This window comes from Lepisosteus oculatus, chromosome 14 (genome assembly GCF_040954835.1).
Source record: "Lepisosteus oculatus isolate fLepOcu1 chromosome 14, fLepOcu1.hap2, whole genome shotgun sequence".
NCBI lineage: Eukaryota > Metazoa > Chordata > Actinopteri > Semionotiformes > Lepisosteidae > Lepisosteus > Lepisosteus oculatus.
In genome coordinates this window covers 35,566,907-35,684,348 of record NC_090709.1, presented here as the reverse complement: position 1 = coordinate 35,684,348, position 117,442 = coordinate 35,566,907, and the positions used below count along the sequence as shown (strand labels likewise).

The 117,442-nt window shown below is 47.8% G+C and overlaps 2 protein-coding genes, 1 long non-coding RNA gene and 1 other non-coding gene across 4 annotated transcripts; 1 reads left to right on the top strand and 3 right to left on the bottom strand.

The window, feature by feature from the left end:
- Nucleotides 1-201: 201 nt before the first annotated feature.
- Nucleotides 202-273, bottom strand: trnae-cuc (transfer RNA glutamic acid (anticodon CUC)). The gene has a single exon. It is a non-coding gene; the product is annotated as a tRNA-Glu (tRNA).
- Nucleotides 274-17,706: 17,433 nt separating this feature from the next.
- LOC138242578 (epithelial discoidin domain-containing receptor 1-like) lies at nucleotides 17,707-58,193 on the top strand. Its single transcript, XM_069198116.1, has 4 exons — nucleotides 17,707-17,980; nucleotides 50,971-51,120; nucleotides 56,421-56,486; nucleotides 58,047-58,193. Exons 1-4 carry the CDS (start codon nucleotides 17,723-17,725, stop codon nucleotides 58,191-58,193), a joined length of 621 nt encoding a protein of 206 aa, XP_069054217.1. The 5' UTR covers nucleotides 17,707-17,722.
- A 16,606-nt stretch (nucleotides 58,194-74,799) lies between these two features.
- LOC138242577 (trichohyalin-like) lies at nucleotides 74,800-93,678 on the bottom strand. The gene is made up of 3 exons (XM_069198115.1): nucleotides 93,606-93,678; nucleotides 78,333-80,018; nucleotides 74,800-76,452 (listed from the first exon to the last, which is right to left on the bottom strand). The coding sequence occupies exons 1-3, from the start codon at nucleotides 93,637-93,639 to the stop codon at nucleotides 75,218-75,220; spliced, it is 2,955 nt and encodes a 984-aa protein (XP_069054216.1). The 5' UTR covers nucleotides 93,640-93,678; the 3' UTR covers nucleotides 74,800-75,217.
- Nucleotides 89,352-91,320, bottom strand: LOC138243472 (uncharacterized). The gene is made up of 3 exons (XR_011192136.1): nucleotides 91,275-91,320; nucleotides 90,928-90,992; nucleotides 89,352-89,523 (listed from the first exon to the last, which is right to left on the bottom strand). It is a non-coding gene; the product is annotated as an uncharacterized lncRNA (long non-coding RNA).
- Nucleotides 93,679-117,442: the final 23,764 nt, after the last annotated feature.

Here is a 117,442-nt window from a genome sequence, read left to right as displayed (position 1 = left end):
TAACCCACAGTGGACACTCCATCTGGCTCCAGTCTGGTGCAGTGTCGTGCCCCTGGAGCAGTTGGAGTTAAGGGCCTTGCTCAGGGGCCCAACGGAGTAGGATTCCTCTGCTGGCTGCGGGATTTGAACCGGCAACCTTCCAGCCACAGGAACAGATCCTCAGCCACAGAGCCACCGCTCCGGCCCAGAAGAGTATTGACATTCCCTGACCGGGAATCGAACCCGGGCCGCGGCGGTGAGAGCACCGAATCCTGACCACTAGACCACCAGGGACGCTACAGCGACACTTGACCGCACAGCTGAAAGATCACTCCCTGTAGTGCGACAAGCTTGCAAAGCCCCATTAACACCTCTTCTATTTCTTGTCTCCCCGCAGGAATCACGTTATGGGACGCCGAGACACTGCAGAAAGACATCGACGTGCGTCCTCAGCCGAACACAGATTTCCAGATCATTGCGTCCGACTCCACGGAGGACAAGGCGTCCGCTCTGAATGTGGAGGCCTCCCTGGAGGCGAGCTTCCTCTGTGGGCTGGTCTCGGTGAAGGGCTCGGCGAGTTACCTGAACGACAAGAAGACCTCGAAGAAGCAGTCGCGGGTCACCCTGCAGTACCGCACCACCACGCGCTTCGAGCAGCTCACCATGGACCGCTGAGGAGCCGGAAACGTGCAGCACAGCAACGTCTTCCAGGAGGGGTCAGCCACGCACGTCATCACGGCGGTGCTGTACAGCGCGCAGGCCTTCTTCGTCTTCGACCGGGAGGTTTTGGCAGAGGAGAAGCAGCAGGACGTCCAGAGCAGTCTGCACGCGGCAATAAAGATGATCCCGTGTGTGTCGATCGAAGGCGAAGCCTCCCTCAGAATGACAGACGAGGAACGCCAGCAGGCAGACAAGTTCAACTGCAAATTCTACGGGGATTTTGCTCTGGAAAAGAATCCGGTGACGTTCCAAGACGCCATCAAGGTCTATTCATCTCTCCCACACCTGCTTGGAAAAGACGGAGAGCACACCGTGCCCATGAAACTCTGGCTTTACCCACTGACAAAACTGGACTCCCAGGCTGCCACAATCTTTTTTTAGACGAAATGGATGATTATATCATGCGGTGCCAATACCTGATGAAAGACGCGATTGCGATCCGGTTTCCAGAGATGAACCAGAACCAGAACCTCCTGCAGTTTAAAGACCTGTAAGTGGAGGCGGCGAGGAAGAGGGCCGACTCGTCGACCTCCTGACCTCCTGAGCGGGAGAGAGCGCTCCCCCTTCAGAAACGCCCTGCTCGCGCAGTTCCTGGAAGACAATCTTACCTGCAGATCATAAGCGACGTCACCGTGGCCCCCTCCAGCAGTGACCTGGACCAAGTCGTGCTCGATTCGGCGAACGAGTACGTGGTGTGCTTTGTGTTTACATCGCTGAAGCAAAGGGAGCAATACCTAACCATCTTGGAAATCTATCTGACCTCCTCCGAACGAGAGACGGGGGAAGAGGTAGCTCCTGATCTCGAGCCAGAGGGAAGACGGGGAAAATGGTTCAGGTCAGGGGAAGTCACAGCCCTTACGTGGGAGAACATCAGACTATTCCTAGACTTCGAGAGAAAGAACAAAGGCAGACCGAACAAGTTCTGTGTGGTGTCTGAAGTACGGCGCGGGCGAGATCGTGAGGTATCGGGTTCTGTACCAGAAGCCGGGCGACTCAGCTTGGGGGGAAGTGGACACCGATGACAACAAGCCAGAGTTCACCGTGTCGGGGCTGGACCTGAACGCTTCATATCGATTCGGCTGTCAGGCGGTTTGCAAACCCGGAGTCGGCTGTACCAGCGACGCAACTCCTTCCTGCAAGACGCTTCCTTCAGCCCCCCCCGGAGCTCCTCAGCAGAAATCAACAGGACCAAACTCCATGACGGTCACCTGGGACATGCCCACCTCTGTGGGACAGGGAGTCAGCGTTACTTCCTACGAAGCTGAATACAGAGAGGTCTTCAAGGGGGCAACGGACGAGCAAGACAGCAAAACATGGACGAAGCTCAAAGCCAGAGGGAGGGTGTGCACTCTGGAGAACCTAAGGGGAAGGAAATTCCTACATCATCTGGGTTTATTCCGACTGTGGCAAAGAAGGCAAGAGTCCACCGAGCCCCGAGACTCCAATAACAATCCCGAAGGACAGCAGAGTCAAGTCAGGGGACGTCAGTCGTGTTAAAGTACAGAGCGACCACTTCCTAAACTTCTCCACTTTGATAGAGCGCGGGCAGCCTTCCTTATACAGGCTGTCGCTGGAACAGGAGCCCACCGACGAGCAGCATTTCCAGCGCTTCACGTTCGGCAGGAAAGTAGAAGAAGGGAACAATAAGGTCATCATCCTTCTGGGGGCCACGGGGGCAGGGAAGACCACCCTCATCAACGCGATGATCAATTACATCCTGGGCGTGCAGTGGGAGGATCGGTTTCGATTCAAGCTGATCCACGAGGAGACCAACCGCTCGCAGGCAGAGAGTCAGACCTCCATCGTGACGTCCTACGAGCTCCACAACCAGAAGGGATTCCTCGTCCCCTACTCCCTCACGGTCATCGACACCCCGGGGTTCGGAGACACGCGGGGACTCTCTCGGGACAAGCTGATCACAGAGCAGGTGAAGCGCTTCTTTACCAGCCCCAGCAGCGTGGACCACATCGACACCGTGTGCTTCCTGGTCCAGGCGTCTCTGGCTTGGCTGACCTCCATCCAGCAGTACGTCTTCGACTCCATCCTCTCCATCTTCGGGAAGGACATCGCCGAGAACATCCTCGTCCTCATCACGTTTGTGGACGGGAAGGACATCCCCGTCCTGGGCGCCATCGAAGCCGCGGGCCTGCCCTGCCGCAAGAACCGGAAGGGCAAAGCGACGCACTTCGAATTTAACAACTCTGCCCTTTACACACAAAACGAGAGGCCCAACAACGATTCCAACAGGGACAATGATGAAGAGGTCGAGAACAAGCTGGAGAAAATCGTCTGGACGAACCACATGAAGCAGCTGAAGAGGTTTTTCCAAACCCTGGAGAAGACGGAGGGGAAGGACTTGGCGCTGACGAAGAAAGTCCTGGAGGAGCGCGAGAAGCTGGAGACGGCGATGGCGAGGCTGAAGATGAAGAAGATCAGGGCATGTCTGGAAAACGAGCAGGCCAACATGGAACAAAACAAGAACTTCGAGACGGAGATCGAGGAGCTGGTCCCGAAACGGAAGAACACCAAGCATCTCTCAACAAACTGCAACAACTGTCTGGTTTTGTGCCATTCAGGATGTTTCCTTCCCAATCTCTGCGCCGTCATGGATGACGCTGGACTTCGAGGACCGAATCACCGAGCAGCGCAAGATGAAACATCACGCCGAGATCCTCGCCAAGATCGCCAACAACGAGAAACTGCTCCCGGAGGAGCGCAGTATCGTGAGGGAGAGAAACCAGAGGCTGAGAAAAATCGCTCAAGATGTCAAACTGGCGAGCTCCGTAGTGAGAGCCTGGACTGCAGGACACTGAACACGTTGCACACCGCCCGAGAACTCCTGCAGGACACTGAACACGTTCCACACCGCCCGACAACTCCTGCAGGACACTGAACACGTTCCACACCACCCGACAACTCCTGCAGGACACTGAACACGTTCCACACCACCCGACAACTCCTGCAGGACACTGAACACGTTCCACACCGCCCGACAACCCCTGCAGGACACTGAACACGTTCCACACCGCCCGACAACTCCTGCAGGACACTGAACACGTTCCACACCGCCCGACAGCTCCTGCAGGACACTGAACACGTTCCACACCGCCCGACAACCCCTGCAGGACACTGAACACGTTCCACACCGCCCGAGAACTCCATCTTGTGTTAAATCTCGAGTAAACCAAAACACAGAATAATGTTCGGGTTTTGTAAAATAACTGTTCCTAATAGTTCAACTGAAATAAAATAATAACTTAGTTCTACTTAATCACTTGGTTTTAAAATCTACAAAAATCATTTTAAATTCTCTAAATTCAAAGCTTTCCTTTCACCAGACCTCCAGCCAGACTGATGTTGGCCTCTCTCTCATGCTGTCGGGATAAAGCTGCCTTTCAAATCAATCGGCATCCTGCTGCGACAGATGATTTAATGTCCACAGGGCAAAGTGTGGTTATAGATTATAAAGACCGCAGGACACCTCAGGGTTTGCAGACACAACAGTCAGACAAGAGAAGGAGTCGCTGCCTTTCCTGACCACATCTCCTTAGCAGAAGACCTGAACACAGATCAAACGCTTCTAAGGAACAGTTCTCAACACGTCAGTGTGAATTTCAAATCGCATTTCAATGTTTTTTGTCTGGCGTCTGTACTTGGTAGATCCATACGCCAGTGAAAAATTAAAAATACCTTTCCTCTGAGTGACCTGTCGTGCTCTATTTCTGGGTGACCTTGGACATCATCCACCTCTAACGAACGGTGTTGACTTCTGACGATTCTTGTGCACTCTCTCTCACCTGTATATAAAAGCACACTTCAGTCACCTGCAGTTCAGTGAGCTCAATAAACTTTTACACCAACAGACCCACAATTTCACCACAAACACATGGAGCTTGTGTCTGTGAAGGTGAAGTGTGAGACGATTCTGTCATCAGGAGGGAGGGCCACAGCAGTACAGCAGAGAGAGCCATCACTGTTACCCACATACTCTCACACCGGTCCCATGTAGAACTGCTGTATTAAACTGTCTGGTGAAGAGATGCGTCTGAGACCTCTCATGATCAGGACAGGTCACAGTAAACATGCAGAAAGTGATGGTGAATTCTCGTTTCGCCTGTGTCTTATTTACTCGTTGTCAAACATACCAGTCTGTGTTATTGTGCGTTTTGAAAAGTGGTTGTCGATTTCTTTAAATGTTTCATACAAAAATGCTATTTGGAGAGTAACTAATTAGATATTCCCCTTGACTGAGGATGTGTACAGTCATCCATCAGGACTGGTACATTTAAAAATGACTGGACAGAGCGCCACCTACAGGCGAAAGGCCACATCACAGCAGCAACGTGTGAACAATAAGACTTTTACACCCAAAAACCACAATATCTCCACAACCCCATAAGCACAATGATAAAGAGACTTTTACACAATTTCACCACAAACCCCCACGAGCTCAATGATAGACACTTTTACACAATTTCACCACAAACCCCCCGAGCTCAATGACAGACACTTTTACACAATTTCACCACAAACAGCCCGAGCTCAATGATAAAAAGACTTACACAACTTTATCACAAACCACCCGAGCACAATGATAAACAGACACTTTTACACAATTTCACCACAAAACACCCCGAGCACAATGATAAAAAGACACTTTTACACAATTTCACCTCAAACCCCCCAACCTCAATGATAAAAAGACTTACACAACTTTATCACAAACCACCCGAGCACAATGATAAAAAGACACTTTTACACAATTTTACCACAACCCCCCCAAGCACAATAATAAAAATACAGTTGTATACAATTTCACCACAAACCCCCCAAGCTCGATGATAGACACTTTCACACAATTTCTCCAAAAACCCCCCCGAGCTCAATGATAAAAAGTATTTTACACAATTTTACCTCAAACACCCCGAGCACAATAATAAAGACACTTTTACACAATTTTACATCAAAGATAAAGACACTTTTACACAATTTCACCACAAACCCCCAGAGCACAGTGATAAAACGACACTTTTACACAGTTATACCTTATTGATAGACACGTTTACACAATTTCACCACAAACCCCTCGAGCACAATGATAAAAATACACTTTTATAAAATTTCACCACAAACCCCCTGAGCTCAATGATAAAGAAACTTTTACACAATTTTACCTCAAACACCGGGAGCTCAATGATAAAAAGATACTTTTACACAAATTCACCACAAACCCCTGGAGCACAATAATAAAAAGACACTTTTACACAACTTTATCACAAACCACCCGAGCACAATGATAGACACTTTTACACAATTTTACACAATTTCACCTCAAACCCCCCGAGCTCAACGATAAAAAGTATTTTACACAATTTTACCTCAAACACCCCGAGCACAATAATAAAGACACTTTTACACAATTTTACCTCAATGATAAACACCTTTACACAATTTTACCTCAATGATAAACAGACACTTATACACAATTTTACCTCAAACACCCCGAGCACAATTATAATAAAGACACTTTTACATCAATGATAAAAAGACACTTTTACACAATTTCACCACAAACCCCATGAGCTCAATGATAGACAATTTTACACAATTTCACCGCAAACCCCACGAGCTCAATGATAGACACTTTCACACAATTTTATCTCAAACACCACAAGCTCAATGATAAAGACACTTTCACACAATTTCACCACAACCCCCTTGAGCACGGTGATAAAAATACTATTTTACCTCAATGATAGACACTTTTACACAATTTCACCTTAAACCCCACGAGCTCAATGATAAAAAAACACTTTTACACAATTTCACCACAACCCCCCTGAGCACAATGAAAAAATACACTTTTTCCACAATTTCACCACAACCCCCCGAGCTCATTAATGGACACTTTTACACGATTTCACCTCAAACAGCCTGAGCTCAATAAAAGACACTTTTACACAATTTCACCACAAACCCCTCGAGCACAATGATAGACACTTTTACACAATTTCACCACAAACCCCCCGAGCACAATGATAAAGACACTTTTACACAATTTCACCTCAAACACCCTGAGCTCAAAGATAAAAAGTCACTTTTACACAATTTCACCTCAAACCCCCTGAGCTCAATGATAAAACGATTTTTGCACAATTTTATCTTCAACACGCACATCACATTCTCTCCACTGCACATATCATTTCCATACCTCCTCCCTCCTCATCCAACTTCTCTGGTTCCCTTCTCTCCAGCTTCTCTCTTCTTGACTCAGCATCCCTCAACAAACTAGTTACACGCATGAAACCCACCACATCTATTTTAGATCCCATTCCCACCACTTTATTCCAGTCCTGTTTCTCTTCTCTCTGTCCCATTGTCCTCAATATTATACATGAATCCATGAGCACTGGCATTGTACCAACGGTCCTCAAAACTGCTGCTATTACCCCAGTGCCAAAGAAGCCTAACATGGCTCTCGACAATCTTAATTTTCACCCCATCTCCAACTGACCCTTTCTTCCTAAAAGTCTAGAACGTGCTGTCACACTCCAGTTACATCACCAACGATCATCTAATAGCTTCTGATTCTGGGTTCCCTCTCTATACTCATCCTTCTTGATCTCAGTGCTGCTTTCTGACACTGTTGACCATGACATGGCTCTGTACTTGGTAGATGGCTCTGTACTTGAGCTTCAATCAAAATTGAAAAAACTTGGAGTGATATTCGATTCTGGCTTAACATTCGACCCACATGTGCAGCATATCATCAAAACATCTTTTTTTCACCTTAGAAATATCGCTAGACTACCCCCTATGCTATCACTAACTGTGGCTGAAAAGCTGATCAACACATTTGTATTCTCTCAAATTGACTACTGTAATGCTCTACTTGCATGTGGTATCTAAATCTACTCTGAAAAAACCTCAGCAGCCAGAATCCTGACCAGGTCTGGTGCAAGTGACCACATCACTCCTATCCTGGAGTCCCTGCACTGGCATCCAGTCAAATTCCGTGTGGACTTTAAAATCCTCATGCTCACCTGTAAGGCTCAGCGTGGCTTGGCACCTCAGTACCTGTCTGAACTATTATCGCCCTACTCCCCACCTCACAACCTCCGCTCTTCAAATTCTGCCCTCCTTACTGTCCCCCAAGCCCGTCTACATTGTATGGGCGACAGGGCCTTCTCCTGCTATGCCCCCAAGGTTAGATTAGAGAGTTAGAGTCACCTTCTCTAAACTTCTTCAAATCCAGACTCCAAACCCTCTTCTTCAGAAAAGCCTTTACTGAACTGGTTCCATTCTTCACCCCTCTGCTCTTAGTACCACCATCCAAAGTCTCCTCTGTGTATTGTCATTGTGTTGTATCTTGTATATTTATTGTTATTGTCATCCTGTAAAGCACTTTGAGAAGCCACCTTTAAAGGCACTATATAAAATAAAGTTTAACACCCCGAGCTCAATGATAAAACGACACTTATACACAATTTTACCTCAAACCCACCGAGCTCAAAGATAAACAGACGCTTTTACACAATTTGACCTCAAACCCCCTGACCTCAATGATAAAGACACTTTTACACAATTTTACCTCAAACCCGTCGAGCTCAATGATAAACCGACACTTTTGACCCAATTTTACCTCAAACCCGTCGAGCTCAATGATAAAGACACTTTTACACAATTTTACCTCAAACCCGTCGAGCTCAATGATAAACCGACACTTTTGACAATTTTACCTCAAACCCGTCGAGCTCAATGATAAAAACACTTTTGACCCAATTTTACCTCAAACCCGTCGAGCTCGAAGATAAACCGACACTTTTGACAGAATTTTACCTCAAACCCGTCGAGCTCAATGATAAAACGACACTTATACACAATTTTACCTCAAACCCACCGAGCTCAAAGATAAACAGACGCTTTTACACAATTTGACCTCAAACCCCCTGACCTCAATGATAAAGACACTTTTACACAATTTTACCTCAAACCCGTCGAGCTCAATGATAAACCGACACTTTTGACCCAATTTTACCTCAAACCCGTCGAGCTCAATGATAAAGACACTTTTACACAATTTTACCTCAAACCCGTCGAGCTCAATGATAAACCGACACTTTTGACAATTTTACCTCAAACCCGTCGAGCTCAATGATAAAAACACTTTTGACCCAATTTTACCTCTAACCCGTCGAGCTCAATGATAAAGACACTTTTACACAATTTTACCTCAAACCCGTCGAGCTCAATGATAAACCGACACTTTTGACCCAATTTTACCTCAAACCCGTCGAGCTCAATGATAAAGACATTTTTACACAATTTGACCTCAAACCCGTCGAGCTCAATGATAAAGACATTTTTACACAATTTTTCCTCAAACCCGTCGAGCTCACTGATAAACCGACACTTTTGACACAATTGTACCTCAAACCCTCCCAGCACAATGATAAACAGACACTTTTTACACAATTTCACCTCAAACCCCCTGAGCTCAATGATCAAGACACGTTTACACAATTTTACAATGATAAACCGACACTTTTGACACAATTTTACCTGAAACTAGGCTGGGCAAACGATTTTTAAATTTTTTAAAAAATAAATAAATAATGAGATATAATGATGTGTTCCTGCTTAACTTAGACATTGCACGACTTTAAAACATATAAAAACAGGTTTCGAGAGTTAAAAACCACTTTTTATGCGCGAAAAATGGGTGATTTTTCTTCCTCGTGATCAGCTCAGAATCTTTGTGTACGCTGTAAGGTTTTTACTTCTTAATTAAACGTTTAAAATACACGAATTTCATAAAGACAACACACGTTTCGAAGAGAAAAAATCCCATTCTTTTCTCTTCCTGTTGTGTGAAACTCATCAGCAGGTCTTTTTTTCCCAATCAGAGGCTCTGAAAATAGCGTACCGCCCACTGCGCTCCGTCAGAGAGGGGCGCGGCACCGAGAGAGGGAGGAGGCGCGGAGCGCAGCAGTCAGAACGAACGTTTCATCCATACAAACACCACAAAACTATTCTCGATTGTATTTCTGAATGGTATGTTACACTTAGTTCACTGTTTTAAATACATCTAATTAAGAAAGTTAGGTGTTAGCATAAACTATTAGCAATCAATAATATTAAATTTAGCACTGTAATAATCTGTTGCACTTTCCCCCACATCTTGTAAAAATATATTTTCATTGTTCAAATATACATTAAATCTGACTATCATATAAATATTTTGCTAACAATGTTAACTGTTTAAAAATAATAAATTGTATTAACTAAAGAGTAGGATGGCACAGTTGTTAGTATGCTTTTTGTTTTGTTTCTTTTTCATAAATACAACAGTAGTACCTGATGTCTCAGTGGCTTTCAAAATTAAATTATGTATGCAAACCTGTGAACTAGAAAGATAACTAAGATATCCATCCATTTATAATGGTGGCAAAGTGGTTAGCATTGCTATCTTGGAGCACTGGGGTCCCAGGTCCCATCCTGTGTGTGTGGGGTTTGCATGTTCTCTCTGGGTTACATGGTTTTTCTCCATATGTGTGATATGACTCCCTCTCACACTCCAAAACATACTGGTAAGTTAATTGGTTTATGGGAAAACTGGCCCTGGTGTGTGTGTGTTTGTGTCTGTCTGTCTGTCCTGTGATGGACTGGCGCTATGTCCAGGGTGTATTCTGCCTTGTGTCCGTTGCTTACTGGGATAGGCTCCAAATCCTCTGTACTGGATAAAGAGATTAGAAATGGATGGAAGTAAAGGCACTGTGTGGATGGAACTATACACAGTGTTAGAAACCCACTATGAAATGGCAGCATCTCACTGAGAATAAAATATTTTATAGTGCTGGCTTAAGTAAACAGCCTTTCCACCTCTCTTGCACATCAGTATCCATACCTAGTTATTTAAACAAATTGCCTCTAATTATAAACATCTTAATATGCTGGCTCTGTGGATCCGCATCAGCTATGTTTGCCCATTCCTTCAATTCATGTGCATCCAACACACAGTTCAATGCTAGCAACTACACAAAATCTAAAATACAATCCTAATTTCAGTATCTATGTAAACATACAGTCTGTTAACTTCATCATCTTCATCAAAAGTATGCCTAACCCCATTAGGAAGTGTTCTTGTTATCAGTGTATTCCTCAGCTATCCCAAAATTATCTTCTTACCAACATCTCTAGTTTTTTATCCTGCAATAACTCAGCCAACACTTAAATCTCCAAAAGCTGCTTGTGTTAATTTCTTTAAATCACAAATATCATGTGTAAATACTGTCCATGTAATACTCTGCATTGTGGAATAATAGTTTATTTTAAAGGGAACTAGAGAAACTAAGAACAAGAGAAATCAAGAAAGGCTTTTTTTTCTAGAATTAATAAATGCACATCCTGTTCACTGGGGAAATTAAATCCACACTGAGCAATCTTCAATATGTTCAGAATATGACAGCGAGAATCCTATCAGGGATGCATTACACCTGTTTTCAAGTCCTTGCATTGGTTACCTATCAGGTTTCGAGTCAACTTCAAAATCCTCATCCTCATTCAGTACCTACAGTATATGGCTTATTATCTGTCTACTCCCCACCTTTGTCCGTCTGACTGGTCTTCTAGCTGTCCTCAAGAACATCTACATTCTGTGGGTGACAGGGTCTTCTCTAGCTGCACCCCAGAGCTCTCAATTTGTATTCCCAGTGATATCAGTCACGTACCCTGAGTGCATTTAAATCTAACCTCAGAACCTTTCTTTTCAGAAGACTTAGTGTCTGTATCTGCTTCATTTTCTAATTTTGGTAGCACCTCTAACTGCTTGTCTTTCTTATATGTATTTACTTTGTAATCTGTGGTCCTTTTATCTGTTTTTATATCTACTGTGTGCATTTAAATCTAACCTCAGAACCTTTCTTTTCAGAAGACTTAGTGTCTGTATCTGCTTCATTTTCTAATTTTGGTAGCACCTCTAACTGCTTGTCTTTCTTATATGTATTTACTTTGTAATCTGTGGTCCTTTTATCTGTTTTTATATCTACTGTATTGCTTTGAGATGCCAATTTTAAAGGTGATATATAAAATAAAGTTTTTTATTATTGTTATAGAGAAACATGATCAGTTTTCCCTGGTCCAGATAAAAAGATCTAAAGCATACTAGTTTGTCACTCTTCTCATTCCCTTTGCTAAATAACTTTTCATACTAATCTGATCAATCTAACTGCCTGTTTTCTGTGCTTTCTCTATCCTGCTAGATTTGCAATTATTCTGAACATTTTCTTCTTGAAATAACTCATTTCTAAATACCTTTTTTCACTGTTAACATCTTGCAGCAACGCTGCGACAAAATATACACTTAGCACAGTTCATCCTGCTACCAACATTGAATAACAAAATCTTAAGATTTCTATATTTATGTCTTTATTTAGTGGTTTCATTAGTGACAAAGGCTAAACTTTCTTGGAAAAATGTCTTTTATGTGTTGCAGAAAAAACTGACTTGCTTTAACAAAGTATGTTTACAAATCCTTTCACCTGGCAATCTACCTGAATGCCCAACTATCTGAGAAGCCCTCCATGAAACCATGGTTGCTATTAATTCATTTAGGGCTCATTGACAGAATTGCTGTTTTTTATGCATGCTAATTTTCTGATTCCTCACTCTGTTTCATGTTTATAGATAAGACTTTATTGATCGTGAAGGGAAATTGATGTACATGTTTGCATGTTCTTTTGTAACATACACCTTTTTGTGATTTTTTTTGTATATCTAAGCAAGTGTTCCTGCATCCCTCTTCTGCACTATAGTCATGGCTTTTTTTCTGTTTGCTTATTTCAAAGCAACACCTGCTCCATTTCTAAAACTTTTTACTCATGTGCATTTTTGTATTTTTTACACCTCTAGCACTTTAACATCCTGAATTTTCATTTGCCTTAATTTGTAGAATGAACTTGAGTTTTAGCCTAAAGAAGTTTTCATAAACTTTTGTTTCTTGTCCTACAACTGTTATTATTGATCACCGAATTATTGTTCTTGACATGACTTCATTCAGCCTTTCCTGAACGTCTATGACAGGCAGAGAGAGTGCTGTTTCTGGTGCGATCTTTTGCAGCTGACATTTCACTGTTTTAAACGAACAAGAAATTAGATTGCTCATAGATCACTTATCCTATATAAACACAGCGTAATTGCCCTCCGAAAATCCTCTTTTTCTTGTTCGTTTTAGAGACCTTGATCGAAACTGATTTTAGATGTCAGAAAGGATTTATTTTCTCTGTATTTCCTACATTGCTTTGTCGAGACTTTAACTTTATATCTAACTTTATATCTAGGCTCAAATTTCAACTATAAATCGTACAGTAATTAATAGCAGTAAATACTGATGTTTTGCGCCCTCTTACCACAAAAATATATACGTTTTGTAGCTGGGATGAACTTTATTTCGTACACGTAGCTACTGCGATTTGGACACGGACGGTTAAACATAGCGGCAAATCAGACACCCAGAGAGGGGGGGGGCGTCTTCTCGCCTCCATAACTAAAATGCCAAATAGGAGTGGCTTAAGCGACATACACAGTCGTGTAACTGACAGTTTGAGGTAGCCTATCGTGTAAATTTCGCTTTGTTGCTGATAGGTTAAGCTTTCGAAACTCTGCCCCAAAGTCATGTGACTGATTTTTCGCCCTGTTTCGTTGGTTAAACGCAATGATCACAAGCACCACCATGGTAACTGGGATGTGTAGTTTTTAATTCCGTTTGAATTATAACTGTACGTACTGTCTTCATATTTGGCCAGGGCTTTAAAGAGAAGGCGCGCCCAAAAATTTCGGTGCCGTCGTCTCCGCTTTAAAGGTACCCCCGATCCCACTACCACCACCAGGAAATCAATCAATAATCAAACAGAGCGATAAGGCGCCACGGGCGTCTCCGCCCACGAGTCCCGGACTCCCCTCTCCGGGCGGCAGCGGTCCGGGTCCGAGCTCGGGTTCGGGTCCGGCTGGCCGGTACGGGTATCGGTATCGGGCCGGACTCGAGGGCCTCTCCCATCACGGTCGGACTCCACCCAGAAGGGGGGCGGGGGGGCTTACAGGTCACAGGTCAGAGCTGCTGCTGAGGTACTGAGAGACGCCGACCAGGAGCAGCACCTCCCCGGTCTTCATCGCCTCGGCCGCCGCCCCCTCTTCCTCCCCCGCCAGGAGGGGCGATGGCAGTGTGGGTGGGGGGGCAACAGCAGCCCCTGCCTTTCCTCCTGCCCCCCTGCCCCTGCCCCTCGGGGGGGCAGCTGGCGGCAGGCAGCGCCGGTTCACACCCGGGCTCCTCGGAGGCGAAGATCTGGGTAAAACCTCCGGACCTCCAGACACACGTCTCTCTGGCGCCCCCTGCTGTCCAGGAGGTCTGGCGTGTCGATGACAGAGAGCTGCCTCCCAGCAGCCTCACCCCTGCGTCTCTCGCAGGTCTGGGTGACCGCGGACAGGCTGGGCCGGGAGGGGAACTGTGTGCTGCCCAGGAGGGTGTTTCCTGCTGAGCTCTTCCCAGCACCAGTCCTGCCCAGCAGCACCAGTCTCAGCTCAGAGGGACAGGGCTGGAGTCTGGGTTCGACTTCACTCACTGCAACAGGGCGAGAGACAGGAGCATCAGGGAGGTGAGACATGAGAGGAGACCAACCTCTCCACAGGTAAGAGGAGTACAATTTGCTCAAAAGTCATTTCTTGACAAACGTAACTTAAAAGTCATTATAATAATAATAATAATAATTGCTTACACTTCTATAGTGCTTTTCTGGACACTCTACTCAAAGCGCTTTACAGGTCATGGGGATCCCACTACCGCCACCAGTGTGCAGCCCCACCTGGATGACGCCCCAGTCCTCTCCCCACACACCAGCTCTCAGTGGGGAGGAGAGCAGAGGGATAAAGCCAATTCATAGATGGGGGTTATTAGGAGGCCATGATGGGTAAAGACCTGGGGGGTAATTTGGCCAGGACACTTGGGTAGCACCCCTACTCTTCTCGAGAGACACCCTGGGATTGTTAATGACCACAGAGACTCAGGACCTCGGTTTGACGTCTCATCCGCAGAACGGCGCCTGTTTACAGCCCAGTGTCCCGGTCACTATACTGGGGCATCAGGACCCACACAGACCGCAGGGTGAGAGTGCCCCCTGCCGGTCTCACTCACACCTCTCCCAGCAGCAGCCTCAGTGTTTTCCCAGGAGTCTCCCCTCCAGGTACTGGCCAGGCTCACACCTGCTGGGGTCCAGTGGGGCTGTTTAAAAAAGAACATTGAAAAGCAGGCAGGAGACACACCTGCACCCACACACAGCACCACACAGTCGAGACGCACCGCGTCGGAGTACAGCACGCGCAGGGACGGCCGGCACCCTCAGCGGTTGTGCGAATTTCCGCCGATTCACTGCTGCCGCGTGACGGTCGAGGGTTCAGAGAACTGTGTTTGTTTCTAGGAAAAAACAGGCCGCTGCTCCCCGGGAGGAACTACTGATAATAATACTACTACTGATAAGAATAGTACTAACACTAATACTACTGCTGATAACAATAGTACTACTACTAATACTAATAATACTACTACTGATAAGAATAGTACTAACACTAATACTACTGCTGATAACAATAGTACTACTACTAACACTAATACAACTACTGCTAACAATAGAACTACTACTAACACTACTAGTACTACTGATAATACTAATACTACTAATAATAACACTAGCAATACTTATACTCTACTAATACTACTGATAATGATAATACTAGTAATAATACTGATACTACTACTAATAGTAATAACACTACTAATAATACTACTCATACTAGTAACAATCTCCTTCACACAAGAACTGCACACACGGTGTACAAATCAGCTGACTGGAGAGTAATTTCCGACGGTGATAAACACAAGGAATAGAACTGACCTTGTTGGTTTCTCTAAAAACACTACAAGTCCTGTCAAAGACAGGATATGCTCCACTAGAATTGTTGTCTCTGACCGGTGAGAAATTTTGTTTGTTGTGCGAAGGACTCAGCAAGAAGAGATGTGTCAATTCAGGTGCAGTTGTTTATCGTGAGGGAAAGCACAGATAATATGGGCTTTAATGAATTAACAGTGAAAGTGTAGCAGGGGGCCTCGTATGGACTGTGGTTGTGTCTAGTTTTTGTTATTTGCATTTAAAGATTTTGCAAACAAAATCTAAGCTAAAACTTTTACATGAAACATAATGCAGGAGTAGCTGCAGCCTAGGTAGACGTGCCGAAAACCACGTTACGTTGTTATTATTTACTTTATTATTTCTCACTGAACACTAGCTTCCCACTGTGATGACACAGTGAACACAGTACTGTGCCACTGTGATGACACAGTGAACACAGTACTGTGCCACTGTGATGACACAGTGAACACTGTACTGATCCCACTGTGATCACTCACTGAGCACAGTACTGTGCCACTGTGATCACACACTGAGCACAGTACTGTGCCACTGTGATCACTCACTGAACACTGTACTGTGCCACTGTGATCACTCACTGAACACACTACTGTACCACTCTGAGCACAGTACTGTCCCCCACTGATGACACACTGAACAAACTACTGTCCCCCTGTGATCACACACCGAACACTGTACTGTCCCATTTTAGTTGACACACCGAACACAGTACTGTGCCGCACCGATCACACACTGAACACAGTACTGTGCCGCACCGATCACACACTGAACACTAGCGTCCCACTCTGATCACAGTTCCGTCCTACTGTGACAACACGCTGATCACACACTGAACACAGTACTGCCCCATTTGATGACACACTGAACACAGTACCGTCCCACTGTGATCACACACTGAACACAGTACCGTCCCACTGTGATCACACACTGAACACAGTACCGTCCCACTGTGATCACACACTGAACACAGTACCGTCCCACTGTGATCACACACTGAACACAGTACCGTCCCACTGTGATCACACACTGAACACAGTACTGTCCCACTGTGATCACACACTGAACACAGTACTGTCCCCCTCTGATCACACACTGAACACTGTACTGTGCCCCTCTGATGACACACTGAACACTGTACTGTCCCACTGTGATAACTCAGCGAACACTAGCGTCCCACTCTGAACACAGTACTGTCCCACTGTGATTACTCACTCAACACACTACTGTGGCACTCTGAGCACATACTGAGTACAGTACTGTGCCACTCTGATCACACACTGAGTACAGTACTGTCACCCTCGGATGACACACTAAACAGTACTGTCCCACTGTGACAACACACTGAATACAGTACTTTGCCACTCTGATCACACACTGAACACAGTTCTGTCCCACTGTGTCTGTATGAACCCCTCTCTCTCAGTGCAGTGTTCATGTATTGGAATGTCCAGTCAGTGTGTCTGTATGAACCCCTCTCTCTCAGTGCAGTGTTCATGTACTGGAGTGTCCAGTGTGTGTGTCTGTATGAACCCCTCTCTCTCTCAGTGCAGTGTTCATGTACTGGAGTGTCCAGTCAGTGTGTCTGTATGAACCCCTCTCTCTCTCAGTGCAGTGTTCATGTACTGGAGTGTCCAGTCAGTGTGTCTGTATGAACCCCTCTCTCTCTCAGTGCAGTGTTCATGTACTGGAGTGTCCAGTCAGTGTGTGTGTATGAACCCCTCTCTCAGTGCAGTGTTAATGTACTGGAGTGTCCAGTCAGTGTGTCTGTATGAACCCCTCTCTCTCTCAGTGCAGTGTTCATGTACTGGAGTGTCCAGTCAGTGTGTCTGTATGAACCCCTCTCTCTCTCAGTGCAGTGTTCATGTACTGGAGTGTCCAGTCAGTGTGTCTGTATGAACCCCTCTCTCTCTCAGTGCAGTGTTCATGTACTGGAGTGTCCAGTCAGTGTGTCTGTATGAACCCCTCTCTCTCTCAGTGCAGTGTTCATGTACTGGAGTGTCCAGTCAGTGTGTCTGTATGAACCCCACTCTCTCTCTCTCAGTGTTAATATGAGATGTGTCTCTCTCTCCAGCTACACCTCTCTGATCTCCATGGCCTGCCAGATCTCCTCCGGGATGAAGTTCCTGGCCTCCCTGAACTTTGTGCACCGGGACCTGGCGACCCGGAACTGCCTGGTGGGGGAGGGCGGCGCCATCAAGATCGCCGACTTCGGCATGAGCCGCAACCTGTACGCCGGCGACTACTACCGCATCCAGGGCCGCGCGGTGCTGCCCATCCACTGGATGGCCTGGGAGTGCATCCTCATGGTACGTCTCCCGTCGGGGTTCCCCCACGCCCCCGGACTGGGGTCACTGCTGCTGGGGTGACCTCCTGCTACAGCATCGCCTGAGCACTGGGGGTACCATCTGTGTCTCTGTGTGGGGCTGTTGGGGGTGACCCTGTGTGTCTGTGGGGGTGTTGGGGGTGACCCCGTGTGTCTGTGGGGGTGTGTGGGCGCTCGGGGTGACCCTCTGGGAGATGCTGAGGCTGTGTAAGGAGCAGCCCTACGCCTCCATGACAGATGAGCTGGTGATCGAGAACGCTGGAGAGTTCTTCAGAGACCAGGGCAAGCAGGTAACAGCCACACCTGGCCAGGAGTACCTGTACCTGTCTCTCTCTCATGTCCTGCAGGCTGACCCCTCTCCCCCTCCCCCTCCCCCATTCAAGGGGCTTTATTAGCATGACCGATGGATACAATCAGTGTTGCCAAAGCAAATAAAAATAATAAAATTAACATGGAACAAGACAAAAAATAGAAGTAAAATAAAATCTACAGACATGTTACAGACATTTACAACAAAGACATATTATATAATATTGACATATACTGTAGGCGGCTGGAGCATTATTGGGAGACGGACTCACTGTTCCTCAGGCTGTGACAGGAGATCACATACTGGGCTGCCAGATCAACTGAGTTCCCTCCTCCCTCTCCCAGTAGGATTGGGACCCGTTGTGACTCTGGCAGGTGTGGGAACTCTGGGATTAGATTTCAGGAAGAATGTTTCTCTAATCCCAGAGTATCTGTCACAGTGCAGTAGGAAGTGCAACTCTGTCTCTATTTCTCCCCGCTGGCACTGGGAGTACAGCCTGTCCTCTCTGGGCAGCCAGGTCTGCCTGCGTCGCCCAGTTTCTATGGCCAGGTTGTGGTCACTGAGCCTGTACTTCGTCAGGGTCTGTTTCTGTTTGTTATTTTTTATTTTGGTCAAATATTCAGCTAGTGTGTATTGTCTGTTTAAGGTTCTGTAGCATTCCAGTTTATGTTGTGTTTGTGTGTGTGTGTCCCAGTGTGTGAGATATTGCTGTTTGATCTGTGCTGTGATGTGGTTGAGTCTGGGTTGTGGTGCTCTAGCAGTGCTGTCCTGAGGCTGGTTAGTGTTGGTGTGGCTCAGGTCGGTGAGCCTCTCCTGTCCTGCTGAGCCTCTTGTGCGCCCCCTGGTGGCATTCAATTCACTGTGACTGGCCCTGGTCAGGATCTCCATGCGATCAATCACTGTGACTGGCCCTGGTCAGGATCTCCATGCGATCGATCACTCCTGATCCATTCGCTGTGACTGGCACTGGTCAGTATCTCCATGTGATCGATCACTCCTGATCCATTCACTGTGACTGGCCCTGGTCAGTATCTCCATGTGATCGATCACTCCTGATCCATTCACTGTGACTGGCCCTGGTCAGTATCTCCATGTGATCGATCGTTCCTGATCCATTCACTGTGACTGGCCCAGGTCAGTATCTCCATGTGATCGATCACTCCTGATCCATTCACTGTGACTGGCCCAGGTCAGTATCTCCATGTGATCGATCACTCCTGATCCATTCACTGTGACTGGCCCAGGTCAGTATCTCCATGTGATCGATCACTCCTGATCCATTCACTGTGACTGGCCCAGGTCAGTATCTCCATGTGATCGATCACTCCTGATCCATTCACTGTGACTGGCCCAGGTCAGTACACTGTCCAGTCCTGTTAGACCAGGAGGACAGCTGTTCTGGTGGTTCAGGTCCAGTCTAGCTGGTCCAGTGCTTCAGGTCCGGTCCTGTTAGACCAGGAGGACAGTTTTGGGGTACCGGCTCCTCGTCTCTGCGCCCCGGTGTGCAGGAGAGACGCGAGGGCCGTGTGATCGGGCCTCAGCGGCTCGTGGACAAGCAGACCTGCGTCACTAACGGCGGGGAGGAGAAATGACTCTGCTGCTCGCTCGGCGTGTGTGCGCGGAGGTTCTCACGTCTGTCTGTTTTAATGAGCTCTCATGTCGTGCGTGTGCGTCACTGTTCACACTACAGAACAAACAGGTCGCCCCGGAACGGCGATCGATGTGAAACTGGCTGTGATCGTGGCGCCCGCAGTCGTGACGCGGCCCGGCTCCCCAAGAGCGCCGGTTCTGCGGTCGTCCGTCCAACCCGGTCCGGAAGGTGGCTGCTGGAGGCAGGGGAATGATCTGGGAGCTGGCGGGGTGTCAGAGGGGACAGGGGAGCACAGAAGGTGCTAGAAACTTTTGCTCCACCAGTTTGAGAGGGGGCAGACTGACCCCTCCAGGACCAGGACTGGACACACTGACTGACCCCTCCAGGACCAGGACTGGACAGCCCTGCTGCAGACACACCAGGGTTTACTGGCATCTCCATCAACAACCTCTTTTGTTAGATGATTGTTGTTAGCTTTTTTTTGTTTTACTATGTCTCTAGTGTAATAATGGAATTTTTTGACAGCACCTTGACAGTTTAACAGAGAGGACTGCAGACTACTGACGAACAGGGCGACATTTAAGTTTTAATTCCACATCAGTGCAAAGTCCAAAAGGACACCGGCCATCATACAGGGAGCGAATCCCTGAGCTCTTGGCTCTGGGGACCACAAGGGCCACCGTCTGCAGAAGAGGCCTGGAGAAAAGCAGGAAACCGCTGCTGTTCGACGTGCGACACCAAGAGCACAGTAGGTTTCGGCTCTATTTTTTCACAGCTCCATGGTCACCCAGGTCAGGCGCCCCGCGTGGTAGCTGCCAGAGAGGGAAGGGCTTAGAATAAGACGACGAAGAGGAACAAAAGGGTCAAGCAGCTACAACGTACCGGTAATGCATTAGTCCAGCTACAGGGGGCGCTGCTGTGCAGAGCAGGACAGGAGCAGGTGGAGTCAGTCCAGGGTGTTCTGGGGGACGGGGGGCTCGGCCGGCCAGCGTTGAGGTTTAGGGGTGAGGGCGGCGGGGCAGGGGGGTGAATACTACCCCAGGGGCGTGGGCGCTGTAGGTACTGCTGTCGTGACACACTGGATGTCTTTGTGTTTTTTTCCTTCTTCTTCGCCGACTACTCATGTTGTACATAGCGTACGGGACAGATTGTTACACCAATATATGGAGACGTTGGTGCGTTCCCCGTCTGCGGTCCTCGCGCTGCCTCTGGGCGGCGCTGGCGTGTCGAAGGCTCTCGGGTTCGTCTGGTTCTTGTCGTGAATCTTTTTGTAGAAGTTTTAATAAAGTAACATTTTCAGATAACTGGGTGTCCTGTTCAGCTTTCTGCATCCCGAGTGATCGACTGCCCCTGCTGCTGACTGGAAGTCATCAGTTAAAGGGTATCGGCTCCAACAACAGGGCTGTGCAGCTTGTTCCCCACCTCCGCCCCTCTCTGTGTACAGTAGAGCCTCCTGTCCTGACCGGGGGAGCTCATACAGCTGTGTCTGGAGAGAACCCATAGTATCGACTTCAACAACAGGGCTGTGCGGCTTGTTCCCCCCTCCCTCCCCTCTCTGTGTACAGCAGTGCCTCCGGTATCAGCTTCAACACTGGCTGGGTACAGAGAAGGGAGAGCTGGCGAGGAGTGTGGCTCCGATCCTATCCTTGATCCGATCCTGGCTCTAATTCCTATGGGAATTTATGAGAGACTTGTTTTCCATCTTCTGTGAGAGAGCACAATCACAAAGCGTCTAAAACTGTACAACTCCAAGGTTTAGAAAACGTTTTTACAGAAGCTATCCAGACAGTTTGGGTTCATGCGTTCGTTTGATCCAGCTGGGGATTCTGTATGACCCTGACAGAGACACACTGATTCCAGGTGAGAGATTCACACTGAGGTGACCTGTCTTTCAGCTCTATGACAGATTCCAGGTGAGAACTATACTGAGCTGAGCTGTATGAGCCCTCTTTAGATTCTGATAAGTTTTACACATCAAAGACGCAACTCCTTCAATGTCTCCCTCTCCACACTCTGCAGAACGCTACTGAATCCTATTGGTTGCCATGCTGCCTGGAAGTCTGGCTCCTTCCTAGGACTTTGTCCCTCCCTGGAGGCCTGGCACAACTGAGCTCCTCTTGCATCGTCAGGCACTGTACCCCTACGTTCACAGTCCTTGGTGTTCCCAGAGACAGAGTGTCAATGATGAGGTCACTTCCTCCCCAGCTTCCAGTCATACCCATCTGGCTCCAGTCTGGTGCAGTGTCGTCCCCTAGCGTTAACCCACAGAGGACACTCCATCTGGCTCCAGTCTGGTGCAGTGTCGTCCCCTAGCGTTAACCCACAGTGGACGCTCCATCTGGCTCCAGTCTGGTGCAGTGTCGTCCCCTAGCGTTAACCCACAGTGGAAACTCCATCTGGCTCCAGTCTGGTGCAGTGTCGTCCCCTAGCGTTAACCCACAGTGGAAACTCCATCTGGCTCCAGTCTGGTGCAGTGTCGTCTTGCATTAACTTGGTCTCCATGAGACAGACACACAGACAGGGAGAGAAGCTGCGCCCCTGGAGCAGTTGGGGTGAAGGGCCTTGCTCAGGGGCCCAACGGAGTCAGATTCCTCTGCTGGCTGCGGGATTTGAACCGGCAACCTTCCGGCCACAGGAACAGATCCTCAGCCACAGAGCCACCGCTCCGCCCCAGAAGAGTATTGAATCGAACCCGGGCCGCGGCGGTGAGAGCGCCGAATCCTGACCACTAGACCACCAGGGACGCTACAGCGACACTTGACCGCACAGCTGAAAGATCACTCCCTGTAGTGCGACAAGCTTGCAAAGCCCCATGAACACCTCTTCTATTTCTTGTCTCCCCGCAGGAATCACGTTATTATGAGCGACGTCACCGTTTACATCGCTGAAGCAAAGAGAGCAATACCTAACCATCTTGGAAAGCTATCTGACCTCCTCCGAACGAGGGACGGGTGAAGAGGTAGCTCCTGATCTCGGGCCAGAGGGAAGACGGGGAAATGGTTCAGGTCAGGGGAAGTCACAGCCCTGACGCGGGAGAACATCAGACTATTCCTAGACTTCGAGAGAGAGAACAAAGGCAGACCGAACAAGATCTGTGTGGCGTCAATCTACGACGAGGTCCACATCGGATCTTCCGTTTACCTCTTCGGAAGGGGGGCTCTGGCCAGCAAGCACTTCGAGCTGCCTTCCCAGCCGGGGGTACCGGCCATGCTGACAACTCTGCACGACTCCGTCCAGCTGGCATTCCGCCCGCCGAAGTACGGCGCCGGCGAGATCGTGAGGTATCGGGTTCTGTACCAGAAGCCGGGCGACTCAGCTTGGGGGGAAGTGGACACCGATGACAACAAGCCAGAGTTCACCGTGTCGGGGCTGGACCTGAACGCTTCGTATCGATTCGGCTGCCGGGCGGTTTGCAAACCCGGAGTCGGCTGTGCCAGCGACGCAACTCCTTCCTGCAAGACTCTTCCTTCAGCCCCCCCCGGAGCTCCTCAGCAGAAATCAACAGGACCAAACTCCATGACGGTCACCTGGGACATGCCCACCTCTGTGGGACAGGGAGTCAGCGTTACTTCCTACGAAGTTGAATACAGAGAGGTCCTCAAGGGGGCAACGGACGAGCAAGACAGCAAAACATGGACGAAGCTCAAAGTCAGAGGGAGGGTGTGCACTCTGGAGAACCTAAGGGGAAGGAAATTCCTACATCGTCTGGGTTTATTCCGACTGTGGCAAAGAGTCCACCGAGCCCCGAGACTCCAATAACAATCCCGAAGGACAGCAGAGTCAAGTCAGGGGAGCCTTCCTTATACAGCCTGTCGCTGGAACAGGAGCCCACCAACGAGCAGCATTTCCAGTGCTTCACGTTCGGCAGGAAAGTAGAAGAAGGGAACAATAAGGTCATCATGCTTCTGGGGGCCACGGGGGCAGGGAAGACCACCCTCATCAACGCGATAATCAATTACATCCTGGGCGTGCAGTGGGAGGATCGGTTTCGATTCAAGCTGATCCACGAGGAGACCAACCGCTCGCAGGCGGAGAGTCAGACCTCCATTGTGACGTCCTACGAGCTCCACAACCAGAAGGGATTCCTCCGCCCTTTACACGCAAAACGAGAGGCCCAACACAGATTCCAACAGGGAGGTCTCCGGGAGTGATGACGAGGAAGAGGACAAGAACAAGCTGGAGAAAATCGTCTGGACGAACCATGTGAAGCAGCTGAAGAGGTTTTTCCAAACCCTGGAGAAGACGGAGGGGAAGGACTTGGCGCTGACGAAGAAAGTCCTGGAGGAGCGCTCGGCGATGGCGAGGCTGCTGCTGCCTCAGATCTCGGCCGGGCAGATCTCGGTGAAGCTGAGCGAAATCATTAAGGCTTCCGGCAAGTTCATGTCGCCGAAGGAGATGCTCGAGAAAATCGAACTTGACTTCGAGTCGATCGAGGACCGGATCATGCAGCTGATCAGGCTGTCCTCCAATTGCGTGGCGCGGCTGGAGATCGCCCTGAAGCCCAACGCTCTGTCCACGGCCGCCTACATCAAGCTGCTCATCCGCAACGAGGAAGAGGAGGCCCGCCCGGGCTTCGAGGACCGCATCGCCGAGCTGCGCAAGATGAAACAGCACGCCGAGATCCTCGCCAAGATTGCCAACAATGAGAAACTGCTGCCGGAGGAGCGCAGGATCGTGAGGGAGAGAAACTAGAGGCTGAGGAAAATCACTCAAGATGTCAAACTGGCGAGCTCCACAGTGAAAGCCCGGACTGCAGGACACGGAACACGTTCCACACCGCCCGACAACTCCTGCAGGACACGGAACACGTTCCACACCGCCCGACAACTCCTGCAGGACACGGAACACGTTCCACACCGCCCGACAACTCCTGCAGGACACGGAACACGTTCCACACCGCCCGACAACTCCTGCAGGACACGGAACACGTTCCACACCGCCCGACAACTCCTGCAGGACACGGAACACGTTCCACACCGCCCGACAACTCCTGCAGGACACGGAACACGTTCCACACCGCCCGACAACTCCTGCAGGACACGGAACACGTTCCACACCGCCCGACAACTCCTGCAGGAAACTCCATCTTGCGTTAAATCTCGAGTAAACCAAAACACAGAATAATGTTCGGGTTTCGTAAAATAACTGTTCCTAAAAGTTCAACTGAAATAAAATAACTTAGCTCTACTCAATCCCTTAGTTTTAAAATCTACAAAAATCATTTTAAATTCTCTAAATTCAAAGCTTTCCTTTCACCAGACCTCCAGCCAGACTGATGTTGGCCTCTCTCTCATGCTGTCGAGATAAAGCTGCCTTTCAAATCAATCGGCATCCTGCTGCGACAGATGATTTAATGTCCACAGGGGAAAGTGTGATTATAGATCATAAAGACAGCAGGACACCTCAGGGTTTGCAGACAACGGTCTCTCAGACGAGAGAAGGCGTCTCTGCCTTTCCTGACCACATCTCCTTAGCAGAAGATCTGAACACAGATCAAACGCTTCTAAGGAACAGTTCTCAACACGCCAGTGTGAATTTCAAATCGCATTTCAATGTTTTTTGTCTGGCGTCTGTACTTGGTAGATCCATACGCCGGTGAAAAATTAAAAATACCTTTCCTCTGAGTGACCTGTCGTGCTCTATTTCTGGGTGACCTTGGACATCATCCATCTCTAACGATGGGTGTTGACTTCTGACGATTCTTGTGCACTCTCTCTCACCTGTATATAAAAGCACACTTCAGTCACCTGCAGGCGCGAGGCCCTGCTGACGAGAGACGCTCTGGTCCTCAGGTACGGGGCTGTGAAAGAGCGAGAGGAGACCCAGGAACGCCTGAGGGGCGACGGAGAGGAATCACACACAGCAGTGACACAGGCACACGCAGTCACATGGGGACACCACAAGGGAACTCACAGCAGATCGCTCGAGCCCCGAGAATTTCACAAGGCACTCAAAGCCAATCAATCACTCTCTTTTCTTGAGATCACATGTTAATGGAGGTTCCAGGAGAGAACATCAGAGCAGGAACAGGATACCCCCGTCCCCACAGTGTGACTGTTCCCGCCAGAGCCCACAGACCACACTCACTCCCCAGCACAAGTCCTGAACTGGAAGACAAGAACCGGGGCAAACCAGTAACTTACTGCTGATCACTACTTAATAAACTTCAAGGTTTAACAGACAACCTGCAGATCTCCTGTTTTCAGTTTTTATATAGTTTTTGTGAGTCACACATCCAGAACACCCTTTCATAACGCATCTGTACGCCCTGTTCTTGCATTTCTTTGGTTTAGTTTCTGCTCACTTCCCCTGGAGTGAAACACGCCTCCGAAATAAGTGTTTATAAAACTTTCATTTCTCTTTACCTGAACTCAAATAAACCTGCAAGAACGTCATCATACAGAGCTTCAGCACAGCGTATTTCCTGTCACTTTTTTTACACCATATTACTGTATTTGAGGTGTCATCTGAACCAAAGCAAACCTCGAAAACACATTTTTACGACATTGTTTTCTGTCGATTTTAGCAGCGGTGATGCAAACCTCCAATATAGACCAATATATATATAGAGCGACTTCGACACACCTCAAATACAGTAATACGGTATAAAAAAAGTGACAGGAAATATCCTACAATCCGGTATCCTACAATTTCATTAAAAAAACACTTGATATTTACTTCAGGAGAAGGAAATACAAATATCAACTAAACAAGCCGGCTAGTCAAAGAAACAGCACATTTAAACCTACAAAACTACAATTTCACTCAAAATCTCAGACGTCAACTGAAATTAAAGTGGCCTTCGAGATCAGTTCAGTGAGCTCAATAATAAACTTTTACACCGAAAGACCCACAATTTCACCACAAACACATGGAGCTTGTGTCTGTGAAGGTGAAGTGTGAGACGATTCTGTCATCAGGAGGGAGGGCCACAGCAGTACAGCAGAGAGAGCCATCACTGTTACCCACATACTCTCACACCGGTCCCATGTAGAACTGCTGTATTAAACTGTCTGGTGAAGAGACGCGTCTGAGACTTCTCATGATCAGGACAGGTCACGGTAAACATGCAGAAAGTGATGGTGAATTCTCGTTTCGCCTGTGTCTTATTTACTCGTTGTCAAACATACCAGTCTGTGTTATTGTGCGTTTTGAAAAGTGGTTGTCGATTTCTTTAAATGTTTCATACAAAAATGCTATTTGGAGAGTAACTAATTAGATATTCCCCTTGACTGAGGATGTGTACAGTCATCCATCAGGACTGGTACATTTAAAAATGACTGGACAGAGCGCCACCTACAGGCGAATGGCCACATCACAGCAGCAACGTGTGAACAATAAGACTTTTACACCCAAAAACCACAATATCTCCACAACCCCATAAGCACAATGATAAAGAGACTTTTACACAATTTCACCACAAACCCCACGAGCTCAATGATAGACACTTCTACACAATTTCACCACAAACCCCCAAGTTCTATGAAAGACAATTTTACGCAATTTCACCTCAAAACCCCGAGCTCAATGATAGACACTTTTACACAATTTCACCACAAACCCCCAAGTTCTATGAAAGACAATTTTACGCAATTTCACCTCAAACACCCCGAGCTCAACGATAAAAAGACACTTTTACACAATTTCACCACAAAGCCCCCGAGATCTATGATAGACAATTATATGCAATTTCACCTCAAACCCCCCGAGCTCAATGATAAAAAGACACTTTTACACAACTTTACCACAAACCCCCCGAGCACAATGATAAAAAGACACTTTTACACAATTTCACCACAAAGCCCGCAAGTTCTATGATAGACACTTTTACACAATTTCACCTCAAACCCCCCGAGCTCATTGATAGACACTTTTACACAATTTCACCTCAAACAGCCCGAGCTCAATAAAAGACACTTTTACACAAATTCACCACAAACCCCTGGAGCACAATAATAAAGACACTTTTACACAATTTTACCTCAAACACCCAGAGCTCAATGATAAAAAGACACTTTAATATCACAACTTACCTTGGTGGTGGTGGAGGGGAGTCCTCATATTCTGTAAAGCACGTTGAGTGGAGTGTCCAGAAAAGCGATGTATAAGTGTAAGCAATTATTAATATTACACAATTTTACCTCAAACCCCACGAGCTCAATGATAAAAAGACACTTTTAAACAATTTCACAACAAACCCCCCCAAGAACAATGACAGACACTTTTACACAATTTCACCACAAAGCCCCCAAGCTCAATGCTAGACACTTTTTCACAATTTCACCTTAACCCCCCCCGAGCACAATGAAAAAAGACACTTTTACACAATTTCAAAACAAACCCCCCAAAGCTCATTGATAAAAAGACACTTTTACACAATTTTACCAGAAATCCCCCCGAGCACAGTGATAAAACGACACTTTTACACAATTTTACCTCAATTTTACACGATTTCACCTCAAACAGCCCGAGCTCAATAAACGACTTTTACACAATTTCACCTCAAACCCCCCAAATTCAATGATAGACACTTTTACATAATTTCACCACAAACCCCCTGAGCTTAATGATAAAGACTTTTACACAACTTTACCTTAACCCCCAGAGCACAATGATAAAAAGACACTATTACAATAGGACACTTTTACCTCAAACCCCCTGAGCTCAATGATAAACAGACACTTTTACACAATTTCACCACAAACCCGCCGAGCTCAATGATAAAAAGACACTTTTAAACAATTTCATCAAAAACCCCTCGAGCTCAATGATAGACACTTTTCCACAATTTTACCTCAAACTCGTCGAGATCGATACAGACGCTTTTCCACAATTTTACAATGATAGACACTTTTTACACAATTTGACCTCAAACCCACCGAGCACAATGATAAAGACACTTTTACACAATTTTACCTCATTGATAGACACTTTTACACGATTTCACCTCAAACAGCCCGAGCTCAATAAGACTTTTACACAAATTCACCACAAACCCCTGGAGCACAATAATAAAAAGACACTTTTAAACAATTTCACAACAAATCCCCCGAACACAATGATAAAAAGACACTTTTACACAATTTTACCTCAAACACCCCAAGCCCAATGATAAAAAGACACTTTTACACAATTTTACCTCAAACACCCCAAGCCCAATAATAAAGACACTTTTACACAATTTCACCTCAAACACCCCAAGCCCAATAATAAAGACACTTTCACACAATTTCACCTCAAAACCCCCGAGCACAATGATAAAAAGACATTTTTCCACAATTTTACCTCAAACCCCCCGAGAACAATGATCAAAATACACTTTTACACAATTTCACCACAAACACCCTGAGCTCAATGATAAAGAATTTTACACAATTTCACCACAAACCCCCAGAGCACAGTGAAAGACACTTTTATACAATTTCACCACAAACACCCCAAGCACAATGATAAAAAGACACTTTAACACAATTTTGCCTCCTTTATAGACACTTTTACCTCAAACACCCCGAGCACAATGATAGACAGTTTTACACGATTTCACCTCAAACACCACAAGCTGAAAGATAAAGACTTTTACACAATTTCACCACAAACACCCTGAGCTCAATGATCAAGACACTTTTACACAATTTCACCTCAAACCCCCAACCTCAATGATAAAAACACACTTGTACACAATGATAAAGACTTTTACACAACTTTATCACAAACCACCTGAGCACAATGATAAAAAGACACTTTTACACAATTTCACCTCAAACCCCCCGAGCTCAAGGATAAAACGATTTTTGCACAATTTTATCTTCAACACGCACATCACATTCTCTCCACTGCACATATCATTTCCATACCTCCTCCCTCCTCATCCAACTTCTCTGGTTCCCTTCTCTCCAGCTTCTCTCTTCTTGACTCAGCATCCTTCAACAAACTAGTTACACGCATGGAACCCACCACATCTATTTTAGATCCCATTCCCACCACTTTATTCCAGTTCTGTTTCTCTTCTCTCTGTCCCACTGTCCTCAATATTATACATGAATCCATGAGCACTGGAGTTGTACCAACGGTCCTCAAAACTGCTGCCATGACCCCTGTGCCAAAAAAGCCTAACATGGCTCTCGGCAATCTTAATTTTCACCCCATCTCCAACTGACCCTTTCTTCCTAAAAGTCTAGAACGTGCTGTCACACTCCAGTTACATCACCACCGATCATCTAAGAGCTTCCGATTCTGGTTCCCTCTCTATACTCATCCTTCTTGATCTCAGTGCTGCTTCTGACACTGTTGACCATGACATCTTACTTTCTCGTCCTGAGACTGTGTTTGGGGTTTCTGACACTGCCCTCAAATGGTTCAAATCTTACCTCACCGATCGCTGTCACTTTGTCTCTCTCAGTGGGTACAGGTCTGAAATTGGTCTTGTCAAGTCTGGTGTTCTTCAGGGCTCAATACGGGGCCCCTTGCTCTTCAGCATTTCCATGTTCCTACTTGGTCAGCTTTCATTTTTATGCTGATGATACTCAACTATACATCCATACCAAACCTGACACTGATGTGGCTGTCTCTATTCTATCCAATTGCATCTCTGACGTAATAAGTTGGATGACTCAAAGCGTCCTTCATCTTAACTGCGACAAGACTGGTCATGCTTATTGGCACCCCCCATCAACTTCGTAAAGCCAGTCCTGTAACCCTGTCTGTAGATGACTCTGTACTTGAGCTTCAATCAAAATTGGAAAACCTTGGAATTATATTCGATTCTGGCTTAACATTCGACCCACATGTGCAGCATATCGTCAAAACATGTTTTTTTCACCTTAGAAATATCGCTAGACTACCCCCTATGCTATCACTAACTGTGGCTGAAAAGCTGATCAACACATTTGTATTCTCTCAAATTGACTACTGTAATGCTCTACTTGCATGGGGTATCAAAATATACTCTGAACAAACTGCAGTCTGTCCAAACCTCAGCAGCCAGAATCCTGACCAGGTCTGGTGCAAGTGACCACATCACTCCTATCCTGGAGTCCCTGCACTGGCATCCAGTCAAATTCTGTGTGGACTTTAAAATCCTCACTTGTAAGGCTCACTTGTAAGGCTCTGCATGGCTTGGCACCTCAGTACCTGTCTGAACTATTATCACCCTTCTCTCCACCTCGCAACCTTTGCTCTGCTAATTCTGCTCTCCTTACTCTCCCCCAAGCCCCTCTACACTCTTGGGGTGACAGGGCCTTCTCCTGTTCTGCACCCAAGCTCTGGAACTCTCTGTCCAAGGATAGAGAGTCACCTTCTCTAAACTCCTTCAGATCCAGACTCCAAACCCTCTTCTTCAGAAAAGCCTTTACTGAACTGGTTCCATTCTTCACCCCTCTGCTCTTCTTAGTACCACCATCCAAAGTCTCCTCTGTGTATTGTAATTGTGTTTTATCTTGTGTATTCTTCTTATTAATTGTTATTGTCATCCTGTAAAGCACTTTGAGAAGCCACCTTTAAAGGGGCTATATAAAATAAAGTTTAACACCCCGAGCTCAATGACAAAAAGACACTTTTACACAATTTCACCTCAAACCCGTCACACAAAAAAAAAAGACACTTACCCCAGTGTTGGTGGAGGGGAGTCCTCATATCCTGTAAAGCACGTTGAGTGGGGTGTCCAGAAAGGCACCATATACAGATTCAGCCACGCAAATCATTACGTCATACCGCGGTACGTGATTGGCCGGCCAAAATGACCGACAGGGGCGCTCGTGGTGCCTTGGTCGGTCGTGGAAAGATTTAATCATTTGATCTCTTTACTGTGCACATTTTAATCTGCTTAGTATTGAATATTTATATGGAATTTTACCACTAAAGGGAAATTTTAGTAGCTGAGCATAAAAGGAAGAGTAGCATAACGCATCTGAAGGTCATAAACGATATTAATTTAGGAACAAACATTATGTCATGGTATTTTAAAGAAAAAATACACACCAGTCATCCATTTCTCCCTGAACATTTTAAGCACCAAAGTCTTACATGTGGTTATTTCAGAAACGTTTTCACGTGCTCCTTGCCCCCTCTGACCATGATACCGGACGTTTATACAGTAGACAGCGCTCTGTGAGAGAAGTGACAGTTTCAAGCTTGTCTGCGAAGACGCTCGATGCCGGGGTAAACAAGCACACTTTTAGAACTGGAGTATAGAATCGGGAGTATAAGATGGAAGCGCGTATCTACAGGAATGAAGGCCGGTCTAACTATATTCACGCACTTTGTCTGTTTCAGTGCTGGTCACTCCACTGCCTCTGTGGCGTGATCGCTGAACTGAGATCGAGCGTTCAAACCCAGCTGGCGCCATCAGTTTCCTTTGAACAAATATTATTGGCATTATCTTGACGTTTTTTATATTTCTGAACATCACCACATGTTCATGCTGTGTGCTGTCCTGTAGGGCGCAGATTCAGGTGCTAAGGTTGTTATCGCATCTCTCTCTCCGGTTTCACAGGTATTTTCAGAGTAGACTAAGGGCCAGTCCCCCTCCCCCAGTCACATGTCCTCTTAGAAAAACAGATTCACAACGCGCAGCTGTGTCAGTCTTCTGTGTGTAAGAACAATCGGTCTGAACACCATGGCTGCTGGTTTTAATGAGCTGCCGAGTCAAGAACACTTGAATCTTCCTGCTGTCAGCAGTGTTGTGAGTATAGCTGAGCCTCACCTGTATGAAAACAGGACATAATGCACAATCAGCAATCAGGTGATGGAGACTGTGCTGCTCTGCTCTTCCTCTGGTGATCTACAGGCTGTATTTCTCTCTCTGTGACCCTGTGGGTCCAGTCAGTGCGTCATTACGCAGCGATGAGAAACCGCAGGTTTAAAAAGAGAAAAAGAGCTCACTGATTAATACCACTGGACATTAATACAGTGACAGAGAGAAGCTCAGATCACACAGCAGGATCTCACACCCGGGGACTGATCTGGGATCTGGGACGGTCGAGTGTGAATTGTGGGGCTCTAGCTGTGCTGAACAGCTCTTGAGCACACTGGAGTCTCTCAGTGACAAGACCACGGGCCTCTTTCCTCTCCTACATCCTCACACTAAACAGAATTGATGACTAAATTGAATATTATTGACGACTAAGAGTTCATGCCAACACCTAACTTTCTTAACGCGAGAAATACCGCTCAACACGGCTCCGTGTGAAAAACCCGTCGATCACCAGAGGGAGCAGGACAGCGCAGCCTCCAGTCACCCAGAGGAATAGATGTGAAATGAAAGGACACAGGAAGGGCTTCAGAAACAGACGAGGCTTTATTCTCTCGCCCACGTCGGGAGCCATCAGAAGCTGGTTACAGTAACGGTCAGCAAGTCCAAGCGACTCGTTACAATTACACGGCCGTTTGGCCGCGGTGAACGTGGATTCTGTCTGGCACGGCCAGATTGTGAAAAATAACTAATTCATGAAACACGCGTTTCATTTTAATCAAGTCTTCTCTGTGACCCTCCCTTAGAAAATAAACTAAAAATCAGACCATCTCCAGACACTCACAACAGACATATCAGAAAACACTGACATACTGTGAGTGTCTGGAGACTGTTTCTGAGTTTTAGTTTTTGGCCGGACCACAGCCCCACCCACACAAACACCCCCCACTCCCCCATCCTCACACACACCCCCACTCCCCCATCCTCACACACACCCCCACTGCGACACACCACACAACCGCCGGCAGACCTCGCCGTGCCCGGCCCCCCCGCCGCATCAAACAGACACTATTACCTCAAACACCCTCTATCAAACAATGATAAAAAACTATTTTACACAATTTAACAATGATAAAGACAATTTTACAATAAGACACTTTTACATAATTTTACTCGAACCCCCTGAGCTCAATGATAAAGACAATTTTTACACAATTTGACCTCAAACCCATTGAGCTCAATAATAAAAAGACACGTTTACAATATTTTACAATGATAAACCGATATTTTACGCAGTTTCACCACAAACCCGTCAAGCTCAATGATAGACACTTTTACACAATTTTACAATAAGACACTTTTACACAATTTTACCTCAAACCCGTCGACCTCGAAGATAAAATTTTTTTACCTCAAACCCCCCGTGCTCAAATGATAAAAAGACACTTTTTACACAATTTCACCACAAACCCATCGAGCTCAATGATAAAAAGACACTTTTACACAATTTTACAATAAGCAGAAAATTTTACGTCAAACCCGTCGAGCTCGAAGATAAACAGACACTTTCACACAATTTCATCACAAACCCCCCGAGCTCAATGATAAACACTTTTACGCAATTTTACCTCAAACCCCGTCGAGCTCAATGATAAACCGACTTTTGACACAATTTTACCTCAAACCCGTCGAGCTCAATGATAAACCGACACTTTTGACAATTTTACCTCAAACCCGTCGAGCTCAATGATAAACCGACACTTTTACACAATTTTACCTCAAACCCGTCGAGCTCAATGATAAAAACACACTTTTGACCCAATTTTACCTCAAACCCGTCGAGCTCAATGATAAACCGACACTTTTGACAATTTTACCTCAAACCCGTCGAGCTCAATGATAAACCGACACTTTTGACAATTTTACCTCAAACCCGTCGAGCTCAATGATAAACCGACACTTTTACACAATTTTACCTCAAACCCGTCGAGCTCAATGATAAAAACACACTTTTGACCCAATTTTACCTCAAACCCGTCGAGCTCAATGATAAACAGACACTTTTACACAATTTTACCTCAAACCCATCGAGCTCAATGATAAAAACACACTTTTGACCCAATTTTTCCTCAAACCCCCTGACCTCACTGATAAAGACACATTTACACAATTTTACCTCAAACCCCTCGAGCTCAATGATAAACAGACACTTTTGACAATTTTACCTCAAACCCGTCGAGCTCAATGATAAAAATACACTTTTGACACAATTTTACCTCAAACCCCCTGAGCTCAATGATAAAGAATTTTTACACAATTGGACCTCAAACCCATCGAGCTCAATGATAAAAAGACACGTTTACAATATTTTACAATGATAAATCAACATTTTACACAGTTTCACCACAAACCCGTCAAGCTCAATGATAAAAAGACACTTTTACACAATTTTAACCTCAATGATAAATGACCTCGGTGTTGGTGGAGGGGAGACCTCATTCTGTAAAGCTCATAGCGTAGAGTGGAGTGTCCAGAAAAGCACTATATGAGTGTAAGCAATTATTAATATTACACAGTTTTACCTCAAACCCCCTGAGCTCAACGATAAAGACACGTTTACACAATTTTACAATGATAAACCGACACTTTTGACACAATTTTACCTCAAACCCGTCGAGCACAATGATAACCCGACACTTTTGACCCAATTTTTCCTCAAACCCGTCGAGCTCAATAATAATCCGACACTTTTGACCCAATTTTACCTCAAACCCGTCGAGCTCAATGATAAAAACACACTTTTGACCCAATTTTACCTCAAACCCGTCGAGCTCAATGATAAAAACACACTTTTGACCCAATTTTACCTCAAACCCATCGAACTCAATGATAAAAACACACTTTTGACCCAATTTTACCTCAAACCCGTCGAGCTCAATGATAAAAACACACTTTTGACCCAATTTTACACAATTTTACAATGATAAACCGACACTTTTGACACAATTTTACCTCAAACCCGTCGAGCTCAATGATAAACAGACACTTTTGACCCAATTTGACCTCAAACCCGTCGAGCTCAATGATAACCCGACACTTTTGACACAATTTTACCTCAAACCCGTTGAGCTCAATGATAAAGACACACTTTTACACAATTTCACCACAGACATTTTCTCACTCCTATGACTGTTTTCTCATCAGCCTGAGGACTGAACGATTTCAATGAAGAAACGGAGGGACAAGTCGCCACTCACCGCCACAGCCCGGGAAACATCTTCCGTCTCCAACACGAACAGCAAACGTCCTCTCGGTGCGCAGAAACGTCCAGAAACGCGTTGACTTTGGACTCAGTCAAGTTTAACAGGTGTATAAACGTGCTGAAGAGCCCCAGACTGGCGAAAACTCTGTCAGACCGATTATACTGACGCAGTATTATATTATAATAGCGTTACAACACTGATAGCATTTGATATTGATGACACTGACACAAACGCACACTTCTCCACTCCTTTGACGCCGATATCTACGTCCGTGAAGAACAAACTGCTGCTCTAGACGACATTATATTTAAAAAAACACACGAATTGAGTGATAGAAACGTGTTCAAACCGCGGTTGACCTGTGGCTTCAGCTCGGCGACGCAGAGACACGGCGTCCATGAGGGCGGGAAAGAAGAAAGCTTGTATATTCTAATAAAAAGCTGACTAAAACCAATTATTAATGATAAAATAAGGTCAAACTCGGGAAACCGCGGCGGAGCAGGAGCCCTCACGGCGGGAAAGGCGGGAAGCGCGACCGTTAGGAATTCAAACTTCAAACGAGACGCGCACCTGCCCCGAGTTCTGGCAGGGACCGCCCCCCTGTCCCCTCTCAGCCAATGGGCTTCCACCACAGTGGAAAGACGTCCCGCCTCAGCCCTCTCCTCCAATGGGCTTAAGGGACACTCGAGTGACGCTCTCGGGAGCCCTCCTCCCCGGGCAGGGTTGTTATAAGCCCTCTGAGTGACTGACCCAGGGTTCACAAGCTGCCCAGGAGGCTCTACTGCACACAGAGAGGGGTGGGAGGGGGGAACAAGCTGCCCAGCTCTGTTGTTGAAGCCCATACCCTGGCTCCTCTCAGGAAACTGCTGATGAAGCCGGGATCAATTAACGTCCGACTAATTAACGAGCGAGTTGAACCCTGTGGGTGTCATTCCCAGTGTGGCCCAGCAGAGGGCGCTGAAGGGCTGCAGGTGGTGGCACCCCCCCACACACACAGACACCAGCGATCCACAGTAGGAACACAGACTCCACACACACAGACACCAGCACCAGCGACCCCCAGTAGGAACACGCAGACTCCACACACACAGACACCAGTGACCCCCCCCAGCAGGAACACACAGACTCCACACACACAGACACCAGCGACCCCCAGCAGGAACACACAGACTCCACACACACAGACACCAGCACCAGCGACCCCCAGCAGGAACACACAGACTCCACACACACAGACACCAGCGACCCCCAGCAGGAACACACAGACACCAGCGACCCCCAGCAGGAACACACAGACACCACACACACAGACACCAGCACCAGCAACCCCCAGCAGGAACACGCAGAATCCACACACACAGACACCAGAGACCCCCAGCAGGAACACGCAGACTCCACACACAGACACCAGCACCAGCGACCCCCAGCAGGAACACACGGACTCCACACACACAGACACCAGAGACCCCCAGCAGGAACACACAGACTCCACACACACAGACACCAGCACCAGCAACCCCCAGCAGGAAAACGCAGACTCCACACACACAGACACCAGAGACCCCCAGCAGGAACACGCAGACTCCACACACAGACACCAGCACCAGCGACCCCCAGCAGGAACACACAGACTCCACACACACAGACACCAGCACCAGCGACCCCCCCCAGCAGGAACACGCAGACTCCACACACACAGACACCAGCGACCCCCAGCAGGAACACGCAGACTCCACACACACAGACACCAGAGACCCCCAGCAGGAACACGCAGACTCCACACACAGACACCAGCACCAGCGACCCCCAGCAGGAACACACGGACTCCACACACACAGACACCAGAGACCCCCAGCAGGAACACACAGACTCCACACACACAGACACCAGCACCAGCGACCCCCCCCAGCAGGAACACGCAGACTCCACACACACAGACACCAGCGACCCCCAGCAGGAACACGCAGACTCCACACACACAGACACCAGCGCCAGAGACCCCCCAGCAGGAACACGCAGACTCCACACACACAGACACCAGCACCAGCGACCCACAGCAGGAACACACAGACTCCACACACACAGACACCAGCGCCAGAGACCCCCCAGCAGGAACACACAGACACCAGCACCAGCGACCCCCCAGCAGGAACACGCAGACTCCACACACACAGACACCAGTGACCCCCAGCAGGAACACACAGACTCCACACTCGCTCCTCCGATGCAGTTTCACTCGTTCGTCCTCGCCGCTCAGCTCAGGGGACGAGTGATGACAGATTCAGGGAAAGAGCAGCACCGACAGTGAGTCACTGGGGAAAAGAGAGACTCTTTCTCTGAGGAGCAGGGTGGTATTGGCTTCGACAGGCTCGCTGGAGGTGCTGTGGTTCCAGTTTGCGATGTGATGAGAACAGAGATTCGTCCAGCAGTTTCAGGACTCAACCTAAAAAGTGACTTTTTAGCTGATGTGACAGAGGACCAGCCTAGAGGACCAGGTATTGAAGAGAAACAGGAACGTGTGTTTTTATCTCCTTCCAGCTGAAGTACAGCAGTAGAAACCTATTGTTCGCGTCTTTAGAATGATACAGAAACGCTGTTGGAAAACAAAGGTGATTATGAGAGCAGTAGTTGAATAAAAATCGGAATCAAGCCCTGCAGGACTAAAGAGATCCTGCCTGTTGTAACAGAGCTGACTGACAGGAGCTGGTATTTCATACCAGACTGAGAGGATTATACTGGGGAGAATAACAGACAGTCGGGAGATCAAATATTGTAGGGTTACGTTACAGGACTCCCGTCTCCTGTGGAGACACCTGTGGGGTCGTGTCAGGGCAGAAGTCCCACATTGTAAACCAGTGTAAACTGGGACTGGGACCAACCCGGATCAAGACCAGACCTGAGAGCTTCAGGACTCTCTCCCACTGGTGTCCTTTTCTCTCTCTCTGTCCTGTGTCCTAACAAACCCCACTAATTCCCCGTGTGGGAAAGAGGACCCGCTCGTCCCTCCTGTCCTGTCCCTGTGTCGCCATCACTGGGACTGGAGCAGCCGGAGAGGAGACGCACTTCCAGAACTTTCCTTCCCGCTCGGCTCTTCCCCTCCTGAGGAAAGAGCATCTTCCCACACAAACAGCCCGTTTCTCTCGGAGACGCCCGCAGCACAGGGGGCCTTTTCCCAGGACACCAGGACTCCCCTCGTCTGCGGAAACACCCGGGAAGAGCCTCCCAGCCCACAGGAGGGGAGTCCCAGTCCTTCCCGGGATTTCCAGGACAGGAGCGGCTCCTCAGCTGGGAATAAAACCGCCCCGAGAGGAGCTCGAGCGCTCGGGCTCGGAGCGTCGCTTAGCAACCGGCGCCGCAGCGGCATCCGGAGGACGAGCCGGAAGCGGGTTTTGGCGCCAGTTCTGCTCTTTGATGATCGGCTCAGGAGAATAAAGTCGATATAAAAACATAAAAGTCCATTTCTCTCCCTCCTCTGTGGAAGCCGTGTCCGCCAGGGAGTGGAAAAAAAAAAAACGGTTTCTCGCTGTTTCGGCTTTAGATCTCGAAATTATGACTTTTCTGACTCGAAATTGCGAGATATAAAGTCCCAATGACCAGAAATAAAGTCGCGATTCTGAGATTGTAAGTCGCCGTTGCGAGATATAAAGTCCCAATGACCAGAAATAAAATCGTGATTCCGAGATTGTAAGTCGCCGTTGCGAGATATAAAGTCCCAATGACCAGAAATAAAGTCGTTTTTCTGAGATTGTAAGTCGCCGTTGCGAGATATAAAGTCCCACTGACCAGAAATAAAGTCGCGATTCTGAGATTGTAAGTCGCCATTGCGGGATATAAAGTCCCAATGACCAGAAATAAAGTCGCGATTCTGAGATTGTAAGTCGCCGTTGCGAGATATAAAGTCCCAATGACCAGAAATAAAGTCGTGATTCTGAGATTGTAAGTCGCCGTTGCGAGATATAAAGTCCCAGGTGCCGGACGAGCCGGCAGCGGGTCTGGGCGCCGTAATGAACCGACGTCTTTCATCATCACGTCGGTTTTCCAGCGGCGCTTCAACGTCCTTCTGCACAAGCGAGCGGTGTGTTTCTGCAGCTGCACTCCGGCTGAAGGAGGTGAAAACGCGCTTCTCTTCCAGAAAGGTCCGTGTGTCCGAGCGAGCGGCCGGCCTGATGCGCGCAGTGTGGCTGACCGTCGCGCTGAAGCGCCTCTGTCTCTTCCTCAAGACCCCTCATGAGCAGCCCCTCGGACACCCACACCAGACACGCTGTGAGGAGGAGGCACACGCCCCCGCTGGGATCGCAGACACAGCCCGGCCGCCTCACGCCTGTCCTGGCCCACCCTGCCTGGCGCCCGCCGGAAACAGCTGCTCGCCATCTCGGCCACAACCGGCCACTTTCCCACCGCGGAGTCCCGGTCAGCGACACTGTGCTCTTATACCGGGTGGGACACCGCCAGACCCACAGCTGGATAGAAACTCACTGTTCCACTGTTACAATTATACACATGTAGTGTGCTCTCTGAAGGCACCAGTTCTGTAGGGTTTGGGCATTTACTGGGACAATTATTAATTGTAGCAGTAAATCACAAAATGATTCTTTTGATGGCCTTAGAATCCAACCATGCGATATAACTCAAACAACGCACACACACACAGGTACTATATACACGAGGATACATTTATTAATACATAGAATATGCATATAAACCTAACAGATCTTATCGAGAGGGTTATCAGAATACAAAAGATATATATTCAATCAGTTACAAAGTGTTACACATATCAAGAGGACATACGTTCAGTATATCATTCATTTAGACCGTTTCGTAAATGAACTTGGTTATAACTTCTACATTAGATACTCAAAACAAGTACATAACTCTTAGGAATTAAATTGATATCAACTGGTTGGGATACCAATTGAATTCTCGAGCTGTAATGCATTGAAGTTGAATACTCATCCAATCTCTGGGGATTCAGATCTCCTGCAGGCTCTCTGGCTCGGTGCCAGGCTGTGCTGTGCGGCTTGCGACGGTGCGCTGCTGATGCTCACTGACCGGCTAGTTAGTGTTGGTTTAACTAGCACAGTTTGTGCACAGGAGAAAAGATGACTGTGGATCCCAGCAAGTCAGGAAGAAGACCGGTTCGTTCCTGATGAAGCGCTAGTTCTGAATAGTGATTCAGCTGTCCACAGTTCCGACCTGTTCACGAGGCCTGCTGCTGGTTACTCTCTGGCAACCTCCACTCTAGACTCTTAGAACAAAGGAAAGTTCTGGCACTCGGACACACTGGCCGTTCCGTGGATGTTCGGGCTGAGTCTCAGGATGGTCAGGAGGCGCGCTGCGAGAATGTCCTGCCCTTGGGAGCCTTCTGCTCCTGGGCCGTCCTGCCCTGGAATTCTCCTTTGAGATTCTCCCTTTAGAATTGTCCACAGAATCTCTCAGGCTCTCTGTGTTGCCTGTTTTTACCTGGAGGAACTTCAGCTCGTTCATTGGCTGAAAGTTCCATTGGCATCAGAGTCCCACGTGGGTTACTCGGCCCTACCAGTCCCTGATTGGTTGATCAAGGTGAGATATGAGTCACTTACTCCTGACACCTAGGAATGCGGTCCAGATGTCCATCTGGCACTCCCTAGACAGATAGGCGCCAATGGATGACCACTGATCATGATAGCCAGGCTTAGCTAAGTGCATCCCCCTTTGGGAGCTGTCCCTTATCAAAAGAAAACATCTTTAAATCAGCCTGCATGAATAGCTCCTCTGTGGCTGCACCACAGAGATGAACAGAGAGATGAGGCCTCATTTGGGAAAGCTCAGAACACTTAATTCTGTCTTATTAACAAGCATTGCCGCTACATACATATATTCTGTTACACACACATATACAATGTCAGAATTATATCCAAAAGTATTCATGACATTTATATATATATACACAAAGAATACCAAAATACAAACATGATCAAAATAGAACATTATTTAAAATTAGTTTTCTTCACATGGGGCACTAAGGGCTGGTTTTCAGTGAGTCGGATCTCTTACGAGGAAGAGATCAGTGTTTCAGTGGAGAGTCCTCACTCTGTGTCCAGGAAGTATCCGGTCTTCCTCTCCCGCTGGGAAAGACTGTGTGGATCAGTGACTGACCTGCGGCAGTGTCTCTGTGTCTCTCTGTCACTCCGATAACACAGCCTGAGCTCCTCCTCTCTCTCTCCTGCTCCTGTCTCAGTGTCTTCAGCTCTCTCTCAGCTCCTCGATCTCCTGTCTGTTTCTCTCTCCTGTCTGTGGGCTGTGTGTGTCTGCTCATTGTGTCTGTGGGCTGTGTGTGTCTGAAGGTTGTGTCTGTGGGCTGTGTGTGTCTGAGGGTTGTGTATTCTTGAGCGCCTTCAGGTTGTATGTGAGACTACGTTGTTCCTACTGTGTGTGCTCTTGTGTGTCTGCGGGCTGTGTGTGTCTGCTCATTGTGTCTACAGGCTGTGTGTCTGATGGTTGTGTACAGATGCAGCCATTCAAAGTGAGCGGTACAGACACGTTTAATTTTGGAACATAAACATACAGTATATAGCTGGTCTCAGTACTTTAAAGAAAAAAATACACACCAGTATTCCATTTCTCCCTAAACATTTTAAGCATCGAAGTCTTTAACTAACGGGATACCGGAGTCAACAAGCATACTTTTAGAATTTGATTAAAAGGGAATATAATATGGAATCGCTTATCTCAAGAAATTAATAACGATATAATTATATTCATGTTGCAAAAGAACTGCAACGGACATAAAAACTCCCTTGCTTTTAACAGAGCGTTCCATAATTTCTAACTACGAAAATGCCAGGTGAAAGGATTTGTAAACATATTTTGTTAAAGCAAGTCAGTTTTTTCCGCAACACTTAAAAGACATTTTTCCAAGAAAGTTTAGCCTTTGTCACTAATGAAACCACTAAATAAAGACATAAATATAGAAATCTTAAGATTTGTTTTATTTAATGTTGGTAGCAGGATGAACTGTCAGAGTGTATATTTTGTCGCAGAGTTGCTGCAAGATGTTAACAGTGAAAAAGGTATTTAGAAATGAGTTATTTCAAGATGAAAATTTTCAGAATAATTGCAAATCTAGCAGGATAGAGAAAGCACAGAAAACTGGCAGTTAGATTGATCAGATTAGTATGAAAAGTCATTTAGCAAAGGGAATGAGAAGAGTGACAAACTAGTATACTTTAGATCTTTTTTTCTGAACCAGGGAAAATCTGATCATGTTTCCCTATAACAATAATAAAAAACTTTATTTGATATATCACCATTAAAGGTGGCATCTCAAAGCAATACAGTAGATGTAAAAACAGATAAAAGGACCACAGATTACAAAGTAAATGCATATAAGAAAGACAAGCAGTTAGAGGTGCTACCAAAATTAGAAAATGAAGCAGATACAGACACTAAGTCTTCTGAAAAGAAAGGTTCTGAGGTTAGATTTAAACTGGCCCTGGTGTGTGTGTGTTTGTGTCTGTCTGTCCTGTGATGGACTGGCGCTATGTCCAGGGTGTATTCTGCCTTGTGTCCGTTGCTTACTGGGATAGGCTCCAAATCCTCTGTACTGGATAAAGAGATTAGAAATGGATGGAAGTAAAGGCACTGTGTGGATGGAACTATACACAGTGTTAGAAACCCACTATGAAATGGCAGCATCTCACTGAGAATAAAACATTTTATAGTGCTGGCTTAAGGAAACAGCCTTTCCACCTCTCTTGCACATCAGTATCCATACCTAGTTATTTAAACAAATTGCCTCTAATTATAAACATCTTAATATGCTGGCTCTGTGGATCCGCATCAGCTATGTTTGCCCATTCCTTCAATTCATGTGCATCCAACACACAGTTCAACGCTAGCAACTACACAAAATCTAAAATATGAGCTCTACTTGCCACTTACAATACCAACAGTACCAGCTAACTTTAGTAGTGACATTTTCATGGATCTTTTTAACAATAAAATTTACAACATCAGACTTCAGACACAATTAAACAGGCCTCAAAAAAGTCTGGTATAAACATTTTCAGCATGGAATAAACCGTTACTTTAATGGTATAAACCTTAAATGGATTCATATTCTCAATAAGATTTGGTGCTCAGTAACATGACTTAGAAAATGACAGAAGACATACGTATCATGCTTATCCTTCTATTTTTCATAATCGTAAACTCCTTAAGGCAGTTACATTTTCTCTGTTCTGACCTGGAGTTACAGAGAAATTTAAATTCTAATAAGAGATTTGTAATGAGGAAAGTCATACCAATCACTCATACAGTACCAGGATTTGCAATTACAATACAAATACTTTCTTTCTGTATGTGTTTATTTTGCAGTTTGAGTCTATGGCATTCCTTTGGGGGTCTATACTCCAAGGCATGACTTTTTTATGGGAACATGACATTTTTTTAAACATATATTTTTGTGGTAGGAGGGCGCAAAACATCAGTATTTACTGCTATTAATTACTGTACGATTTATAGTTGAAATCTGAGCCTAGATATAAAGTTAAAATCTCGACAAAGCAATGTAGGAAATACAGAGAAAATAAATCCTTTCTGACATCTAAAATCAGTTTCGATCAAGGTCTCTAAAACGAACAAGAAAAAGAGGATTTTCGGAGGGCAATTACGCTGTGTTTATATAGAATAAGTGATTTACTGTATGAGCAATCTAATTTCTTGCTCGTTTAAAACAGTGAAATGTCAGCTGCAAAAGATCGCACCAGAAACAGCACTCTCTCTGCCTGTCATAGACAAATGAAGTCATGTCAAGTACAATAATTCGGTGATCAATAATAACAGTTGTAGGACAGTATATAAGGAGGATAAGGATTTTGAAGTTGACTCGAAATCTGATAGGCAACCAGTGCAAGGACTTGAAAACAGGTGTAATGCATCCCTGATAGGATTCTTGCTGTCATATTCTGAACATATTGAAGATTGCTCAGTGTGGATTTAATTTCCCCAGTGAACAGGATGTGCATTTATTAATTCTAGAAAAAAAGCCTTTCTTGATTTCTCTAGTTCTTAGTTTCTCTAGTTCCCTTTAAAATAAACTATTATTCCACAATGCAGAGTATTACATGGCTTTTGGAGATTTAAGTGTTGGCTGAGTTATTGCAGGATAAAAGACTAGAGATGTTGGCAAGAGGAAGATAATTTGGGGAAAGCTGAGGAATACACTTATAACAAGAACACTTCCTAATGGGGTTAGGCATACTTTTGATGAAGATGATGAAGTTAACAGACTATATGTTTACATAGATACTGAAATAAGGATTGTATTTTAGATTATGTGTAGTTGCTGGCATTGAACTGTGTGTTGGATGCACATGAATTGAAGGAATGGGCAAACATAGCTGATGCGGATCCACAGAGCCAGCATATTAAGATGTTTATAATTAGAGGCAATTTGTTTAAATAACTAGGTATGGATACTGATGTGCAAGAGAGGTGGAAAGGCTGTTTCCTTAAGCCAGCACTATAAAATATTTTATTCTCAGTGAGATGCTGCCATTTCATAGTGGGTTTCTAACACTGTGTATAGTTCCATCCACACAGTGCCTTTACTTCCATTTCTAATCTCTTTATCCAGTACAGAGGATTTGGAGCCTATCCCAGTAAGCAACGGACACAAGGCAGAATACACCCTGGACATAGCGCCAGTCCATCACAGGACAGACAGACACAAACACACACACACCAGGGCCAGTTTTCCCATAAACCAATTAACTTACCAGTATGTTTTGGAGTGCGAGAGGGAGTCATATCACACATATGGAGAAAAACCATGTAACCCAGAGAGAACATGTAAACCCCACACACACAGGATGGCAGGAATTGAACCCAGTGCTGCAAGATAGCAATGCTAACCACTTTGCCACCATTATAAATGGATGGATATCTTAGTTATCTTTCTAGTTCACAGGTTTGCATGCATAATTTAATTTTGAAAGCCACTGAGACATCAGGTACTACTGTTGTATTTATGAAAAAGAAACAAAACAAAAAACATACTAACAACTGTGCCATCCTACTCCTTAGTTAATACATTTTATTATTCATAAACAGTTAACATTGTTAGCAAAATATTTTGAATTATATTTAACCCTATTTTTTCTTTAGTTTTGTATTTAACTTCTTATATGATAGTCAGACTTAATGTATATTTGAACAATGAAAATATATTTTTACAAGATTTTACATTAAGCACTTAAAATTAATATGGTTAATAATAGTAAACTGTAACATGCTGTAACAAGATCGGTTAAACTGCGAAGAAAATGCTTTCAGAGAAAATGTTTCAGGTGTGAAGAACATAGATCTCCAATGCAATTTCAACCAAACCTGTTCCCACACACCCTGCCCCCACTACCATTAGAATATACACAAAGCACTGAAATCTTTCGAGCTAATGATCAGGTGACCCGAGAGAGAGCGAGAGAAACACCAAGGGGTGCGGAACCAGGGAACTATTTACATGGAAAACGGGCGATCTCCCCAGACTGTCTGCCCGTTTCACTGTTACCTGGATACCTCTTTATTTAGAACTCACTAACACTGGTTTTTAGTTTAGAAGGATTCAAGTAGGGTTTTAGATGAAAGGCAGCGACCTTAATCAAGCCCAAATCATAATTGAACCCATTCAGAGCCTACATTACATTTTAGCGTTTCATTCTGAGCAGAAGACCCTCACACCTGAAGAAGGGGGAGGTGTTTTTCGCTGGAAATCTCGCCTGCTTCTACTTTACAACCGGAGTGCTGGCTGTGACGAATTAAACCGGTTTTATAGGTTTCAATCACAGACCATGTGACATGGGAGTCAGGAAACTAACACACAGCGCCACCGGATTTGATAACGCTATAAAAACGCTATAAAATAATGTGACTTGGCACAGAACAAGTTTACAGCACAGTACAATAATAAATGCTGACCATGACTTTAGAAGCATAAATTGCCTTACACTCAATTTAAACACAAGCTGTCTTTAGCCCTCTAAGCTGGTTCATACAGAAATGTAGAGATCCAAGCTCAGAACACACAGCTTCATTAGCGAATACATATGCAGGACAACTAGAGAAGACGTTTTACAGAGGATGGATTTTTAGAAACATCCCATCAGTGACATCACTGAAGTCAACTCCTAGGTACTGTAACTGTCGTGTGGATAGTTTCACAAGAATCAGACAAAGGTTTAAGCATCGCTTGTTCTAGATAAAACTGCAAAAAAAAAAACAACAACCAATAATGTACTTCTTTGCGGCTCTGTTTGCCCAAATCATATATTCACAACGTGAAATCTAGAAAATAATATTACGTAACCAAAATCCGCAAAATGGAAACAGAACCTGTGTAATTGTTGATAGATGATGTACTCGTAACATTTTTTCAAGACGAACTACAACATTTAAAAAATGACTTGTATGTACTTGATATCTCTAATCAATCCAGGGGTCCCAGCACAAAACGAAACTAAAACGCATACCGTTTCGCGCTTCTTATTAGTTGCTCAAAAGTAATTTGACCGTATGAAATGCATAATATAAACCTAGAAACATATACGTGAGCAGTACTTAAGCACTGTAGTATCGGTGTTAAGACATACCTCTCAAATACTGTAAATCAAGTTAAAAATATCTCAAGACCAATTCTGGTCATAATGAAACCATGTTTCGTGTATGTTTTCTTTAAAGTACCGAGACCAGCCATATACTGTATGTTTATGTTCCAAAATTAATATCGTTTATGGCCTTCACACGCGTTGCAGTATGCTCCTATTCTTTTTATGCTCAGCTACTAAGATTTCCCTTCAGTGGTAAAATTAGATATGAATATTCAATACTTAAACGGGCACAGTTAAGACATTAAATATACATATAAATACTGTATACAGTACAGTTTGCATACGGTAATATGTTTATGTTACGCGATTAAAAAATAAATAAATAAAAATGAAAAGGCCAGCACCAGCTGGATTCAAACACACAACCTGCCAGTTGGTAGTCACGCACCTAGACCAGTAGGCTACAAGACAGCTCGCATGAACAGGCAGGCGAATCAGCCCTACACAGCCCTGTCGCAGCACACGAATTCTTTAGATACGCGATTCCATATTATATTAGCAGAAAAGCTTAAAACTACCACTTTTTCACTCACTATTTCACATGCTAGTTAAATACTTCGATGCTTAAAATCGTTAGGGAGAAATGGAATACCGGTGTGTATTTTTCCTTTAAAGTGCCGATTCCTGGAATCTGCCTGCCTTACACCCCTCTGAAGTGGTTCCATAAAATCTGGTATACGGAAAAGAAAGCGTTGATAAATACAAGTGTCTTTTAATACACTCTTTGCTGTGCTCTTGAGGATCCTTGTGATATTTTAAGCTCTAGTTGAATGATAGGTGTCACATTTTAAATCATTTTCGTAGTTAGAAATTATGAAACGCCCTGTTAAAAGCAAGGAAGTTTTTATGCCCGTTGAAGTAAAACAAAATGCCTGACAAAGTATGGCTTGGACAGATTCCAAGTGCTTGTACAAATGTGCTAAAGAAATTATACTTTGAGTATACAGCTTGTCCAAAGTCATCCATTATTAATACTATTAGTAATATCTTCAGTAAAGGCTTTGATGCATAAATATTTCTGATAAAGGTAGGTTGTGTACTTTTGTCCAACTGAGCAATCTTGCTTTCATAAAATATACCAACATTTGAATGACTGATGATTAACATGCTGTAATACACAGTTCAAAATTAAAGGCTCAAATGCTGTACATGAGAGGTTAAGCTCCCCCTGGCGGTTTTAAAAGGCGACGCCGGAGAGTTAGCCACGTGACACACGTGAACTGCGTGATACCGCGACACGCCCACCGGGGTATGCCGCGAAATACCTCACCCATTTTGAATGGCTGCATCTGTACGTGTGCATGAGTATCTGAGTGTGACCGAGTCTGTGTGTGCCCGAGTGTCTGAGTGTGAATGCGAGTCTGTGCCCGAGTGTACGTGTGCGAGTGTCTGAGTGTGACTGCGAGTGTATGTGTGCGAGAGTGTCTGAGTGTGACTGCGAGTGTACGTGTGCGAGTGTCTGAGTGTGACTGCGAGTGTACATGTGCGAGAGTGTCTGAGAGTGACTGCGAGTCTGCGTGCGAGTGTACGTGTGCGAAAGTGTCTGGGTGTGACTGCGAGTCTGCGGGCGAGTGTACGTGTGCGAGAGTGTCTGAGTGTGACTGCGAGTCTGCGGGCGAGTGTACGTGTCCGAGTGTCTGAGTGTGACTGTGAGTGTACGTGTGCGAGAGTGTCTGAGTGTGACTGCGAGTCTGCGGGCGAGTGTACGTGTGCAAGTGTCTGAGTGTGACTGCGAGTCTGCGGGCGAGTGTACGTGTGCGAGAGTGTCTGAGTGTGACTGCGAGTGTACGTGTGCGAGAGTGTCTGAGTGTGACTGCGAGTCTGCGTGCGAGTGTACGTGTGCGAGTGTCTGAGTGTGACTGCGAGTCTGCGGGCGAGTGTACGTGTGCGAGAGAGTCTGAGTGTGACTGCGAGTCTGCGTGCGAGTGTACGTGTGCGAGAGTGTCTGAGTGTGACTGCGAGTCTGTGCCCGAGTGTGCGTGTGCGAGTGTCTGAGTGTCTGCGAGTGTACGTGTGCGAGAGTGTCTGAGTGTGACTGCGAGTGTGCGTGTGCGAGAGTGTCTGAGTGTTACTGCGAGTGTGCGTGTGCGAGAGTGTCTGAGTGTGACTGCGAGTGTACGTGTGCGAGTGTCTGAGTGTGACTGCGAGTCTGTGCCCGAGTCTACGTGACTGCGAGTCTGTGTGCAAGTCTACTTGTGCGAGTGTACGTGTGCGCCTGAGTCTGTCTCTGAGTGTCTGCGAGTCTACATGTGTGCGAGTGTCTGAGTGTCTGCGAGTCTACATGTGTGCGAGTGTCCGAGTGTGATTGCGAGTCTGAGTGCGAGTGTCCATGTGTGCGAGTGTCCGAGTGTGACTGCGATTCTGAGTGCGAGTCTACATGTGTGCGAGTGTCCGAGTGTGACTGCGAGTCTGAGTGCGAGTGTCCATGTGTGCGAGTGTCCGAGTGTGACTGCGAGTCTGAGTGCGAGTGTCCGAGTGTCTGCGAGTGTCCATGTGTGCGAGTGTCCGAGTGTGACTGCGATTCTGAGTGCGAGTCTACATGTGTGCGAGTGTCCGAGTGTGACTGCGAGTCTGAGTGCGAGTGTCCGAGTGTCTGCGAGTCTACATGTGCGCGAGTGTCCGAGTGTGACTGCGAGTCTGAGTGCGAGTCTACATGTGTGCGAGTGTCCGAGTGTGACTGCGAGTCTGAGTGCGAGTCTACATGTGTGCGAGTGTCCGAGTCTGAGTGCGAGTGTCCGAGTGTCTGCGAGTCTACATGTGTGCGAGTGTCCGAGTGTGACTGCGAGTCTGTGTGCGCGCGCGAGTCTACGTGCCCGGGAGTGAGTCTGAGTGTGACTACGAGTCTGTGCGAGTCTACGTGTGCGAGAGTGTGCGTGTCTACGTGTGCGAGAGTGTGCGTGTGACTGAGTCTGTGTGTGAGTCTACATATGTGCGAGAGTGCGAGTCTACATGTGTGCGAGATCAGATCGCCACCGCCAGCCATGGGGAGTCCACCGTCAGGTCTGTCCAGTCAGTGTGTCTGTATGAACCCCTCTCTCTCTCAGTGCAGTGTTCATGTACTGGAGTGTCCAGTCAGTGTGTCTGTATGAACCCCTCTCTCTCTCAGTGCAGTGTTCATGTACTGGAGTGTCCAGTCAGTGTGTCTGTATGAACCCCTCTCTCTCTCAGTGCAGTGTTCATGTACTGGAGTGTCCAGTCAGTGTGTCTGTATGAACCCCTCTCTCTCTCAGTGTTAATATGAGATGTGTCTCTCTCTCCAGCTACACCTCTCTGATCTCCATGGCCTGCCAGATCTCCTCCGGGATGAAGTTCCTGGCCTCCCTGAACTTTGTGCACCGGGACCTGGCGACCCGGAACTGCCTGGTGGGGGAGGGCGGCGCCATCAAGATCGCCGACTTCGGCATGAGCCGCAACCTGTACGCCGGCGACTGTGTGGGGGTGTTGGGGGTGACCCCATGTGTCTGTGTCCCCAGGGGAAGTTCACCACGGCCAGCGATGTGTGGGCATTTGGGGTGACCCTCTGGGAGATGCTGAGGCTGTGTAAGGAGCAGCCCTACGCCTCCATGACAGATGAGCTGGTGATCGAGAACGCTGGAGGGTTCTTCAGAGACCAGGGCAAGCAGGTAACAGCCACACCTGGCCAGGAGTACCTGTACCTGTCTCTCTCCTGTTCAAGAGGCTTTATTAGCATGACCGATGGGTACAATCAGTGTTGCCAAAGCAAATAAAAATAATAAAATTACCATGGAACAAAACAAAAACTAGAAGTAAAATAAAACCTACAGACATGTCACAGACATTTACAACAAAGAGATATGATAAAATATTGACATATACTGTAGCGACTGGAGCATTATTGGGAGACAGACTCACTGTTCCTCAGGCTGTGACAGGAGATCACATACTGGGCTGCCAGATCAACTGAGTTCCCTCCTCCCTCTCCCAGTAGGATGGGGACCCGTTGTGACTCTGGCAAGTGTGGGAACTGTGGGATTAGATTTCTGAATTTCGGGAAATGTTTCTCTAATCCCAGAGTATCTGTCACAGTGCAGTAGGAAGTGCACCTCTGTCTCTCTTTCTCCCCGCTGGCAGTGGGAGCACAGCCTGTCCTCTCTGGGCAGCCAGGTCTGCCTGTGTCGCCCAGTTTCTATGGCCAGGTTGTGGTCACTGAGCCTGTACTTCGTCAGGGTCTGTTTCTGTTTGTTATTTTTTATTTTGGTCAAATATTCAGCTAGTGTGTATTGTCTGTTTAGGGTTCTGTAGCATTCCAGTTTATATTGTGTTTGTGTGTGTGTGTCCCAGTGTGTGAGATATTGCTGTTTGATCTGTGCTGTGATGTGGTTGAGTCTGGGTTGTGGTGCTCTAGCAGTGCTGTCCTCAGGCTGGTTAGGATTGGTGTGGCTCAGGTCGGTGAGCCTCAGGCCCAGCTGGCTCAGGGGGCTCTGTTTTGGGCTCAGCTCTTGGCTCAGCAGGGCTTTGTGGTGGTAGGAATTTTGGTCGCTGTTTTTTAGGTGTAGCCAATACTTTAATATTCTTTTCTGTATGTTTATCAATAGTGGGTACTGGCCTTATTCGGCCCTGCACCCGTTGTTAGGAGTTTTTCTCTGCACACGGAGGATGATTCTACAGATCTCCATGTGCAGAGTTTCTGTGGGGTGTTTGTCCCATTGGGTGTAATCCTGGTCTGTGAGGGGACCCCACACTTCACTGCCATATAGGGCAATGGGTTGGATTACACTTTCAAATATTTGGAGCCAGATTCTTGTTGGTGGGCTGATGTTGAAGAGCCTCCTTCTTATTGCGTAGAAAGCCCTGAGTGCCTTCTCCCTCAGTGCCTTCACTGCCAAGTCAAAACTCCCGGAAGAGCTGATGGTGAGACCGAGATATGTGTAGCTGGATGTGTGCTCCAATGTGTTGTTGTTGTTCAGTGTGAATTTGTACCTGTTTCCCTGAGGTCTGGCTTTCTTCTGGAAAACCATAACTCTGGTCTTGTCTCTCTCTCAAGGGCAGGACTTTGTCCTCTCAGTGGCCCTGGGTTCAGTTAATGATTAACTCACCAGGGCAGAATGAAGTCTTGGACGCCGCCTGATATGAACGTTTCTGGTATATCTCATCACTTAGGAATTTAAAAAAACTTAAAAAATTATTTTTCATAAGCAAACTCTCTTGTTTGGGGTTCTGGAAAGTTGATCTAAAAGGATCTCCAAAGCACTTTACAGTCAGGGACCCCACTTCATCCCACCTGCAATCAACTGAGAAGAGGGAATTTGGGGAGTACAGACCGAACCCCGACTAAGCAGCACCCCTGACCAGCAGTCGGGTCACTGGGGTCACTGGGGTCACACCCCTGCTCTCACACACTGTAAGGACATTGTTGTTGTCATTCTGTAAATCGCTTTGAGAAGACACCTTTAAAGGTGCTATATAAAATAGTTTTTTTTTTAATTATTACTTCAAATGAGATCTGCTGAAAATCAAGAGTCGATTTTATTGTTGGACATGTGCAGCTATATAGAATCTGTTGATGTATTAATCACTCTTGCCATTAGTAATCAATTAATTTAAAACAATGAAATATGGCTATAATCTGTTAGGTTTTGCACCAATTGAATGATTTTTGTAAAGTTCTTTTAGAACAGCATGACGTGACCTCGATAGTACTGACCTGTGACAAGACTGTGAAAGTGAAAACGTTTTTGAAGTTGATTAGATTATTCTTTATTGCCAATAGTTGGTGGAATTTGCTAATAGTACAGCAAACAACACAGATGAGTCACACATACAACATATACAGTACAAATTTACATAGAACAGAAGACAAACATTGTCACATACAGCACATATGTAAACAACTTTCCATGTTAAACAATAAATTATACAAGGAAGTCAGAGTTCAAGGTGAATTCAGAGGTCGCATGGCAGAGGGGAGGAGTCTGAGGTTGAATCAGACCGTCCTTGATTGGGAGGATCTGAAACATCTTCCAGAAGCATGAAGCTGAAAGAGATTATGAGCTGGGGGAGAGGGGTCGGAGATGATTTTCTGGGCACAACTGGAGGTGCAGCTTGAGTACAGAGATGAGATACTCTGGCTTCCTTGAAGAAACAGCCAGATTTGATCTTCTGATCATTTTAACTACTAAATACTCTATTCTGTGTCCTATCTTCTGTTGTTATTGTGTGGAAAACAGCTCCGTGTTGTTATAGACAGAACAGTGAAAACTGCCTCTGAGAAACACACAGGTAAAAACCATGTCTGATCAAGTCTGCTGCTGTCATTAACACGCATGAAAATACTATTGGTGAAAAATAACCTAATACCTCGTCAGTGATTTTTTACATAAACATTTTTATATAAAAACAGTAAAACCAGGAACATGTTTATTAAATGTTTATTAAATTCCAAACAGTTTGATAGATCTCTGATCGCTGACAAGAGAAAGTGAAAGTAAATCAGCTCCGGTCTCTGAGCTGCTGTGTGATGGACTAAATCTAATCTCCCTGAGAGAAAACAGTTCAAGTACAGCACAGAGGATTTAAACAGACACAGGTCCGTGTGCCTCTGTGTTAGTAACGCAGTACAGAGCGGAGCACAGTATGATTTTAATTCCTAACAGGACACAAGATGGTTGAATCTCTCAGTCTGATGACCAGTAAGATCAGTGAATCAGTAATACAGCATCAATCACACTCACAATAATAATAATAATAATTGCTTACACTTCTATAGCTCTTTCCTGGACACTCCACTCAGAGCTCTTTACAGGTCATGGGGATCCCACTACCCCCACCAGTGTGCAGCTCTTTACAGGTCCTGGGGATCCCACTACCGCCACCAGTGTGCAGCCCCACCTGGATGACGCCCCAGTCCTCTCCCCACACACCAGCTCTCAGTGGGGAGGAGAGCAGAGTGATGAAGCCAATTCATAGATGGGGATTATTAGGAGGCCATGACTGGTAAGGGCCAATGGGAAATTTGACCAGGACGCTGGTGTAAAACCCCTACTCTTCTCGAGAGACACCCTGGGATTGTTAATGACCACAGAGAGTCAGGACCTCGGTTTGACGTCTCATCTGCAGGACGACGCCTGTTTACAGTCCAGTGTCCCCGTCACTATACTGGGGCATCAGGACCCACACAGAGCGCAGGGTGAGAGCGCCCCCTGCTGGCCCCACTCACACCTCTCCCAGCAGCAGCCTCAGTGTTTTCCCAGCAGTCTTCCCTCCAGGTACTGGCCAGGCTCACACTGCTGGGCTCCAGTGGGGCTGCCAGCTGGGAGTTGCAGGGTGATAGGGCTGCTGGCCATTATGAATGCAACTTACAGAATGAACATCTGGGAATTATTCTTGGGCATCATGCACTGATAACAATAGTACTACTACTACTAACACTAATACTACTACTGCTAACAATAGTACTACTACTAACACTAATATTACAACTGACAACAATAGTACTACTACTAACACTACTAATCCTACTGATAACAATGATAATACCAGTAATAATACTGATACTACTACTAATAGTAATAACACTACTAATAATACTACTCATACTAGTAACAATCTCCTTCACACAAGAACTGCACACACGGTGTACAAATCAGCTGACTGGAGAGTAATTTCCGACGGTGATAAACACAAGGAATAGAACTGACCTTGTTGGTTTCTCTAAAAACACTACAAGTCCTGTCAAAGACAGGATATGCTCCACTAGAATTGTTGTCTCTGACCGGTGAGAAATTTCGTTTGTTGTGCGAAGGACTCAGCAAGAAGAGATGTGTCAATTCAGGTGCAGTTGTTTATCGTGAGGGAAAGCACAGATAATATGGGCTTTAATGAATTAACAGTGAAAGTGTAGCAGGGGGCCTCATATGGACTGCGGTTGTGTCTAGTTTTTGTTATTTGCATTTAAAGATTTTGCTCGTCTTTTGCAAACAAAATCTAAGCTAAGACTTCTACATGAAACATAATGCAGGAGCAGCTGCAGCCTAGGTAGACATGCAGAAAACCACGTTACGTTGTTATTATTTACTTTATTATTTATTATTTCTCACTGAACACTAGCGCCCCTCTATGATCACACACTCAACACACTACTGTCCCACTGTGATCACACAGTGAACACACTACTGTCCCACTGTGATCACACAGTGAACACAGTACTGTGCCACTCTGATCGAACACTGAGCACAGTACTGTGCCACTCTGAGCACACACTGAGCACAGTACTGTGACACTGTAATTGCTCAATGCACACAGTTCTGTCCAACTGTGATCACACACCGAACACACTACTGTCCCACTGTGTTCAGACACCAAACACAGTACTGTCCTACTGGTAACACACAGAACACAGAACTGTGCCACTGTGATCACACACTGAACACAGTACTGTCCCATTTTAGTTGAAACACTAAAACACAGATATTGCTGTTTGATCTGTGCTGTGATGTGCTTGAGTCTGGGTTGTGGTGCTCTAGCAGTGCGGTCCTGAGGCTGGTTAGTGTCGGTGTGGCTCAGGTCGGTGAGCCTCAGGACCAGCTGACTCAGGGGGCTCTGTTTTGGGCTCAGCTCTTGGCTCAGCAGGGCTTTGTGGTGGTAGGAATTTTGGTCGCTGTTTTTTAGGTGTAGCCAATACTTTAATATTCTTTTCTGTATGTTTATCAATAGTGGGTACTGGCCTAATTCGGCCCTGCACCCGTTGTTAGGAGTTTTTCTCTGCACACGGAGGATGATTCTACAGATCTCCATGTGCAGAGTTTCTGTGGGGTGTTTGTCCCATTGGGTGTAATCCTGGTCTGTGAGGGGACCCCAAACTTCACTGCCGTATAGGGCAATGGGTTGGATTACACTTTCAAATATTTGGAGCCAGATTCTTGTTGGTGGGTTGATGTTGAAGAGCCTCCTTCTTATTGCGTAGAAAGCCCTGAGTGCCTTCTTCCTCAGTGTCTTCACTGCCAGGTCAAAACTCCCGGAAGAGCTGATGGTGAGACCGAGATATGTGTAGCTGGATGTGTGCTCCAATGTGTTGTTGTTCAGTGTGAATTTGTACCTGTTTCCCTGAGGTCTGGCTTTCTTCTGGAAAACCATAACTCTGGTCTTGTCCAGATTGACTGTCAGTGCCCAGGTCTGACAGTACTGCTCCAGCAGTGCCAGGTTCTGCTGCAGCCCCTGTTCTGTGGGCCACAGCAGGACCAGGTCATCTGCGTAGAGCAGGAACTTGATTTCTGTGTCGTGTAGTGTGTGACCAGGAGCTGCAGACTGCTCCAACATTCCTGCTAATTCGTTGATATAGATATTGAACAGTGTTGGGCTCAGGCTGCAGCCCTGTCTCACCCCGCGGCCTTGGGTGAAGAATTTGGTCCTTTTGTTTCCAATTTTCACTGCACATTTGCTCTCTGAATGCATTGATTTAATTATGTCGTACACTTTGCCCCCTATGCCACTTTGGAGTAGTTTGTAAAACAATCTCTCATACCAAATCGAGTCAAATGCTTTTTTGAAATCGACAAAGCAGGCAAAAATTTTTCCTTTGTGTTTTTTGTGGATGTGTTTGTCTATCAGTGTGTGTAGGGTGTAAATGTGATCAGATGTGCGGTGATCTGGCAAGAAGCCAATCTGACTTTTACTCAGGACATTGTGTTCGGTAAGGAAGGCCAGTATTCGTGTATTTAGGATACTGCAGAATACCTTCCCCAGGTTACTGTTCACACAGATGCCCCGGTAGTTGTTGGGATCGAGTCTATCTCCACTCTTATAGATGGGCGTGATCAGTCCTTGGTTCCAGGCCTCAGGGAAACATCCAGCTGTCATGATGAGATTGAGGAGTTTGAGCAGGGCTTGTTGCAACTTTGGGCTGCTGTGTCTCAGCATCTCATTTATGACTCCATCATGGCCACAGGCTTTGCGTGGTCTGAGGGCCTGGAGTTTGTCCAGTAGCTCCTGCTCAGTGATTGGGGAGTCTTAGGGGTTTTGGTTGTCTTTGATAGCCAATTCCAAAATTTGAGTTTTTCAAAAGTGGTTTTGGTCTGATTGATTTGTATTCGGGAGATTTTCAAAGTATGTTTGCCAGATTGTTCCATTTTGGATGGCCAATTCTTCTGGTTTTGATTTGTTTAAGTTGTTCCACTTCTCACAGAAACAGTTCTGATTTAGTGACTCCTCAATTTCTGCAAGTTGTTTGTTTATGTACGTGTTTCTTTTCTTTTTCAGCGTGTGTTTGTAAAGTTTTACCATGTCACAGTACCTGAGTTGCAGATCTGTGTTGTGTGGTTGTCCGTGTTATTCATTTGAGACTTTTCGTAGTGCATTTCCGATGTTTTTGCACTCCGTATCAAACCACTTTTCTTTTGCTTTTGTTTTTTGGTAGTTTTTTTTAGTTGTTTTTAGCTTAGATTTTGATGCTAGTTTGTGGAATAGGTGATTTAGTTTTTGTGTGGCCAAGTTCATCCCTAGTTTGTTGGTTTGATATGGAGTGTTTAGGAATGTGTCCATCAGTGTCTGAATTTCGTCTCTCATGAACTTGTCTCTCTCTCATGTCCTGCAGGCTCCTCGTCTCTCTGCTCTCTCCTGTCCTGCAGGCTCCTCGTCTCTGCGCCCCGGTGTGCAGGAGAGACGCGAGGGCCGCGTGATCGGACCTCAGCGGCTCGTGGACAAGCGGACCTGCGTCACTAACGGCGGGGAGGAGAAATGACTCTGCTGCTCGCTCGGCGTGTGCGCGCGGAGGTTCTCACGTCTGTCTGTTTTAATAATCTCATGTCGCGCGCGTGCGTGTCACTGTTCACACTACAGAACAAACAGGTCGCCCCGGAAGGGCGATCGATGTGAAACTGGCTCAGATCGTGGCGCCCGCAGTCGTGACGTGGCCCGGCTCCCCCCGAGCGCCGGTTCTGCGGTCGTCCACCCAGCCTGGTCCGGAAGGTGGCTGCTGGAGGCAGGGGAATGATCTGGGAGCTGGCGGGGTGTCAGAGGGGACAGGGGAGCACAGAAGGTGTTAGAAACTTTTGCTCCACCAGTTTGAGAGGGGGCAGACTGACCCCTCCAGGACCAGGACTGGACACACTGACTGACCCCTCCAGGACCAGGACTGGACACACTGACTGACCCCTCCAGGACCAGAACTGGACAGCCCTGCTGCAGACACACCAGGGTTTACTGGCATCTCCATCAACAACCTCTTTTGTTAGATGATTGCTGTTAGCTTTTTTTTATTTTACTATGTCTCTAGTGTAATAATGGAATTTTTTGACAGCACCTTGACAGTTTAACAGAGAGGACTGCAGACTACTGATGAACAGGACGACATTTAAGTTTTAATTCCACATCAGTGCAAAGTCCAAAAGGACACCGGCCATCTCTCGGTGGAGGTGGGGCTTCCAGCACATACAGGGAGCGAATCCCTGAGCTCTTGGCTCAGGGGACCACAAGGGCCACCGACTGCAGAAGAGGCCTGGAAAAAAGCAGGAAACCGCTGCCGTTCGACGCGCGACACCAAGAGCACAGTAGGTTTCGGCTCTATTTTTTCACAGCTCCATGGTCGCCCAGGTCAGGCGCCCCGCGTGGTAGCTGTCAGAGAGGGAAGGGCTTAGAATAAGACGACGAAGAGGAACAAAAGGGTCAAGCAGCTACAACGTACCGGTAGTGCATTAGTGCATCGCCACAGACGCGGACCTGCAGTTCTGCTCCAGTTTCGGTTACAGTAAGGTTTACGTGCAAAGACCAAATAAATGCATTTCTGCTCGTTGCCCAAACCTAAGATTTGTTGTCAAAATTAATGCTTGGTTTCAAGGCGAAACTGTTTTTAAGAGGCAGGACAATTCAGCTGAAGGGATTGATTTCTTCCTGCTATCCACTTGTTAAAGAAGAAAAATTCAGAGTTGCTCAAATTCAAGTCCAGTACGTCTTCCTCTGCAACTCCACAGATGTTGACCTCCAGTTCTGCTCCTGTTTCGGTTACAGTAAGATTTACGTGCAAAGACCAAATTCAAACAGATTGTATAATGGTACATAGATATCGTTTTATAATGCACAATGTTTTATGGCTCCAGTGGAGCCTCATACCTGCTATGCCAACAATAAAAACAATGATCTTTGCACTTTTATCTGTCCAGCTGATACGGCTGTTAAGAACAGAATGTCAAAACGCAGCATTTTATCAACATGATCAAGCCACGTTGGTGCATGACTTTGAAATCATGTACAAAGGTTGTGATGTTAATCATTTAACATCTCTGTGTTGGGTTTGATTTCAGTAACGAACCCAGGCTCCAGAGCTATGTCGGACTCAGAAACCATCGAGGTGGCCACACTCGGACGCCCCTTCCAGCTGGGGATGCTGTATGACTGCCGATTCCAGGTGAGAGATTCACACTAAGGTGACCTGTCTCCAGCTGTATGACCCTGACAGACACACTGATTCCAGGTGAGAGACTCACACTGAGGTGACCTGCCACAATCGTCAGCATCGGGTTAGTTCACCGATCGCAGCGTATTTTAGACGAAATGGATGATTATATCGCGCGGTGCCAAGACCTGATGAAAGACACGATTGCGATCCAGTTTCCAGAGATGAACCAGAAACTCCTGCAGTTTAAAGACCTGTGCGTGGAGTACAAGCTGGTCTTACAGAAATCTCTGGCACAGGCTGCTCGTACCTACAGGAGCTACAGAGTCCACCGAGCCCCGAGACTCCAATAACAATCCTGAAGGACAGCAGAGTCAAGTCAGGGGACGTCAGTCGTGTTAAAGTACAGAGCGACCACTTCCTAAACTTCTCCACTTTGATAGAGCGCGGGCAGCCTTCCTTATACAGGCTGTCGCTGGAAAAGGAGCCCACCGACGAGCAGCATTTCCAGCGCTTCGCGTTCAGCAGGAAAGTAGAAGAAGGGAACAATAAGGTCATCATCCTTCTGGGGGCCACGGGGGCAGGGAAGACCACCCTCATCAACGCGATGATCAATTACATCCTGGGCGTGCAGTGGGAGGATCGGTTTCGATTCAAGCTGATCCACGAGGAGACCAACCGCTCGCAGGCGGAGAGTCAGACCTCCATTGTGACGTCCTACGAGCTCCACAACCAGAAGGGATTCCTCCGCCCTTTACACGCAAAACGAGAGGCCCAACACAGATTCCAACAGGGAGGGCTCCGGGAGTGAGGACGAGGAAGAGGACAAGAACAAGCTGGAGAAAATCGTCTGGACGAACCATGTGAAGCAGCTGAAGAGGTTTTTCCAAACCCTGGAGAAGACGGAGGGGAAGGACTTGGCGCTGACGAAGAAAGTCCTGGAGGAGCGCTCGGCGATGGCGAGGCTGCTGCTGCCTCAGATCTCGGCTGGGCAGATCTCGGTGAAGCTGAGCGAAATCATTAAGGCTTCCGGCAAGTTCATGTCGCCGAAGGAGATGCTCGAGAAAATCGAACTTGACTTCGAGTCGATCGAGGACCGGATCATGCAGCTGATCAGGCTGTCCTCCAATTGCCTGGCGCGGCTGGAGATCGCCCTGAAGCCCAACGCTCTGTCCACGGCCGCCTACATCGAGCTGCTCATCCGCAACGAGGAAGAGGAGGCCCGCCCGGGCTTCGAGGATCGCATCGCCGAGCTGCGCAAGATGAAACAGCACGCCGAGATTGCCAACAATGAGAAACTGCTACCGGAGGAGCGCAGGATCGTGAGGGAGAGAAACTAGAGGCTGAGGAAAATCACTCAAGATGTCAAACTGGCGAGCTCCACAGTGAAAGCCTGGACTGCAGGACACTGAACACGTTCCACACCGCCCGACAACTCCTGCAGGACACTGAACACGTTCCACACCGCCCAAGAACTCCATCTTGCGTTAAATCTCGAGTAAACCAAAACACAGAATAATGTTCGGGTTTCGTAAAATAACTGTTCCTAATAGTTCAACTGAAATAAAATAACTTAGTTCTACTCAATCCCTTAGTTTTAAAATCTACAAAAATCATACTAAATTCAAAGCTTTCCTTTCACCAGACCTCCAGCCAGACTGATGTTGGCCTCTCTCTCATGCTGTCGGGCTAAAGCTGCCTTTCAAATCAATCGGCATCCTGCTGCGACAGATGATTTAATGTCCACAGGGGAAAGTGTGATTATAGATCATAAAGACCGCAGGACACCTCAGGGTTTGCAGACAACGGTCAGACCAGAGAAGGCGTCTCTGCCTTTCCTGACCACATCTCCTTAGCAGAAGATCTGAACACAGATCAAACGCTTCTAAGGAACAGTTCTCAACACGTCAGTGTGAATTTCAAATTGCATTTCAATGTTTTTTGTCTGGCTTCTGTACTTGGTAGATCCATACGCCGGTGAAAAATTAAAAATACCTTTCCTCTGAGTGACCTGTCGTGCTCTATTTCTGGGTGACCTTGGACATCATCCATCTCTAACGAACGGTGTCGACTTCTGACGATTCTTGTGCAGTCTCTCTCACCTGTATATAAAAGCACACTTCAGTCACCTGCAGGCGCGAGGCCCTGCTGACGAGAGACGCTCTGGTCCTCAGGTACGGGGCTGTGAAAGAGCGAGAGGCTGGAAGTGGGGCCTGCTCCTCCTCTCTCTCTCCCCCGTGTGCGCTCACAGGGTCGGTCTCTCTGAACGTGCCGAAGACGGGCGGAACTCAACACCCCTGCCTGGACGACGAGAGGAATAACAGGCGAACAAAACATTTAAGGACACCGACCGACTGACCTTGCCGAGAGCGTTCATGAGGTTTCAGACCGAAGTTCAGGAGGAAGGCGAGAGCCGCCGCTCGCCTGCGCTCGTCAGTCTCACACTCAGCACATCTCACACTCCTTCACCGCAGCAGCTCAATCCTCTCCAGCGCACTCTTTACAGTCAAGCTGCACCACAGAGCAGAGACCCAGGAACACTGATGGGCGACGGAGAGGAATCCACTGTCACACACAGCAGTGACACAGGCACACGCAGTCACATGGGGACACCACAAGGGAACTCACAGCAGATGATCGCTCGACGGCATCGCAGCCGAAACACGGGGTCGAGCCCCGAGAATTTCACAAGGCACTCAAAGCCAATCGATCTCTCTCTTTTCTTGAGATCACATGTTAATGGAGATTCCAGGAGAGAACATCAGAGCAGGAACAGGATACCCCCGTCCCCACAGTGTGACTGTTCCCGCCAGAGCCCACAGACCACACTCATTCCCCAGCACAAGTCCTGAACTGGAAGACAAGAACCGGGGCAAACCAGTAAGTTACTGCTGATCACTACTTAATAAACTTCAAGGTTTAACAGACAACCTGCAGATCTCCTGTTTTCGGTTTTTATATCGTTGTTTTTGAGTCAAACATCCAGAACACCCTTTCATAACACATCTGTACGCCCTGTTCTTGCATTTCTTTGGTTTAGTTTCTGCTCACTTCCCCTGGAGTGAAACACACCTCCGAAATAAGTGTTTATAAAACTTTCATTTCTCTTTACCTGAACTCAAACCTGCAAGAACGTCATCATACAGAGCTTCAGCACAGCGTATTTCCTGTCACTTATTTTTATACTGTATTACTGTATTTGAGGTGTCATCTGAACCGAAGCAAACCTCGAAAACACGTCATTACAACATTGTTTCTGTCGATTTTAGCAGTGGTGATGCAAACCTCCAATATAGACGGTTTGAAAACGTCCTCTCTGTTCAGCTGAAGTGCAGCAAATGTGTCAATCTGTTTTTAGTTCATTTATTGATCAAACTGTTTCTATCAGCCCTGGATCCGACATGAGCCACAGCGAAACTGGAGCCACTTCGACACACCGGTATCCTACAATTTCATTAAAAAAACACTTGATATTTACTTCAGAAGGAGGAAATACAAATATCAACTAAACAAGCCGGCTAGTCAAAGAAACAGCACATTTAAACCTACAAAACTACAATTTCACTCAAAATGTCAGACGCCAACTGAAATTAAAGTGGCCTTCGAGATCAGTTCAGTGAGCTCAATAATAAAGACACTTTCACACCAACAGACCCACAATTTCACCACAAACACATGGAGCTTGTGTCTGTGAAGGTGAAGTGTGAGACGATTCTGTCATCAGGAGGGAGGGCCACAGCAGTACAGCAGAGAGAGCCATCACTGTTACCCACATACTCTCACACCGGTCCCATGTAGAACTGCTGTATTAAACTGTCTGGTGAAGAGACGCGTCTGAGACTTCTCATGATCAGGACAGGTCACAGTAAACATGCAGAAAGGGATGGTGAATTCTCGTTTCGCCTGTGTCTTATTTATTCGTTGTCAAACATAGTCTGTGTTATTGTGCGTTTTGAAAAGTGGTTGTCGATTTCTTTAAATGTTTCATACAAAAATGCTATTTGGAGAGTAACTAATTAGATATTCCCCTTGACTGAGGATGCGTACAGTCATCCATCAGGACTGGTACATTTAAAAATGACTGGAGAGAGCGCCACCTACAGGCGAAAGGCCACATCACAGCAGCAACGTGTGAACAATAAGACTTTTACACCCAAAAACCACAATATCTCCACAACCCCATAAGCACAATGATAAAAAGACTTTTACACAATTTCACCTCAAACACCCACGAGCTCAATGATAAAGACACTTTTACCACAAACCCCCTGAGCTCAATGATAAAAAGAAACTTTTACACAATTTGACCTCAAACGCCGTGAGCTCAAAGAGAAAGACACTTTTACACAATTTTACCTCAATGATAAACAGACGCTTTTACACAATTTCACCACAAACCCCCCGAGCACAATGATAAAAAACTTTTGCACAATTTTACCTCAAACACCCTGAGCACAATGACAAGGGCTGAGCGCTGAGCTCCTACACACTGCCATCTCTCTCTCTCTCCTTCTCTTCCTGCTGATGCGAGGTGGCAGGTTTCCTGTCCTCGCTGTGACGCTGCTCTGGCGCCACCTAGTGGATTCATAAAGTTAATCATCACCTGAACAGGTTCATCAGTACGACCAGAACTAATCAATGATCTTAATAGGATAAGTTCTTTCCAACATGGGATCTGTACTGACCAGCAGTCGGGACACTGGGTCCACACCCCTACTCTCACACACAGAGTCCAGGATCTGTACTGACCAGCAGTCGGGACACTGGGGTCCACACCCGTCTGGATCGATGAAGTCAATGAGGCGCCAAAGTACAGCACAGTCCCCGCCAGGGGGAGACAATGCACCAGAAGTCAGAGGCCGGAGCTGAACTGCTTCAGGAGAGACAGATTGGCCGAAAAGCACCTGCTGTTTCCCCGGAGAGAGCAGGAGAGCAGACAGGAGTCAGACAGTAGATAACAGACCTGAGCAGCTCATCGGCTTGTTCGCCCCTCCCCCAGTTGTGTCTGGAGAGAAGCCAGGGTATCGGCTTGTTCCCTCCTCCCGCCCCTCTCTGTGTATAGTAGAGCCTCCTGTCCTGACTGGAGGAGCTCACCCAGCTGTGTCTGGAGAGAAGCCAGGGTATCGGCTTGTTCCCCCCTCCCACCCCTCTCTGTGTACAGTAGAGCCTCCTGTCCTGACTGGAGGAGCTCACCCAGCTGTGTCTGGAGAGATGTGTACAGTCATCCATCAGGACTGGTACATTTAAAAATGACTGGACAGAGCGCCACCTACAAGTGAAAGGCCACATCACAGCAGCAACGTGTGAACAATAAGACTTTTACACCCAAAAAAACACAATATCTCCACAACCCCATAAGCACAATGATAAAAAGACTTCTACACAATTTCACCACAAACCCTCCCTGAGCACAATGAGAAAAAGACACTTTTACACAATTTCACCTCAAACACCCCGAGCTCAATGATAGACACTTTTACCACAAACCCCTTGAGCACAATGATAAAAAGACACTTTTACACAACTATAATACAAAGCCCCCGAGCTCAATGATAAAAACACTTTTACACAATTTCACCACAAACCCCTCAAGCACAATGATAAAAAGACACTTTTACACAATTTCACCACAAAGCCCCCCGAGCTTAATGATAAACATTTTTACACAACTTTATCACAAACACCACAAGCTCAAAGATAAAAAGACACTTTTACACAATTTTACCTGAAACCCCCCGAGCACAATGATAGACACTTTTACACGATTTCACCTCAAACACCGTGAGCTCAATGATAAAAAGACACTTTTACACAATTTCACCAAAAAAAACCCCAAGCACAATAATAAAGACACTTTTACACAATTTCACCACAAAGCCCCCGAGTTCTATGATAAAGACACTTTTACACAATTTTACCTCAATGTTAGACACTTTTTCACAATTTCACCACAAACCCCCTGAGCTCAATGATCAAGACATTTACACAATTTCATCACAAACCCCCCGAGCACAATGATAAACCGACACTTTTACACAATTTTACCTCAATGTTAGACACTTTTACACAATTTCACCACAAACACCCTGAGCTCAATGATAAAAAGACACTTTTACCTCATTGATAGACACTTTTACACGATTTCACCTCAAAGAGCCCGAGCTCAATAAAAGACACTTATACACAATTTTACCACAACCCCCTCGAGCTCAATGATAAAAAGACACTTTTACACAATTTTACCTCAAACCCGTCGAGCTCAATGATAAAAAGACACTTTTACACAATTTGACCACAATCCCATAGAGCACAATGATAAAAATACAATTTTACCTCAATGATAAACACTTTTACACAATTTCACCTCAAACCCGTCGAGCTCAATGATAAAAAGACACTTTAATATCACCACTTACCTCGGTGTTGGTGGAGGGGAGTCCTCATATCCTGTAAAGCGCGTTGAGTGGAGTGTCCAGAAAGGCGCTATGTAAGTGTAAGCAATTATTAATTTTACACACTTTCACCTCACACCCCCAAAGCTCAATGATAAGACACTTTCACACAATTTCTCCACAAACCCCCCGAGCTCAACGATAAAAAGACACTTTTGCACAATTTCACCACAAAGCCCCCGGAGCTCAATGATAGACAATTTTACACAATTTCACCACAAACCCCCCGAGCTCAATGATAAAAAGACACTTTTACACAATTTCACCTCAAAACCCCGAGCTCAATGATAAAAAGACACTTTTTCACAATTTCACCACAAACCCCCCAACCTCAATGATAAAAACACACTTGTACACAATGATAAAAAGACTTTTACACAACTTTACCACAAACCCCCCAAGCTCATTGATAGACACTTTTACACAATTTCACCTCAAACCCCCTGAGCTCAATGATAAAACATTTTTTGCACAATTTTATCTTCAACACGCACATCACATTCTCTCCACTGCACATATCATTTCCATACCTCCTCCCTCCTCATCCAACTTCTCTGGTTCCCTTCTCTCCAGCTTCTCTCTTCTTGACTCAGCATCCCTCAACAAACTAGTTACAAGCATGAAACCCACCACATCTATTTTAGATCCCATTCCCACCACTTTATTCCAGTCCTGTTTCTCTTCTCTCTGTCCCATTGTCCTCAATATCATACATGAATCCATGAGTACTGGCATTGTACCAACGGTCCTCAAAACTGCTGCCATTACCCCTGTGCCAAAAAAGTCTAACATGGCTCTCGACAATCTTAATTTTCACCCCATCTCCAACTGACCCTTTCTTCCTAAAAGTCTAGAACGTGCTGTCACACTCCAGTTACATCACCACCGATCATCTAATAGCTTCTGATTCTGGTTCCCTCTCTATACTCCTCCTTCTTGATCTCAGTGCTGCTTCTGACACTGTTGACCATGACATCTTACTTTCTCGTCCTGAGACTGTGTTTGGAGTTTCTGACACTGCCCTCAAATGGTTCAAATCTTACCTCACCGATCGCTTTGTCTCTCTCAATGGGTACAGGTCTGAAATTGGCCTCGTCAAGTCTGGTGTTCCTCAGGGCTCAATACGAGGCCCCTTGCTCTTCAGCATTTACATGTTCCTACTTGGTCAGCTTTTCAGATCACATGGCCTCAGCTTTCATTTTTACGCTGATGATACTCAACTATCCATCCATACCAAACCTGACACTGATGTGGCTGTCTCTATTCTATCTAATTGCATCTCTGACGTAAAAAGTTGGATGACTCAAAGCGTCCTTCATCTTAACTGTGACAAGACTGAAGTCATGCTTATTGGCACCCCCCATCAACTTCGTAAAGCCAGTCCTGTAACCCTGTCTGTAGATGGCTCTGTACTTGAGCTTCAATCAAAATTGAAAACCTTGGAGTTATATTAGATTCTGGCTTAACATTCGACCCACATGTGCAGCATATCGTCAAAACATGTTTTTTTCACCTTAGAAATATCGCTAGACTACCCCCTATGCTATCACTAACTGTGGCTGAAAAGCTGATCAACACATTTGTATTCTCTCAAATTGACTACTGTAATTCTCTACTTGCATGTGGTATCAAAATCTACTCTGAACAAACTGCAGTCTCTCCAAACCTCAGCAGCCAGAATCCTGACCAGGTCTGGTGCAAGTGACCACATCACTCCTATCCTGGAGTCCCTGCACTGGCATCCAGTTAAATTCTGTGTGGACTTTAAAATCCTCACGCTCACCTGTAAGGCTCTGCATGGCTTGGCACCTCAGTACCTGTCTGAACTATTATCGCCCTACTCTCCACCTCACAACCTTCACTCTGCTAATTCTCCTCTCCTTACTGTCCCCCAAGCCCCTCTACACTCTTTGGGTGACAGGGCCTTCTTCTGTTCTGCCCCCAAGCTCTGGAACTCTCTCCCCAAGGATATCAGAGGGTCACCTTCTCTAAACTCCTTCAGATCCAGACTCAAACCCTCTTCTTCAGAAAAGCCTTTACTGAACAGGTTCCATTCTTCACCCCTCTGCTCTTCTTAGTACCACCATCCAAAGTCTCCTCTGTGTATTGTAATTGTGTTTTAGCTTGTGTAGTCTTCTTATTTATTGTTGTTGTCATCCTGTAAAGTGCTTTGAGAAGCCACCATTAAAGGCACTATATAAAATAAAGTTTAACACCCCGAGCTCAATGATAAAGACACTTTTACACAATTTCACCACAAACCCGTCGAGCTCAATGATAAACAGACACTTTTTTACACAATTTAACCTCAAACCCGTCGAGCTCAATGATAAACAGACACTTTTTACACAATTTGACCTCAAACCCGTCGAGCTCAATGATAAACAGACACTTTTTACACAATTTGACCTCAAACCCGTCGAGCTCAATGATAAACAGACACTTTTTACACAATTTCACCACAAACCCGTCAAGCTCAATGATAAAAAGACACTTTTACACAATTATAACCTCAATGATAAATGACCTCGGTGTTGGTGGAGGGGAGTCTTCATTCTGTAAAGCGCGTAGCGTAGAGTGGAGTGTCCAGAAAAGCACTATATGAGTGTAAGCAATTATTAATATTACACAATTTGACCTCAAACCCACCGAGCTCAAAAGTAAAAAAAAAATTACACAGTTTTACCTCAAACCCCCTGAGCTCAACGATAAAGACACGTTTACACAATTTTACAATGATAAACCGACACTTTTGACCCAATTTTACCTCAAACCCGTCGAGCTCAATGATAAACAGACACTTTTGACACAAGTTTACCTCAAACCCGTCGAGCTCAATAATAATCCGACACTTTTGACCCAATTTTACCTCAAACCCGTCGAGCTCAATGATAAACCGACACTTTTGACCCAATTTTACCTCAAACCCGTCGAGCTCAATGATAAACAGACACTTTTGACACAAGTTTACCTCAAACCCGTCGAGCTCAATAATAATCCGACACTTTTGACCCAATTTTACCTCAAACCCGTCGAGCTCAATGATAAACAGACACTTTTGACACAAGTTTACCTCAAACCCGTCGAGCTCAATAATAATCCGACACTTTTGACCCAATTTTACCTCAAACCCGTCGAGCTCAATGATAAACAGACACTTTTGACCCAATTTTACCTCAAACCCGTCGAGCTCAATAATAATCCGACACTTTTGACCCAATTTTACCTCAAACCCGTCGAGCTCAATGATAAACCGACACTTTTGATACAATTTTACCTCAAACCCGTCGAGCTCAATGATAACCCGACACTTTTGACCCAATTTGACCTCAAACTCGTCGAGCTCAATGATACAGACACACTTTTGCACAATTTCACCACAGACATTTTCTCACTCCTATGACTGTTTTCTCATCAGCCTGAGGACTGAACGATTTCAATGAAGAAACGGAGGGACAAGTCGCCACTCACCGCCACAGCCCGGGAAACATCTTCCGTCTCCAACACGAACAGCAAACGTCCTCTCGGTGCGCAGAAACGTCCAGAAACGCGTTGACTTTGGACTCAGTCAAGTTTAACAGGTGTATAAACGTGCTGAAGAGCCCCAGACTGGCGAAAACTCTGTCAGACCGATTATACTGACGCAGTATTATGTTATATTAGCGTTACAACATTGATAGCATATGATATTGATTACCCTGACGCAAACGCACACTTTTCCACCGATATCTACGTTCGTGAAGAACAAACTGTCTAGACGACATTATATTTAAAAAACACACGAATTGACTAATTGAAACGTGTTCAAACCTGTGGCTTCAGCTCGGCGACGCAGAGACACGGCGTCCATGAGGGCGGGAAAGAAGAAAGCTTGTGTATTCTAATAAAAAGCTGACTAAAACCAATTATTAATGATAAAATAAGGTCAAACTCGGGAAAGGCGGGAAGCGCGACCGTTAGGAATTCAAACTTCAAACGAGACGCGCACCTGCCCCGAGTTCTCGCAGGGACCGCCCCCCTGTCCCCTCTCAGCCAATGGGCTTCCACCACGGTGGAGTGACGTCCCGCCTCAGCCCTCTCCTCTAATGGACATAAGGGACACTCGAGTGACGCTCTCGGGAGCCCTCCAACCCGGGCAGGGCTGTTATAAGCCCTCTGAGTGACTGACCCAGGGTTCACAAGCTGCCCAGGAGGCTCTACTGTACACAGAGAGGGGTGGGAGGGGGGAACAAGCCGATACCCTGGCTCCTCTCAGGAAACTGCTGATGAAGCCGGGATCAATTAACGATCAACTAATTAACGAGCGAGTTGAACCCTGTGGGTGTCATTCCCAGCATGGCCCAGCAGAGGGCGCTGAAGGGCTGCAGGTGGTGGCACCCCCCACACACACAGACACCAGCGATCCACAGTAGGAACACACAGACTCCACACACACAGACGCCAGCGATCCACAGTAGGAACACACAGACTCCACACACACAGACACCAGCGATCCACAGTAGGAACACACAGACTCCACACACACAGACACCAGCGACCCCCAGCAGGAACACACAGACTCCACACACACAGACACTAGTACAACCCCCAGCAGGAACACGCAGACTCCACACACACAGACACCAGTCACCCACAGCACGAACACGCAGACTCCACACACACAGACACCAGCACCAGCGACCCCCAGCAGGAACACGCAGACTCCACACACACAGACACCAGCGCCAGCGACCCCCAGCAGGAACACGCAGACTCCACACACACAGACACCAGCGACCCCCAGCAGGAACACGCAGACTCCACACACACAGACACCAGCACCAGCGACCCCCGGCAGGAACACGCAGACTCCACACACACAGACACCAGCACCAGCGACCCACAGCAGGAACACGCAGACTCCACACACACAGACACCAGCGACCCCCAGCAGGAACACACAGACTCCACACACACAGACACCAGCGCCGGCGACCCCCAGCAGGAACACACAGACTCCACACACACAGACACCAGCGACCCCCAGCAGGAACACACAGACTCCACACACACAGACACCAGCGACCCCCAGCAGGAACACACAGACTCCACACACACAGACACCAGCACCAGCGACCCCCAGCAGGAACACGCAGACTCCACACACACAGACACCAGCGACCCCCTGCAGGAACACACAGACTCCACACACACAGACACCAGCACCAGCGACCCCCAGCAGGAACACACAGACTCCACACACACAGACACCAGCGACCCCCAGCAGGAACACACAGACTCCACACACACAGACACCAGCACCAGCGACCCCCAGCAGGAACACGCAGACTCCACACACACAGACACCAGCACCAGCGACCCACAGCAGGAACACGCAGACTCCACACACACAGACACCAGCAACCCCCAGCAGGAACACACAGACTCCACACACACAGACACCAGCGCCGGCGACCCCCAGCAGGAACACGCAGACTCCACACACACAGACACCAGCGACCCCCAGCAGGAACACGCAGACTCCACACACACAGACACCAGCACCAGCGACCCCCAGCAGGAACACACAGACTCCACACACACAGACACCAGCGCCGGCGACCCCCAGCAGGAACACACAGACTCCACACACACAGACACCAGCGACCTACAGCAGGAACACGCAGACTCCACACACACAGACACCAGCGACCCCCAGCAGGAACACACAGACTCCACACACACAGACACCAGCACCAGCGACCCCCAGCAGGAACACGCAGACTCCACACTCGCTCCTCCGACGCAGTTTCACTCATTTGTCCTCGCCGCTCGGCTCAGGGGACGAGTGATGACAGAAGCCGGGATCAATTAACGTCCGACTAATTAACGACCGAGTTGAACCCTGGGGGTGTCATTCCCAGCATGGCCCAGGAGCAGGGTGAAGGGCTGCAGGTGGCGGCACCCCATATCCCCCCTCAGAAAAATGACACCTGACCCCCCCGTCTCTGCCCACCTACTGTGTGCGCTTTCAGGAACAGTGACCCAGTTCTGACCCAGTTTAAATCTGGCCGATCCAGCTCGTGGCTCCCTGGTTCGGAACCGACAGAGTGGACCGGGTCGAGACAGCAGGACCGTCAGGCTGCGCTGTTGATCTCAAACCGTCAGGAAGGATAGCAGTCATTTCACACAGACACCAGTACCAGAGACCCACAGCAGGAACACGCAGACTCCACACACACAGACACCAGCACCAGTGACCCCCAGCAGGAACACGCAGACTCCACACACACAGACACCAGCACCAGCGACCCCCAGCAGGAACACGCAGACTTCACACACACAGACACCAGCACCAGGGACCCCCAGCAGGAACACGCAGACTCCACACACACAGACACCAGCGCCAGAGACCCCCAGCAGGAACACGCAGACTCCACACACACAGACACCAGAGACCCCCAGCAGGAACACACAGACTCCACATTCGCTCCTCTGACACAGTTTCACTCGTTTGTCCTCACCGCCCGGCTCAGGGGACGAGTGAGGACAGATTCAGGGAAAGAGCAGCACCGACAGTGAGTCACTGGGGAAAAGAGAGACTCTTTCTCTGAGGAGCAGGGCGGTATTGGCTTCGACATGCTCGCTGGAGGTGCTGTGGTTCCAGTTTGCGATGTGATGAGAACAGAGATTCGTCCAGCAGTTTCAGGACTCAACCTAAAAAGTGACTTTTTAGCTGATGTGACAGAGGACCAGCCTAGTGGACCAGGTATTGAAGAGAAACAGGAACGTGTGTTTTTACCTCCTTCCAGCTGAAGTACAGCAGTAGAAACCTACTGTTCACTTCTTTAGAATGATACAGAAACGCTGTTGGAAAACAAAGGTGATTATGAGAGAAGTAGTTGAATAAAAATCGGAATCAAGCCCTGCAGGACTAAAGGGATCCTGCCTGTTGTAACAGAGCTGACTGACAGGAGCTGGTATTTCATACCAGACTGAGAGGATTATACTGGGGAGAATAACAGACAGTCAGGAGATCAAATATTGTAGGGCTACATGTTACAGGACTCCCGTCTCCTGTGGAGACACCTGTGGGGTCGTGTCAGGGCAGAAGTCCAACATTGTAAACCAGTGTAAACTGGGACTGGGACCAACCCGGATCAAGACCAGACCTGAGAGCTTCAGGACTCTCTCCCACTGGTGTCCTTTTCTCTCTCTCTGTCCTGTGTCCTAACAAACCCCACTAATCCCCCGTTGTTCGAAAGAGGACCCGCTCGTCCCTCCTGTCCCATCCCGGTGTCGCCGTCACTGGGACTGGGGGCCTTTTCCCAGGACACCAGGACTCCCCTCGTCTGCGGAAACACCCGGGAAGAGCCTCCCAGCCCACAGGAGGGGAGTCCCAGTCCTTCCCGGGATTTCCAGGACAGGAGCGGCTCCTCAGCTGGGAATAAAACCGCCCCGAGAGGAGCTCGAGCGCTTAGCAACCGGCGCCGCAGCGGCATCCGGAGGACGAGCCGGAAGCGGGTTTTGGCGCCAGTTCTGCTCTTTGATGATCGGCTCAGGAGAATAAAGTCGATATAAAAACAAAAGTCCATTTCTCTCGCTCCTCTGTGGAAGCCGTGTCCGCCAGGGAGTGGAAAGAAAAAAAACGCGCCGCGGTTTCTCGCAGTTTCGGCTTTAGATCTCGAAATTATGACTTTTCTGACTCGGAATTGCGAGATATAAAGTCCCAATGACCAGAAATAAAGTCGCGATTCTGAGATTGTAAGTCGCCGTTGCGAGATATAAAGTCCCAATGACCAGAAATAAAGTCGTGATTCTGAGATTGTAAGTCGCCGTTGCGAGATATAAAGTCCCAATGACCAGAAACAAAGTCGTGATTCCGAGATTGTAAGTCGCCGTTGCGAGATATAAAGTCCCAGTTGCCGGACGAGCCGGTTCTGCTCTTTGATTATGGGCTCAGGAGAATAAAGTACACATATACACACATACACATACTGTAACGCCCGGTTGTGAGGAGGAAGCGCCCCTAGGCGCTCATAGTACCGCTGGGCATGCTGGGAGTTGTGGCCAGGGAGAGTCTGAGGGTCAGCACGATGACCAGCGGCTGACCCTACCTGTGTAAATAATGTCATAGTAGTGTCTTATAAGTGTACTGTATAGCTTGTTGTTAAGTCGTTAAGTAATTACCACCCTAAAGATGTGTACGTGTTCCGTCATGGGTGTGTATACTCTGTGGTTGATAAAGAATAAAACCTGGTTCGTTAATCGCGTCTCCACTGGTCCTTTGTCCTGAGAAGAACCTGTAAATGCTACAATATATTCTGTTCCATACAAATACACAATGTCAGAATTATATCCAAAAGTATTCATGACATTTATATATATATACACAAAGAATAGCAAAATACAAACGATCAAAATAGAACATTATTTAAAATTAGTTTTCTTCACATGGGACACTAAGGGCTGGTTTTCAGTGAGTCGGATCTCTTACGAGGAAGAGATCAGTGTTTCAGTGGAAAGTCCTCACTCTGTGTCCAGGAAGTATCCGGTCTTCCTCTCCCGCTGGGAAAGACTGTGTGGATCAGTGACTGACCTGCGGCAGTGTCTCTGTGTCTCTCTGTCACTCCGATAACACTGCCTGAGCTCCTCCTCTCCCTCTCCTGCTCCTGTCTCAGTGTCTTCAGCTCTCTCTCAGCTCCTCGATCTCCTGTCTGTTTCTCTCTCCTGTCTGTGGGCTGTGTGTGTCTGCTCATTGTGTCTGTGGGCTGTGTGTGTCTGCTCATTGTGTCTGTGGGCTGTGTGTGTCTGCGGGCTGTGTGTGTCTGCTCATTGTGTGTGTTCTCTATGTGTCTGAGGGTTTTGTATTCTTGAGTGCCTTCAGGTTGTGTGTGAGACTATGTTGTGACTTCTTCTCGATGTGCTGCTTGTGGTCCTCAATCACTCTCCTGTATCTCCTGTGTGTCTCTGATGCCACACAGTGAGTCTGTCTATCACTGTGTTTTGTCTCTCTATTGTCTCTCTGTATCTCTCTACTGCCTCTCTCAGCTCCTCGATCTCCCTCCTGCAGCTCCTGTGCTCCTGTCCTGCTGGAGTGAACTGTGTTGTCGACACACTGACCTGCTGGAGAGTCTCTCTGTCTCTCTCTGCCTCCTCTCTGGCCTTTTCCTCATAGTGCTGCCTGAGCTCCTCCATCTCCCTTCTGTGTGTCTCCTCCCTCTCTCTCCTCTCCCTCTCCTGCTCCTCTCTCAGTTCCTCTACCTCTCTCTGCAGCCTCTCTCTCTCCCCTCTCTCTCTCCTCAGCTCCTCCTCCAGCTCTCTCCTCCTCCCCTCATCCCTCTCCTCCCTCAGCCTCTCCTCCAGCTCTGCTATCTGCTCCTCCAGCGCTCTGATCTTCTCCTCTCGTGTCTGGATCTCCTCCTCCATCCTGCGGAGGTGGTTCTGCAGCTCCTTCTGGTGCTTCTCCCTCAGTCTCTCCTCCTCCCTCTGTTTGCTCTCCTCTCTGTCCCTCAGGATCTGCAGTTGCCTCTGTCTGATCTGGGACTCGGCCTCCTGGTACGTCTCAGTGCTGTAGTAGCTGCCCTTGTTTCCTGCTACCAGCTCCTCTATCTTCTCCAGCAGCTCTGTGACCTGAGTGCTGCCCCTGTCCTTGTTGTTGAGGGCGTGATACCTGTTCCCACACTTCTCCAGCAGCCACTGGAGCTCCCTGCTGCCTGTGTGCACAGACTCCTCCAGCGTCCTGCTGGCCAGCTCATCAGCGTGGGTGAACAGGACCATGGTGTGTCCCAGGGCCCTCTCCCCGAATATCTCCAGGACTGTCTCCAGTGTCCTCTTCTCCTCCCCTGAGGATCGGCCCAGCGGGGTCACCAGGAGGAAGGCGTGGGGTCCCGGGGCAGACAGGTTAACACAGAGCCCCACATCCCGTCTCCTGTCCCCCTCAGACAGTCCGGCGTGGAGCCAGTCTGGAGTGTCCACCACAGTCACCCGTCTCCCAGACACTTGTCCTGTCCTCTTCCGGCTCTCCTGAGTGACCGCGGAGCTGCTGGCTTCAGAGGGAAACTCCTCTGAGCCCAGGATGGTGTTTCCTGCTGCGCTCTTCCCAGCACCAGTCCTGCCCAGCAGCACCAGTCTCAGCTCAGAGGGGTGGGGCTGGAGTCTGGGTTCGACTTCACTCACTGCAACAGGAGAAGAGACAGGAGCATCAGGGAGGTTACGCATGAGAGGAGACCAACCTCTCCACAGATAAGAAGGGTTCAGTTTGCTCAAGAGACAAAACTTAAAAGTCATTATGAAGGAATCTTACAGAATGAACATCTGGGAATTAACCTTGAGTATCAGCTAACTACAGTTTTACCTGATGATCATGATTTTTCCTTGTGTCAGATCAATTTTTTCAAAGTGACTCAAGTTTCATCTGAAAAGTCTGTGTTTATATACTGGCCTCAAGCAACAACAGTCATGCTGCAGTACTGTACTGTTACAGGGGCAGAGTGTAGAAAGACATTAATTGAAGAAGGAGAGATAATCTCTTCACTCCAGTGAAGAACAGCACTCTAGGAGAGTGTGCAGTCCAGTGCAATCATCCTGCTGGTATTTCACTCTGTTCAGTAATTCTCCATCTCACCCTGTTTGACACAGATTCTACAACAGGCTGCTGCTGTTCAGTCACAGACTCGCTGATCTGTAGACAAGCTGTGACGAGTCCTTCAGACTGATGTACAGAAACAGCTCTTGTCTGGGGTTCTAATGATCTGCTGATGGGCTCTTTCACCCACTCCTGTCCTGCTGGACTTCAGAGCTGCCTTTGACACTAACAGATCATCTGAGGAGGCCATCGCCCCTGGTCTACACACTGCCCTCTCCCACCTGGACGAAAGAGAAACGTATGTGAGAATGTTGTTGTTGATTACAGCTCAGCATTCAACACCATCGTACCCTCAAGGTTCATCACCAAGCTCAGGGTCCTCCAGAGGGTGGTGACACTGGCTCAGAACACTAACGGCTGCGCTACTGAACACAGAGGATATCTACTGTGTTAATGCCTCAAGAAGGCCAGGTCCATCCTCAGGGACCCCAGTCACCCTAAACACAACTTGCTCTCTCTCCTACCATCTGGAAAACGGTACTGAAGTATCAGACCAAGACCACCAGGTGTCAGAACAGCTTCTTCCCCCAGGCAGTAAGACTGCTGAACAGCCAACCACAGCAGACACCTGCAGTTACCTCCTTGAACTGACAGGGGGCACTGGCACTCTCAGGACACCTACGAAGAGCACTAAATACCTTCTGCCCTGTACCCTACTACTGTCAGGACACCCAAATACCTCAATACCTCCTACCCTGAACCCTACTACTGTCGGGACACCTCAATACCTCCTACCCTGTACCCTACCACTGTCAGGACACCCAAATACCTCCTATCCTTGTGTTACTTCCCACACAATCTGTGAATTGCAATTGTGTAATCTGTTGTATCCCAATGTTAACCCCTATAAATTCCTGTCCTCCAACTCTTCTATCCCTCTTAACGAGCCTTTAACGAGCTCGCAGATTTCAATGCTGATAACACCGCTGTGTGCTGTACTGTTCGTGCATCGATCAATAAACCTTGATTGATTGAGTGTTGGTCCCACAGTCTTGAGGAACAGATTACAGAGACTGAGCTGCTGTGTGATGGATTAAATCTAATCTCCCTGAGAGAAAACAGTTCAATTACAGCACAGAGGATTTAAACAGACACAGATCTGTGTGCCACTGTGTTAGTAACGCAGTACAGAGCGGAGGACAGTATGATTTCAATTCCTAACAGAACACAAGATGGTTGAATCTCTCAGTTTGGTGACCAGTAAGATCAGTGACTCAGTAATACAGCATCAATCACACTCACTGGCAGGAGGGGTGATGTCCAAACTGTTCCTCCTCTTGACAGGCAGTCTGGGCTCCTCTGTCTCCAGCTCCTCTTCCTTCAGTGTCTTTCTCATCTTCTCCTTCAGCTCCTCTTCTCTCCTCCACTCCTCCTCCAACCTCTGTCTGAGCTCCTCTTCTCTCTCCCTTCTTTCATACTTCTGTCTCAGCTCCTCTGTCTCTCTCTGTCTCTCCTCCAACCTCTGTCTCAGCTCCTCTGTCTCTCTCTGTCTCTCCTCCAATCTCTGTCTCAGCTCCTCTGTCTCTCTCCGTCTCTTCTCCTCCCTCTGTCTCAGCTCCTCTGTCTCTCTCTGTCTCTCCTCCTCCCTCTGTCTCAGCTCCTCCGTCTCTCTCTGTCTCTCCTCCTCCCTCTGTCTCAGCTCCTCCGTCTCTCTGTGTCTCTCCTCAATCCTCTGTCTCAGCTCCTCTGTCTCTCTCTGTCTCTCCTTCAAACTCTGTCTCAGCTCCTCCGTCTCTCTCTGTCTGTCCTCCTCCCTCTGTCTCAGCTCCTCCGTCTCTCTCTGTCTCTCCTCCTCCCTCTGTCTCAGGTCCTCCGTCTCTCTCCGTCTCTCCTCCTCCCTCTGTCTCAGCTCATCTGTCTCTCTCTGTCTCTTCTCCTCCCTCTGTCTCAGCTCCTCTGTCTCTCTCTGTCTCTCCTCCTCCCTCTGTCTCATCTCCTTTGTCTCTCTCTGTCTCTCCTCCTCCCTCTGTCTCAGCTCCTCCGTCTCTCTCTGTCTCTCCTCCTCCCTCTGTCTCAGCTCCTCCGTCTCTCTCTGTCTCTCCTCCTCCCTCTGTCTCAGCTCCTCCGTCTCTCTCTGTCTCTCCTCCTCCCTCTGTCTCAGCTCCTCTGTCTCTCTCTGTCTCTCCTCCTCCCTCTGTCTCAGCTCCTCCGTCTCTCTCTGTCTCTCCTCCTCCCTCTGTCTCAGCTCCTCCGTCTCTCTCTGTCTCTCCTCCTCCCTCTGTCTCAGCTCCTCTGTCTGTCTCTGTCTCTCCTCCTCCCTCTGTCTCAGCTCCTCCGTCTCTCTCTGTCTCTCCTCCTCCCTCTGTCTCAGCTCCTCCGTCTCTCTCTGTCTCTCCTTCTCCCTCTGTCTCAGCTCCTCTGTCTCTCTCTGTCTCTCCTCCTCCCTCTGTCTCAGCTCCTCTGTCTCTCTCTGTCTCTCCTCCAACCTCTGTCTCAGCTCCTCTATCTCTCTATTGTATGTCTCCAGTTCAGTGTATACTTGGTCAATGTCAGTGGTGAAGTACAGCCCATAGTTTCCTGCCACCATGTCCTCTATCTTCTCTAGCAGCTCTGTGACCTGAGTGCCGCCCCTGTTCTTGTTGTTGAGAACATGATACCTGTTCCCACACTTCTTCACCAGGCTCTGGAGCTCCTTCCCTCCTCTCTCAATGTGCTGCTCAATGGTTGTGTCTCTCAGTCTGTCCCCCCAGGTGAACAGCACTATTGTGTGTCTCCACACTCTCTCACTGAGAAGCTCCAGATATTCCTTCACTGATCTCCAGTCTGTGTTTGAGTCGAGATCAATCACCAGGAGGAGAGTGTGGGGTCCTGGGGGACACAGAGACACGCTGTACACAATCTCCTGTCTGATCTGCTGAGGATCATTCCTCATCAGCCACACATTCCAGCCTGGAGTGTTGACCACAGTGATCTGCCTCCCAGCTACTTCACCCTGTCTCTTCTCACACTCCTGAGGTTCTCCCTCAGTGTCAAACTCCTCTCTGCCCAGGATGGTGTTTCCTGCTGAGCTCTTCTCAGACCATCTCTTCCCCAGCAGCACGATCCTGATCTCTGAGAGACGCTGTGGTGCCTCATGGGATTCAGCCCGTCTCCTCCCTGTCAGGGAGAAAGATCACAGATTATTTACATGATTAAGTTCTCATCACAGATATCTTCACTCTTCATCCCATTTAAAATTCACGATAAAAACTCCTCTATATCTTTTCTATTGTCCCTGCCCTGTGAGAGGAAAATCACAGATTATTGAGATTATATTTCTGTGTATTCTCTGTGGTATACAAAAATGTTCTGTTAATGTTAATCAGACTGTATTCTTAAAACATTCTTATTCTGTATTATTACAATTTATATTAAATATTTGTTTATTTTAACTGTTCTCTCAATAGTACATGTTTATTTTTCATCAGGATTTTTTTTCTTAGAATAATTTAACCTCACTGAAAGGTTAGATTTCTCTCATCTGATAAACAACACAGACATTTTTCCCAACTCCTTCCTTGCTCTTCTTTACCAAGGGCCCCAATACTTCTGGAGGGCCCTGTAGAGTCCCACTAACACTCTGAGTGTCCAATGGCAGTTCAGACACATATGGGACTCCTGTGTTCAGAATGAACCTTTATACCACCTTATTTTTAGATAAATGTAAAAAACTGTAAAATCATTCAGTCTGTCCCGATTCTTCAGTAGTGAGTCTAAAATGTCACATTTCATAAAAAATTTTTGGGACTCAGCCACCTGGCTGGGAAATCTCTGTGTTGTATAGTTTCAAACCGCTTAGAAACTAGCTACTGTGATGCACACTGAAGAGAACTAGCATGATGTTAGTTTAAAAACAGTTAAACTGACAAGCTGGAGGAACTGAGTCTCTTTAGTCTGAAGGGAGTGTCCCACACTGACAGGGTGAAGATAGTGAGCCATATATATACAAAATATTCAACATCCTCAGTGACAGTCAGTCATCATTAAAGACCAGTTAGATATTGACACCTCAGAGTTCCTCAGAATTTAACACTGAAGCTCAAAGCAACACTAAGACTTAAAATCAGGAGTGGGAGGCTCTACTGTACACAGAGGGGGGTGGGGGAGGGGAACAAGCTGCCCAGCCCTGTTGTTGAAGATGATACCCTGGCTTCTCTCCAGACACAGCTGGATGAGCTCCTCCAGTCAGGACATGGGGCTCTACTGTACAGAGAGGGGTTGAGGGAGGGAACAAGCTGCCCAGTCAAGACAGTACAAACAGCTGCATGAGACCCTGGAATCATTACTAATTATGGGCCAAAAAAATTCCTCTGTTGTTCATCTGTACTGATTCCCCTCTGGTATTATCAGCTGTACAATAAACACGGCCCCTGAGCAACAAACAGGAAATGTGTCTGAGCATCATGAATACTAACACTGTGAATCCAATACCATCAGCACACAGTCAGGTTTTACATCAATCATTCTACCTTAAATAAACACCTTATATTTAGTGAATTTCAAACAGCTTGAGTTGACAGAACCGATCCCTGATCTCTGACAAGAGAAAGTGAAAGTAAAACAGTTCCTGTCTCTCTCCTAGTTCAGACCCTGTGTGTCTGAGAGACAGAACACACTCTCAGCAGACAGGAAGACACTTCTCCAGCTGCTGCTGTGCTCTGTGACAGAGAAGAGACCCTCAGTGACTCCCTTACCGATACTCTGACAGGCAGAACAAGAGAAAACTCACCAGGGCTGAGCGCTGCCATCTCTCTCTCTCTCCTTCTCTTCCTGCTGATGTGAGGTGGCGGGTTTCCTGTCCTCGCTGTGACGCTGCTCTGGCGCCACCTAGTGGATTCATAAAGTTAACCACCAACTGAACAGGTTCATCAGTAAGAGCAAAATAAAACACCAGAATACCCAGATCAACTCTTGCCAGCATCCTTGGACACTGGGGTCCACACCCCTACTCTCACACACAGTGTCCTGGATCTGTACTGATCAGCAGACAGGACAGGAGGGACGAGCGGGTCCTCTTTCCCACACGGGGGATTAGTGGGGTTTGTTAGGACACAGGACAGAGAGATAGTGCTTCTAGATAGAGTGCTTCTGTACGTGTAATAATAATAATAATAATAATAATAATAATAATAATAATAATGCTATACGTCTCTCTCACCCGTGTCCTCCGGTCCTGAGGAGTTTTAGAAACTGTCCCATTAAGACTTACAGCAGAGAACATTCTTACTGGGAAGCATCTTCCCAAATTGTCCTGTACGTGCTGGTAAATCGAGTCATGAATCAGTGTTACTGAAGCACATATAGAGATGTATTTGATAAGCGCCGAAGAGCGTGTGATGAAAACTAAGAGGAAACACTGAGTCTGAGACGCTGAGGTGAGAACCGGAGAGACACGGTGTGAAGAGTGTGACTTCCAGATCCAAATGTTATAATAATAATAATAATAATAATAATAATAATAATAATACATTTGAATGATCTCGCTGCTTCGGCGGACCGGCGCGCGCCGGCTGTTCGATTCTTAACGGTCGCCCGGAGCTCCGCGCCATTAAAAAACAAATAAAATAAAAATAAAACCAACTCCAAGCCGTGAACCTGCATCATCTTCCTCTTCCAGCTCCTCCTCTCCTGAGGGGAAAGAGCGGCCTGCTGTCGACAGGAGGGTGGACACAGACGGGCCCGCTCCCGGAGAGACTCGGAGTGAAAGACCGTCTCTCAGAGAGACTCCAACTCCCCCGGACCGGTGGACACGGGTGAGAGAGACGGCCGGCGTCGTCATCATCATCATTATTATTATTATTATTATTATTATTATTATTATTAGACCAGCAGGGGAGGGCAGTCGTGGGCAGTTCGGTCGGTCCGGTTTCCATGACCACGGGGCCGCTGACGATCCGGATTCATTCCGCTTCAGCCCGACAGCAGGTTCGACAGGTCTAGTTCGTGCGGGTCTGCGGGTCGAGCTGAGGACAGGAGACAGCTGTCGGTGCAGAAGCACACGGGTGTGCAAGAGCTGACATGAAAGCGCCGGGTCGTGTTTCTGTGAGTTTTATTATTATAATAATAATAATCTACTTTATTTTATTTTATATAGCACCTTTAAAGGTGGGTTCTCAAAGCACTTTACTGAATGACAACAATAAATAAAATATATGTACTGTATACAAGATAAAACAAGTAACAGGTTTCAGGTGTGAAGAAGGCTGAAACGTGTTTTCTTTCTTTCTTCTTTCAGCCTGGAATAAACCTATTACTTGTTCTTTTATGAAATCGAGACTGTATTAAATGTGAGTGAACTTCATTATTGTGAACTGTTTTCTCATGTCACTTCCAGCTTTTCAAAGCTTCTTTGAGCCTGTAGTTTATATATAAATATTTATTAATACCGTAACGCTATGGGGTTCAGGCGGGCGCCCTTGGCACATCAGGTCGGCCCCAAACCGTGGGGGGCTCGAACCCAGGACTCCGGCGTCACTCACCAGGGACCCAGCTTGTTGAGCAGAAGAGAGATCTCTCCCCAGCCCAGTGGCTGTGGTCCTGCTATCACAGGGAAGGGCGGTGACGTCACCCGCTCTGGTACGCCGGCTCTTACACAGTGCCTGTCAGCCCTATGTGTTACAATACCTTATATGGTACTCCAGTCCCACAGCCGTTATATGAGCCTGGTAGTTCACTGTAATCACTCCAGTAAAATGTCCACAGTTGGGTAGAAATACAAGATTATTTGAATAGAAATATATCCAAAAATAATGTATAACCTGTGTGTAGTGTGTATAATGATTATGAGCCCAGTCTGGACTGGTCAGAGAAGCACAAGGACAGAAGAACAGGGGTTAACAGCACTGAGCTGGTCTGTATCACCTGATAGTGCCCAGTGTAGAGTCTCACTGCCCCTGACTCTGGAGTCCAGCTTCTCTGATGAGTCTCTATCAGGCTTTACAGACTGCTGGGGTTAACAGCCCTGAGCTGGTCTGATAGTGCCCAGTGTAGAGTCTCACTGCCCCTGACACTGGAGTCCAGCCTCTCTGATGAGTCTCTTAAGAATATTGGTCCATTAAACTGATAAGGTATAAAAACAGGAGAAAGATCTTTATACACAAATACTGTTTGATACACAGTGAAACATCTCAATAGTTTCTTCCAATTACTGTATATATACATTAAATCTCAACATTTCAATGCAGCACATAAAGTAACACTATTGTACTGTCCCTTTTCTTGGTAATGTTCATCTCCCAACAGAGGATGATAAAGCTGGAATTCAGTTGACTAAAGTTAATAGAAAAACCTTCATCTGTAAACGTTCAAGGCACTTGGCAACTCAACAATCACAAGTCATTACACAATAATGCTGGCAAAAGGAGCCTTCTTCAAGAGAAGTATTGAGATAAGATACTATCTCCACCATGTTGGAGTCTCCACAGGAACAGGAAGTGGGATGAGGGAAGAAGGAGGGGCTTCAGATGGGAGGCTGCTGTGATTGGATACAAGCTGGGATGGAGCAAAGCTGCTGTTATTGTTCTCTTTAAACATAATTCATTTCATTTATGTTTAATACATCAGTAAGATATACATTCATATGATTAGAGAATGTTTTAAGTGAGCAACACCTTCTCTCAATCATCTTCTGTGGCCTTTCTCTCTTGTGCTGCTTCAGCTTCTCATTCACACTCCTGTATCTCTTGTATGTCTCTTCTATTTCGGGGGACTGAAATACCAAACTACTTTACTGTATCTGTCTACAACTGAATTGAGTCTCTCTACTGTCCCTTTGTGTCTCTCTACTGTCTCTCTCAGCTCCTCGATCTCCCTCCTGCAGCTCCTGTGCTCCTGTCCTGCTGGAGTGAACTGTGTTGTCGACACACTGACCTGCTGGAGAGTCTCTCTGTCTCTCTCTGCAGCCTCTCTCTCTCCCCTCTCTCTCTCCTCAGCTCCTCCTCCAGCTCTCTCCTCCTCCCCTCATCCCTCTCCTCCCTCAGCCTCTCCTCCAGTTCTGCTATCTGCTCCTCCAGCGCTCTGATCTTCTCCTCTCGTGTCTGGATCTCCTCCTCCATCCTGCGGAGGTGGTTCTGCAGCTCCTTCTGGTGCTTCTCCCTCAGTCTCTGCGGAGGTTCGGTACCTTTTCAAATCCAGTGATCACATCTGCTGATTGGCTGCGACATCATCAGGTGTAGCTCTTCAGGCTCCTCATTGGCTGTTCATCTTTCAGATGTTTGATCGGTTACCCTCAGCTAGAGCTCAACTCCAGAGGAGACCCGTCACCCCACCAGCATGGGTCCACATGAGTATTTCCTGTCATGGGAGATGTCAAAATGGACCCCCTGGTTTGTGTTATGGGTCAGGACCTGGTGCTCATCAGAGAAACCCACCTCGGACAGACTCCCAGGGGCTGGACTGTTGTTCACTCAAGGGCAGAGATTATTGGGAAATGTTTATGATAAGCCTTGGTGCTACAGAAGTTTCATCTGAAGTGCAGCACCTCCAACAGCACAGTGTCCCTGGTCACTGTCCTGGGTCACAGAGCTCCAGAGGGAACAGCGCCACCTGCTGGTCCACAAGCTCCACACACAGCAGCAGCGTCCTGGTTTCCTTACAGTCTCCCAGCCTTGCTGAGCTCCGAGCTCTGAGGGCATCAGGCTACAGAGTGGCAGCTCTGCTGTGTTCATGGGCTGGACCAGTGCAGGCTCAGAGGAGCCTGTGTGATCTTCCTCACACGCTCTCTGTGTGGCTCAGGGGCGTTGCTGTGAGCCGAGAGAGGACGACTGTGTGTTGCTCAAGAGTGACTCCCTCATGGTGAAACACTGTAGTCCTACAGGGTGTCCTTATGCTCCTTCTCTATCTCAGCTGCTCCACAAAGGGCTTCAGTAATTCCTGTATCGCTGCGTCGTTCCGAGGAATTCTGGCCATGGCTTCCTGAATGAACAGACGCCTCCATTCCGAAGTGGGAGACGATCCTGTGGGCCAGGTCCTGCTTCTCGGTGTCTCCCAGTACACCCTGGGGCATCCCCTCCTGGTGCAGAATGTTCTTCAGCTTCTTGTACTCGTCTGCTTCCAGCTCCTCGATCACTTCATTCAAGGCTCCTGCCCACTCCTCTCTGCTGATGAGCGCGATTCCTGAAACAAACACACAGACACCCTTCTACTGGCTGCTCCTACACAAGGGCTGAGGAACCAGCTCTAGATACTCAAAGAGGACAGAGGGACTCACTCTGAGGGGCAGAAGTCTTTGGGGTCCTGGTCCGAACAGCACGGACTGCAGAGAGAGAAAGAGACAGAGACATGTTCACCCTGAACAGCACAACACCCACAGGACACAGTCTCTCGTAAAGACACTGTTCAGCCTGACCAGCACAACACCCACAGGACACAGTCTCCCGTAAAGACACTGTTCACCCTGACCAGCACAACACCCACAGGACACAGTCTCTCGTAAAGACACTGTTCACCCTGACCAGCACAACACCCACAGGACACAGTCTCTCGTAAAGACACTGTACACCCTGACCAGCTCTAGATACTCAAAGAGGACAGAGGGACTCACTCTGAGGGGCAGAAGTCTTTGGGGTCCTGGTCCGAACAGCACGGACTGCAGAGAGAGAAAGAGACAGAGACATGTTCACCCTGACCAGCACAGCACCCACAGGACACAGTCTCCCGTAAAGACACTGTTCACCCTGAACAGCACAACACCCACAGGACACAGTCTCTCGTAAAGACACTACTCACCCACAGGACACACAAGATGCATCTCAAGTCAGCTATTGCCTGGCATGATTGTCATACTCACTAGCAGGCCATACTGACCTCTAACCCACCATGTTCTCAGTAGATCTGTTACCTGGCAGCTGCACAAAGCGCGTCCACACCCTCTTTTTTCCGTCCTTTGTGGCGCCTTTCAGCAACACCAGGTCCAGACTCCTCGCACCGTGGGCCAGGAACACCTCAAACGTAGGGTGGAAATTCGGGCCATAACTGCAGTAAAAGCACTCGGACTGGAAGAACAACAGTAACGCCGTGTTAAAGAGCTAGCAGTCTGTCACACAGGCAAATCCTTTTTGAGCATGAAGTCAGCTGGACTCCCTCTACAGACTCTGTGACTCTACTTTCTGCTTCTCTCTCCACTATCCCAATTCTCCTTGACCTCTGACATGACTGGCCACATCCACTTCCTGTCCTGGGTATTTCAGGTGCTGCTCTTGGCTGGTTCTCTTCTTGTCTCTTGAACTGCTCTTTCCAAGTGTCCTGGTGAGGCTCTGGCCTTCTCCCCCCCTGGTGTTCTTCACGGGTCAGTACTCGGGCCCCTTCCTTTCTCTGTGTATCTGCTGGATGGGTCCACCTGTTTCATTGCTTCGATGACACTGATGATACTCAGATCACCCTTTCATGACCCGAGTCTTTCCTGCTTCTCTCTCTCTAGATCGTTCAGTCTCTCCCTCATGCTCTCTCAGCAGTTTGGGTCATAAAGGCCAGTGATCTCTGTCTGTATCACAGGACAACCATTACCTCAGGCTGGATTATCTTAATCTCCTTGCTGCTGCTGGACACTCTGTACGTCGCTTGCGGTGTCAGTTTACAGGTTGAGCTCGTCTTAATGAGGGAGCTGCTGCAGTCCTGCTGCTCGGTGACCTGTGGAGGAGAGGAGAGGACAGGGTGACACTGCTGGGAATGGGGGAACAGAAACATGCCACGACGTCGTGCTGGAGAAACAGACGGACAGAGACAGGAAGTGCTGGAGAGACAGGAAGTGCTGGAGAGGTAGACAGGCATAGAGACGGGAAGTGTTGGGAGAGAAAGACAAATAGAGACAAGAAGTGCTGGAGAGGTAGACAGGCAGAGAGACAGGAAGTGCTGGGGAGGTAGACAGGCAGAGAGACAGGAAGTCCCCTGTACCTGGCTGAGAAGTACGTTCCCAGGGAGCACAAACACGTTCAACTTGGGTAGCAGGTCCATGCCATCCCCTGGCTGCAGGAACAGCAGCACCTGTCCCAGGATGCTGGAGTCCCACAGGCTCTTCACGAGGCCCCACAGGGACAGGCCGGCGATGGACACCCTCACATGGGTCTGTGTCACCTCCAGAGGCGACACCACCTCAAGAATACCACAGCTCACATGGGCCACCAACAGGAAGTCACTCCTGCCTGCAGGAGGACACAGAGTGAGTCATGATTCCTTTGGCTGTTTGTTGTAAGACTGCTCACATCTTCACAGCTTCCAGTCCAGTAGAAGAGCCCCATGATTCAGTTACACCCCTAGACTCCACCCCAGCTGTTCCCTGTTTGTTCCAAGGACTCATCCCTCTCAGCTATAAGACTTTGGGCTCAGAGCAGTGGGTGCAGCACCTTTGTGGAGTTGGACCACCTTGGTTAGTATTTGCCAGTTACTGTAGGCCTCAAGTGCCGGGTCAGTGAGATGGGTTTGTAAACCAGAGACCATCAACTCAATGCTGGAGGAGCTTGTCGTGGTTAAACCTGAGTATGTTGGCTCCAGTGTGATTCGACAATCAGTCACGTCCACAGTAGAGGACTGCCAGAATGGAGAGGCTCACAAGAGCCAGCTCTGCTCCTCATTGACTTCCATTCCAGCTTTCAACCTAGTGACATGACACGACACTTAGGGCTGAAGATCACTGATTATTTCTGTTAAATTATTTCCATTCCAGCTCATCTTTCAACCTAGTGACATGACACGACACTTAGGGCTGAAGATCACTGATTATTTCTGTTAAATTATTTCCATTCCAGCTCATCTTTCAACCTAGTGACATGACACGACACTTAGGGCTGAAGATCACTGATTATTTCTGTTAAATTATTTCTGTGCAGCACCTTTGTGGAGTTGGACCACCTTCGGTTCCGACTTGGTTAGTATTTGCCAGTTAGGCCTCAAGTGCCGAGTCAGCGAGATGGGTTTGTAAACCAGAGACCATCAACTCAATGCTGGAGGAGCTTGTCTTGGTTAAACCTGAGTACGTTGGCTCCAGTGTGATTCGACAATCAGTCACGTCCACAGTAGAGGACTGCCGGAATGGAGAGGCTCACAAGAGCCAGCTCTGCTCCTCATTGACTTCCATTCCATTGACTTCCATTCCAGCTGTTAACGATGTGACATGGCCTTCGGTGGCCATGAATAACTGAATTAAAGTAATGAAGCCTTTAACTGAGATTAATTAAGGGCCAGTAATGAAGCCCTGGGATTGAGGTTCAGTAATGGATTGGAACAGATTCCAGAGGCTGGAGAGAGGGATGAGTCCAGCATATCCCAGAAGCAACCTCATCTTCATTCACACTGTTACACAGAGGGCAAATTGTCACCAGACTCTGTGGTAGAGGGTAGAGTCTCCTGCTTTAGCTGAGCTGAAGCTGTACTCACTGTCAATACAGAAACTGTTAACATCGCCTGAGACTCACGGCCATCGATCTCGCAGTGAGGTAGCCGCAGTTCCGTCAGCGCCCCCTGGGGGCAGCAGATGTCAAACAGGGGTCCTGCAGGAAGCTGGCCAGTGGGGGACAGGAGCCCCATGTCCCAGTGTGTGGTCTGATACTCCAGTTCACCCCCCGACGCCATCACAAACACCAGCCCAGTGACACGGCACCAGAACTGACCCGCGGACGGGCAGAGATACCTGCACAGGACAGCACACTGTCAACACACTGCACAGAGACAGAGGACACCACACTTTCAACACTCCACAGAGACAGGGGACACCACAGACATCAGGGCATTGACACTGGAGACAAAATGAAGAAATTCTACGCTTGCAGTACAGTGACACAAAGAGAGAACTGAGGCAGGACTGTGTGACAAAGACACAGCGCTGACACTGGAGACACAGAAATATAGAGGTTCCACACTTCCCTACTGCAGTCTGGCATGTTTATCCTTATTATTATTATTGCTTACACTTATATAGCGCTTTTCTGGACACTCCACTCAAAGCACTTTACAGGTAATGGGGACTCCCCTCCACCACCACCAATGTGCAGCCCCACCTGGATGATGCGACAGCAGCCATAGTGCACCAGAACGCTCACCACACATCAGCTCTCAGTGGGGAGGAGAGCAGAGTGATGTACTGTAGCCAATTCATAGATTCATGGGAATTATTAGGAGGCCATGATTGGTAAGGGCCAATGGGAAATTTGGCCAGGACACCGGGGTTACACCCCTACTCTTTTTGAGAAACACCCTGGGATTTTTAATGACCACGGAGAGTCAGGACCTCGGTTTTACGTCTCATTCGAAGGACAGCGCCCGTTTACAGTACAGTGTCCCTGTCACTATAGTTGGGCATTAGGACCCACATGGACCGCAGGGTGAGAGCGCCCCCTGCTGGCCCCACTAACACCTCTTCCTTAGCTAAGAAGAAACTACTAAATTCCTCTCATTATTGTTTTAAGGACTAATGATACGTGATATGAGTGCTCCGAGTGTTTAAGTTTCAGTCTGGTGTGAAAGTACACAGGAGACCATAGTGATGGGCGAGACTGAAGCAGTGTATCTATTTTAGTGTCATTTCTCCGTGAAGCTGTCAGGTTGCAGGAGAGCGAGTCTCTGGAAAAAGAGGTGACTGAAAATCCCTTCTGCTGACTTTTATTCATACAGATAAACTGCGAGTCCACTGCCATGGCAACTGAGCGCTTCCGCTGAGATACCGCAAGATACTTGGCTGGACCGGGATGACATTATGATTGACGGGCAGCTTAGCGAGTCAGAGGGAGGAGTGGCACAGGAAGTAGACCAGTGGCCTTGTGGGAAATGGAGTTTACCTAGACCGCTGTCGTGCAAGTGAGCAGAACAGACATCTGGCAGCTCCTCACTGGGAGCACAGGAAACTGTGCATTTAAAATAACGAGACAAACAAGGGGTCTGTATGTAACATCGAGCAGTGTGTTTTGGAATTCTGTTGGTCCTGAAGGTCTTTAGGCCTCAAAATATGCCTTTTAGTGATGTTCAGGACTTCTTATGTTTTAATCTCATTTTTGCTTGTTAAGCAAAGGACGGCAAAAAAGACCAAAATATCAGGTACCTGTAGGTTTCCTTCCTGTTCTGAAATTTTATTTCAGGAGTGAATTCAGTCACGTTCCCTGGGACCTGAAAACGAATTGAGATGTCACAGGTGTGGAGGTAAAGACTCAGGTGCGTCTCCAGTGTGGGAGAGGAGATGTCACAGGTGTGGAGGTAAAGATACAGGTGTCTCTCCAGTGTGGGAGAGGAGATGTCACAGGTGTGGAGGTAAAGACTCAGGTGCGTCTCCAGTGTGGGAGAGGAGATGTCACATGTGTGGAGGTAAAGACTCAGGTGTTTCTCCAGTGTGGGAGATGAGATGTCACAGGTGTGGAGGTAAAGACTTTTCCTGGAGGTACAAACACTTACTTTGGTTCTGCTAACTTCATCAGGCTTATCTCCCCCAGACAGTGAGCCCCCAGTCTCAGGTATCCCAGACAGTGAGCCCTCAGTCTCACGTGCCCCAGGTGAATATTCCTCAGCTGCTGGACCTGTTGAAAGAAAGAGCTGGGCATCACAGAGTGACAGGCGTGAGTCTGTCTCAGTATCTCAGTTGCTACAAACTGTTGAATACAGCTGTCTAATCTTCTGAGACGACCTGACTGCTGTTTTGACACCATCATCATGATAATGGGCTCGTTATGGATCTGGTGTGATGCTGCTCACTGTGTTTAGAGTCCACTGTGATTCTCGTGCTGTGCAGACATCTGGGTTCCTCTGCGTGTTCAGGATCCCTCTGTTTCCTGTATTTTAGAATACTTACTTCATATCGAAGTCTAATCACACTCCTAGAGAAAGTGTGGATCATCCTGGATCAGAAGGGACAGTCAGTGAATCCGAGCGAACTCTCTTCCTGTTGTGAACTCGTGACTCGCACTAATATTCTTACAGGACCTTGAGAGAGAGGGTCAGTGACGTAGGAGAGAGAGTTGTGTGTCAGTGTGTCGTACAGACAGAGGGTCAGTGATGTAGGAGAGAGAGCTGTGTGTCAGTGTGCCATACAGAGGGTCAGTGATGTAGGAGAGAGAGCTGTGTGTCAGTGTGTCGTACAGACAGAGGGTCAGTGATGTAGGAGAGAGAGCTGTGTGTCAGTGTGTCGTACAGACAGAGGGTCAGTGATGTAGGAGAGAGAGCTGTGTGTCAGTGTGTCGTACAGAGAGGATCAGTGATGTAGGAGAGAGAGCTGTGTGTCAGTGTCTCGTACAGAGAGGATCAGTGATGTAGGAGAGAGAGCTGTGTGTCAGTGTGCTGTACAGAGAGAGTACTGTACTTCCTCTTCTCTATCTTCTGCAGAAGTTTTCTGTCCATCATGTAAGGAAAGACACTCATTTCTGCCACCATGTCCTCTATCTTCTCCAGCAGCTCTGTGACCTGAGTGCGGTCACCCCTGTTCTTGTTGTTGAGAACATGATACCTGTTCCCACACTTCTCCACCAGATACTGGAGCTCCTTCCCTCCTCTCTCAATGTGCTGCTCAATGGTTGTGTCTCCCAGTGTGTCCCACCAGGTGAACAGCACTATTGGGTCTCTCCAGACTCTCTCACTGAGGAGTTCCAGATGTTCTCTCATCTGATAAACAACACAGACATTTTTCCAATGTCTTCCTTGCTCATCTTTACCAAGGGCGCCAATACTTCAGGAGGGCCCTGTAGAGTCCCACTAACACTCTGAGTGTCCAATGGCAGTTCAGACACATATGGGACTCCTGTGTTCAGAATGAACCTTTATACCACCTTATTTTAAAAATACATGTCAAAACTGTAAAATCATTCAGTCCATCCTGATTCTTCAGTAGTGAGTCTAAAATGTCACATTTCATAAAGAAATGTTTGGGACTCAGCCACCTGGCTGGGAAATCTCTGTGTTGTATAGTTTCAAACCGCTTAGAAACTAACTACTGTGATGCACACTGAAGAGAACTAGCATGATGTTAGTTTAAAAACAGTGAAACTGACAAGCTGGAGGAACTGAGTCTCTTTAGTCTGAAGGGAGTGTCCCACACTGACAGGGTGATGATAGGGAACCACGTACAAAGAAAATATTCAACATCCTCAGTGACAGTCAGTCATCATTAAAGACCAGTTAGATATTGACACCTCAAAGTTCCTCAGAATTAACACTGAGGCTCAAAGCAACACTAAGACTTAAAATCAGGAGTGGGAGGCTCCACAGAGGGGGGTGGGAGAGGGGAACAAGCTGCCCAGAGAAACAGCTGCATGAGACCCTGGAATCATTACTAATTATGGGCCAAATAAATTCCTCTGTTGTTCATCTGTACTGATTCCTCTCTGGTATTATCAGCTGTACAATGAACAAGGCCTCTGAGCAACAAACAGGAAACGATCATATCCGAGCGTGTCTGAGCATCATGAATACTAACAGTGTGAATCCAATACCATCAGCACACTGTCAGGTTTAACATCAATCATTCTACCTTAAATAAACACCTTATTAAAATATTTAATGAATCCCAAACAGCTTGAGTTTACACTACCGATCTCTGATCGCTGACAAGAGAAAGTGAAAGTAAAACAGTTCCGGTCTCTCTCCTTGTTCAGACCCCGTGTGTCTGACAGACAGAACACACTCTCAGCAGACAGGAAGACACTTCTCCAGCTGCTGCTGTGCTCTGTGACAGAGAAGAGACCCTCAGTGACTCCCTTACCAACACTCTGACAGGTAGAACAAGAGAAAACTCACCAGGGCTGAGCGCTGAGCTCCTACACACTGCCATCTCTCTCTCTCCGTCTCTTCCTGGTGATCTGAAGGGCAGGACTTTGTCCTCTCAGTGGCCCTTGATAAATTTACTGGGTTCAGTAAATGATTAACTCACCAGAGCAGAATGAAGTCTTGGACGCCGCCTGATATGAACGTTTCTGGTATATCTAATCACTTAGGAATTTAACAATACTTTTAAAATTATTTTTCATAAGCAAACTCTCGTTTGGGGTTCTGGAAAGTTGATCTAAAAGGATCTCCAAAGCACTTTACAGTCAGGGACCCCACTTCATCCCACCTGCAAACAACTGAGAAGAGGGAATTTGGGGAGTACAGACCGAACCCCGACTAAGCAACACCCCTGACCAGCAGTCGGGACACTGGGGTCCACACCCGTCTGGATCAATGAAGTTAATGAGGCGCTGTCCCCGCCAGGGGGAGACAAGGCACCAGAAGTCAGAGGCCAGAGCTGAACTGCTTCAGGAGAGAGACAGATCGGGGAAACAGCAGACCAGAGAGAGCATGAGAGCAGACAGGAGTCGGACAGTAGATAACGGACCTGAGCAGCTCATCGGCTTGTTCGCCCCTCCCCCAGCTGTCTGGAGAGAAGCCAGGGTATCAGGTTGTTCCCTCCTCCCACCCCTCTCTGCGTACAGACCCCCTCTTAACCGCAGATGCCTGAGCGCTGATTGACCTCCTGCAGCGTCAATCCCTCCCCCAGAACAAACACAAACCACACCGCTGCTTCTCCGTTTTTATTCATCTGTTCAGGGAGTGAAACACGCGCCGTTCCCCACCCACCCCACGATCATTTCACTCGCTGTCATCGACCGATCGATTATACAACGACAAATCATGGAGAACCGTTCCAGTTCCTCACGGTGAAGGAAGAGTAGCACCACCTCCGCTCTCACTGAAATACTCTCCATCAATAAGACGCACGAGTCTCTCCGTCAATAAGATAGATAAATAAATAAGCCACGCAGGAAATCAATTAATAAACAAACAGAGCGAAAAGGCACCACGGGCGTCTCCACCCACGAGTCCCGGACTCCCCTCTCCGGGCGGCAGCGGTCCGGGTCCGAGCTCGGGTTCGGGTCCGGCTGGCCGGTATGGGTATCGGTATCGGGCCGGACTCGAGGGCCTCTCCCGTCACGGTCGGACTCCACCCAGAAGGGGGGCGGGGGGGGTTACAGGTCACAGGTCACAGGTCGGAGCTGCTGCTGAGGTACTGAGAGACGCCGACAAGGAGCAGCACCTCCCCGGTCTTCGTCGCCTCGGCCGCCGCCCCCTCTTCCTCCCCCGCCAGGTGGGGCGATGGCAGTGTGGGTGGGGGGGCAACAGCAGCCCCCGCCCTTCCTCCTGCCCCCCCTGCCCCTGCCCCTCGGGGGGGCAGCTGGCGGCGGGCAGCGCCGGTTCACACCCGGGCTCCTCGGAGGAGTAGATCTGGAGACACAGCGCAGCAACCAGCAGCAGGAGCAGCCGCTGAGCGGAGCCGGGGGGACTCGGCAGCCGGGGGGCGCTTCTGCACCTGGGGGAGAGAGAGGTCAGGGTCAGGGAGTCACGCTCGCTGGGGTTCGAGCTGCATGATATTAATAATAACTCCTTACACTATTAAAGCTCTTACAGGTCATGGGGATCCCACTACCGCCACCAGTGTGCAGCTCTTTACTGGTCATGGGGATCCCACTACCACCACCAGTGTGCAGCCCCACCTGGATGACGCCCCAGTCCTCTCCCCACACACCAGCTCTCAGTGGGGAGGAGAGCAGAGTGATGAAGCCAATTCATAGATGGGGATTATTAGGAGGCCATGACTGGTAAGGGCCAATGGGAAATTTGGACAGGACACCGGGGTGACACCCCTACTCTTCTCTAGAGACACCCTGGGACTGTTAATGACCACAGAGAGTCAGGACATCGGTTTGACGTCTCATCCGCAGGACAGCGCCTGTTTACAGTCCAGTGTCCCCGTCACTATACTGGGGCAGCAGGACCCACACAGAGCGCAGGGTGAGAGCGCCCCCTGCTGGCCCCACTCACACCTCTCCCAGCAGCAGCCTCAGTGTTTTCCCAGCAGTCTCCCCTCCAGGTACTGGCCAGGCTCACACCTGCTGGGCTCCAGTGTGTTGTCACACTTAAAAAAGAACATTGAAAAGAACTGAACATACTACTGTCCCACTGTGATGACTCAATGAACACAGTAGTACTGTTCCCCTCTGATGACACACTGAACACTGTACTGTGCCACTGTGATCACACACTGAACACAGTACTGTCCCACTGTCATCACACACTGAACACACTACTGTCCTACTGTCATCACACACTGAACACACTACTGTCCTACTGTGATCACACACTCAACACAGTACTGACCCACTGTGATCACACACTGAGCACAGTACTGTGCCACTGTGATCACACACTGAGCACAGTACTGTGCCACTCTGATCACACACTGAGCACAGTACTGTGCCACTCTGATCACACACTGAGCACAGTACTGTGCCACTCTGATCACACACTGAGCACAGTACTGTCCCCCTGTGATGACACACTGAACACAGTACTGTGCCACTGTGATCACAAACCGAACACAGTACTGTGCCACTGGGATCACACACCGAACACAGTACTGTGCCTCTCTGATGACACACTGAACACAGTACTGTGGCACTGTGATTACTAACTGAACACTAGCTTCCCACTCTGATCACACACTGAACATGGTACAGTCCCACTGTGATTACACATCGAGCACAGTACTGTGCCACTGTGATCACACACCGAGCACAGTACTGTGTTTTGGAGTACGGGAGACATTGGAGGCTTGCCACACCCGGACTGTTAAACCAACGCATTAGCACGTCAAAGCGCATTGAGGACCCGGGCGCAATAGTTGTTTTGTCCCATGATTTACTGATCTGCATTAATTAAATCTTGTCAGTCAGGTTTTTTTTTCTCTATTTCAATTGTCGTTTACACATGCACGACTTTAAAAGCTAGCAAGACAGGTTTCGATTCACATTAGCTGGCGAGCCTTGTTAAAAAAAACAATGATAATGTAACATGCCACTGTTTGTTCATGAACAAAGTTATACTGAGATTTCCTTAGATACGCGATTAAAAAATAAATAAAAATTTGAATCTCCTGCGGAACACATTCCATAAGAATCAGCGGTTCTACAACATATATCGCCTTTAAAGGTGGCTTCTCAAAACGCTTTACGGGATAAAAACAACCAGAACAGCAGCAACAACAATATTGTATTTCATTGCACTTTGAAAATTGCATTTGAGCACGGTTTTTGACTTTTTTTAAATTGCATTTTGGGCGCGGACAGCACATACAAGGGTTAATGAACTGCGCCAAGAAATAGTTTCCTTTAGGTGTGAGGGTAGGAGTGGACCGCAGCAGGCATAATCAGCAAACCAGGAAAAATGCAGAAAACCACGTTACGTTGTTATTATTTACTTTATTATTTATTATTTCTCACTGAACACTAGCGCCCCACTCTGATCACACACTGAACACACTACTGTGCCACTGTGATTACTAACTGAACACTAGCGTCCCACTCTGATCACACTACTGTGCCACTCTGATGACACAGTGAACACACTACTGTGACACTGTAATTGCTCACTGAACCCAGTTCTGTCCAACTGTGAACACTAGCGTCCCACTCTGATCACAGTACTGTCCCACTGTGATCACATACTGAACACAGTACTGTCCCACTGTGATCACACACTGAACACACTACTGTCCCATTTAGTTGACACACTGAACCCAATTCTGTCTAACTGTGATCACACACCAAACCCAGTTCTGTCCCACTGTGATCACACACCGAACACAGTACTGTCCTACTGGTAACACACACTGAGCACAGTACTGTCCCACTGTGATCACACGCTGAACATAGTACTGTCCCACTGTGATCACACGCTGAACATAGTACTGTCCCACTGTGATGACACACTGAGCACACTACTGTCATACTGGTAACACACGCCGAACACAGTACTGTGCCACTGTGATCACACGCCGAACACAGTACTGTGCCACTGTGATCACACGCCGAACACAGTACTGTTCCACTGTGATCACACACTGAACACAGTACTGTCCCCCTCAGATGACACACTGAACACAGTACTGTGCCACTGTGTCTGTATGAACCCACCTCTCTCTCAGTGCAGTGTTCATGTACTGGAGTGTCCAGTCAGTGTGTCTGTATGAACCCCTCTCTCTCTCTCAGTGCAGTGTTCATGTCCTGGAGTGTTTATTTTCTCATCATGGCCGGTTCTGGAGGCTCTGATCCTCCAGACCTCTCCTTTGAGAAATTAACTCGACGCCATGGTGTGAAAATCTCCCCTGCGGAGTTCTGTCCGCTTGAGAGGTGCGTTCTTCCGGTCGGGGAGGTCGTGGGCTGCAGGAACATCAGGTCCGCTTCCCGCTTGAGTGGAGGGATAGTCATTTTCCTCCAATCTACCGATCTGGCAAACACCCTGGTGGAGAAGGGAGTCGTCCTGGATGGCACCATCACCCCTGTACTGCCTCTCGCGGCCCCGGCTCGAAAGATCACCCTCTCCAACGTGCCTCCGTTCATGAGGAACGAGCTGCTGAAGAGGGAGCTGTCCCGGTACGGACAGGTGGTCTCTCCGATCAGGAGGGTCCCTCTGGGCTGCAGGGCACCGCAGCTGAAGCACGTCGTCTCTTTCCGGAGACAAGTCTACGTCATCTTAAAAAACCCCACAGAAGAGATCAATGTGGCCCTTAAATTTCGGATTGACAGCTGTGACTACGTTGTATTCGTGACTTCGGAAGTGCTTCAGGTGCGGGAGCGAGGGGCATGTGGTGAAGAACTGCCCGGAGGTGGAGGAAGAGACGGACAGGGAGCCTCAGCCCCAGGGCGCACAGGAGGCCAGCCGACAGCGCCAGGCAGCGGGGAGCGGAGCAGCGCAGGGAGGCAGCGGGGAGTCAGAGCCCACGGCCGGGGTGCAGGAGAGGAGATCGCTGGAGGGAGCAGGTGAGCCTGAGCCGGTGGTGTCCCAAGCAGGAGAACAGACAGTAAAGAGTGGACCACCGCAGCCCTCAGAAGAGCAGGGAGCCCCCCACACCGGAGAGCAAGAGACGAGCGCTGGCGGAGCAGGGGAGCTGCAGAGCCCCGCTGCTCAGGAGAGTCAGGGAGAGAGAGAGCAGGTAGTGACACCGACAGGGGAAAACGCGTCTCAAGCGCCAGCGAAAACTGTAGACACGGTGTGGGGAGGAAATGAATTATCATCTGGAAAAATAGATGGTTTTAAGACGCCGCGGAGAAAGCGCACAAAAAAATCTGTGCAGAGTGCGGTGCAGAAGAAGCGCAGCACAGAGAGCTCGGTGGAGGGCGGCTCTGTCGCCGGCCCGGGGACCGCGAGTGACTCCGACACCGGGAGAGTGAGGACGCGCTGGAGCTCCTCGGAGTCCGGGAGCAACGACGAGGGCGGTTTCACCGACTCCTCTCTCGCCTCGGGCTCCTCGGCCCCGCAGAGCTGCAGAGGAGGCTACAGTTTCCAGAGCATCAGGGAGTTCTTAGAGAAGACTAAAGGTAAGAGGGGAACTGTGGTCGAGGACTTTTTTCCCCGACACCGAGCTCTTTGTCCTCTCCGCGACACGCCATCTGAAGAAGGGCTCGGGTGCGAATGACTTCAGCGATCAGGAGAGATGGCGCCTGAAGAGCCTTTTAGGTAAGATCAAGGCAGGACCGCGAAACGCACCTCAGCACGAATGAGTCCTGTCCCTCACATCACATCACTATCCATCTGCGTGCTACATGTCTGTTCGTGTTTTATGTTCTTTCTTTTTTTCTTTTCCGCAAACATGGGTGACATTAGGATAGGGAGTTTGAACACCAATTCAAGGAGGGTGCTGGAGGGCTTTGAAGCGAGCTGCGGTGTTGGAGATTATCAAAGAAAAGAACCTGCAGGTGACTTTCCTGCAGGAGACCCACACCGACAGCTCCAACATCGTCGCCTGGCAGCGGGAGTGGCAGGGGGACATCGTGTACAGTCACGGGTCCCCTGTGAGCGCAGGGGTCGCGGTGCTGTTCTCTGTGGGATTCAAGCCCCTCTCTATCGCCGTCCAGGAGGTGGTGAAGGGTCGCCTGCTACTCGTGCGAGTAGTTCTCGGGAAGAAAACCTTTGTTTTTATTAACGTTTACTGGACACTCAGAGAACCATTAATACACAATCCACGAATGGACATAGAACCGGGCCGCTCCTTGGACTTTACCAGCAGACTGGTCCGCTCCAACGTCACAGAGTTCCACCACCTGCTGGACGTGGATCAGGGCTGCTGGCACAGCGTGGAGTGGGCGTGTGACGGGCTGGGACTACACTCGCGCCGGTGTGTAGACAGGTTTCTCAGTCAGCTTCGCTCTGCTCTGCCTCTCGAGGAGATGCTGCTGATCCAGGGTCTGTTTGAGGATCATCGCATTCCAACCACACAGCCTCCTTTCCCTGGTCTGCTAGTGTCTCCTGCGCTCAGTCCCGGACCGACGGGATCTCTCCTTGAGCCCCTTGCCTCAGAGGAGAGGTCTCTAGCTGGTGTTGGGGGGAAATGTCTGTACAGACTAGTCGTAACATCTAGGCACCAGGCCCAGCTGTCCGCGCTCCCTGACACTCCCTGGAGGGCTCTTCTGGGAGTGCCGGATGACGTCCGGCCTGCCTGGGGTAGCCTCTACAGATTTCCCCTCAACAAGAGGGCTGGTGATCTGCAATGGAGGGTCCTGCACACCATCCTGGGGGTCAACTCGTTTGTGTCGGTTCTGGACCCGGCGGTGTCTGACGCCTGTCCCTTCTGCGCTCAGAGGGAGACGGTGTTCCAATGCTACAGCGCCTGCCCCCACCTGTCGCCCATGTTTGCCGTACTAATCCGGCTCTTCACCAACCTTGGCCTGGCCTTCAACGATGTTAATTTCGTGTTTGGGGTGGGTCATACAAAAAAACGGAAAAACTCAGACCCTCCTGGCTCATTTTGTGCTGGGCCAGGCCAAACTCACCATCTATAAAACTCGAAAAAATAAGATCTCTGGTTCCGGGTCTGTAGACTTGGTGAGGATGCTTGAAGGGTTGGTGAAGAGCAGGATATCGTTAGAATTTTTGCTTGATAAATCTCATAATGACCTCGGAACCCCATGTGTCTGTGTCCCCAGGGGAAGTTTACCACAGCCAGCGATGTGTGGGCGTTCGGGGTGACCCTCTGGGAGATGCTGAGGCTGTGTAAGGAGCAGCCCTACGCCTCCATGACAGATGAGCTGGTGATCGAGAACGCTGGAGAGTTCTTCAGAGACCAGGGCAAGCAGGTAACAGCCACACCTGGACAGGAGTACCTGTACCTGTCTCTCTCTCATGTCCTGCAGGCTGACCCGTCTCTCTCCTCTCTCCTGTCCTGCAGGCTCACCCGTCTCTCTGCTCTCTCCTCTCCTGCAGGCTCACCCGTCTCTCTGCTCTCTCCTCTCCTGCAGGCTCACCCGTCTCTCTCCCGTCTCCTGTCCTGCAGGCTCACCCGTCTCTCTGCTCTCTCCTGTCCCCAGGTGTACCTGTCCCTCTCTCTCTCCTGTCCTGTAGGCTCACCCGTCTCTCTGCTCTCTCCTGTTCCCAGGTGTACCTGTCCCGGCCGGAGGTGTGTCCGCAGGGCCTGTACGAGCTGATGCTGAGCTGCTGGAGCCGGGAGTCCAGGGAGCGGCCGTCCTTCCCAGCAATCCACCGCTTCCTGCTGGAGGACGCCATGAACATGGTGTAGCAGGAGCAGCTCCAGCCTGCGGACTCTCGCGGGGCATGATGTCCTCTGTGGGCTCGGAGGGCGGCGGTCCTGAGGGCTGAGCCTCTTGTGCGCCCCCTGGTGGCGTTTGAGACAGACAGCCTCTGAGAAAGAGGAAGGACACTAGGGGGGTGGGGGAGGCTGGTACTTCTGTATTCCTTTTACTTCTCGTTTTTCGGGGTTCTTGGGGTGGCGGTGTGGGTCAGTATCTCCATGTGATCGATCACTCACGATCAATTCACTGTCACTGGCCCTGGTCAGTACACTGTCCAGTCCTGTTAGACCAGGAGGACAGCTGGTCTGGTGGTTCAGGTCCAGTCTAGCTGGTCCAGTGGTTCAGGTCCAGTCCTGTTAGACCAGGAGGACAGTTTTGGGGTACCGGCTCCTCGTCTCTGCGCCCCGGTGTGCAGGAGAGACGCGAGGGCCGCGTGATCGGGCCTAAGCGGCTCGTGGACAAGTGGACCTGCGTCACTAACGGCGGGGAGGAGAAATGACTCTGCTGCTCGCTCGGCGTGTGTGCGCGGAGGTTCTCACGTCTGTCTGTTTTAATGATCTTTCATGTCGTGCGTGTTGGGGGTTGGGGTTCAGCCCCGCGGTGTCACACCTCCAGCTACAGGGGGCGCCGCTGTGCTGTATCGCACCTCCAGCTACAGGGGGCGCTGCTGTGTAGAGCAGGACAGGAGCAGGTGGAGTCAGTCCAGGGTGTTCTGGGGGACGGGGGGCTCGGCCGGCCAGCGTTAAGGTTTAGGGGTGAGGGCGGCGGGGCAGGGGTGTGAATACTACCCCAGGGGCGTGGGCGCTGTAGGTACTGCTGTCGTGACACACTGGATGTCTGTTTTTTTCCTTCTTCTTCGCCGACTACTAATGTTGTACATAGCGTACGGGACAGATTGTTACACTAATATATGGAGACATTGGTGGGTTCCCCGTCTGCGGTCCTCGCTTTGCCTCTGGGCGGCGCTGGCGTGTCGAAGGCTCTCGGGTTCGTCTGGTTCTTGTCGTGAATCTTTTCGTAGAAGTTTTAATAAAGTAACATTTTCAGATAACTGGGTGTCCTGTTCTGCTTTCTGCATCCCGAGTGATCGACTGCCCCTGCTGCTGACTGGAAGTCATCAGTTAAAGGGTATCGGCTTCAACAACAGGGCTGTGCGGCTTGTTCCCCACTCCCTCCCCTCTCTGTGTACAGCAGTGTCTCCGGTATCAGCTTCAACACTGGCTGGGTACAGAGAAGGTAGAGCTGGCGAGGAGCGTGGCTCCGATCCTATCCTTGATCCGATCATAGCTCTAATTCCTATTGGAATTTATGAGAGACTTGTTTTCTATCTTCTGTGAGAGAGCACAATCACAAAACGTCTAAAACTGTACAACTCCAAGGTTTAGAAAACGTTTTTACAGAAGCTATCCAGACAGTTTGGGGTCATGCGTTCGTTTGATCCAGCTGGGGGATTCTTTATGACCCTGACAGAGACACACTGATTCCAGGTGAGAGATTCACACTGAGGTGACCTGTCTTTCAGCTCTATGACAGATTCCAGGTGAGAGCTATACTGAGCTGTATGAGCCCTCTTTAGATTCTGATAAGTTTTCTCTACACATCAAAGACGCAGCTCCTTCAATGTCTCCCTCTCCACACTCTGCAGAACGCTACTGAATCCTATTGGTTGCCATGCTGCCTGGTAGTCTGGCTCCTTCCTAGGACTTTGTCCCTCCCTGGAGGCCCGGCACAACTGAGCTCCTCTTGCGTCATCAAGCACTGTACCCCCACGTTCAAGGTCCTTGGTGCTCCCAGAGACAAAGTGTCAATGATGAGGTCACTTCCTCCCCAGCTTCCAGTCATACCCATCTGGCTCCAGTCTGGTGCAGTGTCGTCCCCTAGCGTTAACCCACGGTGGACACTCCATCTGGCTCCAGTCTGGTGCAGTGTCGTCCCCTAGCGTTAACCCACAGTGGACACTCCATCTGGCTCCAGTCTGGTGCAGTGTCGTCCCCTAGCGTTAACCCACAGTGGACACTCCATCTGGCTCCAGTCTGGTGCAGTGTCGTCCCCTAGCGTTAACCCACAGTGGACACTCCATCTGGCTCCAGTCTGGTGCAGTGTCGTCCCCTAGCGTTAACCCACAGTGGACACTCCATCTGGCTCCAGTCTGGTGCAGTGTCGTCCCCTAGCGTTAACCCACAGTGGACACTCCATCTGGCTCCAGTCTGGTGCAGTGTCGTCCCCTAGCGTTAACCCACAGTGGACACTCCATCTGGCTCCAGTCTGGTGCAGTGTCGTCCCCTAGCGTTAACCCACAGTGGACACTCCATCTGGCTCCAGTCTGGTGTCGTGTCGTCCCCTAGCGTTAACCCACAGTGGAAACTCCGACAGGCTCCAATCGCTCTGGCCGGCGTTTGTTTTTCATCCTCGTTGATTCAGTCGTGACAAAAGGACCAGAAGAACTGGACGCTTGCATTGAAGCCCGATCCCACTGAAACTGCTCCGAGTTCCTCATTCTTATCACTCGCTATTAAATCCTTCTGTTCACCAAGTGGAACCAGCAAGCAGTCACTCGTCATCTGTTCCTATGTCTGGCGTCGGGCAGCCCAAATCTCCTGTCTGCCCTTCAGGGAATGTGAATCTCAGACTCTCCCATCACACCCTCGATCAGTGATCAGTGATTAATTGCTTGTGAATAACCCAACGGGCCTGATGAACCAAAATCTCTCACTGGAGGGCTGCATCAGTGGTGGGGCTTCAGCCTCATCCTTGTGGTCAGGATGCCTCGCCTTGCACTTATATCTCTGTCGCATTGATTATGATTTATAATAATGTGATCATGTTGATAACGTTGCTTTATTGCCCCTATACAATTTCTTGCATTAGCTTGCTCTCCATGAGACAGATACACAGACAGGGAGAGAAGCTGGGGGTCAGAGCGCAGGGTCAGACATTGTAAAGCGCCCCTGGAGCAGCTGGGGTTGAGGACCTTGCTCAGGGACCCAACGGAGTCAGATTCCTCTGCTGGCTATGGGATTTGAACCGGCAACCTTCCAGCCACAGGAACAGATCCTCAGCCACAGAGCCTCTGCTCCGCCCCAGGAGAGTATTGACATTCCCTGACCGGGAATCGAACCCGGGCCGCGGCCACTAGACCACCAGGGACGCTACAGCAACACTTGACCGCGCAGCTGAAAGATCACTCCCTGTAGTGCGACAAGCTTGCAAAGCCCCATTAACACCTCCTTCTATTTCTTGTCTCCCCGCAGGAATCACGTTATGGGACGCCGAGATGCTGCAGAAAGACATCGACGTGCGTCCTCAGCCGAACACAGATTTCCAGATCATTGAGGACAAGGCGTCTGCTCTGAATGCGCGCAGGCCTTCTTCGTCTTTGACCGGGAGGTTTCGGCAGAGGAGAAGCAGAAAGACGTCCAGGGCAGTCTGCACGTGGCGATAAAGATGATCCCGTGTGTGTCGATCGAAGGCGAAGCGTCCCTCAGAATGACGGACGAGGAACGCCAGCAGGCGGACAAGTTCAACAAGTTCAACTGCAAATTCTACGGGGATTTTACTCTTGAAAAGAACTGGACTCCCAGGCTGCCACAATCGTCAGCATCGGGTTAGTTCGACCTGAGCAGAAGAGAGCGCTCCCCCTTCCGAAACGCCCTGCTCGCGCAGTTCCTGGAAAACAAGGAGCGGGAGCTGAACGTGCTTAGATCTTACCTACAGATCATGAGCGACGTCACCGTGGCGCCCTCCAGCAGTGACCTGGACCAAGTCGTGTGCGATTCGGCGAACGAGTACGTGGTGTGCTTTGCGTTTACATCGCTGAAGCAAAGGGAGCAATACCTTAACATCTTGGAAAGCTATCTGACCTCCTCCGAACGAGGGACGGGTGAAGAGCTAGCTCCTGATCTCGAGCCAGAGGGAAGATGGGGAAAATGGTTCAGGTCAGGGGTCACAACCCTGACGCGGGAGAACATCAGACTATTCCTAGACTTCGAGAGAGAGAACAAAGGCAGACCGAACAAGATCTGTGTGGCTTCAATCGACGACGAGGTCCACACCTGATCTTCCGTTTACCTCCTCGAAAGGGGGGCTCTGGCCAGCAAGCACTTCGAGCTGCCTTCCCAGCCGGGGGTACCGGCTGTGCTGACAACTCTGCACGACTCCGTCCAGCCAGCGTTCCGCCCGCCGAAGTACGGCGCCAGAGAGATCGTGAGGTATCGGGTTCTGTGTGGCGTCAATCGACCTGAACCTGGACCTGAACGCTTCATATCGATTCGGCTGCCAGGCGGTTTGCAAACCCGGAGTCAGCTGTACCAGCGACGCAACTCCTTCCTGCAAGACGCTTCCTTCAGCCCCCCCCGGAGCTCCTCAGCAGAAATCAACAGGACCAAACTCCATGACGGTCACCTGGGACATGCCCACCTCTGTGGGACAGGGAGTCAGCGTTACTTCCTACGAAGTTGAATACAGAGAGGTCTTCAAGGGGGCAACGGACGAGCAAGACAGCAAAACATGGACGAAGCTCAAAGCCAGAGGGAGGGTGTGCACTCTGGAGTACCTGAGGGCAGGAAGTTCCTACAACAATCCGGGTTTATTCTGACTGTGGCAAACAAGGCAAGAGTCCACCGAGCCCCGAGACTCCAATAACAATCCCGAAGGACAGCAGAGTCAAGTTAGGAAACGTCAGTCGTGTTAAAGTACAGAGCGATCACTTCCTAAACTTCTCCACTTTGATAGAGCGCGGGCAGCCTTCCTTATACAGGCTGTCGCTGGAACAGGAGCCCACCGACGAGCAGCATTTCCAGCGCTTCGCGTTCGGCAGGAAAGTAGAAGAAGGGAACAAAAAGGTCATCATCCTTCTGGGGGCCACGGGGGCAGGGAAGACCACCCTCATCAACGCCACGATCAATTACATCCTGGGCGTGCAGTGGGAGGACCGGTTCCGATTCAAGCTGATCCACGAGGAGACCAACCGCTCGGAGGCGGAGAGTCAGACCTCCATCGTGACGTCCTACGAGCTCCACAACCAGAAGGGATTCGTCGTCCCCTACTCCCTCACGGTCATCGACACCCCGGGGTTCGGAGACACGCGGGGACTCTCTCGGGACAAGCTGATCACAGAGCAGGTGAAGCGCTTCTTTACCAGCCCTGGCAGCGTGGACCACATCGACACCGTGTGCTTCGTGGTCCAGGCGTCTCTGGCGCGGCTGACCTCCATCCAGCAGTACGTCTTGGACTCCATCCTCTCCATCTTCGGGAAGGACATCGCCGAGAACATCCTCGTCCTCGTCACGTTTGTGGACGGGAAGGACATCCCCGTCCTGGGCGCCATCGAAGCCGCGGGCCTGCCCTGCCGCAAGAACCGGAAGGGCAAAGCGACGCACTTCGAATTTAACAACTCCGCCCTTTACACGCAAAACGAGAGGCCCGACACCGATTCCAATGGGGAGGGCTCCGGGAGTGACGACGAGGAAGAGGATGACAACAAGCTGGAGAAAATTGTCTGGACGAACAACGTGAAGCAGCTGAAGAGGTTTTTCCAAACGTTGGAGGAGACGGAGGGGAAGGACTTGGCGCTGATGAAGAAAGTCCTGGAGGACCGCGAGAGGCTGGAGATGGCGATGGCGAGGCTGCTGCCTCAGATCTTGGCCGGGCTGGCGAAGCTGAGCGAAATGAAGATCAGGGCCTGTCTGGAAAACGAGCAGGCCAGCATGGAGCAGAACAAGAACTTCGAGACGGAATCAAGGAGCTGGTCCCGAAACAGAAGAACATTCAGGATGCTTCCTTCCCACGCCAGGAGAAATCAATCTCTGCGCCGTCATGGATGACGCTGGATTCTGTGTGATCTGTCCAGGTAACTGCCACTACTCCACTCACATACCCAAGATGACGATGTGGGAGTACGAAGTGGTCAAGGTAATGAAAACAGTCAAAGAACTCAAGGACAACTTCGTGCCGGCAAGTTCATGTCGATGAAGGAGATGCTCGAGAAAATCGAAATGGACTTCCAGAAGATCGAGGACCGGATCATGCAGCTGATCAGGCTGTCCTCCAACTGCCTGGAGGAGATCGCCCTGAAGCCCAACATTCCCAACATTCTGTCCACGGCCGCCTACATCGAGCTGCTCATCCGCAACGAGGAAGAGGAGGCCCGCATCGCCGCATCGCCGAGCTGCGCAAGATGAAACAGCACACCGAGATCCTCGCCAAGATCGCCAAGATCGCCAACAAAGAGAAACTGCTGCCGGAGGAGCGCAGGATCGTGAGGGAGAGAAACGAGAGGCTGAGAAAAATCGCTCAAGATGTCAAACTGGCGAGCTCCGTAGTGAGAGCCTGGACTACAGGACACTGAACACTTTCCACACCGCCCGAGAACTCCTGCAGGACACTGAACACGTTCCACATCCTGCTACGACTGAGATGATTTAATGTCCACAGGGGAAAGTGTGGTTATAGATTATAAAGACCGCAGGACACCTCAGGGTTTGCAGACACAACGGTCAGACGAGAGAAGGCAGCGCCCTTCCTGACCACATCTCCTTAGCAGAAGATCTGAACACAGATCAAACGCTTCTCAGGAACAGTTCTCAACACGTCAGTGTGAATTTCAAATTGCATTTCAATGTTTTTTGTCTGGCGTCTGTACTTGGTAGATCCATACGCCTGTGAAAAATTAAAAATACCTTTCCTCTGAGTGACCTGTCGTGCTTTATTTCTGGGTGACCTTGGACATCATCCATCTCTAACGAACGGTGTTGACTTCTGACGATTCTTGTGCACTCTCTCTCAGCTGTATATAAAAGCACACTTCAGTCACCTGCAGGCGCGAGGCCCTGCTGACGAGAGACGCTCTGGTCCTCAGGTACGGGGCTGTGAAAGAGCGAGAGGCTGGAAGTGGGGCCTGCTCCTCCTCTCTCTCTCCCCCGTGTGCGCTCACAGGGTCGGTCTCTCTGAACGTGCCGAAGACGGGCGGAACTCAACACCCCTGCCTGGACGACGAGAGGAATAACAGGCGAACAAAACATGGACACCGACCGACTGACCTTGCCAAGAGCGTTCGTGAGGTTTCAGACCGAAGTTCGGGAGGAAGGTGAGAGCCGCCGCTCGCCTGCGCTCGTCAGTCTCACACTCAGCACATCTCACACTCCTTCACCCAGCAGCTCAATCCTCTCCAGCGCACTCTTTACAGTCCAGCTGTGTCATCTGAACCGAAGCATTGTTTCTGTCGATTTTAGCAGTGGTGATGCAAACCTCCAATATAGACGGTTTGAAAACGTCGTCTCTGTTCAGCTGAAGTGCAGCAAACGTGTGAATCGGTTTTTAGTTCATTTATTGATCAAACTGTTTCTATCAGCCCTGGATCTGACATGAGCCGAAGCAAAACCGGAGCCACTTCGACACACCGGTATCCTACAATTTCATTAAAAAAACACTTGATATTTACTTCAGAAGGAGGAAATACAAATATCAACTAAACAAGCCGGCTAGTCAAAGAAACAGCACATTTAAACCAACAAAACTACAATTTCACTCAAAATGTCAGACGCCAACTGAAATTAAAGTAGCCTTCGAGATCAGTTCAGTGAGCTCAATAATAAACTTTCACACCAACAGACCCCCAATTTCGCCACAAACACATGGAGCTTGTGTCTGTGAAGGTGAAGTGTGAGACGATTCTGTCATCAGGAGGGAGGGCCACAGCAGTACAGCAGAGAGAGCCATCACTGTTACCAACATACTCTCACACCGGTCCCATGTAGAACTGCTGTATTAAACTGTCTGGTGAAGAGACGCGTCTGAGACTTCTCATGATCAGGACAGGTCACGGTAAACATGCAGAAAGTGATGGTGAATTCTCGTTTCGCCTTTCTCTTATTTACTCGTTGTCAAACATACCAGTCTGTGTTATTGTGCGTTTTGAAAAGTGGTTGTCGATTTCTTTAAATGTTTCATACAAAAATGCTATTTGGAGAGTAACTAATTAGATATTCCCCTTGACTGAGGATGTGTACAGTCATCCATCAGGACTGGTACATTTAAAAATGACTGGAGAGAGCGCCACCTACAGGCGAAAGGCCACATCACAGCAGCAACGTGTGAACAATAAGACTTTCACACCCAAAGACCACAATATCTCCACAACCCCATAAGCACAACAATAAAAAGACTTTTACACAATTTCACCACAAACCCCCCTGAGCTCAATGATAAAAAGACACTTTTACAGAATTTCACCTGAAACACCCCGAGCTCAAAGATACACTTTTACACAATTTTACCTCAAACCCCCTGAGCTCAATGATAAAAAGACTTTTACACAATTTCACCACAAACCCCCAAGCACAATGATAAAGACTTTTACACAATTTTACCTCAGACACCGGGAGCTCAATTTACACAATTTCACCTCAATGATAGACACTTTTACACAACATTACCACAAACCAACCCGAACATAATAATAAAAAGACACTTTCACACAATTTCACCACAAACCCCCAGAACACAGTGATAAAACGACACTTTTACACAATTTTACCTCATTGATAGACACTTTTACACGATTTTACTTCTAACAGCCCGAGCTCAATAAAAGACACTTTTACACAACTTTACCACAAACCCCCCGAACTCAATGATAAAGACACTTTTACACAATTTCACCTCAAACCCCCCGAGCTCAATGATAAAGACACTTTTACACAATTTCACCTCAAACCCCTCGAGCTCAATGATAAACAGACACTTTTACACAATTTTACCTCAAACACCCCGAGCACAATAATAAAGACACTTTTACACAATTTTCCCTCAATGATAAACAGACACTTTTACATCAATGATAAACAGACACTTTTACATCAATGATAAACAGACACTTTTACACAATTTCACCTCAAACCCCCCGAGCTCAATGATAAAGACACTTTTACACAATTTTACCTCAAACCCCTCGAGCTCAATGATAAACAGACACTTTTACACAATTTTACCTCAAACACCCCGAGCACAATAATAAAGACACTTTTACACAATTTTCCCTCAATGATAAACAGACACTTTTACATCAATGATAAAAAGACACTTTTACACAATTTCACCACAAACCCCATGAGCTCAATGATAGACAATTTTACACAATTTCACCGCAAACCTCATGAGCTCAATGATAGACAATTTTACACAATTTCACCACAACCCCCTTGAGCACGGTGATAAATATACAATTTTATTAATTTTACCTCAATCATAGACACTTTTATACAATTTCTCTACAAACACCCCAAGCTGAATGATAAAAAAAAACACTTTTACACAATTATACAGTACCTCAGACCCCCAAAGCTCAGTGATAGACACTTTTACACAATTTCTCCACAAACCCCCTGAGCTCAATGATAAAGATACGTTTACACAATTTTACCACAAACACCGCGAGCACAATAATAAAAATACACTTTTACACAATTTCACCACAAAGCCCCCGAGCTCAATGATAAAAATACACTTTTACACAATTTCACCTCAACCCCCCCGAGCACAATGAAAAAAGACACTTTTTCACAATTTCACCACAAACCCCCCGAGCTCATTAATAGACACTTTTACATGATTTCACCTCAAACACTGTGAGCATAAAGATCAAAAGACACTTTTACACAATTTCACCACAAACCCCTCGAGCACAATGAGAAACTTTTACACAATTTTACCTCAAACCCCTCGAGCTCAATGATAAAAAGACACTTTTACCTCAAACCCCCAGAGCTCAACGATAAAAAGTATTTTACACAATTTTACCTCAATGATAAACAGACACTTTTACACAATTTTACCACAAACCCAAGGAGCTCAATGATAAAGACACTTTTACACAATTTCACCTCAAACCCCCCGAGCTCAATAATAAAGACACTTTTACACAATTACACCACAAAACCCCCGAACACAATGATAAAGACACTTTTACACAATTTTACCTAAAACACCGTGAGCTCAAAGATAAAAAGACACTTTTACACAATTTCACCTCAAACCTCCTGAGCTCAATAATAAAAAGACACTTTTACAGAATTTCACCAGAAACCCATCGAGCACAATGATAAAAAGACACTTTTACACAATTTCACCTCAAACCCCCCAAGCTCAATGATAAAGACACTTTTACACAATTTGACCACAAAACACCCTGAGCTCAATAATAAAGACACTTTTACACAATTTCACCACAAAACCCCCGAACACAATGATAAAACATTTTTTGCACAATTTTATCTTCAACACGCACATCACATTCTCTCCACTGCACATATCATTTCCATACCTCCTCCCTCCTCATCCAACTTCTCTGGTTCCCTTCTCTCCAGCTTCTCTCTTCTTGACTCAGCATCCCTCAACAAACTAGTTACACGCATGAAACCCACCACATCTATTTTAGATCCCATTCCCACCACTTTATTCCAGTCCTGTTTCTCTTCTCTCTGTCCCATTATCCTCTATATTATACATGAATCCATGAGCACTGGTGTTATACCAACGGTCCTCAAAACTGCTGCCATTACCCCCTTGCCAAAAAAGCCTAACATGGCTCTCGACAATCTTAATTTTCACCCCATCTCCAACTGACCCTTTCTTCCTAAAAGTCTAGAACGTGCTGTCACACTCCAGTTACATCACCACCGATCATCTAATAGCTTCTGATTCTGGTTGTCTTTCTATACTCATCCTTCTTGATCTCAGTGGTGCTTCTGACAGTTGACCATGACATCTTACTTTCTCGTCCTGAGACTGTTTGGGGTTTCTGACACTGCCCTTAAATGGTTCAAATCTTACCTCACCGATCGCTGTCAGTTTGTCTCTCTCAATGGGTACAGGTCTGAAATTGGTCTTGTCAAGTCTGGTGTTCCTCACGGCTCAATACGAGGTCCCTTGCTCTTCAGCATTTACATGTTCCTACTTGGTCAGCTTTTAAGATCACATGGCCTCAGCTTTCATTTTTAAGCTGATGATACTCAACTATACATCCATACCAAACCTGATACTGATGTGGCTGTCTCTATTCAATCTAATTGCATCCCTGACGTAAAAAGTTGGATGACTCAAAGCGTCCTTCATCTTAACTGTGACAAGACTGAAGTCATGCTTATTGGCACCCCCCCATCAACTTCGTAAAGCCAGTCCTGTAACCCTGTCTGTAGATGGCTCTGTACTTGAGCTTCAATCAAAACTGAAAAACCCGTCGACCCACATGTGCAGCATATTGTCAAAACATGTTTTTTTCACCTTCAAAATATCTCTAGACTATCCCCTATGCTATCACTAACTGTGGCTGAAAAGCTGATCAACACATTTGTATTCTCTCAAATTGACTACTGTAATGCTCTACTCGCTGGGGTATCTAAATCTACTCTGAACAAACTGCAGTCTGTCCAAACCTCAGCAGCCAGAATCCTGACCAGGTCTAGTGCAGGAGACCATATCACTCCTGTCCTGGAGTCCCTGCACTGGCACCCAGTTAAATTCTGTGTGGACTTTAAAATCCTCACGCTCACCTGTAAGTTTCTGCATGGCTTGGCACCTCAGTACCTGTCTGAACTATTATCGCCCTACTCTCCACCTCACAACCTTCGCTCTGCTAATTCTGCTCTACTTACTGTCCCCCAAGCCCATCTACACTCTTGGGGTGACAGGGGCTTCTCCTGTTCTGCACTCAAGCTCTGGAACTCTCTCCCCAAGGATATCAGAGAGTCACCTTCTCTAAACTCCTTCAGATCCAGACTCAAACCCTCTTCTTCAGAAAAGCCTTTCCTGAACTGGTTCCATTCTTCGCCCCTCTGCTCTTCTTAGTACCACCTTCCACAGTCTCCTCTGTGTGTTGTAATTGTGTTTTATCTTGTGTATTCTTCTTATTTATTGTTACTGTCATCCTGTAAAGCGCTTTGAGAAGCCACCTTTAATGCGCTATATAAAATAAAGTTTAACACCCCGAACTCCATGATAGTGTAGGAAAACCGGTTCAGGGACGCCAAATATGTAATCATAGTGGCTCTCTGAAGGCACCAGTTCTGTAGGGCTTGGGCATTTACTGAGACAATTATTAATTGTAGCAGTAAATCACAAAGTTGATTCTTTTGATGGCTTTAGAATCCAACCATGCGACATAACTCAAACAACACGCACACACAGGTACTAATACACAAGGATACATTTATTAATACATAGAATATGCATGTAAACCTAACAGATCTTATCGAGAGGGTTATCAGAATACAAAAGATATATATTCAATCAGTTACAAAGTGTTACACATATCAAGAGGACATACGTTCAGTATATCATTCATTTAGACCGTTTCGTAAAGTGAACTTGGTTACAACTTCTACATTAGATACTCAAAACAAGTACATAACTCTTAGGAATTAAATTGATATCAACTGGTTGGGATAACAATTGAATTCTCGAGCTGTAATGCATTGAAGTTGAATACTCATCCAATCTCTGGGGATTCAGATCTCCTGCGGGCACAAAGAAACAGTTGCAGGCTGTTGCTGTCCAATCCGCGCTCTCTGGCTCGGTGCCAGGCTGTGCTGTGCGGTTTGTGATGGTGCGCTGCTGATGCTCACTGTTGGCTTTAACTAGCAAAGTTTGTGCACAGGAGAAAAGATGACTGTGGGTCCCAGCAAGTCAGGAAGAGGACCGGTTCATTCCTGATGAAGAGCTAGTTCTGAATAGTGATTCAGCTGTCCACAGTTCCGACCTGTTCATGAGGCTTGTTGCTGATGCTAACCTCAGGTGGATCCTCTGGTTACTTTCTGGCAACCTCCGCTCTAGACTCTTAGAACAAAGGAAAGTTCTGGCACTCGGACACACTGGCCGTTCCGTGGTTGTCCGGGCTGAGTCTCAGGATGGTCAGGAGGCGCGCTGCGAGAATGTCCTGCCCTTGGGAGCCTTCTGCTCCTGGGCCGTCCTGCCCTGGAATTCTCCTTTGAATTCCCTTTAGAAAAGTCCACAGAATTCTCCTGAATCCCTTCTGAATCTTACTGACTCTCTGTGTTGCCTGTTTTTACCTGGAGGAACTTCAGCTCGTTGATTGGCTGAAAGTTCCATGGCATCAGTGTCCCACGTGGGTTACTCGGCCCTACCAGTCCCTGATTGGTTGATCAAGGTGAGATATGAGTCACTTACTCCTGACACTTAGGAATGCAGTCCAGATGTCCATCTGGCACTCCCTAGACAGATAGGCACCAATGGATGACCATTGATCATGATAGCCAGGCTTAGCTAAGTGCATCCCCCTTTGGGAGCTGTCTTTTATCAAAGGAACCCTAAATCAGCCTGCATAGTTTCTCTGTGGCTGCACCACAGAGATGAACAGAGAAATGAGGCCTAATTTGGGAAAGCTCAGAAACACTTAATTCTGCCTTATTAATAAGCCTCACCGCTACAATAGACACTTTTACACAATTTTACCTTAACCCCCCCGAGCTCCATGATAAACAGACTTTTACACAATTTCACCACAAACCCTCCAAGCTCAATGATAAAAAGACACTTTTACACAATTTCACCTCAAACCCCCCGAGATCAATGATAAAAAGACACTTAAACAATTTCACCACAAACACCCCGAGCTCAATGATAAAGACACTTTTACACAATTTCACCACAAACCCGTCACACTTACAAAAAAAAGACACACTTACCTCGGTGTTGGTGGAGGGGAGTCCTCGTATCCTGTGAAGCGCGTTGAGTGGAGTGCCCAGAAAGGCGCTATATAAGTGTAAGCAATTATTTTTATTTGACACAATTTGACCTCAAACCCGTCGAGCTCAATGATAAAAAGACACTCTTATATCACCACTTACCTCGGTGTTGGTGGAGGGGAGTCCTCATATCCTGTAAAGCACGTTGAGTGGAGTGTCCAGAAAGGCGCCATATACAGATTCAGCCACGGAAATCATTACGTCATACCGCGGTACGTGATTGGCCGGCCAAACTGACCGACAGGGGCGCTCGTGGTGCGTTGGTCGGTCGTGGAAAGATTTCATCATTTGATCTCTTTACTGTGCACATTTTAATCTGCTTAGTATTGAATATTTATATGGAATTTTACCACTAAAGGGAAATTTTAGTAGTTGAGCATGAAAGGAATAGGAGCATAACGCATCTGAAGGTCATAAACGATATTAATTTAGGAACATATTATGTCTCGGTATTTTAAAGAAAAAATACACACCAGTCTTCCATTTCTCCCTGAACATTTTTAGCATCAAAGTCTTACATGTGGTTATTTGGGAAATGTTTTCACGTGCTCCTTGCTCCCTCTGACCAGGATACCAGACGTTTATACAGTAGACAGCGCTCTGTGAGGGAAGTGACAGTTTCAAGCTTGTCTGCAGATACGCTCGATACCGGAGTAAACAAGCACACTTTTAGAACTGGGTTAATAGGGAGTATAAGATGGAAGCGCGTACCTACAGAAATGAAGGCCGGTCTAACTATATTCACGCACTGTGCTGTTTCAGTGCTGGTCACTCCACTGCCTCGGTGGCATGATCGCTGAACTGAGGTCGAGTGTTCAAACCCAGCTGGCGCCATCAGTTTCCTTGGAACAAATATTATTGGCATTATCTTGACATTTGTTATATTTCTGAACATCACCACATGTTCGTGCTGTGTGCGGTCCTGTAGGGCGCAGATTCAGGTACAAAGGTTGTTATCGCATCTCTCTCTCTCTCCGGTTTCACAGGTATTTTCAGAGTAGACTAAGGGCCAGTCCCCCTCCCCCACTCACGTCCTCTTAGAAAAACAGATTCACAACATGAAGCTGTGTCAGTCTTCTGTGTGTAAGAAAAATCGGTCTGAACACCATGGCTGCTGGTTTTAATGAGCTGCCGAGTCAACAATACTTGAATCTTCCTGCTGTCAGCAGTGTTGTGAGTATAGCTGAGCCTCACCTGGATGAAAACAGGACATAATGCATAATCAGCAATCAGGTGATGGAGACTGTGCTGCTCTGCTCTTCCTCTGGTGATCTACAGGCTGTATTTCTCTCGCTGTGACCCTGTGGGTCCAGTCAGTGCGTCATTACGCAGCGATGAGAAACCGCAGGTTTAAACAGAGAGAAAGAGCTCACTGATTAATACCACTGGACATTAATACAGTGACAGAGAGAAGCTCAGATCACACAGCAGGATCTCACACCCGGGGACTGATCTGGGATCTGGGACGGTCGAGTGTGAATTGTGGGGCTCTAGCTGTGCTGAACAGCTCTTGAGCACACTGGAGTCTCTCAGTGACAAGACCACGGGCGTCTCTCCTCCCCTACATCCTCAGAGTAGAACAGAATTGATGACCGTGCTAAACTGAGTATTATTGATGACTAAGAGTTAATGCCAACACCTAACTTTCTTAACGCGAGAAATACCGCTCAACACGGCTCCGTGTGAAAAACCCGTCGATCACCAGAGGGAGCAGTCACCCATAGGAATAGATGTGAAATGAAAGGACACACAGGAAGGGCTTCAGAAACAGACAAGGCTTTATTCTCTCGCCCACGTCAGAAGCTGGTTACAATAACGGTCAGCAAGTCCAAGCGACTCGTTACAATTACACGGCCGTTTGGCCGCGGTGAACGTGGATTCTGTCTGGCACAGCCAGATTGTGAAAAATGACTATTTCATGATCACGCGTTTCATTTTAATCAAGATGGGGGCAAGGGGGTCTTCTCTGTGACCCCTTAGAAAATTAACGTGAAAAAACTAAATATCAGTCACAATCTTCAGACATTCACAACAGACATCAGAAAACATCTACATACTGCGAGTGTCTGGAGACTGTATCTGAGTTTTAGTTTTTGGCTGGATCACAGCCCCACCCACACACACACACTCCCCCATCCTCACACACACCCCCACTGTGCCACACAGCCGCCGGCTCACCTCGCCGTGCCCGGCCCCCCCGCCGCATCAAACAGACACTTTTACCTCAAACACCCTCTATCAAACAATGATAAAAAAA

Bases quoted from the DNA above. Each gene is read 5' to 3' on its own strand.
- LOC138242577 (XM_069198115.1), bottom strand. From the start codon at position 93,639: ATGGCAGTGTGTAGGAGCTCAGCGCTCAGCCCTG. The intron at 80,019-93,605 runs GTGAGTTTTCTC...TCTCCCTGACAG, and splicing joins GAGCTCAGCGCTCAGCCCTG to GGAGGAGACGGGCTGAATCC. The intron at 76,453-78,332 runs GAAGGGAGAGAG...CTCCTGTTGCAG, and splicing joins GCTGAGACAGAAGTATGAAA to TGAGTGAAGTCGAACCCAGA.
- LOC138242578 (XM_069198116.1), top strand. From the start codon at position 17,723: ATGAGATGTGTCTCTCTCTCCAGCTACACCTCTCTGATCTCCATGGCC. The intron at 17,981-50,970 runs GTACGTCTCCCG...CTGTGTCCCCAG, and splicing joins CCTGGGAGTGCATCCTCATG to GGGAAGTTCACCACGGCCAG. The intron at 51,121-56,420 runs GTAACAGCCACA...CTTATTGCGTAG, and splicing joins TCAGAGACCAGGGCAAGCAG to AAAGCCCTGAGTGCCTTCTT.